This window comes from Asterias amurensis, chromosome 2 (genome assembly GCF_032118995.1).
Source record: "Asterias amurensis chromosome 2, ASM3211899v1".
Classification (NCBI taxonomy): Eukaryota; Metazoa; Echinodermata; class Asteroidea; order Forcipulatida; family Asteriidae; genus Asterias; species Asterias amurensis.
The window spans coordinates 8,132,378-8,252,584 of NC_092649.1; the positions used below are offsets into that span (position 1 = coordinate 8,132,378).

The 120,207-nt window shown below is 38.2% G+C and overlaps 5 protein-coding genes across 7 annotated transcripts; 2 read left to right on the forward strand and 3 right to left on the reverse strand.

Moving 5' to 3' along the window:
• Window positions 1–8,566: 8,566 nt before the first annotated feature.
• Window positions 8,567–27,265, reverse strand: LOC139933854 (coiled-coil domain-containing protein 146-like). Of its 2 annotated transcripts, none has more exons than XM_071928088.1 (16): window positions 27,225–27,265; window positions 26,459–26,598; window positions 25,389–25,471; window positions 23,248–23,457; window positions 22,353–22,661; window positions 21,616–21,843; window positions 21,101–21,260; window positions 19,371–19,493; window positions 17,972–18,231; window positions 16,838–17,002; window positions 15,875–16,099; window positions 15,046–15,274; window positions 14,110–14,238; window positions 13,032–13,169; window positions 11,733–11,981; window positions 8,567–10,767 (listed from the first exon to the last, which is right to left on the reverse strand). In XM_071928088.1, the coding sequence occupies exons 2-16, from the start codon at window positions 26,588–26,590 to the stop codon at window positions 10,564–10,566; spliced, it is 2,844 nt and encodes a 947-aa protein (XP_071784189.1). In that variant the 5' UTR covers window positions 26,591–26,598; window positions 27,225–27,265; the 3' UTR covers window positions 8,567–10,563. The 2 variants fall into 2 exon arrangements, with proteins under 2 accessions (XP_071784189.1, XP_071784190.1); XM_071928089.1 differs by having other exon boundaries at window positions 27,221–27,231.
• Window positions 27,266–27,675: 410 nt separating this feature from the next.
• Window positions 27,676–38,049, forward strand: LOC139954179 (ruvB-like 1). The gene is made up of 10 exons (XM_071953879.1): window positions 27,676–27,903; window positions 29,509–29,728; window positions 30,121–30,204; window positions 31,685–31,842; window positions 32,335–32,484; window positions 33,056–33,169; window positions 33,374–33,522; window positions 34,648–34,750; window positions 35,854–35,945; window positions 36,662–38,049. Exons 1-10 carry the CDS (start codon window positions 27,763–27,765, stop codon window positions 36,819–36,821), a joined length of 1,371 nt encoding a protein of 456 aa, XP_071809980.1. The 5' UTR covers window positions 27,676–27,762; the 3' UTR covers window positions 36,822–38,049.
• Window positions 38,050–43,155: 5,106 nt separating this feature from the next.
• LOC139933753 (helicase ARIP4-like) lies at window positions 43,156–71,713 on the reverse strand. Its single transcript, XM_071927943.1, has 21 exons — window positions 71,580–71,713; window positions 68,673–68,911; window positions 66,989–67,221; window positions 66,256–66,455; window positions 65,460–65,569; window positions 64,804–65,043; window positions 64,192–64,433; window positions 62,982–63,146; window positions 61,782–62,202; window positions 59,881–60,193; window positions 58,721–58,883; window positions 57,751–57,993; window positions 56,624–56,721; window positions 55,758–55,932; window positions 54,812–55,049; window positions 51,762–51,861; window positions 50,119–50,324; window positions 49,071–49,252; window positions 47,336–47,535; window positions 45,652–45,815; window positions 43,156–45,002 (listed from the first exon to the last, which is right to left on the reverse strand). Exons 2-21 carry the CDS (start codon window positions 68,827–68,829, stop codon window positions 43,897–43,899), a joined length of 4,956 nt encoding a protein of 1,651 aa, XP_071784044.1. The 5' UTR covers window positions 68,830–68,911; window positions 71,580–71,713; the 3' UTR covers window positions 43,156–43,896.
• A 981-nt stretch (window positions 71,714–72,694) lies between these two features.
• LOC139952430 (NCK-interacting protein with SH3 domain-like) lies at window positions 72,695–82,667 on the forward strand. 2 transcript variants are annotated; one of them, XM_071951560.1, is made up of 11 exons: window positions 72,695–72,790; window positions 73,686–73,900; window positions 74,154–74,257; window positions 74,698–75,289; window positions 75,605–75,781; window positions 76,520–76,606; window positions 78,348–78,567; window positions 79,407–79,535; window positions 80,245–80,337; window positions 81,824–81,996; window positions 82,466–82,667. In XM_071951560.1, exons 2-11 carry the CDS (start codon window positions 73,724–73,726, stop codon window positions 82,661–82,663), a joined length of 1,950 nt encoding a protein of 649 aa, XP_071807661.1. In that variant the 5' UTR covers window positions 72,695–72,790; window positions 73,686–73,723; the 3' UTR covers window positions 82,664–82,667. The 2 variants fall into 2 exon arrangements, with proteins under 2 accessions (XP_071807661.1, XP_071807670.1); XM_071951569.1 differs by lacking the exon at window positions 72,695–72,790 and adding an exon at window positions 72,880–72,999.
• Window positions 82,668–87,567: 4,900 nt separating this feature from the next.
• On the reverse strand, window positions 87,568–119,718 carry LOC139952422 (ATP-binding cassette sub-family C member 9-like). The gene is made up of 32 exons (XM_071951551.1): window positions 119,588–119,718; window positions 117,126–117,784; window positions 114,936–115,190; window positions 114,078–114,275; window positions 112,731–112,883; window positions 112,099–112,254; window positions 111,444–111,578; window positions 110,611–110,773; window positions 109,684–109,724; window positions 108,944–109,195; window positions 108,159–108,314; window positions 107,817–107,892; window positions 107,396–107,501; window positions 106,900–106,998; window positions 105,219–105,384; window positions 103,945–104,085; window positions 103,043–103,322; window positions 102,045–102,289; window positions 100,738–100,907; window positions 99,561–99,630; window positions 98,941–99,098; window positions 98,242–98,334; window positions 97,846–97,948; window positions 96,390–96,503; window positions 95,386–95,497; window positions 94,246–94,376; window positions 92,770–92,848; window positions 91,199–91,307; window positions 90,599–90,702; window positions 89,427–89,560; window positions 88,905–88,967; window positions 87,568–87,706 (listed from the first exon to the last, which is right to left on the reverse strand). Exons 2-32 carry the CDS (start codon window positions 117,747–117,749, stop codon window positions 87,575–87,577), a joined length of 4,818 nt encoding a protein of 1,605 aa, XP_071807652.1. The 5' UTR covers window positions 117,750–117,784; window positions 119,588–119,718; the 3' UTR covers window positions 87,568–87,574.
• Window positions 119,719–120,207: the final 489 nt, after the last annotated feature.

The window sequence follows — 120,207 nt, forward strand, 5'->3', positions numbered from 1 at the left end:
TCACTGCCCTGCTGATCACCCTGATGGTTCTCACCCTGGTTCTCCTCCTGGTTATCACCCTGATCACTACCCTGATCACCCTTGTTCTCACCCTGGTCACTCTGATCACTGCCCGAGCATATCACTGTTCGTTCTCACCCTGGTCACCCTCACTGCCCTGCTGATCACCCTGCTAGTTCTCACCCTGGTTCTCCCCCTGGTTATCACCCTGATCACTACCCTGATCACCCTTGTTCTCACCCTGGTCATTCTGATCACTGCCCGAGCATATCACTGTTCGTTCTCACCCTGGTCACCCTCACTGCCCTGATCACCCTGCTGGTATCACCCTCCCTTGTTCCCACCCTGGTCATTCTGATCACTGCCCGAGCATATCACTGTTCGTTCTCACCCTGGTCACCCTCACTGCCCTGATCACCCTGCTGGTTCTCACCCTGGTTATCACCCTGATCACTACCCTGATCACCCTTGTTCTCACCCTGGTCACTCTGATCACTGCCCGAGCATATCACTGTTCGTTCTCACCCTGGTCACCCTCACTGTCCTGATCACCCTGCTGGTTCTCACCCTGGTTATCACCCTGATCACTACCCTGATCACCCTTGTTCTCACCCTGGTCACTCTGATCACTGCCCTGGTCACCCTCACTGCCCTGATCACTCTGCTGGTTCTCCCCCTGGTTATCACCCTGATCACTACCCTGATCACCCTTGTTCTCACCCTGGTCACTCTGATCACTGCCCTGATTGCCCTGGCCATCACCACCCTGATCACCCTGATCATTCTGGTTCTCACCCTGATTAGTCTGATTTTCGTAGTCACCACCTTGCGTAACCAATTCACGTAAACCAGCCTTAACACCCTTTCGACTCATCTTCATTTCACTGCCTGTAATTTGCTCCTGACATTGCAAACCCGGCAGCAACGAACTTTCCATTCTAGCCTTGGTGATATACAAACCGTTTAGGTTACAATTAAACTCGTGACAATTGCCGTACCACCAACCTCCCTGGGAATTCTGATCATCAACGCAAGAACTCGGCTTCACATCAGCTGATCTATCTCTCGTAGAAAAGTCGCTCATGTTACTTGATGCAAAAACATTACCTTAAGACAGATGGGAAAGGGAACATTTTATTCTAAGGGAGGCGCGTAAATGAACGAACCCATAAAGGACGATGATTTTTTTTAGATGAGGGACTGAATTGCAATTTATTAAAGTCACCTGGCAATAGAATTGTTTTTCTTTCAAACATAAGAGTATATGCTTACGAACAATAAAACATTTTTTTTAGTAATTGTTTGTCACGATTTAAAAAATATATAAAGTTGTTTGGGGAGCTGACTCTGCCTACCCCTTTTGTGACGTAAATCGAGGCAGACTTTGCCTGCAATTCGTATAGAAAACACACGTGCAAAGTACATGTACGTCCAAGTCGTGAGTTGGTACGTTTCAAAAAGTGTTTTTCTGCATTCAGCATGCAATACACCTGGTCGGCATTGCCGGAAAAAAAACAAAAAAATATTTTTTTGAAACGTACAAACTCACGACTTGGTCCGTACATGTACTTTGCAATTGTGTTTACTCTACGCATTACAGGCAAAGTCTGCCTCGATTGACGTCACGAACAGCGTCGGGGTCTACTCTTAAATTTGTAAATGACATAAGAACTGATTTTTTAAAACCTTAGTTAACTGTTTATTCACATCCCACTCATCAAAACACATATATTAGTGACAAAAGCTTTATTTTGAAAAAATACCACTTCCAGGTGACTTTAAAGGCATATACTGTTTTGGTAATATTGTCAAAGACCAGTATTCTCATTTGGTCATCGAAGTTGCAAGAGAATTATGAAAGAAACTCGTTACTTCAGGGGGAGCCATTTCTTACAATGTTTTGTTCTATAATTAACAATTCTTCATTGCTCGTCGACAAGTAAGCTTTTCTGCTAATAACTATTTTGAGTATCTTTGGTTTTTTATACAAAGTAAACGGCAATGAAAGTCAGGAAGAGAAAGAATGAGAAAAAAAAACACTACATACTATGACTACCCATGGGTCTGCCAATATGAATGGCGTACATCGGACCAATGACTTTAAACTCTGCAAAGTGAACAGAGCTAATCCCCGCGGGTGTTTCCTGGTCCACAACCAACTCGCACCCTTCGCTAGCTGGTTCTGTGAACGATTGGAGCTTCTTATTCCCCCACCAGAACTCTCCGTGCAGGTCCCCAAAACCTGCCTCGTACTCCGACCAAGTTCTGTCGAAGTCCACGGAACCATTGATTCGTCTTTGAAAGACCTACGGTTATAAATAGGATTTGAAACTTTACATGGTGGGAAGTACGATATAGTAAAGTTGGTGGACCCCCCCCCCCCTTTCACCCTAAAAAGAAGATTAAAGAACAAATTTTTAACAATAATGGTTCGATAATTTGAAATAGCCTCCCATATAATAGTGCTGCCTGCCGGTTTAAAATTTCATACTAGATTGTTTTTCCTGTGAAATACGTCAAATTAAGTCAAATAAGAGAAGACTGTAGGCATATATCCAAGTTTTTCTTTTAAACAAACAGCTGATTTCGGTTGTTTTAATCTATAGGACAATGTGTTTACATGCGGGGCATTGTGAATTATTCACTATTTTCTCTTGACTCACATAAGCCTAAAATTGCACAGGTTTAAAGGCAGTGGACACCATTGGTTATTACTCAAAATAATTATTAGCATAAAACCTGAATTGGTATAACCAGTAATGGGGAGAGGTTGATCGTGTAAAACATTAGGACACCTTTGGAAATTGTCAAAGACCAGTATTCTCATTTGGTGTATCCCATAATGCATGAAATGACAAACCTGTGGAAATAAGGGCTCCTCAATTGGTCATCGAATTTGCAAGAAAATAATGGTAGAAAAAAACACCCTTGTCACACGAAGTTGTGTGCTTTCAGAAGCTTGATTTCGGGACCTCACAATTTACATTCTTGGAAAATTACTTCTTTCTCAAAAGTGACGTTACTTCAGAGTTTCTCATGATGTTTTATACTACCACAAGCTCTCCATTGCTTGTTACCAAGTACTTTTGTATGCTAACAGTTATTTTGAGTCATTACAATAATGTCCAGTGTCTTTACGGTGCAGCTCATACATATCGGCCCGTACTTCATTCTAAAACAACTTGTGCGAAATGTCATAATGAGCTACTTACCATATAACCGTGATCGGGAGTCTCCATGTCACAGTAGACCTCAATGGGTTCCTCTTTGAGTGTGATATTGTACACACCACTGATTGTAAAACCGGCATCCATGATTTGCTGACAATCCGAATGTTTGGCATTTGGCGGCCCTTTAATAAATCAATAAAGACGCAGAGATTAAATTCAACAGAAATCATTTCGACTCTTTTTATCTGATTGTAGTTTATCCCCCATAATTATAAGTAATTTAAACATTCCTGCTCTTATCCTGGCGTGTGTACGTACACGAAAACTCCGGACTTAATTATGTACGTTCAATAAGTCAGGGCTTTGCTTTGAAATGAATATGGTGGGGAAGCAGAATGCAATAATTCACACAAATAGCCCTCTTGAAAATGTGGGTTTTGGAGTAAGTTCATGACAGAAAGAAGTCCGTTATATGGAAGTCCGCTATTTAATCCACAATATATACCAGCCCATATGTTCCAATGGTTCAATTTCCAGAGGCATGTGTTGTTTTAAGCACTACTCACTAAGGTTACACAACACCTGAACAACACATTAAAATCCCAAGGAGCAATTAAAAACAGCAACATTTATAGAGAAACTTTAACGCAAAACTTTTCTCTGCTGTTTCTTGACCAAAACTTGGGTATCATCATGAACAAAACGATCGTTTTAAAAGACCATGGCTCAATGTTTGATAAAACGGATAAAGGGAAGGTACACGTTTGGTAATTACTCAAAACAAATATTAACTTAAAAACTGACAACATCATTGGGGAGCTGAAATAAATAAAATAGCTAAAATAATAAAAGACTTCTAGCTAGAAGTCTTTTATTCCTGTCTGAAAGCACACAAATTCGTCCAACAAGGGTGTTTTTTCTTTCATCATTTTCTCGCAACTCCCGATGACCAATTGAGCTCAAATTTTCACAGGCTTGTTATTTTATGCTTATGACGGGATACACCAAGTGAGGACACTGGTCTTTGACAATTATCAAACGTGTACCTTCCCTTTAAGCAAAATATTTTGCTTAGCAAATTTTTTGGCTAATCAAGAAATTACTCAGGCACCAGTCGCAGCAATGCTGTATGTTCAGGCTGGTAACCCAATGGCTAAGCAACAGTTTTTTGGTCCCTGGTCCTACAAAAAAAGTGTGCAGACGCTAAAAGCAATAACGTATAGGCCTACTGCATGTTGCATACCTTTGGAAATCGGTGTGCAACCTAGTTCTCTACGGAGTCCTTCAGCGTCCATCGGCAGTGTATCTATATAAACTGGTGGCTCATTTCTAGGCTGTGCGTAGGCGTTATGTCCGCCCAATATTAGCTCAGTACACGAACATGGATCCCCCGGCGGTAGAACAAACCGTACCCTCCCACCATCTGGCTCTGTGCCTATCACACACACCCTTGCTGATGATACCAATATATTATCTGCGTATATAAATGAAGTTGAAATATTGAGACTGACTTGCAGAATTCGGATGGAACATAAAGCCGTAGGTCCCGTGGGTTATGTAGTGAACGCAAAAGAACCAAGTTATACTTATCACGAAGAGAAGGGGTCGCACCGGTAGCAATTTTTTGTTTGCTTCACATTAGAAATTCCATCCTTTAATGTTCCTGTTTTTCCCCCCAAATTCCCAATTGAAAAACAAATTCAACAGTGCCAATTTCGTAGTGCAGAAACAAATTGCGCCGATAACTAAATGTTCTCTGGCAGCGCCTTGAAACCAATACGATTTCATATCTTAAAGGTAACCCCGCTGCAGCTGTAGAATAGATAACAAATTGTGTTTTCTCTTTGTTTGCTCAATGATCATCGTTATTTTTGTGTTCTCGTTGAAAACTATTGGGAATTAAGCTTAACCTTCAAAAACACAATGGTTGATCAAAGAGCCAGATAACAATGAAAGGGTTGTGAATTATTATTAATTTTTAGGGCTCGAACGCAAACAAGGTCATCTTTAATTGTTGCTTTTATTGCGACTATGGTAGTCGGTTTGTTGGTTCTGAATCTTTTATAATTAGACACTTTTGGTAATTGTCAAGGACCAGTATTTGACTTCACTTGGTGTATCCTTCAGTTTCATTTTTACGTGTACGCATTTTTATGATTTTTTTATATATTTAATTATTTATTTATTACTTTACTACCCCCCCCCCCCCCATTTCATCTCGTATTGGTGTTTCTTTTTTTTTTGTTTTTTTTTTTTTGTTTTTTTTTTGTTTGTTTGTTTGTTTGTTTTTTTTTTTGGGGGGGGTTACATTTAAGGGCCTTAGTTTAAATGTGGTATGTTTTATACGGTAGTTCTTGTGTATATCGTTTTGTGTTTTGCTTTTTACTTGCCATCTTTTGTTTCAATTTTTACTGCAATTTTAAAGTGTTTAATGTTCATGTTTACCTTTTTATGAGCTAGGTCTGGGAGGGGGGCACATCTTTTTTGATGACAGTTTTTTTTCCCCACTTTTGTCCTTCCCTGGACGGCCTGTGCTTGTTTTATTGTTTTGTCCGAAGAATTAATTAATAAATAAATAAAATGTGTTAAAATAACGAATCTGTGAAAGTTACAGGAGTATACAATAAAAGAAAAAACACCGTCGGTGACAAAGTGTGTGCTTTCAGCAGCGTAGAAAAGGGGCTCCATGCCTGAAGTTTATTGATCATTTTTAAGTGAGAATTTAACACGTTCTCAAACAATATTAATTTTGTTTTTTTACCCATACACCGATATGTGTTAGCACTGTATACTCAGTTATACTTTCCCGAGTCCTGTGGAAATATATCACAGGCATTACTCGGGTGGGATTCGAACCCACGACCCTTGCAATTCTAGAGCAGTGTCTTACCAACTAGACTACCGAGGTTGCCCGGTCGCTAGAGGCAGTTCCAATCCTATGGTTTGGCAGGGGGTACCGCAACGATATAAGAGATGTTAAATTTGCATCGGGGATAAAGAATTGGTTTTTACCCATACACCGATGTGTGTTAGCACTGTATACTCAGTAACTCAAACACTAGGTAACTTCAGAAGGAGCCGTTTCTCATAATCAGTGGGTATCCATTGCTCGTTACCAAGTAAGTTTTTATACTAACAATTATTTTGAGAAATTACCAATTCAAGGCCAAATAAAACCAGAGAAAACAAACACAATCCATGATCCGTATTTATAAGATTGAATACCAGCATGAAGATCAACACGGTTCAGATTCGGGAACAACAATCTGAATACAGTTGGTACACGGCTCTATAGGATTGCAAAGGTCGTTGGTTCGAATCCCACCCGAGTAATATGCCTGTGAATTTTTTCACAGAACTCGGGAAAGTACCGAGTATCAGAGCTACACACATCGGTGTATATGGGTAAAACTCAAATGAATACTCTATCCCCGATGCAAATTTAACACGGTACAAACAATAATGAACAGCAAACTAGCATAATTATACGTACCAAATACAAGTGTTAACGCCGCAAATATGAGTATATTCCACGTGATTCTCATTTTCACATCATTTGCTCTAAAAACGTCGATGTTGAATCCAAATTGTTTGAGGTTGTCTGCTCGAGATCTGACGATGGACACAATCGAGCAACGACTGGGTTTAAGGTGAATGGTAACCCTGTAGCGCGAATGAAATCTCGAACTGTGCAATTAAAGTTGTGATGACATTTTCCTTTTTTCCTGGTTTAAGATGAATGACAAACCTTTAGCGTGAAGGAATTTCAAAGTGCGCAAAAGTGATACAAATTGTGATGGCATCACTCCTTTTTGGATTGCCTTGAGCGTGGCATCCACCCATCAAACGGTTGGTATTTCAAAGGTTCACTTATTAAAGCGGTCCAATTGAGATGTTTAATGATTTTACAATAATTGCATTGAAATCGGTGTCCTTGCTCTCTTGTAAATTAAGTCTTCTTTTGTGTCAGAAAGGGCACTCTCCGGAAGATAATTAAAACCATCACAACCTGTGTAGTTACACAAACAACTTGTTTTTTCCGCACGTGAATAGCAAAATGAAAAAGCTTCTTATCGCGTTCGGATTTATACATCAAGGACAGTAATAGGGAGAAGCGGGGGTGGGGGGGGGTCCTTATTGTATAGTCCCTCGGCTTTTATCTTATAGTACGAAATGAAAATTAACTCCGATGACGCACAAAGGATGACATTTTGTTCTTTTTAAATTAAAATGTGTGCTATTTTGGGTGATAAAAAGCGTTTGTTATGAAAGATTGTGGAAGATTGCTAATTAATAAAATTAATTAATACCCCTCTCAATTAAGTGTTTTTGTTTGACTTCGTGATAGCATACAACTTCCACTAGAGAAATTTAAATTGATGTAATATTACTTTTTTTATTTTTATGTATTGTTTTTCTCGGATTTTACGTGTAGAGCTCCATGGTGTTACTCATTTCCTGATAATGATCTGGCATTTGAATGTTAATTTAAAGACACTGGATACTATTGGTAACTGTCAAAGACCAGTCTTCTCACTTGATGTATCTCAACGTACGCATAATAACAAACCTGGTAAATTTAAGCTCAATTGGTCGTCGAAGCTGCGAGATACATGTAGTAAATGAAAGCAAAAACCTCAAAATCTAAATCTGAGGTCTCGAAATCAAATTCGTGGAAAATTACTTCTTTCTCAAACTACTTAACTTCAGAGGGAGCCGTTTCACACAATGTTTTATACCATCAACAGCTTCCCATTACTCGTTACCAAGTAAGTTTTTATGCTGGTACATACAAAAACTAAATTATGGGCTTTCGAAGTAGGAAATCATCATAAAAATCACTTTTCGCGTCGACCGAATTTCAATGGGTCATATCACAAAAACGACATGGAGTATGATTTAGCTTTTTGTATGTGTTCATTTGAGCCACATCCAATTAGGGTGCGTTTCGTTTTAGCTTCCCTGAGTTGACCCGGTCTGCCCCGGTACGTTCGAATAGCTTTGACGGGGCTCACCCGGGTCAGCCCCCAGTGCCCTGCTTGTGGAGTGGGTCACTTGGGGGCTGTCCCCGGGTAAACGACGTCACTACGAGAGCGGTGAGTGGTCGTTCGATTAGCTCTTGTCAGGGGCTCACCCGAGTAAGCACTGCGGGGTAGACCCAGGGAAACTAAACGAACGCACCCAATAATCTATTGAAGTTTTATAAAAACCTGATAGGGTCACATGGGGACCACTGTTTGATTTGACATGGAATGATCCCTATATGGTTCTGTAGATTGGCAGTTAAATCTGACGTAGGTCTACACGTGTATTCACAAACCACCGGGATCAACAGATAAGGACTTCGGTTGTTTTTTTCTATTCGTTTTTTATTTTATTTTATTCATCAAGTTCTGAATTTATAAATGTACAGTTTTTTTAAATAAATATACAAGCGAATACATCGTTTGGAAAACGAATATCTAATCTTGGTTAACCAGAAATTTACAAGAAAATTTTGAAGATAAACCTATTTAATACAGTTTCTTACACCTCCGTATTGTAAAAATAAAAAATATTTTGGTCTTGTTATGAACCCCCATAGCTAACACCACTTAACAAATATTGGTTAGGATTTTAGGAAGTTACATTTAATTAGGTTTTTATTTATTTATACAGAAATGCTGACATTTTGATATCCTGGACGGTTTCGGAAGATTTTTTGTAATAGAATCGATTCTGCATTCTTTAAACAATATTGGTTAGGAACGTATAGTCTTTAATTTTAATAAAGAAATGCCAGCATTTAGACATTCTGGACGGTTTCAGAAGTTATTTGGTAAAAAAAATCGAATCTTCACTCTTTATATATTTGTACATCATTATGTGACTATACAGGTTTTCTCGGTCAAATTCAGCAAATCAGCAGTAAATTTCATTTTCGTGCGTTCAAATTAAAGCTGTTTTGCCTCTCCAGTTGTTACTGCGTTTCAAATTCAGAATTCGGCTATTCAATTTCGTTTTTGAGTTGAGTCAAATTCCTTTAGCACTCTGTTCAATTTAGCGTATCGACATTCTTTTTCGTGACACACACGCCTCAAGAAGCGTCTGCGAATTTGAATGCTGCTTTGATGAATTGTTAAATTGAATGACTATTTTGTTAAGTCGAATGACGCAACATTACATTTGACTAATCATAAAACGAAATCGAATGACCCTTTTCAGTTGCATTCGATTTCGCGTGAAATAGAATAGCTTTGAGGTTAAATTGGCGGCTCTTTTTCCGAAATTGACCGAGAAAACCTATATTAATTACAAATTGTGCTACCAACAGCAAACACCACTGCTGATCAAATAAAATTCTATCCCATTTCAAACTTCCTTATCTCATGCAGATTGTTATGGTTATACATGTATATACTAATTTATACAAAGCTTGTCTTTATTTACATAAAATATAGAAGTGTTTCCAACACGAATGTATTGTAAAAAGAAATCAGCTGTTGCCAACTGTTAATTGACTGACACTGCTCTAGCATTGCAACGGTCGCGAGTTCAAATCCCACCCGAGTAATTATTCACAGAGCTCGGGGGAGTACTGAGTATACAGTGCCAACATACATTGGTGTATATTGGTAAAACCAAAATTAATATTCTTTATCCCGATTCAAAAATTTCTGTCTAATAAATTGTTGCGGTACCGGCTGCTAAAACATAGGATTTGAAATGCCTCTAGCTATCAGGGAAAATTCGGTGGTCTAGTTGGTAAGAAACTCCTCTAGAATTGCAAAAGTCCGAGATTCTAATCCCAAAAGGGAACAGTATGGGGATCACCGAGGGAGTCGTAGTTTTAACCACAGCACAAGTTATAGCAGTCAATATTTGTTTTATAACACCCCAACAGACTATTTATCATCTTGGTACACGTAACGATCGTACGCGCGTTTCAGATACAGTGATGCACAACTGATTGTGTTCGAGGTGGGAAAAAAAAAAATATGGGTACTGCATGCCGTGTGATAGTCGTCGTACTATCACACAGCAAACGATGCACTTTCACACGGCAAACGAAGCACTATCACACGGCCGCCGTCTAGTATAACTAAGACATGTCATGTGACGCGCTTTAAACCAATGAAAAGGCAGACCATTTGTAAGAGGTGTTATAATTAGTAAGATTCTGCTCCAGAATTACACAGGTCATGGATTGAATCCTACCCGAGTAATAATATGCCTGTGATATTTGTTCACAGGACTTGGGAAAGTACTGAGTATACAGTACAGTGCTAACACATCGGTGTATGGGTAAAAACCAAAACTTATTAAAAAGAAAACTTATTTTAGGTCAGGATTGCCAAAACACGCACCCTTGGCTGGTATCGCTTCATGATCCAGCAAGCTGTGTTTACATGTCTCAGATCTCAATTGGTTTGATGATTGGCTTGCGGATGTGTCTCATATTGGCACCACCTTCCCGTGGTTTGAACGGAGCATGGACACCATAGGGTCTAGGTACCGGGAGGTCACTGTCATCATCTGGGATGTAGGCATTGGGGCGGGGCTCGGCCGTCGTCGTCGTTCCTCCTGCCGTCAGATACTGCTCCTCATCTTCCTCAACCTGAGTGCAGAGGACATTATTATTTTCATTAGGGAAGATCAATCAATCAATCATAATCAATTTATACAGCGCCTAAATCAAAGGTTTGCTGAAAGGCGCTGAAGCACTGGGCCCAATGTCATAGAGCTGCTAAGCACAAAAATTTGCTTAGCATGAAATTTCTTTCTTGATAAAAACAGGATTACCAACCAAATTTCCATTTGTTGCATATTGCTTGTTACTGGTATTCAGCTGTTGTTTGCTTATCCTGAAGATCATGTGGAAATTTTGGTTGGTAACCCTGTTTTCATCAAGGAAGAAATTTCATGCTTAGCAAATTTTTGTGCTTAGCAGCTCTATGAAATTGGGCCCAGATGAAATAAATAAGTCATTGTTGGTATGCCTCCTGAAACAAGTGAGCCTGATACAAGTGAGCTATTTTTTTGTGCATTATAAATGTCTTTATTACTACTTCAGAAGTGACATGCTGAAGGATGTTGCGTCCCTGATGTGATTTGGAAGTTTATTTCAGAGTTTTGATGTAATAATAAAGACTTGTAATGCGCCATATCCACCCTGCTGGGTGTTCAGGGACAGTAAAATCAACATAAAAACCAAAAGAAAACACCAGACACGACTAAAGCAGTCCATGAAAACCTGTGACATAAGATATGTTTTGAGAAGAAATTCCCTTTCACCTCTAGGTACATCTATTGTTATTTTATCCGTCTTTACTCTGGAGAGACCTCTCAGTGAAACACTGTTTTTTCGAGGTGCCCAGCAGCTTAAAACAAACGTCAAAATTTTAAACAAAATACTGAATGGTTAAGAGCATTACTAAACATAGAAAAATAGCCAAGTTTAAATAACAACACAGAATCATAACCACAAGCACATTGTACAATAAAATTTAGGTTACAATTCTGGGCCAGCCAGGAGAAGTACCACATGCTTCATCTTTTAAAATTCCACATCTTCAAACATACCATTTTTTTCATGGTTGTATCCTCTCTCCTTCTATTCTCATCCCGCACCATTCGCTCCCACGTCCGCGCAGCCTCCTGTGAGGGCGCTTCACCTTGCTCCATGCGCAGATACGCCTGGTCCAGCTCACCCTCCTTGGTGCGAACCTGTTGCTGAAGATTGACCGCTTCGGCTTGGGTCATGGAGAGCTCTGAGACCGATGCCATCATCTTACGGGTGATGTCTTTGATCTTAGCCTGGAGTTCATTCACCTACAGGAAACAAATGTATCCAGACATTTTCAATTCAAGTCAATTCAATTCAATCAACATTTATTTCCATATTGGTCAATGAAACCCCAAACAGCTTGTCATGTTGAAATCAACACTGACCATTTACTACTGTATTAGCCGATAGTGAAGACCCTGCTCTCCACGGGTCACAAGCCCCTAACAAATAAGTAAACAAAAATTTGAGTCAAAGACAGTCAGAGAACAGATCAAGAAAATAACGAGTGGAAATACAAAATAAATAAACAATGTCATGGAGCAAAACAATACGGGAGCATTTACCGAAGCCAAAAAGGCTTGTTTTGAATGTTTATTGTATTATTATTGTTATTATGGTTTATAAAAAAAAACCTGCTCATTGTAGCCCACTGGCTGAATTAAAAAACAGTGTCCATTAAAATTAAAATTAAAATACAACAGGTGTATTAAAAGTAAACTATATTTAAATGAAAACAGAGAGGTATTTAGGAAATCAAAAATGCAAAAATCACATACAAATATTGCACAGAAAAAAGCACACTGACCACGGAGACCATAACAAAATCACATCAGTATTCAAAAATATTCTAAAATGCACGCAACAACACACAAAGTTACAAGGATAGAGGGAGTGAACTAAGAGAGCTGTTGATGCCTGACAAATACAAAAAACAAAATCAACAAACATTAACAGTCTAACTCAAAGAGGAGTAAAATATCTATTTATATCAACAAATCAAAAGAGTCAAATCAATTTGGTGTGTTAGTGGAAAAAGCAAAATGGTTAGGTCTAAAGCCCAGTTCATACTTCATGCAAAGCGTTTTATGACATTACAGGGCTGTTTTCGCAGCGAATGTTTCACAGCAGTTGAGCACATTTCACATTTCAAGTAACATGCCTGTGATATTTTTTTCACAGGACTCGGGGACGTACTGAGTATACAGTGCTAACCCACATCAGTGTATGGGTAAAAACCAAAATGAATACACATTTCAACTGTTGTGAACTATTGATTACGAAGGTAGATCATTTGTACTTGACTGTTACTATACCTTCTTGGCTAGCTGTAGTGTATCTTGTTTGCCACTGTCTACTTTATTCCTGACATTCTCTGCCAGTCTCTGGACTTGCTCGTAGACAAGATCCTTCTCAAGTAGACCCTCTTCCTTCTCAGCTAGACGTACCTCAAGCTAGAAATACAAAAGTACACAATCTCATTCAGTAATATAGACGGGTTTCCATGTCTTTTTTTATTTTTATTGTGAACAAAAACTGAAATGCCAAGGATCTATGTTACATTAAAGGCAGTGGACACTATTGGTAGTTACTCAAAATAATTATTAGCATAAAACCTTACTTGGTAATGAGTAATGGGGAGAGGTTGGTAGTATAAAACATTGTGAGAAACGGCTCCCTCTAAAGTGGAGTAGTTTTCGAGAAAGAAGTAATTTTCCACGAATTTGATTTCGAGACCTCAAGTTTAGAATTTGAGATCTCGAAATCAAGCATCTAAACGCACACAACTTCGTCTGACAAGGGTGTTTTTGTCTTTCATAGTTATCTCGGAACTCCGACGAACAATCGAGCTCAAATTTTCACAGGTTTGTTATTTTATGCATATGTTGAGATACAGCAAGTGAGAAGACTGGTCTTCGACAATTACCAATAGTGTCCACTGGCTTTAAACAAATAGGCCTATCGAAGGAATTTCATTTGTACATTGTCTCAGAACATAATCACTTTGAGAAATTGTCTTTCCCATCGCCTCGTGAAACGGACTAGTCCAGATTTCACTTTTTGATTATATTAATAACAATAATAAAGAAATTATAAAGCACAGTATTGCCGCAAAGACAGCCTCAAAGCGATGTGTACAACACAAAGCAAGACAAATGTAAATAGTAGATAACATTACACATTACAAGAGAATATACAATGATTAGTAACGCACACTCAAAGGCATGTTAAAGGGTAAAATACTGGAGAACAGAAAAGGCAAAACACAATAATTTTTTTTTTTTTTTAAGACACAAATATTCAGCAACAATGCACTCAAATGCATCCATACACCTGGTACATGATGAAAAAATTACCTCTGAATGATTCCTTACCACAGACTTTCCTACTTACCTGTTCAATCTTCTTGTTGAGGTCGGCTGGGCTGAGGTCTTTACCTTCCAGGAAGCGAACTCTCTTCTCGTCGTACGGATTCTCCAGTTCTTTCTCTAGTTCCCCCATGCGATCCTGACACTGAGACAACTATAGCAGACAAACCAAAATATAAAATTTGTTTCTTTGATTGATTTGACCGTTCTTGATGGAAATTGTAATTTCTTTGTCTGATGAAAAATTTTATTCTTCATTGGACACTATTGGTCATTGCTCAAAATAATTGTTAGCATAAAAAAACGTACTCGGTAACGAGCAACAGAGAGCTGATGAGAGTATAAAACCTTGTGAAAAAATGGCTCATCTGAAGTAAAGTAGTTTCTGAGCATATTGGCAGCATATTGCAGCACAGCACCTTGTAAACCATTACCTGGTGCAATGTAAAAAAGGAGTAGGCCCCATAATTAAAACCTAGTCCCAAATGTACCAGGGAAGATACCGAATTGTTAAAGCATCTTTAGCGTCACTGAGTGACGGTGTCCCTGGGAATGGACCCTTCCCATGAAATATGCTAATTACATTCATGCATGCGTACAGACCCTGTTCGTTGGCAAACACCATAGAGTTGTGCACTAAGCAGACGCGCAATCGCGTCTGCGTCACGCACCCATTAGCCGTGTATAAAACAGCGCAATGTTCCCTCATTTTGCCAACCAAAACGTTAGTGCGCACGCGCTATGTGCAGTTTACATATTTCATGGGAAGGGTCTATTCTGTCCGCCGGTGATTCGGTCCCATGGACTGAGGAGAATGATTCAAAAATGGGCGCTATCAGAAGAAGTTTGTACACAGTTTGCCATAGTGGGGGAGGGACCAAATCTCCGGGGGGACAGAATCTCCTGCCACATCGGATATGAGTACTATCATAAGAAGCCACTATTACTATTCATTCATTACCTGTATCTGCAAAATGACCAACTCCTGCTCTAAGGCTCTCTTGTTAGGCAAGGCTCCCCTCCCCAGCATGATGGCTCTCTTCTCTTCAGTCACCTGCATCTTAAGAAAGCGAATCTCTTCTTCTCTCATCTGTAGCTCCACGTCTCCTTTACGGATCATGTCCTCCTGAATGTTCACCTTCTCATAGAAGATGCAGACCTCCTCATTCCTCTCAATCAGTTGAACACCCCTGAGGTCAAGAAAAACAATACATCTTATTGTTTACCACGCCCCTAAAAACATTACATCTTATTGTTTACATTGTCCCTAAAAACAATACATCTTAAAGGCATTGGACACGTTTGGTAATTGTCAAAGACATGTATTCTCACTTGGTGTATTCCAACATATTCATAAAATAAAAAATCTGTGAAAAGTTGGACTCAATTAGTGTCATTGTCACAAATATTGAATGCTTAGTCGTGTCAGACTACCGTTTTTCAACTACTCGGTTAATTGTGCCGACATGACTACGACAAAAAATACTCAAGACTACTACAAATATAGTCGCGACTACCTGTTTGGTGAACCAATTGTGTCGCTCACGACTACTCACGACAACACAACCTACTTATGAAACACAATTAGGCTTAAGTGACACAACCCTTCAATTCTTTCAGCGTGAACTTTACTATCGCGCCTACGGCAAACATATTGCAGCAATGCATCTTTGGAAATTTGTCAGGACTAGTGTCAAAATTGCGAATGATTTAGGCATGACTAGTCCAGTACAAAATTTCACTAGTCACCCCGGCCTTATGGGTTAAACAAAATAGCAATCTAAGCAAACCTGTCATTGCGGTGTTGAACGGCCGTCTCGTATCGTTTCCTGAGTCTGACCATCTGTTCCTCTGCCTGATTGATCATGAGGTTGAGTTTAGCGATATCCAGACGTTGCTGTTCCCTCTTCTCTCTCATCTCCTCCTCGATGCGTTGTTGCTTAGCCAATTCATTACGGAGCTGGTCACGCAAGACAACGGCATTCACATGCTTCAGACGGGCTTTCTGTAAGTGTCTAACGGGAATAAGTGCAAATATTAGGTCTCGACTCAATGTGTTCGGTGTACATTCGTTTTATTTCATTTCAAGACGTTTTAATTCTTATTCCGGGAGTAATAAAGAACAGTATTGAGGAGGTTTGGAAATTGGGGGATAACCAGAACAGCCAAAGCTGCATGCCCAGACAAACAAAAACATAAACACTAAAAAAGTATAGTGAGAGTAGGTACGATATTTAAAGGCGGTGGACACTATTGGTAATTGTCAAAGACTAGCCTTTATGGTTGGTGCATCTCAACATATGCATAAAATAACTAACCTGTGAAAATTTGAGCTCAATCGGTCATCGAACTTGCGAGATAATAATGAAGAAAAAAAACACCCTAGTCACACGAAGTTGTGTGCGTTTAGATGGTTGATTTTGAGACCTCAAGTTTTAAATCTGAGGTCTCGAAATCAAATTCGTGGAAAATTACTTCTTTCTCGAAAACTATGGCAATTCAGAGGGAGCCGTTTCTCACAATGTTTTATACCATCAACCTCTCCCCATTACTCGTCACCAAGAAAGGTTTTATGCAAAAAACTATTTTGAGTAATTACCAATAGTGTCCACTGCCTTTAACTAAGACAGGCCGGAAGGCTGGCTCATACTCGCTGCGTAACGCAGCGCTCGGAGCCCAAGGCAGGGTTTGAGAATAGCCCAGGGTTATTCTCAATTTTAACCTTTGACCTCTATTCCTAGTATCGGTCTTACCTCTCTTTGGTTTGACAGGATGTACGGAGGATCTCGATCTCGTTTTGAAGGATTTTAATCTTCTCTCGCATCTCAGCAGCCTTCTGGGTGCTGGCCTGGATCAAGTTAACACACTTGTTACGTTCATTCTTTATCACGTCATACATCTTCGCAAAATCACGCAACCTGAAAACAAATAAATAAATTGATAAGACACTGCTTTAGAATTGCAAAGTGTATCGAGTGCAAGGACTGGCCTACATGTACGTATGATGCAGACGGTAGTAGACTATTCGGGACATATATAAACACAATTTTTTCTGCTTTTCCTACGGGCAAAACAAATGGAAATGACCCTATAGTAGGAAGAATATCATACATGGATTTACTGGCTTGTCTGAGGGCAAAAAAAAAATTGAAAATAAGGAAGTGTCGTGGCCGAGCGGTTAAGAGCACCGAATTCAAACTCTGGTGTTTCTGATCAGCAGAGTGTGGGTTCGAATCCCCAGCTGTGACACTTGTGTCCTTAAGCAAGACACTTTACCATTGCTTGTCCTTCAGGTGGGATGTAAAGCCGTTGGTCCCATGTGTTGTGTAACGCATGTAAAAGAACCCAGTGCACTTATCGAAAACAGAAGGGGTTCGCCCCGGTGTTCCTGGTTGTGGCTGCTTCATGCGCCGTAGCACCTTGCAAACCCTTATAAGTGCTACATAATTGGGTCTCAGAATCCATCACTGCAATAACCTATCTTTCTGAAACTTTGTATATACTCAGCGCCTCGAGTACCTTGTTTGGTAGATATGTGTGCTATATAAGACTTCGATATTATTATTGAAGTAGGAAGAATACCATTCCTGAACTGGCCACATGAACACTGCCCTGGTACTCCTCCATAACACCTGTTTCAAACCAAACTCTGAATTAAGTGCATGAAAAGTTTGACGTCTGAAACAGTGACTGGATGTGCTAGACGTTGAAATATTGACTGTTGCAGTCGTTCAGAGTTACCCTGGAGCGCCTTGGTTTCAGATGTCAATTTTGCCATGAGCAAAGCCAATGTAAATGTAATGTTAAGTTTCCCTGTCAAAACTTGATTTTGGTCGACCTAGAGGTGCGCCTGTCTGAAACGGGTGATACCCACCACAATCTCCTACCTTATCATCATCTCCTGATATTTCTTCTTATTGTCGATAATGGACAGATCCTTGGCCTTGAGGTCATCCAAGGCGCGGTGATATCGCAGTTCGGCTCGCATGAAATCTCTCGCTTTCTGCTCCCTCTCATCTCCCTTGATGGCGGCCAGTCGAGTCAACTCAACGACCTCTATGCGTAGGTCGCTCTGTTCGTACAGCAGACGCTCTTCCTCGGCGATGCTCTGTTCAACTTTGACCTGCTCCACGGCTGTCAAGGAATTCTGCCGATGAGTACAAAAGGAACAATAATAACAACAATAAATAATTTGTATGTAGTGCTTTATCTACAGGGATCTCAAAGCATTCATTATTGTTTATTTACAGACAGGTTTTTGAATTTATGGAATTATAAGACCCGTTTATGTAAAACCTTATAAGGGTTTATAAGATGCAGCCACTGCCAAAAACACTGTGGAAACCCCTTTTCTTTAACAATAAGTGTCACATGGGTTCTTTTAACGGCTTATAAGCGAAAATAGGTAAATGGTTAGGACTAAGCTTGGGCGATATTGCTTTTATTATCCCACAATATATCGTCCAAAAAGTATCCGATATTCGATTAAATCGCGATGTGTATCTGAAGAATAATACTATGCTCATTTCCCATCGAAGTATGGATCTGTGAGGTGTACTGTCTACCCATGGTGTTGTAGCTCTATGAGTTACACACAAAGTGTCTTTTAAAGTGTCTACTGCGCATGGCTGTTCTTACATGTGTGTGTATAACCTGCTCATTTCAACCAATAAGCATCCATAATGCACATGGAGTGACCTCTCATTCATAAAATGGTTGTGGATGGGTTGTGGTTTCTGTAATATGATCCCATTGTGGTCTGCAGTTCGGCGGGCGAGGCGGCGCACAAGGCTCCCACACAGGGGAGGTAATTGATACATTGTGTTACTTCTAAAGTGTCTGTGGGAGACCGCCTGGGCGCTAAAGTGTTTGATGTTATTTTTTTTTTCAATTGGGGGATCTTGGGGTTGTTTCTGGGACTTGAATTTTTTTTTTAAACAACCAGTTGTGGTTGCAAGACGTCTCAATTAGGGAAGACATCGCGATACTTCATCAAAACCACGATATTCCGATAATTTGATTAACAAAAAATCAAGACGATATGGTAATCGTTAAAGAAATGGTATCGCGATTTTCGATTATATCGAGATATCGCCCAAGCTTAGTTAGGACACCAGTGTCAAGACCAGGGCTCAAAACCCTCATTCTACTGATCAGAAACACCAGAGTTAGAGTCTAAATGCGCTTGACGACTAGGCTGCAACATGCATACAAAATTTTCAGGTGTGATATTGGGCCCAGGTTGCAGGCAGCTTACTTATTATACTCGTGCTAAGTTCTATTTACCTGATTCCCAAGCATTCGTTTGGTCTGCTCAACCTCTCTCTGTAACTCCTTCCGCTTCTCCAGTAACGACCCGTCATCTTTTGGTCCACCATCGGCTTGTGATTTGACTTTGTCAAAGACGGACTGCAAGGACAAACCAAGATACTCAGATTAGTTTGTTGGTGAGTTATTTTTACTACTTGAAAAATTACAAACTTGTATAAGTACTTAAAGGAACATAACAGAATTGGTAGGACAAAAAATTGTAAAGATCACAGATTTACATAAAACATACACTGCCTAACATGCCTAATGATGATGATAGTAAAATAAATCCCATGAATTTTTTCTGTCTGAAGTTTCATATTTGACGAGAAATAAATAAAACTAATTTCCTGTTTGGAGTTTACCACTCAGTGAGCGTTTTATTCTTTTTTTTTTGGCATCAATGTCATGCAAAAATGTGTAATCAGTTTTTCACTATTTTCTGGTGACCCAGACGGCCGGTAGATCTCAAACTTTTATATGGTGGGTAACATTAAGTGCTTATACTGCCAGCAAATGTTTTGTTAGCAAAAACCAACTCTGTAATGTTCCTATAAAATAGGAAAATTCTGAAAAATCATATATCTAAAGTAAGGAAGGTTAGGATCATTAAAGGCAGTGGACGCTATGGTAATTACTCAAAATAATTATTACCATAAAACCTTACTTGGTAACGAGTAATGGGGAGAGGTTGATGGTAAAAAACATTGTGAGAAACAGCTCCCTCTGAAGTGGAGTAGTTTTCGAGCAAGAAGAAATTTTCCACGAATTTGATTTTGAGACCTCAAGTTTAGAATTTGAGGTCTCGAAATCAAGCATCTGAAAGCACACAACTCCGTGTGACAAGGGTGTTTTTTCTTTCATTATTTTCTCGCAACTTCGACGACCGATTGAGCTCAAATTTTCACAGGTTTATTATTTTATGCATATGATGAGATACACCAAGTGAGAAGACTGGTCTTTTACAATTACCAATAGTGTCCACTGTCTTTAAGGAGTCCCATCTATGATCTTATTGCACTTTATTGCTAAGCACATAAAAATCTTGCACAGCAGAAACAGTTTACCAGCTTAAATACCATGTAATGTACATTGTTCGACTCTGCATGGTTCCCATGCTCATTTTTGCTAAGCAGAAACATTTGCTAAGCACAACTTCCTGCTAAACAGCATTCTCCAGTTGTTCTCAAGAACGACCTCCACCGCAAGAAATACACACATAGCATTACCACAAACTGAATATACTTTGATACCTCTATATATAATTGGTTTACACTAAAACCATGTGTGCGTCTACTTGGCAGGTCGGGTTTGTTCTTTAGAGAACTGCTTGCTCTATATTCTACAACCACCTAGTAGATTTTGTCAGATATTTTGGGAGGCTTCTCAGTTCTGAAAAGAACTGTCTTTTTTTTTAACCACAAACTGTCCTGCTTATTAACTGCACTACCACCAAGTGAGTTCTTAATTGGTCTCAGTGTCTCGACTAGCTTGCTCTAGTCATCGTCAGGAGACTTCTTTTCAGAACTGAGAAGTCTCCCAATTTAATTTTAAAAACTTCTCTGTGGTATTAGAATATATAGCAAGCAGTTCTCTGAAGAACAAACTCTACCTCACCATACAATGCCTCAAACCCATGAAGATACATGATATAAAACAAAACATCACAAACTCTAACAAGCTTTGATCTCTGCCACCCTGCCTACCTGAGTGTGGGCCAAGCCTTCATTGGCCACTTTCAGCTGAAGCTCTGTCTTCTTCAAGTTGCGCAAATCACGCTCTTTCTCTCGCAACTTACGTGCGTAGATGTCATGTTGGTTCTTCTTCTCCATCTGAATGTGTCGCAATCCAAGGTCAAGGGTCGCTCTAAAGGTCAAGAAACCAGAAAATGAGACCTAGTTGTTAAGTTTTAAATTGGATGAAATACCTCAAACGGCTGGACATAAAAATGCCTTCAATACCAAATGTTATTATTGACATCGAGGTACCAAAACCCTTTCACAGTTTCATCCACGATATCAACCTCTACTTTCGCAGGTACCCATTTATACCCCTGAGCGAAGAGAAGCAATTATAGTCAAGCCCTGCTCAGGGACACAAGTGTCATGACCGGGATTCAAACCCACACTATAACCACCAGAACTTGAATTTGATGCTCTTAACCACTCTACCACGACACCCTACAGACATGACAGAAAGAGAATTCAAACAGTTCTCTCACCTGTCCCCAAGATAAACCGCCTCCTTCTCCTTCTCATACTCAAAGTCCTTCATCCTCTGATCAAACTTCATCTGCGTCTCCTCCAGGACTCCTTGGCTCTTCTGCTTCTCTCGCTCTAGCTGGAACTTGTCGTCTGTTAGCTGCTGCTGGCGTGTAAGTAGCTGCTGCAGCTCAGAGCCGTAGTTTGCGCAGGTCTCATCCACCTCGGAACGTTTCTTATCCACCTCACTGCATGGATTTAACAAGGGTTGTTTATAGGGTGGGATCCACTGGGTAAGCGTTTTACAGAAACAAAATTACCATTGAGAGCCTTGTTGCCTTAATGGTTTAAGGAAGCCGACAGTTAAAAAAAATTGACAAAAATTAAAAACATTTTCAAACAGGATTGTAATGAAGTGTTATTCTAAAAGATACAATGTTTTTTTGCACTGACTTGAAGATGTATAATTTTTGTTGCACCAAGTTCTATAAATCTAAGTCGGTTTCCTGACACAATTTCACCTCATTCCAATATCAAAAACCTCAACTATGACCGCAAAGCAGGAAAGCTTGTGAGTGTGAAAGCTTGCCAGTTCAAAGCCTGCGAACATACATGTACATTTGTATTTGGTTATGAAAGCCACACTCTGCAATCTAGGTTTTATCTTCATTTTCATATAATTATAAAATAACTTTAATAATATTTTTGGGGGTTATAACAGAGAATTCACATCCCTGATCACTCCTGTCAAACTCACTTTTTCTGCTTATTCATCTTGTCCATGTCCTTCAGCAGTTGCCCCGGCAGCGAGTGTACCTGGACGAGGTCCTCCTTCAGTTTCTCCTGGTGCTCAACTTCATGTTCCACCTCCTTCCTCTCAAGCTCAATCTGCCTCTGTCTCGTCGCCAGCTCCTCCCGTAGATTCTTGGCCTCTAGCTGCCTCTGGCCAATCTCAAGACGTAGGTCCTCGATGTGTTTATTCAGTTCTTTGGTCTGCTTGTCAATCTCTTCCTTCTTGGGGAGGCGGCTGTACTCTCGCTCGAGCATCCGCTTCTCCTCCTGTAGACTGCAATATGAAGAGTATATCCAAACTTGTTTAATTCATTTAACCTAAATAAGTATTTCAAGGCACTGGACATGGTATACAACATTACGAGAAACGACTCCCTCTGACCCGTCTGAAGTAGGATAATTTAAAAAATAAAACTAATTTCTTAAAGCCATTGGACACTTTCGGTAAACAGTGTTGTCCAAAGGCCCACACTTTGTGTATCAAAACTTATATATAAAATAACAAACCTGTGAAAATTTAGGCTTAATCGGTCATCGGAATCTGGAGAAAATAACGGAAAACCCACCCTTGTTTCTGCACGTTTCGCCGTGTTATGACATGTGTTTACAATAAATCCCCAATTCTCGACAAGCATTTCATGGAATAATATTTCAAGAGAAGTCTTTCACCATTACCTTCTGTAAACCCAGTAAGTTCTTTATAAATCTGGGAACTTTTTTTTTTCTGTTCCGAAAGTGTATAATGGCTTTAGTCAAGGGTGTTTTTTCTTTCATTATTCTTCAAACTTCACTCTTCACATTATTTGTTTAGTGAAACTGCAATTAAATAAAATTAATCGGGCATGACTCCTGGACCATACCTTTCAATGTTGAAATCATTTTGATAGGTTCTTTCCAATGACTGGTCAATCTCATTGGTGTGTTTGAGCCACTGAGTGCGCAGCTTAGTCACTTCTGTGTTGGAGCTCTCAGGAAAGTTGTCTGCCTTCTCCAGCTCAGATCTTTGCTTCTCAAGGACCGACGTACATTTCTTGGCTTCTTGTAGGTGGGATGTTTCTGAATCTCTTGTTCTAAGAAAATAGTTAACGGTAAGGCTACTTGTTTTTGGGGGAATTAATACCATTCAGTTTCCAACAGCTAATTCTATTTTATTGCATTTTTACAAATCCTGTGGAGCACTTATGTTTATGTCAGTTTTGAAATAGCGTAATTGTTCACAAACCTGCCAACCTCAAATAGACTTATACAAACTGGAAATACTCATTATTCACAAAATTGAAGCCACAATAGGCCAGCCTGCAATACCCTTTCATGTGGTGAATGTATACACAGAACAAGGTTGACCCTCCTACTATCTAACCGTTCAATATCAGCCACTGTTGTTTTGAATGGTAAACTTTAACAGCCTGCAGTGGTAAATGCAGCTACGATCAACCGTCTTACTGTGTGAACACTCAATATCATAAACTGTGGTTTTGATTAAAGGGTATATGTACTTTTTGTAGGACAAAAAAACAGTGTCCACAGATTTACACTAAACTTACACAGTTTGAAGATAATGATAGTAGAAAGCTTCCCTGAAAATATTACGTGCCGAGGTTCTGTAGTTTTTTTTTAAATGAGTAAAACAATGTCATGACAATTATTTTAAGCATATGTACAAACGTATTTTCATGACATTGTTTTACTCATTTCTCAAAAACTACAGCACCTCAATAAGTAATATTTGAAGGGAAGCTTTCCACTATAGTTTAATGTAAATCTATGGACATTTTAAAAAAGAACCCAAATCCTTTAATAGGTAAACTTTGCAGCCTAGGCCCAATTTCATAAAGCCTGTAAGCACAAAAGCTTGCTAAGCACAGAAAAGTATTGCTTAACAGAAACAGGTTAACACAATAACAGCCAAAATTACGTTAAGACTGGTGCCCCCACTCAACTTTAACTTAGCAAAATTATTTGTAATGCAGTATTTTCTGCTTATCAGCTTTATGAAATTGAGTCCTTAAGTATGATATTATATGGTAATAAATGCACACATTTAAATCTGTGCACAGTTGTGACACCATACAAAACATTACCAGTTGAATTGTTTTAAATGTGACCCGCTCTGTGAAAATGAGTCAGATGTTGACAATTTAAAAAAAATCAGTAATATGCATGGCTGGAAAGAATAATAACAATAACTTTCGATTTATATAGCGCCTAATAACTAACACTTAATTCTCTAAGCGCTTTACATTAGTGCCCTGGTCATAGGGCCAATAACATCCCTTTTTAATGTTTCTCAGCTCCCTTGGGAGTATACAACCTGGGCAACAGTTTATATCGCTCCAAAGGCTGTTTCATTCATAATATCAACCTCTACCCTCGCAGGTGCCCATTTATACCCCCTGGGTGAAGGGAAGCAATTATAGTAAAGTATCTTGCTCAAGGACACAAGTGTCACGACCGGGATTCGAACCCACACTCCGGTGAAAACGCACCAGAACTTGAATTCGATGCTCTTAACCACTCGGCCATGACACTCTAAGAACACACCAGCAGCAGTTATTTGGTATAAGCTTTGGGGTGTATCGCGTTGCTGAGTTGCTCCCATTTGAAATAATAGCGAGTATATAAATTTTGGTTAAAATTTAATTACAAGTAAAGTGATATTTTTAAACCACCATTTCGCGCGAAAGGATACAAATTAGACTAAAGTGTGATCACAAAATTGTGTATTAATAAGCTTTATTGCCTAAATAAAAGTGTTCTAAAGGTTTACCATGCAAATATAAATCTTAAAAAGTAAAAAAAGAAAAATAATTTTAAAAAATTATATTTTCCACATTAAACTGTCTATAACTCAATAATGCATTGGGCGACATCTGACTCATATTGACAGAGTGGAAATAGTTTGTCAACTCTGTGACAAATCTTACCAAAAGTAAGAGTAATCAAAGTGAGTACTTGGTTAAGCAAATAAGTCAACTTGTTTTAAAAGAAGACATCCGTTTACCTTGCAAGAGTTCTATGGAGTTCTGTATACTTTGCCTTGAGCTGTGCAACTTTAGTTCCAGTTAGTTTACCTTGTTGGAACAGCTAAAGATGTAAACAAATAAAATTAAAACATAAAAGATTTAAAAAAAAAAGACAACTAAACTCCATCTTCACTGAAGCAAAGGGAAAATGGTGACAAATTAATTATGTTAAATTTCTACAAACTTGTCATGATTAAATTTGATTATTATTACTATATATTTCTGGAACAAAACCAAGAATGCCGCATTTATGCGGCATAAGTGAACTAAATCACTGTAGCTCACAAGCCTAAGGAAACATGTAAACACAGGGTCTTGTATGTGAAGCAGTAACACTGAGGTTCCCTGCTCTTCCTTGATAAGCCGTCTTGGTTCCCAAAGGGCCTACAGCTAATCTCAAATCTGATGGATAGAGCAATTATGGTAGAAAACCTTTTCCGAGGACACAAATATCATGACCGGGACTCAAACCCACACTCTGCTGATCAGAAACACCAGGGCTCAATTTCATGGCTCCAGGGCCCAATTTCATAGAGCTGATAAGCACAAAAATTTGCTTAGCATGAAATTTCTTCATTGATAAAAACAGGATTACCAACTGAGTTGCCACGAGATTTTCAAGATAAGCAAACAACAGCTGAATACCTGTAGGTAATCCTGTTTTTACCATGGAAGAAATTTCATGCTTAGCAAATTTTTGTGCTTAACAGCTCTATGAAATTGGGCCCTGCTTACTACCGAATTCTGCGCTCACAATGACCATTCTCCGCTTGCACGGCACAAATATCTGCACTAGCAATGTAAGCGTAGAATACCTAGTAACATGGAGTACATGTATGCACGCGCACTTGCAAGCCAAAATTCCCTGCTAACCCATGGAATATGCTAGGCGTAAGCACAGATTTCCCTGCTTCTGCAAGTACTAATTCTTTGCTTATGGCAAGCAGAGCCATGAATGTGGGCCAAGAGCTCGAGTCCGGTGGCTCTTGACCAGTCTGCTATGACACGCCATTTTTTACTAAAGATGAAAATGTCACAGTGTCTTTACCTCATCCAGACATTGGAACGCAGGACTAGCCGAGACCTCAACCTGGCTTTCTTCTTGTAAGATGACTTTTGGAGCCAGTGGAGCGATTGCTGGCTCATAATTCTCATCGTCACTACTGCTCCCTTTACTCATTGTGGTAGCTGTCAATCAAAACGGACAACAAATTGTTACATGAATGTCTGAACAAAAGGTAAGCCTAAGGTTAGACTCCTTCGTTGCATACATTGCAACAGAGTTCAGGGTAAAAGATCCCATGCAATCGCAAAAATGTTAACAAATAAAAATATCTACAACTTATACAAGTACAAGTTTGACATTATAGTTATACCCAAGCAACCAATTAATAATATAATTCTAACTAATTTCTACTTCTAAGTTCTACTTCTACTTCTACTTGATACTCGGCAATGTCAGTAAAAAACTATTGATGCTTAATTCAAGAATACTAGTAATAATACTAATAATAGTGACCAAAATTCTCTCAAAAGTGAGTGATAAAGAAATATAGAGGGCGCTACAGATGGGTTCCTACACAGATTACCACTTTTTATTTAGAACTAGATTCTATCTAGAAATGTCACTGTCAAGGGTCATGTCAAACTTTTTAAACATCCTAAAAATAAGCTTACAAAGCATAAATTACAAGGCTAAACAGGTTTTCTTTACATCCACAATCACACAAGAATTTTAGACGGACAAATTACAAACATTTCAATTTCGAACACAGAAAAAATAGAAGAAGAAAAAATAAAAACACAAGACTTACTACTTGCCCGTCGTCCTGTACCAACTTTGCTTATTCAGTTTCCAAGGAGTCTCAGTAAACCTTTCTGTTAACTGAACGCCTATTGGATCAATGTTGAACCCTTTTCACATAACAGCCAATCAAAATTGCTGTACTACAAGTCTCTTATTGAGTGTAAAATAATTAAAGTATACACATTTTATAAGTCAAATATATTATATATTACTACAAATTTAAAGCGACCAAATTTAATGTTTAGGTAATGAAGTATAATTTGAGTCTTCATTGTTGATTATCATGATATAAATAATGTTTTTATCTTTTTATTTTAACAATATTTTATAATAGTCTGGTAGTTATCTTTTTCTAGTACACACATAGCAAGAAACAAGATACCAGACAAAGAGCATAATTTTCATTGGTGTCCATAAATTATTGTGTTCAAAGAAATGGACTCAAGGAATACAAACTACCAGTGCAAATTGTCCACACGCGGGTTACACTGACGACAAACACGGTGTAAACATTCATGATTTCGGGTTATTAAACGTCAGGCAAAATGAAGATAGAAGAAGTTAAAAGCACAACCAAGACCCAGAGGATAGCAAGTCACAGTCATGTTAAAGGACTGGGACTAGATGATACTGGAAATGCTATCCAAGCAGCTGCCGGACTTGTCGGCCAAGAAAATGCTCGAGAGGTATTCATTTTCACTGTGACCATTCATTTCAAATTCGATTGCAGCAGACTACAGGATGTATGATGATGTATGCAACATTTGCGTTGCACTTTCAATGTTCTGTTGCATTGCAATGCAGTTTTAATTTCAATTTCACCTTCAGCTTCGACTCGAGTCTAAATCTTCCTTCCTTCCTGTGATGTGAGGATAAATGCACTGCGTGTTTGCGCAGAACTCAATCCAATTTTAATTTTGTTTGGTAAAATTTAAGGATAACTTTCCGTATGGCGCCACCACTTTTTCACTCATTTTTACAAAAAGGGATATCTCATTGAGGTAAATTAGATACTATATTAATTCATATCGAATGAAAAAGTGGTGGCGCCATACGGAAACTTTTCCAAATTTAAAGACAGAAATCTTTCCCAAGTAATTAAATTATATATAAAAATAATGAATGAAGAAATGTAGGAAAAGTTTCTGTATAATGCCACCACTTTTTCATTTCATACCTCAACGAGATATCCCTTTTATTTTTTTTAAGTAAAAATTTGTGGAAAAAAAAGTGGTGGCGTGATTCGGAAGGTTATCCGTTTACTGCTGCACGCCTGCAGGTTCAGGAAGTCCATCTGTATTAGTGGATGTCGGACACTTCGTACCTTTGCCACTTCGTACCCTGGACACTTCGTACCTTCGGGACACTTCGTACCGTACCCAAATTGGTCACTTCGTACCGTGGGCGGGGTACGAAGTGACCATCAGATAAGTCACTTCGTACCGTTAGCCGAGTCACTTCGTACCTTCAGTAAAATTCCGCTCTCGTGAGAAGGTACGAAGTGTCTCGTGAGAAGGTACGAAGTGTCTCACGGGAAGGTACGAAGTGTCTCGAGGGAAGGTACGAAGTGTCTCGAGGGAAGGTACGAAGTGTCCAAGGTACGAAGTGTCCAAAGACACTTCGTACCTTCAAAAGGTACGAAGTGTCCAGGGTACGAAGTGGCAAAGGTACGAAGTGTCCTGACACCGTATTAGTTAGAAACAAGTTTAACATTACAATATTAATATTATTTCACTTGGTTGGTGTTATTGTTAAAGGAACACGTTGCCTCGCATCGGTCGAGTTGGTCTTTGAAAAGGGTTTGTAACCGTTTTTTATAAAATGCATATGGGTAGAAAGATGTTGTAAAAGTAGAATACAATGATCCACACAAACATGCCTCGAAATTGCGTGGTTTTCCTTTTACCTCGTCGACTAACACGTCGGCCATTAATGGGGGTCAAAATTTTGACTCCCATAAATGGCCGACCATGTTAGTTCGCACAGTAGAAGGAAAATCACGCAATTTTGAGGCAAACTTGTGTGGATCATTGTATTCTACTTTTAAAACATCTTTTCAACCATATGCATTTTATAAAAAACGGTTACAAACGCTTTTGTTTTGACCAACTCGTCCGATCCAAGGCAACGTGTTCCTTTAAGACAATTTCACTAGGCCTATACGATTTATAACATCGATATTTATATTGGACGGTTCTGGAATTTAATCTTTTTTGAGAGAGCAAGGCAATTTTTTAGTTTTTTATAAATTGTAATATTTTTGTTAACAATTGTTTTTCTTTTCAAAATAGGCGGCTGGTATAGTTGTAGAGCTGATCAAGAGTAAAAAGATGGCTGGTCGTGCCATTCTACTGGCCGGTCCCCCTGGAACAGGAAAGACTGCCCTAGCGTTGGCAGTTGCTCAGGAGCTCGGCAGTAAGGTTCCCTTTTGTCCCATGGTGGGCAGTGAAGTCTTCTCAACAGAGATAAAGAAGACGGAGGTGCTGATGGAAAACTTCAGGAGGGCCATTGGTAAGTGGGAGTCGGGCGTTGGTGATATTTGGTTCAAGTATTAACTTAACCATGCTTTGGAGTATTGTCAAAAGGTTTTTAGAAATGTTAAAAAAGAAATAAGTCTTGATGATTCATTGTTAAATTTCATCAAATGAAGAGACCCCCCCCCCTTCAAAACAAAAAAACAAAAAGTAAAATGTGTCTATCCTTGACAATAAATTAGAGGTAGTTGTCATGGTTGTGTTGTAATTATCCGAGTACCAAGGGAATGACTTCCAGTTGTTTTGGAAATGAAAAGGGAGTGAATCTTTTTATAATCTTTGTGGGCATCAATATTTGTTACTTTTAATGTAAGAGTTACCAAGTTTTTTATTTACCCTTTTGTTGCTTCTTAACTTTCTACCCTTTAGGGCTTCGAATTAAAGAAGTAAAAGAAGTATATGAAGGCGAGGTTACAGAGCTGACCCCATGTGAGACCGAAAACCCTATGGGAGGTAAATAAACTAACCTGTTACCTTTGAAGAGTGCTTTTTATTAGATAAAGTGTAATGTCATGCAATGTCATGCATTATAAAGTGCTAACCTACAAATTGTTTAAGCATTTAGTGCAATTAAAGCAACCACTGGGGTGACTTGGCCGAGTAGTCCAGGGTGTCGGCCTGAAGTTCTGCAATGTACAGAATGGATGACAGATTACAACACTTGTACTGAATCCTTGAGCGAGGCACTTTATCATAATTGTTCTCTCCACCCAGGAGTACAAATGTGACCCGCTACGTGAAAATGAGTCAGATGTTGACTATTTCAAGAATTGAGTTATATGCATGGCTGGAAAGAACACACCAGCAGCAGTAAATTAGTATTTGTTTAAGCTTTGGGGTGTATCGCGTTGCTGAGTTACTCCCGTTTGAAATTAGCCAATACACTATTTTTGTGAAAAATGAATTACAAGTAAAGTGATGTTTTCAACTAACATTTCGCGCAAAAGGATACAAATTAGACATAAGTATGGTCACAAAATTGTTGTATTCATAGCTTTATTGCCTAAAGTAAGTGTTCTAAAGGTTTACCATACAAATAAACATGTAAATGTTGATCTTTTTTTTCATTTTATATTTTCCACATTAAACTGTTCATAGCTTAAAGGCAGTGGACACTATTGGTAATTACTCAAAATAGTTATTGGCATAAAACCTTTCTTGGTGACAAGTAATGGGGAGAGGTTGATGGTATAAAATATTGTGAGAAACGGCTCCCTCTGAAGTGCCATAGTTTTCGAGAAAGAAGTAATTTTCCACGAATTCGATTTCGAGACCTCAAGTTTTAAAATTGAGGTCTCGAAATCAACCATCTAAACGCACACAACTTCGTGTGACAAGGGTTATTGTTCTTTCATTATTATCTCGCAACTTCGATGACCGATTGAGCTCAAATTTTCACATGTTTGTTATTTTATGCATATGTTGAGATACACCAACTGTGAAGGTTAGTCTTTGACAATTACCAATAGTGTCCACTGCCTTTAATGATGCATTGGGCGACATCTGACTCATTTTCACAGAGTGGGTACCAGCGAGAGCTGTACCTGCTGTACCTGCTATGATTGACATCCTACTGGAAAATAGCAATAGAATTTCAATGTACACATGTAGTCATAGTCTAATGGTGTGGTTATTGAGTTGCAAAAATGCTTTGAGGTTCAGGTCTGGAATTACACATCGACCATGGGGGCAATGGCCTCCGTTGCTCCTCGCCTCCGTTGCCCCTAGTCTTGGCCTTGGTGCCCCTTCAAAAGTTTCCCATAGACTGTGAGATTTTCCAATATAAGTGCCTTTTGCAAAAATGGTAATGACCTTGCCCTTTCAAAGATGGAATTCCAGGTCTGGGTTTATGAAAGAAGATTCGATGGTTAAACTGCTCCAGGATGGCGAGTCAAGGGGGGAAAATTGTCTTACAATTCGCTTTTCTGTGTAGGTTATGGTAAGACTGTGAGCCACGTCATCATTGGCCTGAAGACGGCAAAGGGAACCAAACAGTTGAAACTTGATCCATCCATCTATGAGAGCCTTCAGAAAGAGAAAGCAGAAGTTGGTGATGTGATCTACATCGAAGCAAACAGTGGAGCCGTGAAGGTGAGAACAATTGCCTCAGTCAAGTTCTTTCTTTAATACCATGATAGACTTTGAGCAGCAGGTCACTACCCTGGCTGGCCACTAGTTATACAAATTTTAATAGTAGTAAAACACATTTATATAGCGCCGAACCCATTGCAAAAAGCTCCCAGGAGCTTTACAATAAAAATAAGAAAATATTTGACACGAAAAGTAAAATTATGAGAGAGTCAAAAATAAGATCCACAAATGTGATCAATATAAAGCAATAGAGTATAAAGTATACAGATGTATCACAATCAGAGCTGTAAGAAACACAAAAATATAAAAATCCTGTAAAAATTCACTGAAGATGAAGCAGCTAACAAATTAATTTTCTGGGAATCAAAACATGTTAGTACTGGACCACAGTGTTATATGAGTCAGTGAGTCCTACTTGAAGATATAATAGGAGAAAGCGTCTCTTGAGTTAAAGCCCTCACAAATCAACCTTATAATATTGGTATCCTACAGAGGCAAGGAAGGTCGGATACCTACGCGACAGAGTTTGATCTTGAAGCCGAGGAGTACGTCCCGTTACCCAAGGGAGATGTCCATAAGAAGAAAGAGATTATCCAAGATGTAACGTTACATGACCTGGATGTTGCCAATGCAAGACCTCAGGTAAGTGTGTTTTAAAGTAAATTTCTGAAAATTATTTTAGCATGTACTTGATGTATTGCGCGACTCTCCTGAAAACATTGGGCTGTGATTTTCACCTTTTTTTTTTAAACACTTGAGGACTAATATAGCTGAAACTTTGACAGGCAAATTATATTACATACATCTTCATTCACTTTGAGAATGGATTCATGTGATGGCCAAAAACTTGTTCTACAAAAGGAATCAAAAACCCTTTAAAGATCAGTAGGATTTGAAACTTTGCATGGTGGAAATACAATATAGAAAGGTTTGCGGTAACACCGCAACATCTCTAATGAGTTGGGGTGGTTGTGAAAAGAACCGTTGGTTTCAACTCGACCTTTCTAACAGTATGTACTTATTGAAACGTCAAGTTGAAACCAACGGTTCTTTTCAGATCCACCCCAACTCATTAGAGATAGTCATGGTGTTACCGCAAACCTTTCTATACCTTTAAAGATTATTTTAACTCTTTCTGGTTGCGTCCCCCCGATGCATTCCAACATTTCTTCTCCTCCAAACTGAATGTCTTGAATTGTGTCTTTGGTTGCAGGGAGGGCAAGACATCATGTCGATGATGGGTCAGTTAATGAAACCTAAGAAAACTGAGATTACAGACAAGCTGAGGAAGGAGATTAACAAGGTGGTCAACAAGTACATCGATCAGGTACGTGGGTTTGTCTCAATTTTAAAATTTTGGTCAGAATGATCTTTTTTAATCTACTTAATTGGTCTGTTTGTTTTGGCTGTTGTTTTGGTGGGGGTGTTAGGGTGTATTTTTTTGTTTTTTTTGTTGCTTGTTTGCTTGTTTTTCTTTTCAATACAAATATTTAATTGAATAATTTACACATTGTATTTGTTTTCTCACCAGGGTGTTGCTGAGCTTGTTCCTGGAGTCTTATTTATTGATGAGGTTCATATGTTAGACATTGAGACCTTCACGTACCTCCACAGAGCTCTGGAGTCGGCGTTGTCTCCTATTGTCATATTTGCAACAAACAGAGGCAAATGCACCATCAGGTAGGAAGAATTAGAGTAAGATTTTTCTCCTGAAGACGAGCAGAATATACTGTTCGGAACGTTAAGACCAAACCGGCTCTTTTCAGAGCCAACACCCCCTCAAAAGAGATTTATTGCATGCTTGTACCAGCAAGTTGACTATTAAGGGAATCAATGTGATTCCCATTCATAAATACCTTTTTCGGTAAAAAAACATCAACACTTTTTGGTCAAAAAGTAAAATAAATGCGTAAATTACAATTGTTCAATGATTTCTTTCAACACAACACCCCTCCAGCTATGAAATGGTAAGACCCTAGGGTAAACAACTCCATACAAGGGAATGCTGTGCGCGTCGCGCGTATTGCGTGATGTGGCACAACTGTCCCGGCCGTTGCTCTTGATCAATAGGAATGCAGAAACTGTCTTATAAGCCCACGCGCAAGCTCGCGTGTCACGCCCATGTTTTTAACACTTTTTACTGGTCATAAACAAAGGTTTATACACACCCACGTGACGCACTCTCCACCAATAGGAATAGCGAAACTGTCTGAGGTATTTATGAATTAAAGTTTATTCTTATCCTTCACACCATGCAAAGCTTCAAACATCACCTAGAAAGAGTTGTTCATGTTCATTTCAACTGATGCAAAATTCCACGTTCCTTCAGCATACTGAAACATCAATGCTACTTGGCAGGGGGGTCTTGATACTACTTGGTAGTAGCGAGACTCCGTTCCCACACTGTTATTATGAGATCTCAACTCCATTTAGTAGGGCGTCGTGGCAGAGTGGTTAAGAGTATCGAATTCAAGTTCTGGTGGCTAAGTCATCAGAGTTACTGTTCGAACGTTAAGGTTTTTACTAAATTGCTACTTTTTTAACTGCTGTGTATTTTTTAAAAAGCCATATTGCTATTTTTGCTCATGTTTTTTAATCCTGCATTTTAATGTTTTTCTTGACTGTATAGCGCTTTGAAACAGTGTTAAAGCGCTTTATAAATGCATTTAAGTTAAGTTAAGTTAAGTTAAGTTAAGTTTGGGTTGAATCTTGATCAAATCCTAAAATATTTCATTCAACATCTATTATAAGCCTGTATCTTGACCATTACAAACTGTGTGATATATTCCTTTTCAATTCTTTCAGAGGTACCGAGGATGTGATTGCACCTCATGGCATACCCCTGGACTTGCTGGATAGAGTCATGATTATCAAAACATTACCGTACACACAAGAAGAAGTCAAGCAGGTTTGTACTCGAGAAAATACCATGTTCTTAAAGTTAGTGGACACTTGGTAATTACTCAAAATAATTATTAGCGTAAAATATTACTTGGTAACGAGTAATGGGGAGCTGTTGATAGTATAAAACATTATGAGAAACGGCTCCCTCTGAAATATTGTAGTTTCCGAGAAAGAAGTAATTTTCCACGAGTTTGGTTTTGAGACCTCAGAATTAGATTTTGAGATTTTGATGTACATGTACATAACTTCGTGTGACAAGGGTGTCCACTGTCTTAAAAGGGTTTCAGCATTGCATCAGGGATAAAGAATGTTTTTAAATTTTTTATTTTGTTTTCTTACCACCGATGCTTTCCCAGTTTAACAGGCATACTACTCAGGTGGATTTATACTCACGACCTCTAGATTTTTAGAGCAGGTGTATTAACCTCTAGACCACAGTGTGTGGTGGTGTAAGGCCACATCATAATTGTTATAACTCTGCTTCCAGATGAGCTTGGAACAACAAAAAGTATTTTTTGTATCCCTAAATTCGTTGTCTCTCATCTGGTTGTAATAACAGATCAATTAAAATGGAAAGGTTTGCAGTAACACCTTGTACTGACTATCTCTAAATGAACCCAGAACCACCCCCAACTCATTGAGAGATGGTCATTACATCATGTTACCGCAAACCTTTCTTGAAACCAACGGTTCTTTTTAGAACCACCCCAACTCATTGAGAGATGGTCATTACATGGTGTTACCGCAAACCTTTCTTGAAACCAACGGTTCTTTTTAGAACCACCCCAACTCATTGAGAGATGGTCATTACATGGTGTTACCGCAAACCTTTCTTGAAACCAACGGTTCTTTTTAGAAACACCCCATCTCATTTAGAGATAATCATTAATGGTATTACCGCAAACCTTTCCATATCGTATTTCCACCATGCAAAGTTTCAAATTCTACAGATCGATTGATGTTTATTGATTGATTGATTGATTGATTGATTGTTTGACTAATTAATAACAAAATGCTGTAGCAACTCTTTCTAGTTATCTAACTGTATATTTATCAACATGATTCAAAGTTGTCATTTTTATTTTTGAATATATTTTTTGTCTTCAGATTCTTAAGATCAGGGCAACTACAGAAAGCATTCTGATAGAGGACGGGTCTCTTGAGAAACTGGCGGAAATCGGAACAAAGACAACACTGAGGTAGCGTTGATATTTAACCCTGCCCTGACTTAATTTAGTCTGTTACCTTAATAAGAAATAATAGTAATAATAATATTAGCGGCTTCTTATATAACATGCATAGCCGTCACTCAGTGCCGCTCAAGGCGCTTTAACATACATTCATAAATACCTGGGACAGTTTATCCATTCTGATTGGTCGAGAGGGCATCACGTGGGGGGTGTTTAAACGGATGATATAACCACAGTAAAAAGTGTTTAAGCATAGGCGTGACGCGGAAGCTTTTCGCAAGGTGTTATTTTACACGTAACGCATTTAATACGCCGGGATGGCCGGTACTCAATGTAAAACTATTAGCATGCGCGCGAACGCACAACTGTTGAGCGTCAATGCAATAATGCCCATAGTTAAATGGTTAATTTAATGTTTTAAGTTTTTAGAGAGAAAAGGTCATTGCACCATCTAAGCCCAGACTCTTCAATGTGGGATTAAGTCCCAACAACCAATATGACCGGAAGCGTCTGAAACATTTGTATACAGTGAACAAGACTCAGCATCAGGAAACTCGGCATCCATTTTGTTTTAATTGTGAAAGTGAAAGTTTTACTACTCCGTTTCCAAACCTATCTGAATGGTGGACACCCTATTTTTGAATTCTATAATTTTTATCTTGAAAACCCCCTCCCCCCCCTTTATTAAAAGTGTCTTATTCCTAACTTTGTTGCCCCATGTCCAGATTTGCTGCCCAGCTCCTGACCCCATCCAGCATCCTCTCTCACATCAATGGCAAGGACACCATCACCACGGATGAGATTGATGAGATCAGTGGTCTCTTCTATGATGCCAAGTCATCCGCTAAGATACTGGCCGAAGGAGGTGACAAATACATGAAGTGATTCCAGTTGAGATTTCGACATCATTTTGTATTTAAAGATTCATTTTGTAACACTGCGATGTTTGTCATTCTTGTGTAAACCAGGGGCCGATTTCATAAAGACCTAAAATTGATCTTAACTGCAAACCAATCGTAGTTGCTAAGTAAAGTGTGATGTCACTAAACAAATCACTATGGTGATACTGACAATTTGCCTTGCGATAAATTTTATTGCTTTGTGAAATCGGCCTCAGGATATTTTGCCTTTAAATGCCTCTGTCAGAAACGGGAGTAAGACATTTTGAGGTTATTTTCTCTTAACATCTTGTAGGCTTAAAGGCACTGGACACTGTTGATAATTTCTCAAAACAAATTAGCATACAAACTTTCTTGGTTACCAGCAATGGAGAGCTGTTGAAAGTATACAATATTGTTGGACACTGCTCCCTCAGAAGTAACAGTATTTTAGAAAGGTAATTTCTCACTCAATTAATAAAAGACTTTAGGCCTAAAACCTTTTTTGAGGCATCTGAATATGTGCACCCTTTGTGCAACAAGGGTGTTTTTTCTCTTATTATTCTTGTGTTATTTTATGCATATTTTGGGATGAACTGTACACCAATTGAGAATACTGGTCTTTGACAGTTACAAGAGGTTGTCCATTGCCTTTAAAGAGGGCAAGGCCATTCTCATTTTTGTAAAGGGCACTTCTGTTGGGAAAATCTTTTGGGAGAAACTTTTCAAGGAGCACCAAAGCCATTGGCAACAGGCTATGGTGGCCATGGAAAATTACACGTGTCCATTTATTACAGGATTTAAGGAATTTCGAGGCTTCTTTATCTCAAGTTCCTTATCTCGTAAGAATGGTTCTACTTGTGAGTTTTGGGGGCCAAACAAGCTTGAACGTTCACAATGTTTATCAATAGACTGCATTGAACCCCGTTGAAATATTTCTAAGCAACATAAATTGTGTTTTGATAGTGTGTTTAAAATTGAAATATACTATAAATTTCTTGAAACCTAGAATTTAGGGGAATTGGGGATGAAACAAAGGTAAGCAGCGTGTAGTAATTACAACATTTCCAGTCTTTTGGATTATGATGATTGCCCTGTATGTCGCCCTCTTGTGGTTTACTTTGTGGCTAAGCTACTTTAAAAATAATGCCACTTCCCATAACAAGTATTTGTGTGACTTTGGTCAAGTTTGTTTTGAATTATGTTTTGTTTCTTTTCATTAAAAAAAGAATTTTAAGTAATTGAAGTTGAGAGTGTGTCATTTATAAATACTGTCTTTGTTTTTTTTATAATACGTTTTAATGCGACTGTGGGTTACACGTTGCCGAATTCCTAGGGCTAATGATACAAGTTACAACTTCGAATGTAGTACGATCGACAGATGACTCATCATACCTGCACTCTTTTGGCGGTTTTGACTACTACTACTGCCGGGTTATCTTAAGTTGCGTTATACAGTAATAGGTCGTGACTTCTTGGACCAAGACTAACGACTACCTCCCTTATTTGGAGGCATGGGTTCGGGGAGGGTGCTGGAAACTGCAGCGCTGGCTCAGAGTTCTGGCCGTACATGAAATGCAAAGCCTTATTCAATGGACAGGTGGCTGGAATGGTTCCGCTTTATCAGAGGACCAGTAAGCTTGTCATTTTTACTTGCCGCCAGCTGTTTCTCTCGTCCATATCTTAAGGTTTTTGTTGAACTTTGTCATTTACATGCGACTTGTATATTGAACTAGTAAGAAGTGGTTTACATGTAGCAATGGAGAAGCACTAAATTAGCCAGCTTGACTAGTTGGACAGAATTCTGACTGGTCTTTGGGTGTCTTGCATTTGGCCAGCAGACCAATGTTAAAGGGAAGGTACACTATTGGTAATTGTCAAAGACCAGTGTTCTCACTTGGTGTATCTCAACATCAATGCATAAAATAACAAACCTGTAAAATTTTTAGCTCAATTGGTCATCGGAGTTGGGAGAAAATGCTGAAAGAAAAAACACCCTTGTTTGACGAATTTGTGTGCTTTCAGATAGGAATAAAAGACTTCTAGCTAGAAGTCTTTTATTATTTTAGTGAGAAATTGCCTCTTTTTCAAAAACTACATTACTTTAGGGGTAGCCGTTTCCCACAATGTTTTATACTACCAACATGACCAACAGCCCTCCAATGCTCATTACAAAGTCAGTTCTAAGCTAATATTTGTTTTGAGTAATTACCAAACATGTACCTTCCCTTTAAAGCCATTGGACCCTTTCGGTAAACAGTGTTGTCCAAGGCCCACACTTCGTGTATCACAACCTCTATATCAAATAACAAACCTGTGAAAATTTGGGCTTAATAGGTCATCGGAGTCGGGAGAAAATAATGGGAAAACCCACCCTTGTATCCGCGCGTTTCGCCGTGTCATGACATGTGTTTAAAATAAATCCGTAATTCTCGTTAACGAGAATTGATCATGTTTTACTGTTTTCTCAAAAAATAAAGCATTTCATGGACTAATACTTCAAGTGAAGTCTTTCACCATTACCTTCTGTAAACCCTGTAAATTATTTGTAAATCTGTGAATTTTTACAATGGCTTTAAAGGATGTTTAACTCCCTCTGTGCATTGCAATTTTGAAAAAAACAATAAGAAACATTACTTTGGGCCATCACCGAAAGGAAAAATATCACACTTCAAGGTTTTAAGAGAAAATTTATTTGAGAAGTTGAAATTCAGTTCAAAATTCTAGTGATATAAACTACTCTTCAAAACGTTACAATGCTTTAGCCAAGGATAAGTCACAAAATACGAAAATGATTACACGTGAAGTCCAAGACACCAATGCACCACTGTACTTAATCTTTAGTACTTATCTTGTACCTATTTTTACCCTCCTTGTGTAAAGGTTTCACCATGGCTCCTTTTCACAAAGAGCTTTAAAGACACAGGGCCCAATTTCATAGAGCTGCTTAAGCACAAAATTTTGCTTAAGCGAAAAAATCCTTGCGTAGTAAAATCAAATTACCGGCCAAGACTCCACTCAATTTGTATGCTTAGTAAACAACAGCTAAATACCAGTCACAAGTAATGTATATGGCATGAAATTTTGGCCAGTAACGTGTGTAAAATAAGCGAGCAATTTTCGTGCTTAAGCAAATGTTTTACTTAAGCAGCTCTATGAAATTGGCCCCTGGACACTATTGGTAATTGTCAAAGACCAGTATTCTCTCTTGGTGTATCCCAACATATGCATAATGTAACAAACTTGTGAAAATTTGGAATCAATTGGTCATCGGAGGTGCAAGAGAAAAATGTAAGACAAAACACCATTGTTGCACAAATTTGTGTGCATTCAAACATTTGTCAGATGCCTAACTAAAGGCTTAAGGGGCCGATTTCACGTAACATTAAGCATCTGGCGTAAGTTGCGCCATAAACGTTGCGCAAGTGGACTTACGCAGTTGCGTTAAGTTTCGTGAAATCGGCTGCAGCCCTGCAGCCTTACTATTTGAGTGAGAAGTTGTTATGCTAACAACTGTTTTAAGTAGTTTATACCAATAGTGTCCAGTGCCTTTAAGACTTATCTTTACTGCAAATAAATTCAATTAGTATAGCAAAGTGTTGTCTCAATAGCAATCACAATGGTAATACTGACAACTCGTCTTCACGATTAATCTTGGCGCTTCGATAAATCTGCCCCAGAATTGTTCACTTCTCAATTTCATTTTTTACATAGCCATCATTATTGAGGCATTTTCGGTACCACTTTGATACGAACAAGCTAGAAATTACAAATCTATGAATGACTTAAAAGATGAGACCTCGTTAAAGTACACATTAAATGTCACTGAAACTTTACTTATAAGAAAAAAAAAAACACTGACACACTATCTATAAATTTTGACAACTAAAACGAATAACTTAAAAAAAGTAAACCTGAATAAATATATTAATATTTCAATTATACCTATTCACCGAGGTGAAATCATTCGTATGGATAAAAATGATAGGCACACAAGATCATTTTATCAGTTAACTGAGATTCTCAGGAAAGCTACATAAGTATGTAAGGCATTACCCTTACCAAAAAACCCTATAAGAATCTTATAAGAATCTTATAGGAATCTCAGAAGTGACAATTAATCTATAAGAATCTGTATAGGAACCCTATTTAAATCATAGGATTCTACAGGCATTTTGCCTATAGATAGGACTTTTTTGAATTCACATGTGAACCTCCTTTGAGCTGGATACTCCAATTCTATATAGACATTGGGAGATAAAGGAGAGGGCCAACTCTTTCTTTGCTTGGCTATGATTTTACAAGTTGGAGGTACATGTAGGGAACAGTGTTGGTCATTAAGTAATCCGCAGGACCTCAACACCGTTGTTGTATAAGTACTAGGTACCTGTATTCCGTAGGCTCAAGGCCCTCGTGTTCCAAAAATCGTCCTACATGTAGGCTCCAGGGCCACTTCAAAGCACCTTTAAGCGCTTATTTTATGAAAAATGTATAACAGGCCTGATACTTCACGGAGGCAACGGAGGCGATTGCCTCCGTTGCCCCCCTGGTCACTGCCTTGGTGCCCGTGAAAAGTTCAAGTAGAAATTTACAAATTCCTCATAGGGTGCCCTTTACCAAAGCTCAACAGTTTGAGCATTGCTTTTGTGGACAAAACCAATGGGATACTTTGGGACGCTAGGTGGCAGCAGACTTACCAGGAAAATTTCCATTGTTTACGTAGTTCTGAGCGTGCGCACATGACCGACAACAATGGGTTTTACCTGGTAAGTCTGCTACCACTAAGCGTTCCAAAAGTCTCCCATTGAGAAATCGCAAAAAAAAAAGAAAAAAATGGAGATAGAGATATCAGGTTTAGTACAAACGTGTGCGCGAGTACTTCCTTTATTGTATTAGCAGACTTCCATTTTCTTTTAGTCCCCAATTTTGTTTGATTTGTTTTACTAGGTCCTAAATACACAGTGCCTACTGCGCCTATGGGATGATCCAGCCCCAGGTATGGATAAAACCACAAAAAAAGTTTGTATATACTCAGCACCTTGAGTACCTTGTTTGGTAGATACGTGCGCTATATAAGACTTTGATACTATTATTTTTGTGTGCTGCACCATAACATGGAGCCACCATAGGATTCATAGAAGTTATTAAAATTTCACTTGTGCCATATTCGTTTTCAGAAGATCTTATACGGACGAAATAATTAATTAGAAGATGAGGACATAAATCTCATCTTAAATAATTCCTGACGTATTCCTCAAAAAAACCCAACATTATTGCATGTTGGCCATTTCTTAAAATCTCTGCAGTAGTATTGACAATTTTAAACTGCATTTTTATATTTGTTTGATATAATATAATGAGGAAAAAAAGAGAGCAAGTATTCCTGTTGAGAAATATTGCCATCAACAAATGCTGTTCTTTCTTCGTCGTAAATTTACAAAGGGAAAACACATCAATACAACATTCTGTCATTCCAAAGAATTTTGGAGTTTAAGATTTGAGTGAAATAACTTAAATATCAACCAGTAGTATCAATCTACCTAGTAGGTAGTACCATGGAGGAAGGAATAGAAGGAGCTCGATTGAAGGGACATCAAAAGTCGAACCTGCGGTACCGCGGTCGTTTAACAACACCTCGTAATCACCGACATACCTTATACAGACAATGGGCGAACTGGCGTATGTGAGTTTGCGCACTTGGTTCTTCACTCAACCATGGTGTCGTATGTGTCTCCTATCTTTTTCCACTGGTTAGACGGGGGCATTGTCAGGGTATTCTTTTGTTACTCTGCGGTTTTGCGGGTCGTTCGAGCTCCTTCTATTCCTTCCTCCATGGTAGGACATGACATTTTGGAAGACAGAAGTGAACACAGATACAAAGTGCTGCTTAAAGGCACTGGACACCTTTAGTAATGAGTAAAGACTAGTCTTCTAACTTGGTGTGTCCCAACATTATGCATAAAGTAACAAATCTGTGAAAATTTAAAGGAACACGTTGCCTTGGATCGGACGAGTTGGTCTATAAAAAGCGTTTGTAACCGTTTGTTATGAAATGCATGGTTGGAAAGATGTTTTAAAAGTAGAATACAATGATCTACACAAATATGCCTCGAAACTGCATGGTTTTCCTTTGCGAACTAACACGGTCGGCCATTTATGGGAGTCAAAAATTTGACTCCCATAAATGGCCGACCGTGTTAGTCGACTAGGTAAAAGGAAAACCGTGCTATTTCGAGGCATGTTTGTCTGGATCATTGTATTCTACTTTTACAACATCTTTCTAACCATATGCATTTTATAACAAACGGTTAATAACGCTTTTCAAAGACCAACTCGACCGATCCAAGGCAATGTGTTCCTTTAAGCTCAATTGGTCATCGAAGTTGCAAGAAAATAACGAAGGAAATCAACACCCTTGTTGCACAATGTGTGTGGTTTCAGAAAGATGCTCCAGGCCTGCTCATTACCAAGTAAGTTGTTATGGTAATTTGCATATTTTGAGTCATTACCAAACAAGTCCAGTGCCTTTAACTGAGTGCCTTGAAACTGACACCGCCTCTGAGGCCTCAGGTCTTAGCCGCCTTGGTGCCCACTTCAAAGTTACCCATAGACTTTGAAGATTTTCCGGTGGAAGTGCAAAATGAAAATGGCCTTTCGGTGCCCTCTCGAAGATGACATTCCGTGTTTGTGAACATATCCCAGTGTTCAAACACCTGCGAGACTTACAGTCTATTGTTGTACAAGAATTATCAAGCAGGTTTCTAAAGATGATTAGTTGCCATGAGGTTACTTACTCCATGCAAGAACCATGGAGTTTTGCCCTTCTAAAAACAACCGGGACTAGTCCCGAAGTGATCATCAGTGAAGAAACATCACTGGACATGGTTCCAAACAAAGGCTGGGGGGGCTACAGTTACATCACTGTATCTGATTGAGGTCAACGGTACCAGTTGAAACCAAGTGCCTCATTGAGGACTTAGCTAAGTTGCCTTTAGTAAATGGTGCCACAAACTGCCTGAATTTAGACGGAAAGGCAAATGTCTTCGACGTTAATAAAGTAGACTCCACTATTAGCCGATCGCTTAAAAAATCTGATCATATGACCCAAGGTTTCCAATTGCACTTTGTTCAGCAGCAGCTCCATTGTCATTCCCAGCTTGACTCTTACTGGCTGCATTGATAGGATTGCCATCTAACAAATTATTCAGAGTCAATGGAATGTGAGATTCGGTGTGGAAAGAAGATTTGGGTTGCAAGACAGCGCTCGAAGCTGTGACGGAGGTGGCGCTGGACGGTGGTGCTGCACAAAGATTGCCGGAGGGTGGGCCGCCGAGCATACCAATCGCGGCTAGTGGTACTGTGCCTCCGGACATACTCAAGGAGGAGTTAGGAAATGCTGATTGCTGTGAAAGTAGTCTGTGATTTGAGGGCGTAACTGAATTAAGTCGACCTGAGGAGGAGATAATGGAAGCTGTGGTGGGTATATGGTGAGCACCCACTGAGCTCTGCAGGGGTGTGGAACTGCCGAAAAGGGGTAAGTTTCTTGGTGGTAGGGCAGAGACCATCGGTGACATAGTTTGCATACCTGCCGTGTCCTGGGTGTTTTCCCCTAACGCTAAGCTGTTTAGTGACTGTAGACTCTGTGGATAGCCTGAATGATGAGTTGGGTTCATGGAATTTCCGGACGAGGAGGAGGTGAAGTTCAGCTTCGGCAGAAAGTTTTCACTACTAATACTGCTCGCCAACGAAGCAGTGATGTCGTTCTTGTCTAACAGCTCTTGCATGTTCATTTGATTGGTATCTACAATGTCAAGTTTTGCCGATGAGGGGTTGCTGCTTCCACAAACTGACCCTGTAGAGGCAGACGGCAGATTGCATGCATCCATACTACTAATCCCACTTTGATTCCCACCCGGGGCACCGGTCGTAGCATTGGCCCATGGCTTTCCCAGTGTGTTAGCACCGCCACCGTCTCCTCCTGATGTACCTAATGAAGTGAACTGGCCAAACGGAGCCAGCCCCTGCAGCCCCTTGCCCTGAGATCCTCCACCCGGGCCTCTCACAGCCAAAATTCTACCATCTGTTGTCCGTAGATACAAGCCTTTCTGTGTCTTGATAAAAGTGACTGTCTGACCGGCTTTGATGACTGGACCCGATGATTGAGTGTTGACACCAGGGAGAACAATGTCTGCAATTCAATTAAGAAAACAAGAAAACTTCAAATGAAAGGTTTAAAAGCTTTGTATGATGGTTGCTGAATAAACCATTCTATCACTACATTGTACACTTGTGATAGACAGCGAGTTAAAGATAAATAAAATGGTGTATTAAAAAACTTTCCTGACAGCACAAAGGCTGAATTACAATTTTAATTTTACATTTAACAACATAGCAAATTGAAATAAAATAAGGGGTGGAATAAGCCAACTAATCATTGAACAAGAAAAAAAGTTGCAATCAACAAAACTAACAAAATGTCAATAAAATCCTGGCAACAATTTGATAAGCAGACCATTGTGTGTACTTGTTTTAAAAACATTTATGTGACTACAATGAAATTTAATGGAGCTGTTCTGGGGTTGATTTCACAAAGAGTTAGGACTTGTCCTAAGAGATATCATAAACGTAGAGCTAGCTAGTCCTAAGTTAGGACGAGTAACTCGTCCTAACTCGAGATAAGACTAGTCCTAACTCTTTGTGAAATCCACCCCTGGTCACCTAAATACTTTGCTCCATCGAGAAAAATCGAAGAAAGCAAATTGTCAGCTTCAATAAAATACTAGCCCCTATTTGTGATAACACTAACGAGACATCCAGGTGGCCTGGAACAAGCTTACCAGTAGTTGCTACAATTCTCTGCATTGTGACGCCAGCTTGCTGTAGATCTGCTAGACGTTGATTGGTTCCTGAATTAAAGCCCGGATGAAATCTAGGCACCGGAGTGGACTGGACTGGTGGTATAGTGACAGTCGGCCGAGGGTTGTAGAATTGACCGGGCATCCTGAGGAAAGATTGACAACCCAACAAAACTTTGCAATTAAAATGGTGTGTATGGATTTTCCTTTTCAAGGTATGAATTTAAAGGTGTTCTTAAAGGTTAAAATATTCCTTGTAGATTAATAATAGTAATAAAAGTAATACTCAATCAAGCATAAAACAATATATGAAACAAATATATACAAACTTAATTAGTATAATAAAATTTAAAAAGTACAAGTACTGCCTATATTATAAAGCATCAATTGTAAATTATAAAACTCAACATAAAAAGCTAACAAGGCAAAGAGAAAAACAAGGCCTAATAAAATACTGAGCAAAACACAATGGAAATGGAAATTTAACTCGGTAGCAACAGAACAAAAGATTGGCTGCCTAGGAAAAAGACAAAAGTGAAATAAAACACTATCCTCAAAGAGGTTTGTCTGATGACAAGCAAGGAAGCAAAACAAACATATTTTGCATTGAGGAATTAATCTCTAAACATGTTGGTTCAATCATTAGTTTGTTGTATACTGGGTTTCAGGCTGGGTACCTTGTTTATTAGGACATAAAAAGTTTGCCTTAAGTTAGGTTTTCTCGGTCAAATTCGGCAAAGTAGCAGTCAATTTCATTTTCATGCTATCAAATTCAGAATTCGGCCATTCAATTTCGTTTTGAGTCGAGACAAATTCCTTTAGCACTCTGTTCAATTTAGCGTATCGTCATTCTTTTTCATGACACACATGCCTCAAGAAGCATCTGCAAATTTGACTGCTGCTTTGATGAATTGCTAGAGCAACATTACATTTGACTAGTCATAAAACGAAACTGAATGAACCTTTTCCGTAGCATTCGATTTAACATGATATAGAATAGCTTGATGGTTAAATTGGCTGCTCATTTTTCGAAATTGACCGAGACCTATAGTAAAGGGCACCTCTGCGATGAAAACTTTAAGGGGCATGGAGGCAATCACAAAGGGGCATGGAGAGCATTAGCTTTGTTGCGTTGCCCCAATGAGGTACCAGGGCCCAATTTCATAGCGCTGCTTAAAGGTAAGCACATTTTCGTGCTTACTGTAGCAGAATAATTTGCTAAGGTGCAAGCCTACTTCACAGGTAAGCAGAAAAAATTGGGCGGCGTGTTTACCGTGAGTTTGCATTGTGACGTCGTTTATTTTCGTGCAGTAAGCACCTGAAGCTTAGTATGCCTTTTTGTGTGCTTACATGTATGGTTAGCAGCGCTATGAAATAGCAAATTGCACAGTAAGCACAAAACCGGCCGCTAAGCAGCGCTATGAAATTGGGGCCAGACCTTGGGTGTTGATGTCTCCACGTACTGCTTGAATCATTACTTTTTTGTTTTAAATTTAATCAAAATTTGCTGGCCTTTAATTAGCAAACAAAACACAACAAAGCAAGTAGTTACTATTTGCAGGTTTTACTGATAAATTTAAAAGTATCTAAGACGATTCCCAACGTGACAGAATTAGCGTTACATGATCACCCTTATTAAATTGCACCCCTTTGATAATGAACTCACCCAAATGGTGGCTTCATGTAATTGCCTGTTTGGACTGGTGGATTGCCATTCTTAGGGTAGAAAGCTGTGTATGAGGGTCGAGAGTAAGACACCCTGAGCCTTTTCTCTTCCTCATAGCCTCTCTTAGCTTGGCGTTTCTCAGCTCTGGTGAGCCTCCTATCCTTGCGGTCCCACAGCAGAGATTCAGTGACGAACGGAGCCTGAGAAAAGATACACGGTTTTTTTATTTTATTATTATTTATTTTTTGTTTATTCGATATCCAACAGTGGATAACCGCCATTTACAGTAATGTAAAAAATAACAGATGTACAAATTTATATATAAGTTGAAAATTACAATTACAAAATAATTGGTAAAATCATTATTAATATATAAAAATAAATAAACCAAAACCCACCCATTTGTTTAATATTACTGCTTTTTATACATAAAGACAATTGTTCATGGCGTTTCGTTTCAAGAGTCTTGCTGCAGGCATGAAAAAAGCAGGACAATTTAATTGAGAGATTCAAAGCAGGACAATTTAATTGAAAAAAAACCTGAGAAAAAGAACACACTTGTTTGATGTTATTGCTTTTAAACATGAAAAACAATAGTTTGTGGCTTCTCATTTGAAGTCCAGCAGAGTCGTTCCACAGGCATGCTATTTGGTTCATGAAAAAAAGTAGGACAATTTTGTTGAGTACAAGGTCTACCCTACATACTTATGGTGCAAGGTTTAAAAGAGTTTTGGGGTCACAATTTAAATTACAATTTCACACAGAAAAGGCAAGGGATGTATGAAGGGGAAGGAGACAGGGGAAGGGGTAAGGGGAAGGGACTGGTTTGATCACAAGAGGTTGGTAACATAAAATGGAGACAAATGAATATATTGCAAAGTATTTCATCAAAAGCCAATAGTTTTGATCCGAGCAGAGTGTGGATCAAAACTATTTGCTTTTGATGAAATACTTTGCAATATATTTATTTGTCTCCATTTTATGTTACCAACCTCTGTCACGCAATTAACCATTTTTCACATTTATAGGTCCTTTTGGCAAGTAAGCAGTTTGCAAAAGCTAATTCTATTTTCTAAAAGTAATTAGTTACTGAATAAGACAAATTAATAGAAGGGGATCCTGTGGGGAAAAGGAGAAAACAAAGACAAAAAATTATTAGTCATTTCCTTCTTCGGTGTTCAGACCATGAGGCGGGGTTGAATGGTGATGCGGCACATTTATCCAAAGTTTCTCCCTACTGGGTAGATTTACAAGATAACCTATTGAAACTTAAAAACGTGTGGGAAAAGGAGAAAGCAAAGACAAAAACTTTTTTTGTCATTTCCTTCTTCGATGTTCAGACGATGAGGCGGGGTTGAATGGTGTTGTGGCACCAAATCCAAAGTTTCTCCCTACTGGGTAAACTTACATAATAACCTGTTTAAACTTAAAAATGTGTGGAGAAAAGGAGAATACAAAGACAAAAAGTTATTAGTCATTTCCTTCATCGGTGTTCAGACCATGAGGCAGGGTTGAATGGTGTTTTTTTTTTGTTTTTTTGTTTTTTTTTACACAAGGAGAAAATGTGTTCAACAGCCCAACAGACATTGGCATGCTCAATGAACAGAATGAAATTTGAATCAGACTAAAGAATCTTAAAAGAACTCTGATGGGCTAATCAAATGGTGTTGTGGCACCTTATCCAAAATTTACTGGGTAGATTTACAAAACAACCTGCTGAAACTTAGAAACGTACCTTGCTGAGAAAATTACTGAAGTTGTTGCAAATATTGGACAGCATGGGGTCAGTGAACTTTTCTGATAGATTACTGAAGTCCTCGTAGGGCATGTCATCTGCGTCTGCATCAAACTCAAGGAGCGTCTCTACCTCTTTCTTGGTGAGATTCATTTGTGGATTGAGCTCATCAACGACGCGGTCTGCAAAATTATAAGGGTTAAAATTTCAGTGTTTTTTTTCCCCTTGTTTTTCAGAACAATGGTTTAACCTCAGAAAAATCTTCACTGATAAGTCATATCACAATTTAATTGCGTCCTTAAAAGGTCTGCATTTTTGTATGACACAAAACACAAACATCCACAGATTGACAATAAACTTACACGGCTTACAGTTAACGATAGTAGAAAGCTTCCCTTAAAATATTAATTACTAAGGTGCTGTAGTTTTTGAGAAATGAGTAAAATAATATCACACAAAAAAAGTTGTTTTTGTCTCAGGAGACAATTTTTTTTAAGCACGTACAATGCAACATGACTCTCCTGAAAACGTTGCTCTGTGTTTTGCCACTTTTTTTGTCAAAAACTTTACAACTAATGAAGTCGAGATAAATACATCTTTATTTGCATTGAGTAGAGATTCATGTCATGTTTATTAAAGGCAGTGTACACTATTGGTAATTACTCAAAATATTTATCAGCATAAAACCTCTCTTAAGATTAGTAATGTGGAGAGGTTGAAAGTATAAAACATTGTGAGAAAAGGCTCCCTCTGAATTGACGTAGATTTCGAGAAAAAGGTAATTTTCCATGAATTTGATTTCAATACCTCATGTTTACAATTTGTGGTCTCCAAATCAAGCATCTGAAAGCACACAACTTCTTGTAACAAGGGTGTTTTTTCTTTCATTATTATCTTGCAACTTCGACGACCAATTGAGCTCAAATTGTCACAGGTTTGTTATTTTATGCATATGTTGAGATACACCGAGTAAGAAGACTGGTTACAGACAACTACTATTAGTGTCCATTGTCTTAAAATCTTTAGTAAGACCTCCCTCACAACTCACCAGACATTCCCTTCTTTGAGATCTGTCGATCATAAATCTTCTTCTCTAGTGTGTTATCAGTCACCATCCGATACACGTGGCATTTCTTCTTCTGACCGTAACGGTAGACGCGACACACAGCCTGAGCATCGTGGCATGGATTCCATGAAGCATCCATAACGATCACTCGGTTAGCACCAATCAGGTTTATTCCCAGACACCCAGCCCTTTAAATAAACAACAGGAAAAGAGAAAGAATGTACATCGTGTATGTTTAATGTACAACTCATAAATCGACAGTTGCACCATAAACTGACGTACATATCAGAAACACTTTTTTGGCAAAGCGGTTTTTGTACAAATTATTTATAATCTCATAACTGTTTTTATTAAATTTGTTTTCCTCTTATTAGTATTATTATTATTTATTCAGCCATTTCAACAATACATGACAAAACAAAAATACTTCCAGATGGGCTAGGAGAGACAAAAGCAAAATAATTACTGTGGACCATAGACCTGCCTCCCCACATCTGGTTGTAATACAAGTAATAAAATGAGTAGTAAAATATGTATAAAACAATTTATGTACAAAAAGGTATGAAAGTTAAGTATAAAAAAAACATGTCTATAGATGTACATCAAAAGTTGGCAACTAAGACAAAAAATAATATAAAGCATGGACTATGTGGGAGTAAAACCAGTTTTAGGAGTGTAAAATTTGAGAAAGTTTGCACAGTGTAAAAAACAAAATAACAACAAACAAAAGCAGAAAAAATTCTAAACACTTAAATGATATAGAAGATAATCCAAGTAGAATGCAAATTAAATTGAAGTGACCAAATCTATAATGAAAAAAAAAAAAAAAAATGAAAAAAATTATAATAATGAAAACTCATAAAGCGCATAAACTCATAAAGCGCATAAATCCACAAAAGTACTCATTGCACCATCACAAAGAGTAACATGTATACGTGTAATCATTAAAATGGAAATTAAGGTCTAAGCTTACAAAATCAGGAGTGAAACACATGAAGGAAATCAGTAGGTCAGTATCCCAACTAAGGACAATATTCCAATTTAGGTCAGTAACCCAACTAGGGTCACTAGCCCAACTTACGACAATATTCCAATTTAGGTCAGTAACCCAACTAGGGTCACTAGCCCAACTTAGGACAATATTCCAATTGAGGTCAGTAACCCAACTAGGGTCACTAGCCCAACTTAGGACAATATTCCAATTGAGGTCAGTAACCCAATTAAAGGAACCATTGCCTTGGATCGGTCGAGTTGGTCTTTGAAAAGCGTTTGTAACCGTTTTTTATAAAATGCAGTTGGGTAGAAAGATGTTGTAAAAGTAGAATACAATGATCCACACAAACATACCTCGAAATTGCATGGTTTTCCTTTTACCTCATCGACTAACGCGGTCGGTCATTTTTTACTCCCATAAATGGCCGACCGTGTTAGTTCGCACAGTAAAAGGAAAACCACGCAATTTCGAGGCAAACTTGTGTGGATCATTGTATTCTACTTTTACAACATCTTTCCAACCATATGCATTTTATAAAAAAGGGTTGCAAACGCTTTTTATAGACCAACTCGTCCGATCCAAGGCAACGTGTTCCTTTAAGGTCACTAGCCCAACTAAGAATGATGTTTACCTTGTAGAGAGTAGGAAGAGCCAGACAGCCTTGTTATCTTTAGCATTGAATTGATTAATCATGCGTTCTCTGTCAGCGGCTGGTGTACTGCCATCAAGACCTGTATCGAATCCAACAAAGTCAACACCAAAATCAACTACTGCAACCAAGATAACAGCTGTGATAACAATAATAATTGTATCTAATTTTTCTTTTCTTTTTTTAACGGAACAAACCCCATATCCTGGGGAAGGAATACAACAATAACAAAATTAAAACTTATAGTACAACAAAGAAGGAGAGGTAAGGAAGAACAAATAATAAGTTATGTTTTGGTTTCCTTTAACCTAAAAGCAGAGAATATGTACTTCGCAACACAACTCATAATGGTTTTTATCCTGAGCAGTCTTTAGGAAAATAAATTTATCATTCTCAGATAAGATACTAAAACTGTGTATGGTATCATACAATTTCTTTCTTAAAACAGTAAACATTGGGGGGGGGGGGAACAAATGAAATGAAATGAATTTGCATTTCAACATCCTCCAAGCAGTGAATACATAATACACGATCCTTAAAGAAACGTTACAAAATTGGTCAGAAACAAAAATCGTGAAGATCACAGATTCACATAAAACTTACACGGTCTAATGATGATGATAGCTGAAAACATCCCTTGAAATATTTGTCTGGAATGTCATATTTGATGAAAAATAAATAATCTAACTTCACGTTTGGAGTTTATCGCTCAGTGAGCGTTTTATTATTTGTTATTTTGACATCGATGCAATGCAAAATCTGTAATCGGTTTTTCACTATTCTCTTGTGACCCAGATGGCCGATCTATCTCAAACTTAAACAGGTTTGTCAGTTTATGTATATCATTTCATTTCAATACATTTATTTCAATGTTGCCATAAAGTTACATTTGTGTACATCATTAAAGTTAATATACATGGTAATGAATAAATAATGGCAAACCACAGATGAAGTAAAGACAATAACAATTTACACCGAAGTTGAGTAGATAATGACAAACAGGACAACATCTAGGCATAGGGTGAAGCAAAGCTTTTGTTCCCGTACCTACGGACAGACAAAAGACGAACAAAACAAACAAATACACCAACAGACTACCACAACACTGACTTACATACAAAACATGTACATGTATGGGTACAAAGACAAACATCATCCGGAAAATATATCATAACTTTAACTAAGAATTAAGGACTGCTTTTAATTTTTTTGCAAATTTTGACAAAGTAAGTGCAGATTTAAGTGAATCACTGAGACTATTCCAATATGTAGTACCACGTTGGACAAGACTATTTCTAAATAAAGATGTTCTGTTGAAATGGACATAAAGATTTTTCTTACGAGTACTTCGAGTATCATACGAATGAATATTTGAAGTTAAGGTAAAGAAAGAGTTAAAACAAGAAGGTAATGCATTATGGTTGTATTTATACATAAACTTACCTAAGTTAAGGCGATAAAGATCATTTAATTTTAGAAGTTTAAATTGTTCAAAAAGTGGAGCTGAATGATCACGATAACCAGCATTAGAAATGATTCGAACAGCCCGCTTTTGTAAAGTAAATAGTTTGTTACACTGAGTTGAAGAACACCCCCAAATGAGAATGCAATAGTTTAAATACGGCAGAACAAAAGAATTATAGATGGTCAATAAGATATTACTAGGTAGGAAAAACTTTAAGCGATTCATTATACCTATATGTTTAGATATTTTAATTGATACATCTTCATGATATGATTTTTCCAAGTTAAATGTTCATCAATATATATACACCTAAGAATTTCGTGACTTTCAGTTGATTCAAGTTGATACCATTTAGAACTAAGGGAATAGATTGAGTGTATTTATATTGATTTGCACAAAATATAACATAGTTAGATTTTAGTACATTAATACATAACTTATTTGCTAAAAGCCAAGTACTTATTTTATAAAGTTCCAAGTTAAGGTTCTGAATTGCGGCATCTACATTATTATGACTGTACAATAAACTTGTGTCATCTGCAAATAAGCAAAATGAAATAATATCAGAGGAGTTACAGATGTCATTGATGTAAATAATAAAAAGCAAGGGACCTAACACGGAACCTTGTGGAACACCACAAAAAATAGGTTGATCAATAGAATTGACGGCATTATATGAAACATATTGTTTTCTATTTGATAAGTAACTCTTGAACAGGTCCAAGGCTATTCCACGGATACCGTAATAATGATGGATTACATAAAGTGCTTACACTGCCAGCAACCGTTTTGTTAGCAAAAACCAACTCTGTAACGTTCCTTTAACTTCTACACCAGTATATCTCCCAACCTCAACTTGTAATTACAATGTCAATGTGCTGAGCAGTGACGATATTGAGGATTGTACAAGATAATAATAACAAAAACAAAGACTTGTAATATGCACATATCTACCCTGCTACATGTAGGTGTTTAAGATGCAGTAAAACCAACGACAGAACAAGAAAGAAAAAAACAGACACAACCACATTTGTCCTTAAAAACCTGTGACTATAAAGATAAAATTTGGGAAGAGATTTTAATTTTGTGGTACAAAGACAAGATTCCAGACGCGTAGCACAGCTGAAGAAAAAGACCCATCACCCCAGGAGTGATGTACATGTATGTGTTTCTACTGAAATGTTTTTAATTTATGAGACTAGTATATGAAATTAAATCAGGATATCATGTTGGTGAGCTGATTCCTCACATGGTTTCCACCCGCATCTTAAAACTTAAAATTTCTTCTTATTTTCTATATGCATCCTGTTGTTGGCGTTAATTGTGATTCTGGGCGTGTATTCAATAAATAAATGAGACTAACACTTTGCAACAGGCATGCAACTGTAACTTCACCAAAATGGTTTTATACAGTGTTTTTTAAGTTTGAATGGCACAAAATGAGAACATAAAAAGAGGAATTCAGCAGACCCAAGGAAAAGTTGCATACATGTTACAATGAACAAAATATAAAAACATGGACAAATAAAACATGTAAAATGAGAAAAAGCTACGGTTTTCTACTCACGGAAGTATGTTTTATTCCGAGCCCACTTGCCATCAAAGTCTGCTGGAGGATCAGCGAGTGGAGGCATGGGTCTATCCGCAAGGAACTTCTCGATCAAGGACAAGGTACTAAGGCTTTGGCTGAAGACTAGGAGTCTATCTCCAATATTGATTGAGGCTTCTAAGATCTCGAAGAGAAGGACCATCTTGCCTCCGTTGTGTAACTTACTGGGCTGGTAATTCTTCATAATGTCTCTCGCCTGAAGAGAACAAGAATTTGAGAAAATCTTAACGAAGATTAACCTTTTGTTCATGACACGTTGGAAAATGTCAAATTTAATTTTGTGATGTACTTATTTTCCATCCAATAGATAGAGTCCTCATGTGTGTGGGGAAGCAGTTACAAAACTCTAACCTCACATTAAAGGCACCAGACACTATTGGTAATTGTCAAAGACCAGTCTTCTCACTTGGTGTATATCAACATATGCATTAAATAACAAACCTGTGAAAACTTGAGCTAGATTGGTCGTCGGAGTTGCGAGATAACAATGAAAGAAAAAAACACCTGTCAGCTTATAATTACTTACAACTATCCTGACGATGACTAGAGCAAGCTAGTTGAAACATTGAGACCAATTAAGAACTCACTCCGCGGTAGTGAAGTTTATAACGAGAAGTTCCCTCGATCCACTAAAAGCTTTAGTAAAAGTCAAGGGCGATGTTCTACACTCCGCCCAGTTAGTAAATAAAAAGCAGGACAGTTCTTTTCAGAACTGAGAAGTCACCCGAGTTCCGAAAATCTACTCCGCAGTAGTAGAATATAAATCAAGTCAAGTTCTCAAAAGAACAAAATCTAACTTGCAAGTAGACATGGTAGATACACACATGGTGTTACCGCAAACCAATTATGTATCGATACCTTACCATGCAATGCCCCAAATCTCATAAACTCCTCAAACACTCACCCATTCAAATGAGATGATTTGATTGACTTTCTCTTGGTATGACTGCTCCATGTTGGGGCCGATTGTTGCTTCAGGCTCCTCCTTCTTGGCTTCCGTTGAAGCTTTATCCATTGAAGCTTTCTCTGCGACCTTCTTCCCTGCTTTAGAGCCGTCTTTTTTGCCCTTCTTGGAACATCTAGAGAAAGGAAAACCACTCACAGACTTACTTTAGGAAGTATCTGTTATGTTGATATTACATTGAATTATAATAGCCCTCTCTCTTTGCACAGATGAGCAATGTTAAAAGCAGTGGACAGTATTGGTAATTACTCAAAATAACTATCATCATAAAACCTTTCTTGATTACGAGTAATAGGGAGAGGTTGAGAGTATAAAACATTGTGAGAAACAGCTCCCTCTGCAGTGACATAGTTTTTGAGAAAGAAGTAATTTTCCACGAATTTGATTTCGAGACCTCAAGTTTAGAATTTTAGGTCTCGAAATCAAGCATCAGAAAGCACACAACTTTGTGTGACAAGGGTGTTTTTTACTTTCATTATTATCTCGCAACTTCGGCGACAGATTGAGCTCAAATTTTCACAGGTTTGTTATTTTGTGCTTATGTTGAGATACACCAAATGTGAACACTAGTCTTTGACAATTTCCAATAGTGTCCAGTGTCTTTAAAGATGGCTACCTAGCAACCACACATACAGACAAGTAGCAGTTCATGGTTCACAATTAAGTCTAAAGTAATCCTGGCCATCCATGTCTTGTAAGATCACAACTTCTGTGGCAAAGAAATGTGCAGTTAACTGCAAACTGCACATATACTTAGTTCTTAGATGCAGACAATAATTTTTGTTTAGTCATGACTTCCTTAGTACCTTGAAGACGGCTCTGGAAGATCTAGATCTGTGTCAAGATCAGCCATTGCATCTCTCTTATGCAGCACATCACAAAGGATGTCAGGATGATTCCATATCTATACAATCAAGGGGGGAAAAAACAAAAAGGTAAAATGTTATTTGACAAAAGAGGAAATTGTCAAGCACACAAATCTTTGTGGAGTGTTTTTCCAGTCTACTGTTGGAACGAGGTGACTGTTGAGACAAGATTGACCGGTTACACCGAAACAGAACATTTAAAAAATTGGCTATCTGAATTGAACTTATGTGGCTTATAAATACAAATGAAATCGCAACTTAAGGACAAATTAAGACATTTATTTTTTTATTTTAAGAAATAAAAGATTTACAAACGCATATATAGTATATTAAATATCAACATTAACATTTCAAGGTAAAGATTTTTGTGTGCATATTATACAGTTATAACAAACAAATAGAAATGTTTATTGACTACATTCCAAAATATCTTCTGATATCAAATGCTGTACACGTAAGAATCAAGACATAATATTCATTTTCTACTTCAGAAAAATCTTTTGGATGGTGTATCCATGAAGTAAAGAAATAAGTGAAAAAAGAAGGGACGAAACCACAAACTAAACCCCGCACCAATTTCACAAAGAGTTAGGACTTGTCTTATCTTAAGGTCTGCATGCTACAGTGCAGGGTTGGGACTCTTCCTAAGTCCTAAGATTAGTCTTAAAGGCAGTGGACACTATTGGTAATTACTCAAAATAATTATTAGCATAAAACCTTTCTCGGTGAAAAGAAATGGGGAGAGGTTGGTGGTATAAATCATTGTGAGTAATTTTCTACGAATTTGATTTCGAGACCTCAAGTTTAGAACTTGAGGTCTCGAAATCAACCATCTAATCGCACACAACTTCGTGTGACAAGGGTGTTTTCTTCTTTCATGATTATCTCGCAACTTTGATGACCGATTGAGCTCAAATTTTCACAGGTTTGTTATTTTATGCATATGTGAGATACACCAACTGTGAAGGCTAGTCTTTGACAATTACCAATAGTGTCCACAGCCTTTAAGTTAGGAAGAGTTTTGTGAAATCGCATGCAGCAAAAACACATTCCACTTTTTAACCTACCTTGCAGCCAACAGAGAATGCTTTGAGAGGGTTAGCAGAACACCAGCCCCCCGCCCCCATCTCAGTGAAGCAATGCATGAATTTCACGTACAGACCCCGCTGGAATGGCGTCAGCCGTACCATCAACACTGTCTCCTCTTTAGGGGGTAGAGTGTCATGCAGGACGGAGAAGCCACGACGCTGGACAAAACCCTCCAAGAGGCTATATAAGACGTGAGCTCGAAATCTCATCAGTTGGCCATCCTTTGGATGGGAAATAAAGACAACGTTATCAGCAATTAACTCTGTTATTCTCAAAACTGCACAAAACCGCACTTTCTGTTAATCATTATATTTCCTAATTACAGTGACATGGCCATTATAATTATTGTAAAATGTGAAAACTTTGGCCGGTAGTTTTTTTTTTTTTTTCTTCCTTCGTTTATTCAATTGTGCAAATTTGAAATTCCTATCAAATATATAACCAAAAATCACACACCCAAGTTTTCTTAGCTTTTGAAAATTCTGACAGAACTTTCTTCAATGTGAAGGGCATCAACATGAAAAATGGACTCTGTTGTGTTATTTATTGATTTTATCTCTATTTGAGTTTTTGGGACAATGCAAAAATGTTAACAAGCAGAGACTGTCCAGGGAAAAACAAAAGTACAAATTTGACATCAAAAAAGATGTGCCCTCCGAGACGTTGCTCAAAATAGAGTAAAAGTTCATATACATGTACTTTACTATACACAACACAGAAATCTAAAATTGTAGTGAAAATTTAAACAAAAGATGGGACGTAAAAGCAATACACAAAGGATATAACAAGAACCTCCGTATTAAAATAAAGGCCCCTAATTGTCAAATGTAAGCCGAAACACAAACCAGACGAGATGAAATGGGGAAAAAAATAGCAAAATAATAAATACAATTAATAGATTAAATACAAATTTGTACAAATGAAAGAGACACTTTGAGACCCCCCTACCTTGTAGGTGCTGTCAACACACTGTCCATTCTGAATCGGTCGCTCAAACAGGTTAGCAAACTCATGCCTAGTACCGAGGAAGTTGGGTCGGACAAAATCCACCATACACCAGTATTCCTGAAGGTTGTTCTGCAGAGGGTAACCGGTTAAGACTACTCTTCGTCTACAGGGTAAAAGACAAAATATGAGATTCATTTATTTATTTACACATGAATAGGATGAAAGGATGGTTAACAGAAAAACAAAAACAAGAAGAAATGTTCAATTTTTCATCTGGGAGAAAAACCCTCAAAAGTGAAAACCAATTCAATCAGAAGGGACTGAAACCCAATCCACTCAAGGCTCCGAGATGTTAACTCTGGTCCATGGAGGTAAAAGGCAGGGAAAGAATCCACTAAACAAACTTGATTATCTTTGTGGAATGGCTCCACGAGAATCTCGTTTGAGAAGCTATTACTGGAGTGTCTCAGAACCTTTTTCTTAGACTCTTACATCCAATGAATGTTGCTAAACAAGAACCAGGTGGTCTCTCGTGGAATGTCAGCAACAGAATACTGGAGGTGTTGAGTTAGATGTTGACCAGAGCCACTCGTGGCTGACGCAGGCAGCCAAGGCAGCCCAAGTTAGCGAAATGAAAATTGTGTAAACATTACTGCAATATTCCCCTAACAACAATCGCATCAATAAAAGACAATGTATTCGGTTCTTCAAAAAAGCACAATCTATCACCTATCACCTACAGTCTATTACTGTTTAAAGGCAGTGGACACTATTGGTAATTACTCAAAATAATTATTAGCATAAAACCTTACTTGGTAACGAGTAATGGGGACAGATTGGTAGTATAAAACATTGTGAGAAACGGCTCCCTCTGAAGTGGAGTAGTTTTCGAGAAAGAAGTAATTTTCCACGAATTTGATTTTGAGACCTCAGGTTTAGAACTTGAGGTCTCAAAAGCAACCATCTAAATCCACACAACTTCGTGTGACAAGGGTGTTTTTCGTTCATTATTATCTCTCAACTTCGACGACCAATTGAGCTCAAATTTTCACAGGTTGGTTATTTTATGCATATGTTGAGATACACAAAGTGAGAAGACTTGTCTTTGACAATTACCAATAGTGTCCACTGTCTTTAAGGAGATGAAAGATTTGACAAACCTTGTTCGGATATTCTTAAGCGCCTGAGAGATCCCCGCGTGGATATTCTTAATCCGATGTCCCTCATCACAGACTACCAGGTCTGGTCCCGGTACACACAATGCCTTGTGGAAACCGATTCCCATCTGATGATTCTTATCCTCTTCCTCGACGTCGATGATCTCCGGCTTGTTACTGGCCGTCTGCTTCTTTTTCTTCTTCTTGTTGGCCATGTGTCTTGTGGTGGAGGAGGTGGCCATTGCTCCCCTACTGCTAAGGAGGCGGTACATCTCGTACCCCATTAGGAGAACGCCGCCAGTCTTGTACCACTTAGCTGCAGATCACGATAATAAATAAACAAGGGATTCAGTGCCAAATTCTGTATTGTGATGCACTCGTTTGTCCATAGATAAAAAAAAATTCAAGTCTCTAACCTCACATCCAAACAATGTGAAATGTCATTTTATCTGATACTCATTCAGAGCCAATTATTTTGTCTCCTGAAGACGAGCAGAGTATACTATTCAAAACGTTAATACCAATCCCACTCTTTTCAGAGCCAACACTCCGTCAAAAAAGAAATATTACATAATTTATTCTAATAATAACAAAAATGAACATTTCATGAGCACAGGTATCTGCCGCAAGCAGCAATCTCTGGGCTGTTCTGCAAAAAAATACAAAAAAATTATGAATGAATGTAGCCTCACAAATAGAATAAGTCAAACGAATGGTTCGTTTTGCAAGTACATGTAGGATCCTTAACTGTTCTTGAATATGTCAAGTGAATTTGAAAGTTCCTCAGTTTAAGGCAGGGAATTCCAGAGCCATGATGCTGCGATCGAAAAGGCACATCAATTTTTTACCAAACATACCCCGACGTTTTCCCCTTATGCTAGCCCATGCTCATCAAATTTAATCACAGGAAAAACAATATCTTGATTGGAAATCGGTCAGCCACAACTTACTTTAATAGATGATGAATTTGCATCAGGGATAAAGAATACTAATTTGGTTTTACCCACATATACCGAAGTGTGTACTTTACTGAGTTCTGTGAAAAAAACTTGGTAATATACTGTGGGGTGGGTTTCGGGGGACATTCTTTGTGGCAGGACGGCTTTGTAGAGGTGCTGGTCACCTGTTCCTCCTCGACACTCACTGGCTTGGTATTTTAAAGCTATTTTGATCCATTGTTTCTTTATGTATCGTCCTGTATATTTATATTTTTATGCCAGTGGAAAGTCTAATAAAATAAAATAAAATAAACACTAGTGCTGGGCGAATAGTGAAATTTTGTTATTCGAATACCGCTGGCCAACTATCCAAAATTAACCGGATATTCGAATAGTTTTTTCGCCGCTAGAGGGCGCTGTTCGTTTGCGAATGAGATCTTATGGGCGGATTGATATTAGTTTTAGACAGTGTCACTCGGTTCATTCATAAAAATGACCGGATCTAATTTAAAGATGGCGATTTACTTTTTCTTTTGATCGTGATTGACTCTACGTGACGGAAAACTTTTGTAATCTTTGAACAAATTACGTCAGAAATGTCATTGTTTTAACTCTTCACGGAGGTGAGCATAGTTAAATACTTAATTTATGCTGTTTTATGCTGTCTTAATAGAAGTTTCATAAGTATTCAGACAAAACATTCATATCAGTTGTCGCCCGACGTCCGCGGATATTCGGATATTAAAGAATATCCGGTTACTCGGTTGTAATTACAGAATTATCCGGTTTGTAAATAGGTATTCGCGCCCTATGCGGATATCCGGTTAAGAAAAAAAAGGCATTCGCGGTTACGGATAGGAAAACCTATTCGCCAATAACCGGATTTTCGAATAATTCGCCCAGACCTAATAAACACCCAAGTTATATGCCTGTGTTTTTTTTAAAACCCAAATAAACACAACTCACTTATTATTTTATGCCTCGCCGCCGTGGTGCGATAAAAATCGTTCATAACAAAGATTGGAAACTGTCGGTACGTCACATCCCCGCTTGACTCTTCTCCGTTGCTCTCCTTGGGTGACGTAGTGCTTGAGGGCGCTCCATCACATGACAAATCCTCACTTGTTCTCAATCCTTCGAAAGGACTATCCATCCCTAAACGACTGTCCCCGTCTCCAAATAAAGAGTTACTCTCCTCAGTTCCTACACTGTCTGGCATCTGTTGATCCTCGGTATAATGGGCGTTCTTTGATTTCCGACCTGAGTTTTTCTTTTTGGTTGGCCTCTCCGTTGTTGCCGGCACACCGTTGGATTTACGTTCTGGTAACCACATGTCAAACTCGGCTACCCAGTTGAGGATAGTGTTGATGGGAACAATGCATAACACCTGAACAAAGGAGAAGAACTAAATCAGTTTGGATATAAACTTAACTTGTGAAAAATTAAACAGACCTGTGGTTTATAAGAATTAAGTTTTTCTAAACTTCTTCTTGCAGGAAAATACTGTATTGTGCCTTGAGCATCACTAAGTGACGGGTATGCGCTATAAAAAAAAATCATTTATTTTATCGAAAATCAAACAGGTCGATAATTAAGGGAATCAATGTGTGGTGAAGAGGTTTTCAACTAGTGGTTTAATCCCAACGAGGCCTGGTTCTTGATAATTTTACCGAGACACGGTCGAGGTAAATTATCAAGAACCAGGCCTGGGTTTAAACCACTAATTGAAAACAGATTCAACACACTTTGATTCCCATTCATAAATACCTTTTCGGTCAAAAAACATCAACACTTATGGTCAAAAAGTAAATAAATGCAAAAATTATAATTGTTCAATGATTTCTTTCAACACAACACCCCTCCAGCTATGAAATGGTAAGGCCCAGTCAAGGCCCTAGGGTAAACAATTCCTTATAAGGGAATGCAGTGCGCGTCGCGTATCGCGTGATGTGGCACAACTGTCTCGGCCGTTGCTCTCGACCAATAGGAATGAAGAAACTGTCTTATAAGCACAGGCGCAAACTCGCGTGTCACGCCCATGTTTCAACACTTTTTACTGGTCATAAACAAAGGTTTATGCACACCCACGTGACGCGCTCTCCACCAATAGGAATAGCGAAACTGTCTGAGGTGTTTATGAATGTCTGTTAAAAGCGTTCCACTCACCGTCTTAGCCTCGGTGTGTCTCAGGAACACATTAATGAAAGAGATCATCTGTAATGTTTTACCAAGCCCCATGCTGTGTGCCAGGATACATCCAAAGCCACTGGTTACCCTGAATCGCTTGAGTGTCTCTACAAGGTTGTCATATAAGAAGCGAATACCTCCAATCTACACAGAGATCAAAAACAAAAAGGTACTTAAAGACACTGGACCCTCTTGGTATTTGTCAAAGACTAGTCGTCACAGTTGGTGTATCTCAACATATGCATAAAATAACAAACCTGTGAAAATATGAGCTCAATCGGTCTTGAAAGTTGCGAGATGTTATAAGTTGCTTTCAGATGCTTGTTTTTCGAGACCTCAAATTCTAAATCTGAGGTCTCGAAATCAAGATGGTGGAAAATTACTGATTTCTCTAAAACTACATTACTTCTGAGGGAGCCGTTTCTCACAATGTTTTATACTATCGACCTCTCCCCAATACTCGTAATCAAGAAAGGTTTTACGATAATAATTATTTTGAGAAATTACCAATAGTGTTCACTGCCTTTAACGGATGACTATTAATTAACTCAGTGCCCAAAACCATTAGTACACGGGACCGAAATCCTGAGGACAGTGATTTTAGCATTGGGCAGTTGACTTTCAGTCATATAGTTATCTGTCAATTCTGCTGTTGAATTTTGAATAATACTTCATACCCCAGTACAAACAGTTCAATTTGTTCTTAGGCCGGATCCGAATTGGCGGCTACGGCCGGATCGCCGCGTCATCATGCATTGAAGTATAGGACGCCCTTAGCAACACCCCTGGCAACGGTCGTAGCCGCAGCCGTAGCCACCAATTCGGACACGGCCCGAGTGCTTATCCATGTTCAAAGGCACTGGAAAAAGTTTGACAGTTACTCAAAATATGTATTAGCATAAAACTTTTTGGGTAACAAACAACAGACATGACAGAGAGCTGTTAATAGCAGCACATTTATCTTTGGTTTAAAAACCCTGCTCTGCAATCTGGGGCATTCTATATGGTTTTATCTTCATCTTTTGTAAATTTGGGGGGGGGGGTGTACAAAAATAAGATTCCAGGTTAAAAATTGATAAATCACATCCCTGTAATGTTATACAACATTGTGGGAAAAGGACTTTGAAGTTGTCTTTTATATTCATGAAAATGTTTACTGACAGTTATCATTTATATTTTCCATACGTACCTGGTGAGGTTTGACAGCTCTGACAATCTGCGGTGGTAAGAATATCTCTTCTTCATCCTGCGGTCTGTTGACATTGACCAAAACCCGACCAAAGATGTCCGGCTGGTTCAATGCATCATTAGTGTGCATTCCACTCGCCTCCTCCACACCAGACCTTGACTCCGCCCCGGCCCTCTCATCATCATCATCATCATCACTCAAGATGGTCACCGCATCCTCATCACTGGAGATCTCAATCACATCTGAGAAAGTCAAATAATACAAACGCCCATCAGTCTCCTGATGATGACTAGAGCAAGCGAGTCGAAACGGTGAGACCAATTAAGAACTCACTGCGCAGTTGTGAAGTTAATTAGCTAGAGTAGTAGCCCCGACCAATTTTCTACCTTCCGCCCGGGTAGTAGTTAAAAAGCAGGACAATTCTTTTCAGAGCTGAGAAGTCTCCCTAATTCCGAAAATTCTGCGATCGTAAAATATATAGCAAGACAGTTCTCTAAAGAACAAAATCTACCTGGCAAGTACATGTAGATACACACATGGTGTTACCGCAAACCAAATATTTATTGATTCCTCACGATGCAATGCCTCAAATCCCATAAACTAGACACTCACCTTTTTTCTGAGGGTGTACGTGAGTTCCGCTCTGCCCAGATTGCTTCCTTTCGTCCTCTCCTTCGCTGCTGCTTCCCAGCACAATACAATCCTCATCATTCCCACCGGGTACCGGTGATGGTTTGGTTGCTGTAGAGGCACTGGAAACATCAACGGTTACCGTGGAGATTGGTGTTTGGGAATCGTCGAGCGATGGTTGTTGATCGAACATCTCCATCAGCTCAGGGGGTATGGCAAATGCTGAAATGAAACGAGGGAAGGACAGAGGGTTGGACTTCTTAATCCAAGGAGCTGTTGATAGTATAAAACATAGTGAGAAACGGCTCTCTCGGAAGTAACGCAGTTTTGGAGAAAAGAGGTAATTTCTCACTCAAATTTTTAAAGACTTTGAAGCCTTTTATTAAGCATCGGAAAGCACACATATTCGTGCAACAAGGTTGTTTTTCCTTTCTTTATTCTCTTGCAACTTCGGTGACCAATTGAGACAAAATTTTGAACCCCACTAGAGTATTAATATGCCTGTGAATTTTTTCACGGAGCTCAGGAAAGTACAGAGTATACAGTGCTTACACACATCGATGTATATGGGGTAAAACCCCAATTAATATTCATTTTATTCCGATGCAATTTTCAATCTATTAATATTGCAGTCTTACCATTTAAACTGGCTGCGTTCTTTTGTTCCTCTAATCGTTTGCGTCTCTGCTCTTCTTCCTGCTGTGCAGTTAAGGTATCTGCTGTCAGCTCGCCATGGGTCAAGAACTTCCTGTAAAAGACAGACAGAGAAAGAAAGAACCAGAAATTTGAATTGGCAGGGCGTGTCTGTGTTTTATTCTATAAGAAATAAATCAATTTTGTTTTGGCACAAGCGACATCAACCATAATCATTTTGTAAATTAAATAAATAACATATTGTATGACATGAACAAACGTTGTTTTTTTGACTGTGTGTCTGAAACTAACCACCCCATCCCATCAAAATTCGATGTTCTGTTTAGCAACATCTTGAACAAAGGCATTTCTCTACAAGACCAGCAGCAAATTTCACGGGTTCATCGGTCATAATGTCCATAGGTTACGGTAATTAACTCGTCCCAAGTCCTAAGATTAATCCTAACTTAGGAAGAGTTTGGTGAAATCAACGGCTGGCCTGTTGGCTATGCCTCCATATCTGCCTCTGCTTCATTGCGTTTATATAATTATTATTATAATAGTTCTTTATAAATCTCTGTTCAATTAAACTTGTCTGTCATTAAACTTGTCTGTACACTTCAAAAGGTGGGTACAAGTTATGTTATGTGGGTACAGGTTATGTTAATACCTTTGCAGTATAATCAAAGGCAGAAGCATGAAGATGAAACAAACTAAAACTATGCATTATGGAAATGAAATGTATGTCGAGTTGAATTGATCAAAAATAAAATTGAATAGTTTGGACCTCATTTCACTTACTTGATGTTTCTCCTCCGATGTTGGGGCTTATTCTTCTTCTTTTTCTTTCCTTCTCCTGCCTCCTCCCTCTCATCTCCTCCATTGCTTCCCTCTTCCCCGTTCCCTTTATCCTTCTTCCTTCTCTTCTTGGAGACAGTGGGCGACTTCCCTTTCTCTCTCGGGGTATACTTCCTTTTGACTTTCGGTTTGGACGTAGTGGGCTGGTGATGAGAGAAAAATTCAGAGTATGAAGCTGGTCACAATGAGACACATATTGAATCTTGTAAAAACACCCCCACAACTTTAAAAGGTGGGTACAAGTTATGTTACTATGAATATGATGAAGATGAAACAAACTAAAAAAAAAATTTTAGGAATGGGAGGGGGCTTACTATGGCTTTTACATAATTTTATTGACAGTGCCACGCACAAACAAAATGTTGGCAAAAACTTGAGGGTGGGGGGGGGGGGTGTCTTAATAATTAATGATCCAGGCCTAATGCTTCACAGAGGCCCCTAGCCATTGCTTTGGTGTCCCATGTTCGCGTTCCAACAAGAGAAAGTGAACATTTTCTCACAGGGGCACACTTGGCAAAATAAAACAACGACCTTGCCCTTTCAAGGTTGCAGCATGAAGCCCAATGGTCTCTGCCTGATATTTAAGATTCCCTCATTAACCTTATAAAGATGAACACAAGTAACTATGCCCAACATGATGACAGTTTTTTGGTAAATCGAAGATGATTTTTAATACCTGCATTTCTTCTGGGACGCTGAGGAACGACATTGTCATATTCGCATCACTTTCAGCACTCTCCTCCAACAGAGCTGCAGACGTTGAAGCAGTGACAGGGTCTTTGTCACTATCGTCATTGTCATTATCGTCATTGTCATTATCGTCATTGTCATTATCATCATCGTCGTTACCGTCGTCATCGGAATCACTGTCAGATGACATGTTGTACTCGTCATTCTCATCTTGTTCATCTGTTAATAAAAAATATATAATTTTTGACAATCGTTTTTTTTTACCAAATAAATTGGAGTTGAATAACAAAAAAAATTATTGTTCAACCCATTATAAAAATTGTATTTACCCAGTCAGTTTCACTTGTGGTTTTTACCTCGTACTTTATTTTTATTATGCCTGAACAGAGAGATGATCAGGAACTTAACAAAAGAAATCCTCAGTTTCAGACGCAGGGGGAAAACCCCAATGAAAACCCAATCCACACATGCAAGTCTCTGGTCTGAGGTGGGATGTGAACCGAGGTCCATAAAGGTGAATGGCAGGGAAAGCAACCTCTGAGGCCAGCCTGATCTCAAGAGTTAGATCCCCACACACTTCATCCTAATGGTGAAGTATTACCCAATACATGGTGAACATTTAGTTAAAGCCATTGGACACTTTTGGTAAACAGCATTGTCCAAAGGCCCACACTTCGTGTATCACAACATATATATACAATAACAAACCTGTGAAAATTTAGGCTCAATCGGTCATCGGAGTCGGGAAAAAATAACGGGAAAACCTATACCTTGTTTCTGCACGTTTCGCCGTGTCATGACATGTGTTTAAAATAAATCCGTTATTCTCGTTAGCGAGGACTGATAATTGTTTTAATGTTTTCTAAAAAAGTAAAGCATTTCATGGAATAATATTTCAAGAGAAGTCTTTCATCATTACCTTCTGTAAACCCTGTAAGTTATTTGTAAATCTGTGAACTTCATTTTTTTTTCTGACATGGTGTATAATGGCTTTAATAGTAATAATAATAATAACACTAACAGGTATTTAGAAACGCTCCCCATAGAAAACTATATCACAGCGCTTACAAAAACTGAAAATGCACAATATACAACAGTTAGTTATATCAAACATAATTAACACTCCCATACATGTAGGTGCACACTACGGATGCTTCAAAATCTCCCATGCTAGTCATTAAAAACCTTCAAATCCTGTCTTAAAAAGTGTCTCTCTTTGTTTTAACACTTTGAGACCCTTCTTGGTGGATAAGTGCACCGCATATAACTCCAGTAATACTATTTTTAAAGAAATGAAAGAGTGGCACAAGGTCCCATCAATAAACGCCTCAGCTAAAAAGCGTTCAAATGCTGGAAAAGCTTTAAAAAGAACGGTTGTATATTCAGTTCTTGTCATGTTCTCCGTTTTGCGTATCTCCAAAATGAACGCAACACTCAACCGCTGTGCACAATACATGTATGAATGAGCACTAATAGTTGATTACCGGTGTATTTATTGCATTGCGGGTAAATTACCACCAAGTGTATAGCTGGCGCGTCACATAGATGTTTAAACACTTCCAGCCATGTATACATCTAACATTTAACGGACATGACGTGCTCTCAACCAACAGGAAACGCGAAACTGTCTGGGGTATTTGTGAATAACTATTATTATTGTTCTATCTTACCTTCAGCTGTTGAATTGCTGTCATCAGGGGTGAGGGAAAGGTCAGGCGTGAGAGAAAGATCAGGCGTGAGAGAAACAGAAGACGGTGAGGAAATATCACTGCCAAGACCTTCTGGAAGAAAGTCATCGACACCTTCACGGATGACTCTTGCTTCCATCTTGCTGGTGGCTTCTTTAGGCCTTCACTCTCAGACCAGCGTCTCCTTTCTTTTAGTTCGGGTTCTGTGGGTTCTGTTTGCTCTGTGAAGAAATAATGATGGAATTTAGCAGAGGCTGGCTTAATTTTGGGTTGAACAAAAACCAAATTAACTAGTTGTAGATTGGGAATTGAACCTGCAACCTCAAAATTAACGTGTAGGCACCCTGCGGCTAGACTTGTGGACTTCTTGTGGACAAGTTGTTAAAGGTCTGTTGCGGTGAGACTGCTGGCCCCGCGAGATTACTGCTCTCACGACTGGTCAGCATTGGTCAGCAACCATCAGGTCGGGTGAAAGCAGTGATCTGGCGAGAGCAGCGCTACAACTATCTCACCGCGGCAGAACCACCAACGACTCAAGTCCACAAGTATACCCTGAGGTCAAGCGAGGTATGGTGTTCTCCCTATTTTGTCAATAGCTTTTGGCAAAGTATTGGAAGAGTAGCTGGGTTTACCCTATTTCTGGTTGACTTGGCACGCACCCTTGTTTACAAGTTTCCTCAGGCTTGAGAGCTATCAGAAGTATAGTTTACTTTCTCTCTGCAAACTTTAAAGGCAGTGGACACTATTTTTAAATTTACTTCCGTGCGTTAATACTTTGAGACCACTGGCTCTTTTAAATAATGGTCTGTTCAGTGCCCTCACTGGGGTCAAAGGAGGCAAATGATTGGACGATAGCTGTTCTTTGTGCGTTAAAACGCACGCATGAGCTCAGCGTCCATGTAGCATGTCGCTGAAAATAAGACCGTATATATGGACAATTGAGTTTATACGCACGCACCTGTTTTCTCAAAATTGATACATTTGCAGTGCAAAGTTGCAATATATGGGGCCACTTAATCACTATTTTCCAAAGCCGGTCTTTATACCGCCCTTTAATACACCCCCACGTGACCGGGTTTTGACCAATCGGAGACTTGAAACCGTCCAAGGTATTTATTAATGTAAATTGCAACATCATTCATTATTTTTATTGAGATGGGAACCACCAAAAGCTCAAATATGGCCCCTGAACATGTCTGGAAGTATCGAGAGAAAAGTCACAATTTTAGCCGTTTATTTTGTTAAAAAGGTATATATTAATGGGAATAACAGTGTTTGGACCCGGTCTTCACTGCGTAGTAATGACCTTGGTTGGTGGCTTGCGCTGTACCGCATACTGCCCGGAGGCACCCTGCTTATTACCACGCTTACCACCTACACGCGCCTGCGCAGTTTGACATGGTGTAATTTGAGTTATAAACATGCTATTATACGCAGCAAACAGCCGTAGATAGAGCGCGATCTCAAGATTACAACAGTCTAAAAATAGCACATAGTCCATATAAGAAAAAGTGACGTACATGTAAGTTTCAAAGGGCAAAAGTCATTTCACAATCAAACAATGCATATGGAGTGAGTGCTTTTTCTCTGTGTGGAGCCGTACGTTTTCTCTGTGTAGCCGGACCGTGTAGGGGATGTACCACGTACCATCCTGTACACAGTAATGGCAGTTTTCACGTTAAATTTTCTGGTGTTTTTACACACGGAATACCACGATTTGAAAGGATTTTACAAAAGATTTTAGGTACAGAAGGTATCTGTTGATAATAGAGCCATTCATTTTCATTTCTAAAGGTATGTTGTGATTATTTTCAACCAATTTTCGTAGCTTTGTTTTCCTGTCGGACGACAGTTAAGTTGAGAAAACTTGTGTGCTCAACTTTCCACGTAAACAAACCTTCACTTGATACGCAAACAATATTTTCAAATTTTGTTTTATCTCTCTTTTGTTTCCAACCTGAAAGCTTGAATTTGGTGAGCCAAACAAAGCAACTGTGAATCATTCAAAAGATAATTTCATCCTCTACAAAATAAAATCAACTTGTAACACAAGAAAATAATCACACTGACAGTTATCCGACGATTTCTGGATACGGCCGGAAATTGATTGAATTTTCATGGCGCACTGGGAGCATGCAATGTTATGTTTAAAGTTGCGTGCGTGCTTAAGTAACAGCGCCAGCCAGCGTCAGCCACCAACCCGGTTATTACCACGCAGTTAAGATCGGGTCCTCGCACTGTTATTCCCTAAGTAATACACTGTAATTAATAATTTTGTTCAGAACTAATTATTATAGTCCTACAATAACATATTCAGGCAGGATACAAAAAGTTTTACATTTCAATCGACAAGCAAGCATGGCAAGTTGACCCAGTAACTGGGGCGCTGTACTCCTTTTTTCGAAATTTTGACATTCTCGATCGAACTAGCTAGTACGACAGAGAATGTCAAAATTTCGAAAAAAGGAGTAGATCACCCCAGTTACTGGGTCTACATGGCAAGGGGGATCGAATTCTAAAAAAGGCAAATTTTGATGGACTCTAGTCTATTGTTCTAGTTTTTTTCTACTTCCAAAAATATTTCTTCTTAAAGTTCTTATCGTATCATGATTCAGTGTACCGACTTACGACAATTTGAATCATAACATTAGAAAGTATATTTCTATGGACTTATCAGTTATACCCTCATTGATTTACCCTCAGCATGCTCAGTCACTACAGCAGTACAGCAGTGTCATGAATGTAGGTCATCACATCCACACACACACCACAACCGCACACAGTCAATGATGCGCGCTTCAAAATGCATGATATTTTTTAATTCGTTTTTTTATTTTTATTAATAAAAACATTAAAATTTATACTTCACCACAAAACATTGACACTCACCGGAATAGATACTTCACGTAGATCAGAAAGATATCATGACTTCATGTATGGTTTCTTACATTATGCAAACAATTTATTAATTCACTTCTCTCGCCACAAAATCACACGACGAAATAGCAACCTTCCCTCTCTCCTACCCTTTGTGTTTCTTGTTATGCAAGCGGAACACCCAATTACGAATTTGATCGGTTTAGGAATTAAACTTGTGCAAGTCCAGTGTACATAATCTTTGTCCATTTGCCCAAACTTGTGTAAGAAATTGCCTTTTTATATAACAAGTTAGGGGTCGTTAATTCTTGCATAAATCAAAAGTATGGGCTTAATAGTTCTATTTATAAGCAGTGGCATAAGATTGCCAGGGGCCACACTTTTAGAACCATAAAAAAAAAGTTGAGGCAACCAATGGAGGCAATTCTATACATCGCAAAATCATCGCAACCTTGTGCTCAGCAGGGGTGCTTTATTTACATTCTTTACAAAGTGGCATCAAATTACTATAATTTACAGCACAAGCTCTTTCAAGTCCAATATTTATCAAGCATATATTTGCAATTTTCCCGAATTTTGAAAAGGAATATTAAATGATAATGTCATATTATATCATATTTTTGTTTCACTAGTGGAGCTTATCGGTTTATTGATGATGGATGATTTGATTTCAAGATTTTTTTTTTAACCAGAGCCTTGGCTTTAATTTGTCTTAAACCGAAGGAAGGGCTTTATTATTTTGAAAGTAACTGACATTTGTATCATTATTCTTCCACAGTGACGGTTATATTGTGAAACAACCCCTGTGTGATGTAACACTCAGCGGCTCATTTGCAAGTTTAATTCAATAAAGGCGGTGTAAATCAAAATTGCAAATTATACCCAAACGCGAAGGTGCCATTCATGTTCTACGGTGTCCGAAAGAGGACACCAGTCGTCGTTGTTTTAAGAATATTTATCAATACCCGGCCCAGCCACAAATGTAGCAAATTACAACTACAATAATTATAATACTTTAACTTTTTGGATGTTGAGGACAATAAAAAATGAGTTTCTACACCGAACTGATTTTATTTCTTCTACTTTAACTTAAACATTTTGTGGCCACGAGAGGGCTCACTATCAAACTTTACACCAGTAACTCATCATCACCCCGTCACCGACCGAGAGGATGTGTGAGAGTTGAAAGAGGCAGAATCCGCAGGGGAGGCAGCAGGCAGGGGGTAAATAACTCATAAAATAAATACTCTTACTTAGGTCTTTTAAGAGAGTAGGAGAACTGCCGGACTCATTTATTTAACAAGCAGGTGGACGGCAAGAGGACGACGATCCTTTGGTGCTCACCCACGATCCCCATTTGCAATAAATGGACAATTAAATTTTATTTTTTATTTAATATAAAAAGTTGAATTATCTGCTCTTAAGTTTTTGGGTGAGTATTGGGAAAACATTTTGTATCCTGTCACCACTTGTTCAGTTATTATTTTTACAGAATATCTCATTTGAGTTGAGTAAATTTAATGAACTATGTATGTTATTGTTGTTTCATTATAAACATGGATGGAGGATTATAATAAATGAAAACTGGTGGCACAGGCAGAAGTAGAAATATAATAGATTACAGAAACTTTTCTGGGTATTGATTGGTATTGATCGATTGGCGGTGGTAGGTAGGTTAATTCTGTCCCCCTGGAAATAACGCCGGTACGCCCCCCTGGAACTGTAAACAATTACAAACTTCTTCTGCAGAAAGCAGCGCCCTCTTTTGAAACATCCTCCTTCAGCCTTGTTAATTTCTGGGACAGAATCTCCCGCAGGCTGATTTCCCTGGGACATCGTCTTCGGCTAAATTTTACTAAAACTCTATAATTTAAGCCAGCAAAATTTGTATGGACAGTATGGTGCCCTCTTTATACGAAATAGCCATCATTATCACTGTCCCACTTATCAACCGACACATCGGATCCAATCTACCTCCAACTTGTTTTCCCTTATTTTTTTCATCACAGAGAATAAATTGTCCAAGTCCTATCCGGTGTGCCAGTGGCACAATAGGTATATCGTTCACTTTCTCATTTTTATTAATTCTTTTCCCAATTATTTCATTCCAATGTGTAGCATTTTTGTCTTGATCGTAAATCATGAAGTAAGCCACCATGAGCTACCAGGCATTATATACATACCGTTCTAGTGAGAAAGGCACTCTATGTTTTGAGGAGGGCGATAAGTTTACACTTCTTGACAGCGTTGATCCGTACTGGTGGCAAGTAACAGACGCAAGGGGCCAAGTCGGCTTTGTACCTGCTAATTATATCGAACAGCTCAGAGACAATGTGAGTACAAGTAAACACCAAATTTCCTGCCCCTAACCCCTATCTTTACTCCTGAATGACGTAAAAGTATAACTGTATGTTTAGTTTTATGCTGCCTTAGTGGAGATGTAGGCTTTACAACCTCATAACAATACTGCCTCATACTCTCAGACATATTTCTAGGAGAACCCCCCAGCCCTCCTGAGCTCCCCAGTATTTATGGGTATAGTATAAATAACCAAGTTATTTTTCCATTTTGCTTTCAATCATTCAGAAACAAGATGTGCTGGTTTCAATCGACAGAGCCATTGAATTCATCCACCTGTCGGCAACGCAGAAAGGAGGATCTCTCACTCATGAACAGCGGAACACATTACAGTATGTTATAATAGCTACATATAAAAGCTTGAAAAACTCTTTACCTGAAGTCGTTGTGCCAGTTTAAAAACAATGTATCTCCTAAAACAGCATGTGCGAGTTTGAAATTTCATGTGGATTTGACATTCATGTGAAAATAATCTTACATTTTTGTTGCTGTTTTCTCAGCAAGTAGACATTATTTGGCTGTAATCTTTGACCCAACCCTACCTTTAATGAGCTTTTAGTCAATACACTGATGTACGCACTGACCCCTTCTATGCTCAGTCTGTCAGCCTCTTATCTTTCATAATCATTCGATATCAATACCTTTTTATCCTGTTGGATTGAAAGCTATTGAAAATCCCTATCAGAATAAAGTGTCATACTTGTTGTACCATCACTCATCTGCTTATAATTTTGATATTTCTTTTCTTCCATCCTTGATTCGTGAAAATCAGAAAGTTAGTTGAGCACCGAGAGACAGTGTTTAAACAGCAACAAAACTCTTCCTCCGATAGTTCCACATCCAGCAAAAAGATCACACGCTCATCCTCCCGATCATCAGGAAAGCACAGAGCCGCCCCTCCCCCACCTATTCGTGCAGAAGACACGCCCAAATCACCAAACACTGTCGCTGCTGCTCGTTCACCAGTCACCCGAACGAATTCGCAAATCGCAGAAACTATTTCATCACCAGCGAAAGATGGAAATCCTGAACCCCAATCACCAAACACTGTCAGTGTCGCACGCTCACCAATCACAAAAACAAACTCGCAAGCTGCAAAAAATGTGTCGTCGCCAGCGAAGGATAGAAGTTCGATGAGTTTGGAGGAGAGATTGTCATCACCAGCCAAGGTTCAGTCACTGAGCACTGAGTCTGTGCCGAGCAAGCTTGGTGAAGAGCTGGTCGAGCTTGTACGAGTCCGCACAGGGCTGAGTTATGCCAAATCAATGAACGCTTTGAGTGCTGTGTTTTCTCACATCGTGGATTCAGTTCCTGCAGTCGGAGATACTATGGAGCAGATTATGCAGTCATTACAGGGGATGTCTGTAAGTTTGATGAGCTGTTTGTTTCTTTGTTGAAGTGTTTCTCTAATGGTTTGTTTTTATTTATTTAGGAGACTTACGCCTTTTGGCGACAGTTATTTTTTAAACTTTTATTCTCTCCTGGGTACCCCACTAATGTTTTACTTTGTTTTCTTAAATATCTTTAATTTGTGTACATGTGCTTGTAAATGTGTTTGCCCAAATAAATCGTATTATTATTATTATTATTATTACTATTTACTTTATGATTGCAAAAAAAAACGTTTTGAAAAGTTACTAAGTTTTATCTTTTTGGTCAATCATTTACTTTGAATGTAGAATTCCTCAGTCTCTAATGGCAGTCTATCTATAGAGGGCAGCAAAGATATGGAGCGGTTAATGGTGATCTTCTCTGAGCTTACAGACTGTAAGAATGACTCCCAGCAGAGAAGCTGGGCTCTTCACGAAGATGAAGCTGTCATCAGCGAATACCTGGAGGAGTTGTCTTCAATCCTGGTACTTTCTTAAAGACCTTATTTCTATTGCAGCGTCACTGCCCAAGTTTTTGCCAACCGATTGATTTGCAGTTAAAATCAATCTTAACTCTTGTGAAATCAGGTCCAGAGCAGTTAGATAGGGTCCATATCTGGGTTTTTGTTTGGGTTTGTTTTCCATTAAACACAAAAGAAACAATTTAAAGCCATTATACACTTTCGGAACAGAACAAAAAGTAAAAGATTTACAAATAACTTACAGTGTTTACAGAAGGTAATGGTAAAAGACTTCTCTTGAAATATTATTCCATGAAATGCTTTACTTTTTGAGAAAACATTAAAACAATTATCAATTCTCGACAATGGGAATTACGGATTTATAGTAAACACATGTCATGACACGACGAAACAAGGGTGGGTTTTTTTTCTCTGACTCCGATGACCGATTGAACCTAAATTTTCACAGGTTTGTTATTTTATATATAAGTTATGATACCCGAAGTGTGGGCCTTGGACAGTACTGTTAACCAAAAGTGTCCAACGGCTTTAAATGGGTTACAAATAAAACAGCCAGACAAAGTTTTAACTGAAACTGAGGATAAAAATGAAACCATCACAGAATCTCATTTCACCCTTCTGAGACTTTAGAGCATGCCCTCTTCATTTGAGGCTGTGTTAACAAAGAAGGCAAAGGACAGCTACAAGCACATCATAACGTATCCTTAAAGTGTATTGTTTTGATTCTGTATTTTATTTGTAGAGTGATGCAAACCCGGATGTCTGTAAGGCTGTTATCCAGAGAGACAACTATGAAGTTATTAACTCACTAATCTTGTACTATCAAATGGTAAGCACAGACTGATAGTAGTAGGATCAGCTAACATTAAAGGAACACGTTGCCTTGGATCGGTCGAGTTGGTCTTTGAAAAGCGTTTGTAACCGTTTTTTATAAAATGCATATGGGTAGAAAGATGTTGTAAAAGTAGAATACAATGATCCACACAAACATGCCTCGAAATTGCGTGGTTTTCCTTTTACCTCGTCGACTAACACGTCGGCCATTTATGGGGGTCAAATTTTTGACTCCCATAAATGGCCGACCGTGTTAGTTCTCACAGTAGAAGGAAAACCACGCAATTTCGAGGCAAACTTGTGTGGATCATTGTATTCTACTTTTAAAACATCTTTCCAACCATATGCATTATATACAAAACGGTTACAAACGCTTTTGTTTTGACCAACTCGTCCGATCCAAGGCAACGTGTTCCTTTAAGCTTGGGCGATATCACGATATTATCGAATATCGCGATATTAATTTGGAAACGATTTCGATATCGGATGGATTTGGTTTTAATCGGAATATTGATATATCGCGATAATCGCAATATATCGCAATATCGATTAAATATTGCGATGTATTTGCTAGCCGAGACATCTTGCACCCCATAGGTTTGGAGTATAACCAGAAGAATAGGTCATTAGAACACCTCTCTTATGCTATGACTGTCTCTTCTACAACTTTCACTTGGAGTTTGAAGACTGATGATGTCAAATTTCATTAATCGCGATTATATCGAATATCGCGATATATTGTCGGCGATATATCGTGAATAAAATCAATATCGCCCAAGCTTAGCTAACATTATACAAATAATGACTGCTTCGAGTGCTATGGTTATGACTCCCAAGGTGATCCCCGGAGCGTTCTATTTTACTGAGGCGAAGGCCGGGGGAAAAAGGAACGCTCCGGGGATCACAGATGGAGTCATAGTTTTAACCATTGCACGAGTAAAAGCAGTCAATGTTTGTTTTATAATACCCCAAACATTTCTAAATACTGCACTACTAAGTTACAAACCTGAATGCTACAATCCACGGACGACACGAATACAGATTGCGAAAAATTTTACTGTGCTGCATCTAGTGTCATGTAATCTGAAATGGTTACAGACTATTAATTTATCATCCTCGTACACGCAATGAACGTCTGGGTACTGCACGCCGTGTGATAGTCTTCGGACTAGTGCTCGGCAAACCGATGCACTATCACATGGCCGTCGTCTAGCAAAACTAAGAGATATCATGTGACGCGCTCTAAACCAACGAAAAGGCATAATATTGGTGAGGGGGGTTGTAATAAAGGATATACATACCAATATCACCTTAGAAAGGTTTAAAGGCATTGTACACTATTTGTAGTTACTCAGAACAATTGTTAGCATAACAACTTTCTTGGTAATGAGCAATGGACAGCTGTTGATAGTATAGAACATTGTGAGAAACAGCTCCCTTTGAAGTATACATCGTTTTTGAGAAAGAAGTAATTTCTCACTCAATACTAAAAGACTTCACGCCTAAAGCCTTCTTTAGGCATCTGAAAGGCATCTGAAAGACGGGTGTTTTTCTTTCTATTATTTTCTTACAACTGTGATTACCAATTAAGTCAAAATTTTCACAGATTTGTTATTTTGTGCATATGTTGGGGTACATCAAATGAGAATACTGGCCTTTGACAATTACCAATAGTGTCCAGTGCCTTGAAGGTTGTCTTGTGACATGTTATTTACAGCCATGCCTCTTTCTTACAGGAGATGCGTACCTCACTCCGTCTCCTCCTACTCAAGGTCTTTGGAGTACTCTGCGGTCTTGAGGCTGTGATTGCGTCTCAGCTTCTCTATTCAGTGCTCCTGGTGGAGATTGCTAGAGATATGCAGACTGATGCACAGTGTATACAGAAAGTTTGCTTCTCTGCGCTTGTCGCAACCATGTTACTGTCCAGCGGCCAGCCTCTAATGTACACACACTATGGTGAGTACAATGCTTTTCCATTTGTTCTCATGAGATTGAATAGTCCAAATTTCGCCTACTGAGTCTATATTTGTATATTGGTGTCCCCCAAAAAGGAGTAATGGGTTTTTTTGTAAAGAGGCTAAGGCTGCCGGTGTCTAAAGCTACAGCTTTGGCTTGATTTCTGCGTCATCACCCGTTGGAGTACAAAGACATAGGAACATCCACAGTGTCCCTATACAACAACGTATCAAATTCAGAGAAGCTCACTACACAGTTGCCATCCTACATTTATCTGGCCTACTACAGCTGCAACCACCACGCAGACAGCCTAGATCATATACATCTTCTCTCCTCAGTTTATTGTGCCCAGAACCCATGCTGTGTCATTTGCAGATCGCTTATTCCTCTGCTATAGATAAAAAGAACACTCTAGACTTCTATATCACATCATGGATGCTAACACTATTCAAATTTTTAAGAAACTGCTCGAATGTTTTTTTTCAACAAGTGTACTTTATGTATTTGTCTTAAATGCCTTTGAACAATTTTTTTGTTGGCGCTATATAAATGTTTTCTGATTGATTGATTGATCGATCGCTCGATCGAATGATCGATCGATTGATCGATTGATTGATTATTGATTGATTGATCTATTGATCGATCAATGGATCGTAGCAACAGTCGTACCCAAAGGTGTTTACATGTATGATTGATTGATTAAATGGAAATAAAGTATTGATTGATTAATTGATTGATTAGACAAAGCAAATGTATTTGTCAATCACTATTATCTGTTTAACAGCTTCTGTCAAATTAAGCCCAGTTCACATTTTCGTCTGTGTTTGTAACAATTACAGATCAGTTGAATGAAGACTTTGTCCGTTTCTTGTTGAATAACATTGAGGATCCACCCCCTGAGGACGAGTCTGAGCAGCTACCAGATCTATTTGTCAACCTTGTTCTCGCTTTTAATCTTCATTTTACAGGTAATTGTTCAATCTTCTAAATCTGTCTAAATGAATTTAACACATTTTCTCCCTCCCAAGTTCTCTTGAAAAAAAACAAAAAAGTAAAGCTAAGATAGAATGGCTAGATAGCTCAGTTGGTAGAGCACTGGCACAAATTTTCAGAGATCACAGGTTCAAATGCACTTGAGTACATGTTTGGCTCGATAGAAATGAAGCAATCACCAAAGGGAAAAATAAACAGTCTAAACTGTGTTCAAATGTTTAGCTTTGTATACATGTATGTGGTGATGTACAGCGTCTGTAAACCTCCTGTCGTCGATTTTACAAAGAGTTAGGACTCGTCTTATCTCGAGTTAGGCGAGTAACTCTTCCTAACTTAGGATTAATCTTAAGGTCTGCATGCTACAGTGCAGGGTTGGGACTCATCCTAAGTCCTAAGATTAGTCTTAAGTCAGGAAGAGTTTTGTGAAATCGACGGCTGGATTGCAACCCATTTGGGAGTTTCCTGGTCTAGAGTAAGGGAGGACCCAGACCAGCATGTTACTTTTCAGGAATGTTCACATTTCTCAACTCTTATCACTGTACAAGTTCATTGTCAGTTTACAAATCTGAAAGTACACCCGATTTTCATCTGCCATCTTTAAAAGTTAATGAACTTTTTTTTGCTTCAGTGTTCATTGATTCCTTTTCTATTTTACTTATTAGTTATAATCTTTTTTTGTCGCAGAGCCCTCAGAAAATCTGGTAATGCGAGTCTTGGGCAAAAGGAAAACATCCAAAACATTCAGCGAGAAAATAATGGTCCTGTTTAACAGAGAAGGTAATAATGAAGTCTGCATTTTCACAAGTGCTTTAAGATTCTGTGTTTGATAATACATGTAAGTCTTACCGCAATGGGAGACTTTCGGGACACTTGGTGGCAGCAGACTTACCTGGTAAATCCGTTGTACTAGGAAGTGCGCACATGCTCAGAACTACAGAGAACAATGGTATCTATTTCAGCCATAGAATTATATATAAGAACTAGAGGGCGCACTGGCCTATATACGCGCCCCGGCATGCGCGCAGGCGGCCATTTTCTAAGTTGACAAAACAGCCATCTCACAGCGTGTGTTTGTGCGGCCATTTTGTAAGTTGAACAAACGGCATCGCGTGAGCGTTCAATAAAAAAACCTCAAATGTATATTTCATATCCAACGCGCGTACAGAATGGCGCGCTTGTCATCATGCGGTCCCGTCGCGTTTGTGCAAGCAGCATCACCAGTGCGCCCTCTAGTTCTTATATATAACTCTGGCCTTTTCGTAGCAATGTTGAAACAAGCTGGCCCCTTTTCATGGACCTGGGGCCAATTTCTTAGAGCTGCTTAAGCACAAAATTTGCTTGAGCACCAAATGAGCTCGCTTATTTTTCACATGTTACTGGCAAAAATATCATGCCATATACATTGCTTGTGACTGGTATTTAGCTGTTGTTTACTTAATTAGCATAACAATTGAGTGGAGTCTTGGCTGGTAATCTGATTTTACTAAGCAACTATGAAATTGGGCCCTGCTTCTAAAGGATTTGATACCTTTTGTTGGGGCCAAGTTTTTGGCCATGACATGAATCTATATCCACTGTGAATTAACTTACTGTGAATAAAGATGTATGTAATATCATTAACCTGAAGTTTCAGCTTCAGAGCAAGTTTCAGAGAAAAAAAAAAAAATTACAGAGCAATTTTTTCGGGAGAGTGGCGTAAATCCGTTGAATCATTTCTCAAAAACCATACCTAAACCGTGTAAGCTTAATGTAAATCTGTGTACATTGTGTTTTTTTGTCAAACAAAAAGTACCCAAACCCTTTAAGACACTGTTCACTATTGGTAACTGTCAAAGACCAGTCTTCTCACTTGGTGTATCTCAACATTTGCATAAAATAACAAACCTGTGAAATTTGAGATCAATCGGCCGTTGAAGTTGCGTGATAGGATAATGAAAGGAAAAACACCCTTGTCACACAAAGTTGTGTGCTTTTTCAAATGCTTGATTTCGATACCTCAATTCTAAATCGGAGGTTTTGAAATCAAATTTGTGGAAAATTACTTCTTTCTCAAAAACTATGTTACTTCAGAAGGAGCCGTTTCTCACAATGTTTTATACTATCAACAGCTCCCCATTAAAACAAGTAAGGTTTTATGCTAATAATTATTTTGAGTAATTACCAATAGTGTCCACTGCCTTTAAGCAACTTTGGCCATGGTTAGAAGCACCAACAAGATGCCTGAAATTGTTGATACATTTTTTTTTTTAAATTCTTTCCCCAGTTGATCCAGTGAGAATGTTTGAGCACGAACCCAAACCTCCCAACTCGTTACTCAAGTTCCTGTGTGATATCTTCGCCAATGCGGACACATCTTCGCTATTTTACACCAACGATATGAATGTTCTAATTGATATCATAATCAGACAGCTGACGGATCGTTGTCCTGGTGATAAGGTAATGAGCGAGTTGGACAAAAAGAAATTGTCAAAATTCTGACATTTTGTATCATTTTGTTATCAGGCAGGATGTTCTTCCTTCTGAAGTTTGATTCCTGGTTTGTTTTGCCCTTTGGACAAATCTGACAAATTGTGATTAAATAGCCTCCAAACTATATTAGAGACTGCACCATATGAACATGTTGGAACGCTACTACCGGTATTATTTTCAAAAACCAAGTACCATATTGTGTATTTTTAACTTAAGTTTTTCGTACATTTATATATGTTTTCTTAAGTATTACTGATTTCTTCAAACAGGGTATGTTTTGGGTCTAAACATTTTGTCATGAGTACTTCTTTCAGGTCTTAAATTTACCATGAACATAATTTTCTGTGAACATTACTTTGAAAATTGAAACTGTGGGAGATAGTTGAAATACTACAAATGTTCTTCACTATATTGTTATTTTGTTAACTCTTTTTAGCAAAGGACGGAGTATCTAGGTGTGATTCACAGCATTCTTAGAATGCCAGTCTACTGGGAGCAAAAACATCGGCTAGCCGACCTTCGCCGTGTCATCGAGAAGATTGCCAAGGAGGAAGAACCAGAGAGTAAGCCAGATAAAGAAGTACTCATGCAGATCCGTAAAGAGTGTCAACTCAACTTCACTATCACATTCTGAGAACATATTTGATCAATAGTTGTGTCTGCTTATCATCATATTAAATTATTTTGGGGTTGAGCAAAGAGAGTAAAGGCCCGGTTACAAAGGCCCCGATAACGAGAATAAAAACAAGAACGTTAAAAATGCACGCCCTCGATGGGTTATTCAACCAATAGAATGCGTTCTTTTTGCGTTGTTATCGTTATCATTTTCGTTATCGCTCATGTGAGACTGGGCCTTAAGCCAGATAAAGATATACTCATGCAGATCCGTAGAGTGTCAACTCAACTTCACCATAACATTCTGAAAACATGACTGGTTTGTGTGAACTATTATGTCTGCTTGTCGTCATATTAAATTATTTAAGGGGTTGACTAGACAGGATTTGAACCTGCGACCTCCGGATTAATTGCCGGCGCTCTACCAACTCAGATATGTGTATCTAGCCATAATGTTGGTGGTCTCCCTATTTTGTCAATATCTTTGTTCAGGGGTGTCACTCAAAATGTTGATATAAAAAATATCATGTCAAACAAAATTACAGGAAGGAAGGCACAAGGGTGATTCCAAAAGGGTAGTCCAAACTACTGTATAAAACCATAACAGGTGTAAAATAAAAACATAAATATTCAGTAGTTCACCAATATTTTAACATGAATTACAGCATTTGATAGTATTTAGCAACATTTTTGCTGTTATTTATTAATATTGGTTTTTGAAAACTTATTTGACTAGTATTATAGGGTGCTGTTTGAAACTCGGCGAATAATGTGCAGTGAGTTTGCAAATATGCAAGACTAAAGATGCATGTAAGTTTTGAATTGACTGTATTTTGTTAGATAGTTTAATTATTACAAACCATGCAATAGTGCAGAAGGGAGCCCCCCCCCCCCCCCCCTCCTCGCATCCAAGTGTAAAATGGTTGCCAATCAAACTCCTGTGTGCAAACAGAGGAGTACTTCCATTGATGCTCCTATGTTCCAAATTTGTCAAAGAACTCCGCTGGCTAAAAAATTAAACAGACAATCTTGTGTGGTAGCATTTGTTTGTGTGGGTTACACCATTTGGGAGTCAATGTCCCCATATGTTATACAGTAAAGTGCATTTACCTGCTTACTATTGCGTTTATGTGGAATTTGACTCTTGAAATGGGCAGCGTGATTAACAGTAGCCAGGTGTGATAACAGTGAACAGGGGCAGTACAGTTTGACTTCTTAAAATGTAGGTGCCCTTTTCTAAGTTAAAAAAACCTGTTAATTATCCCAATACAAAGATTCTGGATAAACTTCATTAGAATGCCCTTTTTGCCGTGGGTTATTTCACCAAACTATATTTGGAAGAATTTTATGAACAACAGCTTCAATATCTTATGTTTATTTCATTGTTGCTTTATTTATTCTTATACCATTGCATCTAACCGATAAAATATAGTATATATACTTAGAAACTTATTATGACAATGTTGCTAGTTTATGTAATTACTTAATTAATCGCAAAACCATAGTTAATGGCCTGACGTTTCGACCCTAGCAGAGTCTTTCTCGAAGGCTAAATTACTTAATTAATCACTCAAATTGTGTACAATACTGACTCAAAAGAAGCCCAGCGAAGTCTCTATCTTTGTTTAAACTAAAAACCTCTATACTAATTCAATTCCCCATGTTTCGATCAAGATTTTTTTTAAAGTAAAAACACCATTACCAAAACAGTACACCGACAAATTAGAAACAAATTTTAAGATACAAGAAACTTTAAAGAGAAAAAATGTAAAACAACATTAGTGTTGTTAATGTTGTAACTTGTGTTCTCTTGTTGTCCAGTTTCACTCTAAAAACTTCTTGGCCAGACTTGACCTGGATCTGTGTCCAATGGAGCCTCGGCCATATATGGGTTAAACTGACCCAGAAATGGGACAAACTGGCCCAGAATCTACAGTTAAAATCCCATTTATTCCCATGTGACCCATAATCCTGTTCAAATCTGACCCAGAAGTTATTAGAGTGTATCGACAACGCTTAGAACATTATTTTTTGTTTTACCCACAAACACCGATGTGTTAGCACTGTATACTCGGTACTTTCCCCAGGCATTTTACCCGTGTGGGAGCAAAACTCCCAACCTTTGCCATTCTAGAGCAGTGTCTTCCTAAAAATTAGTATTCTGTATCCCCAATGCTAACTTCTATCTATTAAAAATGCTTAGATTGTGCCGTCTGTCTGAGAATGATGACGTATTAACACACCAGAGGAAATCAAAGGCAACTTATTGAAATTCATGTCTATAAGACAAAATACTTACACAGTTAATTTTTTATACAAGTCCTAGTCTACAGTTAGACAATGTTAGCATTAGTGCTATCAAAGTGTTCCTTTTGCTTGTAATTGAATAAGTTGTCTGAAAGGTAGGGTCCGGTAGGGTCATAGATTTGTTTGTTACTGAATGTTGACTTATTGTGGCAAACCTCTTAAGAAAGATACAAAAAAAGTCATATGTGAAAGTTTCATCTGAATGAAAATCTACTCTGCGGTAGTAGACTATAGAAAGACAGTTCTCTGAAGAACAAAATCTACCTGGCAAAGTAACACACACATGGTGTTACCCGCAAACCAAACATGTAGACCTTTCTCTGTAAAACACTCAATCGTATTAAAGCCATTGGACCCTTTCGGTACAGAAAAATAAATAAAAGTTCACAGATTTACAAATAACTTACAGGGTTTACAGAAGGTAGTGGTGAAAGACTTTTCTTGAAATATTATTCCATGAAATGCTTTACTTTTTGAGAAAACAGTAAAACAATATCAATTCTCGATAGCGAGAATTACGGATTTATTTTAAACACATGTCATGACATGGCGAAACGCGGATACAAGGATGGGTTTTTCCGTTATTTTCTCCCGACTCCGATGACCGATTGAGCCTAGATTTTCACAGGTTTGTTGTTTGATATAGAAGTTGTGATACACGAAGTGTGGGCCTTGGACAATACTGAATACCGAAAGGGTCCAATGGCTTTAACAGATGTTTTAACCAAATTCACGATTTCTGCAAACTTTCAATTAAATAAAATACCCCCCATAACTTTGTTTTGTTTTCAATAAAATCAACACAATAGTTGAATATTTTTGGAACAAAGTTACAAACAGTAGTGATCTGTTTTTGATTTGCATTTCTGGCTTTCCATAATTTTCCAACCTGGGTTGTCAAGAACTCGGGCTGTGATGTGGTAAAAGACTAAGGTCTATACCAAAAGGCCTGTTTTGATATTTTCACAAACTAGGCGATAGCCTCGGGAACTAACCGCATCTCTGGCCGCACATACGCGCACAGATACTAAACTCGTTGAAATCTGAGAATGAATCGTTTCTCAGATTAAAATGTTTTGAGGTGAAAAATTGTCCAACCGTGTTACTTTCGCAGGGGAATCGTTTTTTCAAACTAGTTCATACTATCAATAGCTGCAGTGCATCTCACCAAATAAGTTTTTATGGTCGCTAATTTTTGGAATCTAATACCAATCTCTGACCCTACCTTTAATTACCATTATATTAACTGTATATTAACTTTAATGATGTACACAAATGTAACTTTATGGCAACATTGAAATAAATGTGTTGAAATGAATGAAAAAAATGCCTTGAGCCGTGTTCCAATTGGAATTTTTATTTGTTCACGGTGACTTTTCTGTCGAATGACAATTCCAATGGGGACGCATGGTAAACTGACCTCGACCATAATGTAAAACTAACGGGCCAAAAGAGGTCGCAGAAGACCTCCACGCAGCCCTGATAACTTAACAGGGCCGCTAAAAAGTCCAATAGGAACAGTTCCGCTGTAAACCTACCGCGACCATGCTGTAAAATGCTATGCCAATGTCGCAGAATTTAAGTCCAGGTGGAAATACATGGTAGAATTATACCAAAGCCAGTCAACTTTTCGCGTGGCAGCGGAAGCAAAAAGGGATGGCCACACGGCTTTAGGCACTGAACACATCTCTTCATACTGAAGATATAGCTAGACAATCTGTCATTATATTTACGATTTTAACAGTATTATTTTCAAACTAATTGTCATAAACTAGACGATTGAAATAAATGTGCTATTGCCCCCAGCTAATCTTATATAAACCTACCCTCTTTTAAAATACGTCAAATATCTTTTTTTCATAAACATAAAACAGTCTGCTGTTTTTCTTCTAAGTTAAGTAATTCTTTGTATCTACAATAAAATTTGTAAGAAATCTGCATTATTTATCAGAAAATAATTAAACTTTGTAACTATTAACGATACTTTCAGGACTCATGGTAGTTTGATTGAAGTGTACAAGAAGTTTTAAGGTACTTGACACCTTTAATTGTATTGCTGTTTTTTAATTTCTTAGGTTTGTTAATGATTAATTACTTAGATTAGTTCTTTTTAGCCTTTGTTTTTTTTTTCTTAAATTGTATCTATGTGAAGCGCCTTGAGCATCTTTTAAGCAGACTTTGGCGCTATATAAGTTTTCGTTATTATTAAGTAATCGTCAAAGACCAGTATTCTCACTTGGTGTATCCCAATATTTTTATGCATAAAATAAAAAATCTGTGAACATTTGGACTGAATTGGTCATCGAAGTTGCAAGAGAATAATGAAAGAAAAACACTTTCGTTGAACAAGATTAAGTGTGCTCTCAGATGCCTAATAAAAGGCTTCAGGCCTGAAGTCTTGTAATATTGGAGTGAGAAATTACCTCTCTCTCTAAAACTACGTTACTTTAGAGGTAGCTGTTTCTCACCATCTTTTATACTATCACCAGCTCTCCATCGCTCATTACCAAGTAACATTTTCTGGTAACAATTATTTTGAGTATTAACCAATAGTGCCTTTAGATGTGGTTTTGGTGGGAACGATTTCCTCCTCAAGGTCATACTGAAGGTCTGTTCTTTTTTTCTATCCGTTGACGAGAGACGAGAACATGGAATTTGGGTTGCTAAGAAGTGCCTTAGGACTGTCCCACTCCTCAAGCTTACCTGCACTCAAAACTACGATGGTATCGTAATTAAGAATGGTAGACACACGGTGCTGTGAAGTAAAACAACATAAAGAAATGAATACATAAATAAATAAGAAAATGAAAATTAGAATTAGCTGTTGCAAAATGCTAACCAACCAAAAGGACCTACGGTAAAAATAACAAAATAGTTCATGGCCTGACGTTTCGACCCTAGAAGAGTCTTTCTAGAAGGTTAAAATAAATAAAAACATTAAAAAAATATAAAAAATAAAAAGTTAACTTAGCAGTTTAGAATTAAAAACACAAATCAATCAAGCCTAATCTTGACTTTTGTTTTTTCTTGCGCTATTTTAAAAAATAGTTTTATTTTTCATGTTTATATGTGTACAAATATACACATATTGACTGGCAACGAGGTAACTAGTATACGTCTATTCCCACGAGGGACTTTGAGTGACCAGGGAAATAGGCCCCTCTTCTGGTCACTCACAGGCCCGAGGGGTAATAGACGTACACTAGTTACCAAATTATGCCAGTCAATATGTGTTTTATAACACAGCTCGGTCTTAGTCAAATAAGAACAGACTGTTGCCCGCTCTGGTACTATTCCTGCAAAACACTCACGCGCGATCACTAGCCTATATTAGTTCATCCCACGTGACCGTGTTTCAGCCAACCAGAATACAGAACAAGCAAGAGGTGTGTTATAATGTTACTTAGTGCCTTTCGAATAAAATAATTCCCATGTTGAATTCCCGCCATTTTCATGCAATGATAACTCAATGGTGTCAGAAGTTATAAGATGTGTAAATTTGGTTATTTATTTATTTATTTATTTAATTTCTCGCGTAGATAAAAAGTACAAAAAGGCAAACAGTAAACACATTTTAGATACTGCACCGAGCAATAAAAAATACGGGAAGGAAAAAGAAACAGCCGGAGCCCGGAGGATTGCCTAAAAGAAACAAAGTTCCTGTCTAGAGGCTCTCCTCTCTAGCTGGTCCTAAAGAGAACAACTAGATATTGAAATTTAAAAATATATAAATATATAAATATACAAACAGCAATGCAAAAGACTTCAAATGAGCAAAATAAATGTTTGAATTTTTGCAGTTAACCTAGCCTTCCATAAGTATTGGTATTTGTTATTTTAATGGAACAAAGACAGCACAGATGCCAATATCTCAAATATTTCTCAGGGATTCCATTTTTGATTAAAACTTTTAAGATCTTGCCAGCATTCATATGTAGATAAGTATAACTTACAGCAATGGTGAGAACCGTTTTGTTGGCAAAAGCAGTGAAAAGCACGTCCTGAAGAATGGCGTCCTACAAAGAACGATAGATAGATTATAAGATAGTTAGATAAAATGATTATTCACAATAGTCATGACAGCATAAAAACTGAATTGCAACTATGATTAAAAGTTATAAGTACATCATTAAAAGGACATCACGATAAAGAAAACGCTAGTGAAAAGGGGCGAAAAAAGCAAATACACACTTTCCAAGGAAAATACACAAACCAGCACACTCACAATCTCACATAATCAGACAACATGCTAGCTCTCTGCAACACTCACAAAACCAATACATCCAAACCCAATAGGGCCTTTAAAAAAGTAAATAATTAATGAACAAAATTAATACTGGCTACATAAAAGCATCAAGGCAAGTGTCATATAATGAAACCGCATGTGGCCAAAGAAAATTTATAACCTAAGTCAATGTGACTGATGTAAATCTAATGGTTTCCCTATAAGTTCAACCGGGGAGTTGTTTTCTCACCATATCCTTGTCAATGGAGGCAGTTGCTTCATCCAAGATGAGAATCCGAGATTTCCTGAGGAATGCACGAGCTACGCAGAATAACTGCCGCTGCCCAACGCTGAAGTTCTCACCTCCCTCTGTCACGATAGACTCTGAATAGAATTTAAAAAACATTAATAATAATATAAATAGTTAGATTTATCGACAGCCTCATGCTGTAAACTAAAACTTTGCAACTTTAACAAAAAAAATAAAAAGTAAATAAGACTAATTTTTTTAAAATGACATATACAGCCTAAGCCTATATAAATAGAACATAATTGCCATATGTTACAATGTACATACCGGTACATGTTTTAAGTTCTGCTTGTGACACTCCACAAATACCAATCCAACAGTTTTAAAACATGACAACAGTTCAAATAATTGTTAAACTGGATTACAGTTTGAACTTCAAGGTCGTATTCTACTGCTAGTACTTGGTCTAACTTAGCCCCTAGTATTACCTTATATTAACATTGGGTCATCGGGTGATATGGACGATGACAAATACATTTTAAGAAATAAGAAAAGACAATGAAGAAAGAAAAGACAATGAAGAAAGAAAAAAAATCAAAAAACAGTGGACATCCGAGTTTTACTCATTTCTCAAAAAATAATAATATTATATTACTTCAAGCAAATGTTTCAAGCCATTGGACACTTTTGTAACAGAAAAAAAAAGTTCACAGATTTACAAACAACTTACAGGGTTTACAGAAGGTAATTGTGAAAGACTTCTCTTGAAATATTATTCCATGAAATGCTTTCCTTTTTGAGAAAACATTAAAACTATCAATTCTCGATATCGAAAATTACGGATCTATGTTAAACACATATCATGACACTGCGAAACGTGCGGAAACAAGGGTGGGTTTTCCCGTTATTTTCTCCCGACTCCGATGACCGATTGAGCCAAAATTTTCACAGGTTTGTTATTTCGTATATAAGTTGTGATACACGAAGTGTGGGCCTTTGGACAACACTATTTACCGAAAGTGTCCAATGGCTTTAAAGGAAAGTTTTCCACAATGACCTTTAGCAATGTGCGCACTCTCTCCCCTGATGCAATAATAGCATCAAGGCCTAAGTACACTATTTTGTGAAAAGCAAAAAGCAGAATCAAAACATTGAAACATTATCTGTTTTACCTAATCCATTAGGTAGGTTGGAAAGTGTGTTCTTAAGTTGAGCAATGCCAATCGCCTCCCATATGTCCTCATCGCTGCATTTATCAAATGGATCTAAATTGAAGCTAAAAATATAGACGGAGAGAGTACAAACATGGTTTTAGAACAAAGGTGTTTTTTTACACAAAGCCAGTAAATGGCCTGAAGCTATTGACATACTATTTTTTAAAGCCTGTCCAATCACTGTATCAAAATAAATCAGTGCAAAATATTGTTAAAGTTTGGACGTTTCGGACCTAGCAGAGAGTCTTTCACTCTTTTATTTTTGTATAGCCTTGAAAAGTCAGGCCATGAACTATTACACCACAGGTCATTTTAGTTGATAATCAGTTTGCAACAATCAATTCTATCAGATTTTTGTCCACATATATTTTTATATGGAGCTGGTCTGCTATTGTAATTGCCTGCAAAGGATGATTAAAGTTTTTTGAATTGAATTGAATTGAATTGGAATAATCTTGCATAAAGCAAAAATGCAAAAAGAAACTACAGCGGTGGGGGAGTACCCTCATGACCCATTAATCAATCGGGTGCCAATGTACATTATTATCGCCATGTTACCGTATGGTTCCCGTGAAGAGAGTTGGATCCTGAGGGACAATGGAGATCCTTTGTCTCAATACAGCAAGAGGCACGTGATCAATATTCACTCCATCAATGTATAAAGCCCCTGAAACAAAAGAAACAATGGCACTGTTTAGGAAACAAAACAGAAACAGTAAGCCTACATGATTAGAATCACAAAAAAATAAAACACTTTGAAAGCCACAAGACACAAGTTACGCCCGGTTCATCCTTCGAAAACAGGGCCGGCTGTGACGTCAAGAAATCGCAGGAAGTATGAACCCCGCTTTAGCGCCATTAACCAATTGTACAATGATTTGCTCAGGCACAACTTAAAACATAAAAACTAGAATTACTTAGACTGTAGAGAAAATGCTATGTAAATGGTTTTGGGCAAACTTTTGCATAGTTATCATATAAGAGTAGTGAACAACCACACACAATTCTGAATGAAAGTGTATGGCACAATTGGTACCAGGGTTTGCTCATCTGGAGATTGCTATACAAAAGCTTGCCCCGAACCATTTGACATAGCAACTGTCACTATAATCTAAGGAATTCAAAGTTAAGAGGTACCTGGTACCTGGCAAGTCATTGTACCAGAAAGTATACAAATACTAACTTATTGGGCCTTCGTAAAGTTTTCAAATAATTGTACACTTTTCTACATGTAAGTTCGCGTCCAATCTAAAAAAATATATATATAAATACTTACAATAAATTCAGAACAAGAGCTGATCAAACTTTGTATTATTTAATTGTCTTTTGATAAACTGACAGTACAGTTTATTACAGTTTCGGCTAGTCTCTGTGGGTCAAACTAATTGTTCATATTATCAAACGGCAATAGGAAGACCCTCAAATCAGGGCCAGATATAACTCTAGCACGTTAATGAATGTTTTTGGCACAATGGTACCAGGGTTTACTCTTCTGGAGGTGACTACACAAAAGCTTGCTCCTAACCACAATAATCCGGAGGTTGCAGGTTTGAATCCCGCTCTATAGTCATAATAATAATATGAACACCTCTAATGCGCCGGTATCCACCACAAGTGATGCTCATGGCGCAAGGAAGAAACACAAAATTAATGAAAAGCAGCTGTGAAAAAGTGGGTTTTGAGGGCCTCTTTGAACTTATGAATAGAGGACTTGTTACGGATATTAAGAGGCAGATTATTCCAAAGTAAAGGACCAGCATGAGAAAAGGCCCTGTCACCCCAATTGTTGTGGGTTTGGGGAACAACCAGTAATGACGAAGTTGATGATCTAAGACATCTGGAAGGATTGTAACGAGTAATTAATTGACAATTATACTGAGGAGCAGAACCATGTAAAGAATGAAAAACAAGCAGAAGTAATTTGTATTGAATGCGATATTGAACAGGGAGCCAGTAAAGAGCATTCAAAACCGGAGTGATATGGGTTCTCCTGGAGGACAAAGTGACCAGCCGAGCTGCAGTGTTTTGCAGTCGTTGCAAATGAGAGATTTGATTCTGTTGTAGAAGATGTTTGCTTTGTTCAACCCACAAAGAATTGACGACATTGTTTACAGTGACTCTATTCTTACCATCAGTTCTGTCAATCAGTCTGAAGAATGCCAGCATTAGGGAGGATTTACCGCTACCGGTTCGCCCACAGATACCAACCTAAAGAGAAGATGACAATAACAAGGCAATTGCAATTTCATTCAATTTAATATAAACACCATGTTAAAAGACATGCAAATCGTTTTCCAGTGCACACCTTACAATAAAAAAAACAAGATAAATATGTTAAATAGAATAGAAGAACTATAAAAAGATAAACGGGACAAATACACAGTGACATACATAATTACAACCATCTTATAAAATACCAACAAATTAAAAACCACCGAAGAAAAGGACCACCGAAGTACGAAGGAGGCCTACACAAATTGTCGGGGATGCCAGCAAACCAGGAAAAACAGAAAAAGAACAAAAAGCATGGGATTATCTCTTTAATTTAGAGGTAAATAGGTGGCAAGCAGTAAGCAAATAGTTGGGAAATATTGTTTCCAATCTTCTATTTGGTGTTGAATCGATTGAATCATTTTTAAAAAGCTTTTATTTCAATGTGCACATTTTTTTTTAAAGCGATAGGGTCGACTGACTATTAAAACAATTGTGATGAATAAACTCAATTCAGACACACATTTAAAAACTTGCAGATATTAGGAGTCAACAAAACACAAGTAAGTAACAACAAGCAGTATAACAATTAAACCACCCAGGAGCTGGTGGAAAGCCAAACAAAGTAGTCTTAAAGGCAGTGGACACTATTGGTAATTACCCAAACTAATTATAAGCATAAAACCTTACTTGGTAATGAGTAATGGGGAGAGGTTGATAGTATTAAACATTGTGAGAAACAGCTCCCTCTGAAGTATGGTAGTTTTCGAGAAAGAACTTATTTTCCATGAATTTGATTTCGAGACCTCAGATTTAGAATTTTGAGGTCTCGAAATCAAGCATCTGAAAGCACACAACTTCTTGTGATAAGGGTGTTTTCTCTTTCATTATTATCTCGCAACTTCGAGGACCAACTGAACTCAAATTTTCACAGGTTTGTCGTTTTTATGTATATGTTGAGATACACCAAGTGAGAAGACTAGTCTTTGACAACTACCAATAGTGTCCAGTGTCTTTAAACTAAGAAACACATCAAAGGACAAACAAACATGGGAAATGATCAATACAATTAACACATAGCATTTGTAACAGAAAAATGTATATTCTTCTTTCCTCAAAACATTTATAGTACTTTACTCAATTTCCTAAATATTTTGTTTTTATAACTTAACATAATTGCCAGGAAATCCAATGATAAGCTTTTTAAAACTGGTTTTCTGGATTTCTTGACTGTTAGGTTTTTTACGCAAATATTCAATGTTTTCTTCACTTATTTCACGTGAATAAAAGTTTTTCCACAAAAATTAGTTCGTCATAATACATGTCAGCCCATTTTTTTATTAAATATTCTATATTATTATTATTATTATTATTAAGACGTTCTTAGCTCCTACCTTCTCTCCTCCCTTGATGCGAATATTTATATTCTGGAGAACCGGTTCCAGTTCCTTGGAATAACGCATCTCCAGATTATTGACGGTGATGTCACCCATAAATGGCCAATCATCAGGTGGTTGGAACACACCTATTCAAATTGTCACCAATAACAAACTGTTTAAAGGGACTAGACACTATTAGATTACTCAAAATAATTATTAGCATAAAACTTAAGGAGCAATGGAGAGCCGTTGAAAGTATAAAACATTGATAGAAATGGCTCCCTCTGAAGTAATGAGTTTTTGAGAAAACAGTTTGCTCCTCAGAAAAAGGACCCTGGTTTAGTCCACAAAGTGAAACTGAATTTACCTGCAGGCATGATTTTCGGTCCTTGGGGAAAAAAAATACGGAATATTTTATCAAGTTCAAGGGCTGACCTAAATGTACACATGCTGATGCCTCTGATGACTTTTCAGACTAATTAAATCACAACTTGTCTAATTTTCCCCAAGAGCTAAAAAGAAAAAAAAACAGGAAAAATCTAAAGTTGGAGGAATATCATGTCTGTTTCCCTGCTTTTGTACCCCGCTATTCAATTAAATTAAATTAAGTTCAATTCAATTGGATTCAATTCAATTCAATTTTATTTATTTTTTCATTACAATTAAGAAAGGTTTTGCGGTAGCACCATGTAATGATAATCTGAGAAAAGCTTTTTCTCCAGAAGACAATCCAGAGCATACTGATCAAAACGGTGAGTTGTAACCGATGGTTCTTTTCAGAACCACACCAACTCATTTTAGAGATGTTCATTACATAGTGTTACCCAAACCTCCTTAAATTTCGTATTTCCACCATGCAAAGTTTCAAATCCTACTTATTTCATTACAGTTTACAAGTAAAAAGTAAAATTTGTTTTCCCCTGTGTGCATTAAGCCCGGTTCATACTTCTTGCGAATGCGAAACGAATGTTGACGTCACAAATTCGCAAAGAAATTCGCACTGAGTTGAACCGTGTTCAACTCACTTGCGAATATCGCTGCGAAAGGAGGGTTGTGACGCAAAATTCACGTCAAATTCGCTTCGCATTCACATGAAGTATGAACCGGGCTTTAGAAGAAAAAAAAAGGGAAAAAAAGAAGAAAAAAAGGGGATACCTTCTTGTTTCTCTATTTCCAGATTGGCAAAATATTTGAGTCTCTCTATAGCATTCATCTGCATCTCAAGCTCAGCTGACTGGCTGACCGTCTGCATCAACAGCTGGGAGGACTGGGGAGAGAAAACAAGAAATGGTGTTTATATGTTTTTTTTCTCCAGAAGACGATCAGAGCATACTGATCGAAACGTCTAGTTAAAACCAACGGTTCTTTTCAGAACCACCCCAACTCATTAGAGATAGTCATTACATGGTGTTACCGCAAACCTTTCTATATATTTTTTTCCACCTTCAAAGTTTCAAATCCTACTTATATGTTTTATGTAGAGGATTTATATTTATGCAACTTTAAAAGTTTCTATGGGATTTGAGGCATTGTATGGTAAGGTATCAATTTATATTTGGTTTGCGGTCACACCATAATATGTCTCTACTTGCATGGTAGATTATGTTATTTGGAGAACTTGTCTTGCTATATATTCTATAATCTTCAAGTAGGCGCTAATCCTTCAATCAGATTTGCAGAATGGAGTGGTGGTAAAAACCTACATTGCACGGCTAATACCACTACGGCTTGTGTGTTCTATGGTCACGCGCCAAGTGTGCTTGAAGATAAATACGTTATCACACGCGCGCTCGTGGAAATACGGATAATATAGCGCATCTGCGTCCCATATCCATCTTGGCCTACGGCCTCGTTGGATATGGGACACAGAACACTACATTTTTCCGTATTCCACTCGCGCTTGTGTGATAACTTATATTATCACGAAGTAGGTTTTCGGACCTAAGGAGACCTCTCAATTCAAAAAAGAACCGTCCTGCTTATTAACTACTTACTGGGTGGAGGGTAGAAAATTGGCCAGGACTACTACTTTAGCTTTAGTGGATCGAGGGTATCATAGTGTGGAGTGAGTTCTTAATTGGTCTCAGTGTTTTGACTAGCTTGTTCTAGCCATCATCAGGAGACCGTCTAGAGTTTGTCCTCCTAAATCATATACTCACATAAAGAGACAAGGAGATGGACAGTCCAACCAAACTAATGTCGATACCACCAGAGAAGAATGTCGTTATGGCTGCAGTACCAGCCATTCCAACAATACCCGCTCCAATCACACCCTGTAAACAGTCATAAGAAAATAGAATGAACGGATTACAAACTGCTTATTACCAACCAAAAGGCCCTATGGTTATTGGTTATTGGTCTGACGTTTCGACTCAAGCGTTTCGACCCTTTGAGTAAAACCTCAAATTAAGGTGGGCTTGATTTTCATCAAGCTGTCAAGCATAATACTTGACTTTATTACTTGGCTAAGCGTGGACAAATGTTGCCTTAAGAATTTGGGTACGTTTTACGTTACACAAAACACAATGTCCACAGATTTACATTAAACTTATACGGTTTGAAGATGATGATGGTATAAAAAGCTTCCCTTAAAATATGACTTGCTGAGGTGCTGTAGTTTTTGAGAAATTAGTATTAATTTCTTGACTTGTTTTACTCGTTTCTCAAAAACTACAGCACCTCAGCACATAATATTTTAAGGGAAGATTTCTACCATAATTATCTTCAAATTTATTGTGCGAGTTTGAAATAAGTCTGTGGACATTGTGATTTGTTTCTTACAACAAAAAGTATCCAGACCCTTTTATAGCAGAAATTGGTTTGATCAAGTGAAGTTTCCTGGAGATGAACTAGTGGAAGAACCAGACCAGTTCTTAAATGCACTGGACACCATTGGTAATTGGCCATGTCATGGCCGAGCGGTTAAGAGCACCGGATTCAAGCTCTTGTATTTGATCAGCAGAGTGTAGGTTCGAATCCCGATCGTGACACTTGCTACATAAAATTGGGGAGGTAGTGCTTTCTGCTCTACTGGCCAGGCTTCGGACTGATGATACCCAAGCCTACATCCGTATGGACTGTTAAAGGGGTAACCCTGTTTCAGCCCTAGGAAAAATAATTGTAGCCCACACCTTGAAGTGGCCTTCAGGCCTTGTGTGTCTGGCGACTTGCATAAAAATAAATTTAAAAAAAATATTTTAAATGATTACTCAAAGTAATTGTTAGCATAAAAACTTACTTGGTAAAGAGCAATGGTCATAAAACTCCTTTTCTCTTACTTTCATATTGTTTGAGTAAGTTTTGTCAATTCAATTCACACTTGTTTCCATTCTGTCAAAACTTAACACATCATTACAGAATGCATAGTGTAATGGCGGACAGAGTAGTTAAAGGTTTTTACAATCAAAGAAAACGAAAAGTATGGAGGCCGATTTGATAAGCCGAAGCTTGTAGTAAATAGCCTGTGGTCAGACAGAGACAACAAGCAAACAGTGGATGTACGAATAGGAACAAAACAACTTACAAGCAACAAAGCACTGACTTAAGTAAAATGAAAATATGATGTATATAAATAAGTCATGATTTTGACCTAGCTATGTTATTTTAAATACGAACCAGTCTAAATTGAAGCCAGAAGTTAGACCCTTGTCTGAATAGACACGTCAGGGCACTGGTGTTGATTTTATCCATGGCGGCACCAGCAAAGCAAGCTTGCTTACTGGAGGAAATAAAACAGGGAGAAAACAAAACAAAAACAATCAGAAAAATATATCGTTAAAATGCAGGGAACAGATTGCAGTGGCAAACAAGTACAAAGCTTTACACAAAACAAACAGCTTATGTAAGAAGTTAATGTAAATTCAAAAGTGGCGCATTGCATCAAATGCTGATTGTCACATGCATTGCTTAAAAGTTTTTTTCAAGATGAATTCATTATTACACGCGCACTCAAATACGGACAAATATAGCAAGTCTGCATCCCATATCCAACTCAAAATAGATTCTACGTACTTGTAAGCTCGTATGGTGGACAGTCCAGAAAGTGTCTCCGAGAAGTGCGAGTACACGGGTGACATATTGATGCTCTCCAGACGTTTCAACTCACTGTGAATTGTGGAGAAAGAGTCAAACATGATATGAATCAGGGGACGTGACTTAAAATCCATTTGATCACATAATTATAATAATAATATCTATTATGGAAAAACGCTTCTAATGTAATAGACATCACAAAGCGCTTTACAATTAAACCAATAAAAATACAGCAAAATTTTGTGGAAACGGAAGAAACAATTGTTAATCAACAAGGGGTTGTATGTACAGATTGATGGGTCTATACCAAAAATAAAATAAAAAACGGAACATATAAGGACGGACTACTTACCAGCGATGTGATATGCTGTTAAAAAAAAATTCTGAACTATGAGAGCAAAGCAAGAAAGCTTGCGAGCGCAAAGCGTGAAAGCTTGCAAGCGTGAAAACTTGCGGGTGTGAAGCCTGCTTACATGCATTTGTCTTTGGTTTGGAAAGCCCCGCTCTGCAAACTTGGGTTTTCTATGCGGTATTATCTTAATTTTCTTATGAACTTGATCAACTAAGTTATACAAAAATGCAAACAAACAAATATATTACAACAATTTTTTAGGGGTGGTGGTTTAAAAAAAAAAAGGTTTTCTGCTTAAAAATGGTGAAATCACATCTCTGACTTACCGTGTTGTGGAAATGTAGTATACAGTGACAAACAGATAGAGTATCGTTATTGGTATGATGCCAATGATGAAGATCGGTGCATTAATTGCATTAATGAGCAGACCTATAACAGTGATCGATGCAAACTGTAACGTCTGTGCCAATGTGTAGCCGATAGTCTAAAAGAAAAATTGAATATAAAGTATATATTTAAAGTAAGATGGAACAAGAGAGAGATCTCAAATTAAAGGGAAAGCAAGTGTGAACAGACGTGTCTTCAGTTGCTGCTGAAAATAAAAAGGTTGTGTATTCAGGGTGCTTTGCTGTGAAAAACCCACTGTTCCCATAGCTGGCTATTCAAAACCAGGGATCAAGGAAATACTGACGGCCTTATTTTAATGTCTTACACCTGTTTTTAATGTCTGTCTATCTTTTTTGTTTGTCTGTTCATAAGCTGGGGAACACAAGCTGTGCTTCTCCCCAGACCTAGATGTTGCATTTTGCAAAAATGATAGGCAACAGGGTCTTAAAGGTATAAGCCTTTTTTTAACAATATTTGTTTGAACATTTTTATTTGAGTTTAGATTATTTCAAACAAGTCATGTTTCTGGACAGATGGGGTTCGTAGTATAAGGGTTTACCTGATCAACCATTTTTGTATCAGTTGAGAATCGATTCAGGATCCTACCGATGGGTGTTGTGTCAAAGAATCTACAAAGGATAAATCACAGAGTATTTTTTTAATTCTGTCCCATACCTTTCATAGACCAGGATTACATGCTTCAAATATAGAAACATGCCTTAGGTCAATTTATTGAGATTTCATCACCGTCTTACAAAGAGGCAATTCTTTAAAAATATCATGCATTATTTAAATCTGTGTTTTTACATCATTTTCTCACACTTTAAAGGAACACGTTGCCTTGGATCGGTCGAGTTGGTCTTTGAAAAGCGTTTGTAACCGTTTTTTATAAAATGCATATGGGTAGAAAGATGTTGTAAAAGTAGAATACAATGATCCACACAAACATGCCTCGAAATTGCGTGGTTTTACTTTTACCTCGTCGACTAACACGTCGGCCATTTACGGGGGTCAAAATTTTGACTCCCATAAATGGCCGACCATGTTAGTTCGCACAGTAGAAGGAAAACCACGCAATTTCGAGGCAAACTTGTGTGGATCATTGTATTCTACTTTTAAAACATCTTTCCAACCATATGCATTTTATAAAAAACGGTTACAAACGCTTTTGTTTTGACCAACTCGTCCGATCCAAGGCAACGTGTTCCTTTAAAGTGACAAAACGTTATAGTTTCCTAGTTACATTAATGAGCACAAGAACCATTGCACCAAAACTACAGTTTTGTATTTTCACAAATGGCCTTTTTTGGTTTATGAAACAAAATGTAAACATTTCCCCATGTGACCAGTATAGTACATTGCCTGTAAGAAAGACCCTTCAATGTGTAAGGGTCACTCTTTTCATTCACAAAAATAAATGGAAATCATTTCATTTCATTTCAGAAACATTTATTTCCACATAAATCACGTAGTTTAGAAGAAGAAAAAACAATTTTTACAATAAAATCTTAGTGGAGGCATTACACAGAAAGCCGAAGCTTAAACGGAATTCCCTAAACACAACACAAAATTAATTCATATAAACAAAAAGGAAGACAACATTAAAATGACAAAACACAACAAAACAAAGAAAACAGAAACAGACAAACAAACGGAGTGGACATAAAATTAATAGACATCAGACGGACATACGAAACATACTAGAGCAAATGAAAGCACAAATTAAGTGAACTAACCTCATGGGGGACTGGGTGACATTCTTTAGGACTCTCTCATGGATGTTTTGCCCCGCTATGAGTGAGGACAGGAATGTTGTCGCACTGAAGAGATAGACAACTACAGCAGATGTTACCGAGATGATGGCGTACCCAGTCAAGTAGTATTCACTGAGGGTCTCAACTTCCTCCTAAGAATTAGAAATGGAAAATTGTTGTTTGTTTCGGGAGAGTTTAAAAACACAAAGACCATAAATGGGAACAGTCAAAACCTTTGTTCAACCCCAAATTATTTATATTAAATCGCAGTACACTTTGGATGGAACTCAACTTCAGCTAAAAAGCAAGACATTCTTTGCTGATGAGCAGAGCTTATGTACTTACCAGCCAGAAATCAGGTCAGCTGTTACTATTAAACTATTGGAACCTGTGTCACGGCCTAGCCGTTAAGAGCACATTTCGAACTCTAGTGTTTTTGATCAGCAGAGTGTGGGTTCCAGCTGTGACACCTGGGGTGGATTTCACAAAGAGTTAGGACTTTATCTCGAGTTAGGACCAGTTACTCGTCCTAACTTAGGACTATCCATGCAACTTGTATATCTCCTAGGACTAGTCCTAACTCTTTGTGAAATCTACCCCTGTGTCCTTAAGCAAGACACTTAGCCATGATGCTTTGTCCTTCAGATGGTAAGTAAGTCGTTACTTGTTATGTGTGTTGTGTGAAGCACGTAATAGAACCCAGTGTGCTTACCGAAAAGAGAATGGGTTCACCTCGGTGTTCTTGGTTTGATTGGCGGCATATTGCGCCACAGTACCTTACAAACCATTACATGGTGCTATGTAAAAGAAGTAGGTCTTGTAACTCAAAAGTAGTCCCACATACCTTGCAGGAAAATGCTGTAAGCTAAAGCACTGTGAGCGTCACTGAGTGACGGATAAAGAAGCCACTATCTTAAAGATGCTATCTCAGATTTTTGGCCCCAAACATTAAAAAATAGATTTTTTTGAGTGAATGGTATTTCAAAGAGTATCACCCGCTCTAACGAAAAAAAATTTAACTTTTACTTTAAATGGTCAGGAACCATGACAAAAATTTAAAACGTTTCTTATAAAACACATAAGCACGTGATATATTGTCGGGATCCCGACAAAAACTAATTTTGAGCACTTTATTTCACTGCTACTAATAATTGGCGGACTTTTTCGAGCAATGGCTCAATTGAAAGCTTGTAACTTTCTCAACCCCCATCAAAATACCTGTTGAATTTTAAATCAACATTTTTGGGTCAAATCAGCCAAAAATCTGACATAGCATCTTTAATAATTACCTGTGTGATATTTGGCTCAAGTCCAGCCTCTGACCAATTTGATATCCAGTAGTTGCTGTACGTGGACAACAAGAAGTTGATCAGAAATACAACGAAACCGAGAATGACCACCTTGGGCCCAATGGCTTGAAGATAATACAGATAGACCCGCCATGATATTGAGCCTTTGTTACGCTCCTCTGCATGGATTAATTTACTGCCATCGCCCTCTTCTTCGTCAACACACTCCTCAGCAGGAAATAAATCTGTGGTAAGAAGCAAGACAAAAAAGGTCTGTGGTTCTCGAGGATGTCTTATAGTAAAGGTTTGCAGTAACACCGTGTCACGAAGTCATTGATTTATTTTGCATAATTGGGTTTTTTGTTGCCTTGTTCTTCTCTGATTTTGTTCCTGGTGGTATAGAGTGCTGTTGTTGCTTTTGTGGGGATTGTTCTTTATAAGTGTGTATTTGTTTATTTCTTGTTCTGTGTTTTTGCTTTTTCTACAGGGCCCCCAGGGAGAACAGTGTTTTTACACTGATGGGGCTACCCTGCATAAATAATACTTAATAATAAATAATAATAATAATGTATTGATAATTTAACTAAATGAGTTGGGGTGGTTCTGAAATGGACATGTTGGTTTCAACTCTGATTGTCAACCATGCAATGTGTCAAATCCTACTGTCTTACTCATTAAAGGCACCGCAGCTGATTTCATGAAACCCTCTCGAATTAGAACGAGTAACTTGTCTAACTTAGGATGGGTTCAATGTGTCATAACATCTTCTGAAACGCATCCTAATGATGTGAACCAGAAGCATTAGGGTTTACCTCTGACCTTGAGTACATTTTGTTCAACTCAAAACACAAAAGTCCACAGATTTACATTAAACTTTAACACGGTTTAAAGATAATGATGATAAAAAGCTTCCCTGAAAATATTCCCTTCAACAGTGCTGTAGTTTCTTTTTAGAAAAGAGTAAAAACAATTTCCAGACTGCGCCTTATTTAACGTACCATCCAAGTCCTCGTCATCTTCAAAGATACTGCTGGCTCTCGACATCCTGGAAGCTTTCCTGAACCTGATCTCTTTTTCTCTCTCCGAGATCTGTTTCCTGAGTGCCTGGATATCTTTATCAATACCCTGGTCCTCTCCAGCTGCATCAGACATATCAGGAGCCTCTGCCTTAGCTGCTACCCCGGCATCCACCCAGCCCTTGTAGAGTTGCGGACTGTCCCGCTGGATTTCGGCCGGTGTGCCTTGTTGCATAATGCTGCCATTCTTCAAAACAACGACCTGAGGAACCAATATATGAAAGCCTTAAAGAGGGCGCCAAATTCAGTAATAATATTATGTTTTGGTTGCCTGCTTGTTTCTGAACAAGACTTATCTGTGATTTATAACCATAGGCTCCATGAACAAATTCAGTTTTGTGATGCGCTCATTTTCTAATAGATACAGTCCTTGTGGGGGAACATACAAGTATCTAACTTCAACTTAAAACGGTGTAAATTTTAATTTTATTTTATACTCTTTTGAGAGTAAAATTTGAAACATGACGTCACAGGACACCAAAAAACAAATAAGTCTGTTTTTTTTGCTATTTGCATATATGAGTTTTACAGCTCAATATATAAACATTTGCAGTAAGATTATATTAATTTAAACTTGAGTTGTTAAATCTAGGAAGAAAATAAAATATAGGAAATTTTATTTTTAAGTTAATGATACTCAGTTCTTGATAAGAAAAAATGTTTTTGCAATTTTCTCTTTTTCTATTTAAGCACTGTCAGTTAGGCCATTTTGAGGAACCAAAAGGCCCGCTGCATATTAACTACATAACCTTGCTCTGGATGAGAAATATTTTAAGAATTAATTAATTTCATTTAAATATACAAATAAACTTTTAATGACTTACATAGTCTACTTCTGGAAGAAAATGTGTCTGATGAGTCACCAAGACAACAGATCTGCCCTGCTCTACAATCAGGTAGTTCTTGATCGCTTCGTGGAATACTTGGGTCCCGACGTGGACATCAAGAGCAGACATTGGATCATCCTAAGAAGGCAAGATGTAAACAACAGTTATTTCACCTTGGAAAGATTATGAACAGCCAGGCGGTCTATTTTCGTCGTCCACGCTCGTTGCATGCCTGAAACGAACCCGGTCCTAGACAGACGACGCCACCTCAGAGTCTAAATACGTTGACAATTTTTCACTAATTTCTCAAAAACTACAACACCACAGCAAGTAATATTTTAGGGGAAGCTTTCAACTGTCATTATAAAAAAAAAAATAAAAAAAATAAAAAAATGTGAAAGTCAAGTAGCCTTTCGTTCCATCCCTAAAATTTGAACAGCCACCACTACCTTAACCCCCCCCCCCATGTTTCAATACTAAAAATCACACTTTCTATTTATCACATCCCTGTGGAGACATCTTTACAGGCCGAATCACACTGCAGCGATAACGAAAACAATAACGATCACAGCGCAAAGAAAACACATTCTATGGGTTGAATTGCTCCCCGCAGAATATGCACACGCTCATTCAACCAATGGAATGCGTTATCTTAGCGTCGTTATCGTTATCGTTCTCGTTATCGCTGCAGTGGGACCGGGCCTTTAGTTCTTTCCTTTGTCCCTGTAGTGAGAACCTCCCTAGACTTTGTACAGATAAATTATTTGAGCGAACCCCCAGTCTTTAGAATTCCCCTATGGAGACCTTTTTATTAGCCTCTTTTCTGTTTTTTTGTTCACCCCGATCAGAATTGACCTGGATTCTGAGTACAGTGGGGTCCGACACATTTCTGGGTCAGTATGATCCGGAATCTGTGTCCAAATGACTAGGAAAAGGGTCAAACAAGAGGTCTATAGTTGCCATTTTGTAGTCAATGATTGTAGAACACTAATTGTTCTGCCCATGCTCATACAATAGACCGATCCATTAAGCTCCGCCCCATTGCATATTGACCAATCACAACGCAACGAAGGTCCGACAAATAAGGTCCAACATGCTTGAGCGTTTCTTGGCGCGTGCGGCAGAGTTGTGCAGAAAGGCATTGGAGAGGTGCATGTGTTCTTGCTCACATGTGCGTCGTGGATGGAGCCTACTGGATCGGTCTATTGGTCTACACTTTAAAAACTCCCTGACCAAACAAAGTGTAGAGAGTAATAATTATTGATGTTTACCAAGATGACAACTTGTGTATCACTGTATACAGCCCTCGCCACGCTGACACGCTGTTTCTGTCCTCCACTAAGATTGATTCCCTTCTCTCCAATCTCAGTCTTATCGCCTGATGGTAACATGTCGATGTCCTGACGGAGACCACATGCTGCGATAGTCATCTGGTACCTGAACACCATAACCAAAACAACACTTGGTTTTTGTATGTGGATATAAATCATTGTATCTCAGAGACCAAAACTTGCTCTTTTCAGAGCCAACACTCCTTCAAAAGAGAATTATTATTGCGGCTGTACCCACAAGTATACTATCATTTAGAGTTTATTCAAATACATCATTGTTGACTAAGGGAATCAATGTGTGGTGAAGAAGTTTTCAACTAGTGGTTTAAACCAGCCGAGGCCTGGTTCTTTATAATTTTACCGAGACAATTTAGTGGTTTAAACCCGCCAAGGCCTGGTTCTTGATAATTTTATCGAGCATAGTTGAGGTAAATTATCAAGAACCAGGCCTCGGCGGGTTTAAACCACTAGTTGAAAACAGATTCAACGAACTTTGATTCCAACTCATAAATACCTTTTCGGTCAAAAAACATCAACACTTTTTGGTCAAAAAGTAAAATAAATGCAAACATTATAATAATTTCTTTCAACACAACACCCCTCCAGCGATGAATGCTAAGGCCCTCGGGTAAACAACTCCTTATAAGGAGATTGCTGTGCACGTCGCGTATATCGCGTGATGTGGCACAACTGTTCCAGTTGTTGCTCTCGACCAATAGGAATGAAGAAACTGTCTTATAAGCACAGGGGCAAGCTAGCATGTCACGCCCATGTTTCAACACTTTTTACTAGTGTTATATCATCCGTTAAAACACCCCCGACGTGATGCCCTCTCGACCAATCAGAATGGATAAACTGTCTTAGGTATTTATGAATTTAGGATAATATTTGCATTTGACAGGATTGAGATGAATTGAGCTGTTTTTTTTGTACCGAGCTCATTTAATAATATCAAGCAGTACTAAAAAAATGCAATGTGGTTGGGATCCTAAGCCTGATACTTCACGAAGGCAGCGAAGAAGATTGCCTCCATGCCCCCTGGTTAGTACCTTGGTGACCTTGAAATGCTCCAGTAGAAATTTACAATTTCCTCATAGGGTGTCCTTTACCAAGGAGAAAATGCCCTGGTGCCCTTGCCCTTTCAAAAAACGAAGCATACATGCCAGGGACCCACTTGAACCCAGAAGTTTGAATCACGCAAGTCCCAACCATATTGAGAGACGCGCCAACCTCTAGGATCTCAAAACTGTATTCTGAAACCTGTAGTTTGCATAAAAAACCTGTACTTTTTATCAAACATGCGTAAACGTAGTTTTAAGCCCAGAGACAGACAAAATAGAAAGGTGTGAAGGCCATTATTAGTTTTGGAACATCCTTATTAAACCAGTAAATTCTAAATAAAAAAAATAAAAAATAAAACATTGAAAAATTTTTTAAAATGGGCAGAAGTTTTCCCCGATGGGTGGTTAACCCAAAGAAACGGGTAACTACATGTCTGTATTGATGCTTTAGTTCCTTTGAAAGAAACTTGCACTACGTCCCGTTTTAAATCCAGAACATTAGGTGAAGCTTCTGGGTTTAGTATCGATGCAATCTGAACCGATAAAACCTTCTCACATACCTTTGTTCGTTGTATTTTGAGCCGAATACAATATTTTCCTTCAGCGATGCGTTGATCAGCCAGGCTTTCTGATTGGCGTAGGCGACTTTGTTTTTATCACTACACAAAAATACAATTCAAAATAAAATGTGTCAATCAAGCTATATAATACCCGTTCAACTACAGATAGATGTATAAAGGCACAATCATTTAAACAATATAATCCTTCCATGATCAGTAACATATACTGTTAACATTATGCTTCAAAATCACTGTAAGTAATATATTAGATTATTGTTTTAGCTAAAGCCTTTTCAAAATGAAGGCAAGAATTTGTGATATTTTGATGATTTTGTCCACAACCATCCTAACAAATTTCATCTATGACTACACATCACCAAATTACCAAACTGGTAGGCCAGTGTTCTCTTTAAATCCTGGTCATAAGTTTGACATGTGTGAAGCATACATCTTACTTTATAGTTTCCATAATTGTTTTTACTTCTAATTCTTGTACCTTCTCCATGTAATGTCGCCAGACACCAGTTTTATTTCGCCAAGCATGGACGACACAATGGACGATTTCCCGCTACCAATTTCTCCAACAATAGCTGTCAACTTGCCTGGTACACAAACGTAGAGAATTATTAAAAATAATGTTTTAACCAAAGAAAAAATTACTAAAGCGGGATTTGAACCATAGACCTCCAGATTAACTGATTAACGTAACATTCAAGATGCATCCAATCATTGATTAGCACCAAACACCTGGTTTTTTTTTCAAAATGGCTGGCCGACACCTTTTTTAAGACAATCGACACGGCTATTTGCTGATTTTTTCACCAAAAAAAAGGACGTAAAATGTCTTTAAAAAGAAAATAAAGGAGGCGACCTCTTAAAAGAAGTGGGAGAGGACGCTAAACATTATTTGGCCTTACCTGTCTCAATCTCCAAGTTGATATTCTTAAGCACTGGTGTGGACGGATCCTCCCATGTTAGGGTTGCATCGGTAATCTGAAAGCAAACATCATTATATATTTATGCTTTTTACTTTCATGGTTGCAGGGCGAGAAAAGGTGCTGAGCCGGTGAAAAAGGGAAAGGTAAAGAAGAAAATAAATACCTATTTCATTCCGTGGACAAAATCATTTCGAGGGAATGACATATTATTTTGAGGCAGCGGCGTAGCCATGAGGGACCTGGAGGCAAGTGCCTCCCACAATTTTCCAGTGCCCCCCTTGTCTTGAGTAACGGTGAGTATTTTTTTCTGAAGCAATTTACCTTGATAACCAAGTTGTCTGGAAGTGTAGGTGTTGGAGTTGGTGGTGGCAGCGGCTTGGCTGGTTTTAGTTCCGTTTCTTCGTTAAAGGTCCCATACTTTCCATCTCCTTCTTGTTGGGCAGCTTTTTGAAGTCTCATAGTAGTGTCATGTCGATGCTGTAAAAGTGATTGGTTTCATTGATAGATTTTATATTTCATACCATTAGTAAACGGCTGGTTTAAAGGCTATAGTTGAAAGTCTTCTTGTCTCTGCTCATCTTGCGTCTTCTCCTTAAGACAAGCAAATAAACCGTTAGAAACATCAAAACCAAACCGGCTCTTTTCAGACCCAACTCTCTCTAAAAGAGAACTTTAAAGGGAAGGTACACATTTGGTAATTACTCAAAACGAATATTAACTTAAAAACTGACTTGGTAACGAGCATTGGAGAGCTGTTGATAGTATAAAATCATTTTCTTGCAACTTCGATGACCAATTGTGAGCCCAAATTTTCACAGGCTTGTTATTTTATGCTTAGTATGGGATACACCAAGTGAGAACACTGGTCTTTGACAATTACCAAACGTGAACAGTGCTTTAACATGTTTGTACCAGCAGGTTTACTTCACACCACACAAAGCTTCACTTATCACATATTTGGTTTTCAACCACTTCAAAGGTCAAAATCTAGTACCACAACATTACAACTGTGTAAATCAAAAAGAGGGTCCAACGACATTTCTCCGTTTTGGACTTGAGGGGAAACCTTCTTTCTTTATTGAACCTCAAATTTAAAATGACAATACCTCGCCATCGTGACAAGTATCCCTCGCCGCTAAAGTCACCATTTTCTGGCGGCCTTTGACCTTGTCCTCCACTTCGGGTGCACCAAGAAACTTCTTGATCCTCCCGTGACTGATGATGGCGTTGATGGCAAACATGATGGCGCTCGGGAGCAGCATCAAGGAACCCGACATTCCTTGAAAGAGTGAGATCGACGGGAACATGATGTCCGGGGTCAGAGGTTCACCTTCCAGTGTATAATAGAGTCCAAAGGACTGCATAGATTCAAGAAAACAAACATGATAAATATCGGGAAAATGCCAAAACATTATTATTAACAACAATTTAACTTTATCACACCCCAAAAGGGCCTATCAAAGCGCTCAGTTGTATTTCCTGCAAGGTATGTGGAGCTGCGTATTGAAGTATGAGACCTATTCATTTTATAGCACAATGTAGGTTTAAACTGTTTCTAGCCACTAGGCAATCTCAGTGGTCTAGTTGACAAGACACTGCTCTAAAACTGCAAAGGTCGTGGGTAATATGCCTTTAATTTTTTCACAGAGCTCAGTAAGGTACAGTGCTTACACGCATCGGTGTATGGGTAAAACCAAAATTAATAAAACATAATTCGTTGTTTCTAAAACAAGACCACTGAAACTAGATCAGGAGAATGGCTGTACACTTTAAAACTCCCGAGACAACGAGCAAAACCAACTAAATACAAAAATTCTAGACATAGAGAATAGCTTTGTTTACTTACAACAACCATCGCAAACGAAGTAGCCGAAATAGCAAGTGGAGCTGTAAGCAAGGGAATAAAAAAACAAAATTAAACATCATTAATGAAAGTATTTATCCCATCACGGTGATAATTGCCTCTGTTACACAATTAAACAGTTTGATTTTAGTCTAGTCTTACATTGTTTGAATTGTTTGAATATTGTGTATAAAGACAAGCAAGCAGTAGTCAACAAGCAGGTCAGTTCTTTTCGGAACTGAGAAGTCTCCCGAATTCCTGAAAATCTACTAGTAAAATATAAAGCAAGTCTCAGAAGAACATAATCTACCTGACAAGTAGATACACACATGGTGTTACCCCAAACCAAATATATATTGATACCTCACAATATAATGCCTTAAATCCAATAAGCAAAGCTTCCTTGATGTGATTTCTGTTGTGTTTATCCATAGAGCAATAAACTATCTTTGCTCCATGGTTAAACTCAAGTATCAACATCCACTGGAGGTCGTTCAGACACAGTACTAAAGTTGGTTTAACCATGGAGGTAGAAATAGACTCATGGTTCAACCCGATCGAGTTCAACTCTGTGTGTCTGAACGGTTCTTTTATGGAAGCCATTTACTACACCACTGACTCGGCTTTTGCTTCGGCTCTGGTTTTGCTCCATCTGTCTGCCTGAAACCCTTACCGAAAAAAACTCACACATTTTCAAAATTACTGATGGACCGCATATCAAACTTTAAGTCCAAGCCATGGTTTCAAAAAGGGCTTCTTTAAAGCTCGACCTTTCTCGGTGGTCATACTATATAATGAGTCTCCACAAAAAGGTTGATGAAACGCCCGTGATTGTTTCAAAGAGCTAGGGAAAGTACTGAGAATACAGTGCTAACACACATCGGTGTACATGCTGGGTAAAAATAAAAAATAAAACTCTTAAAACATTACACATTGAGCTGGTGAGTGCAGCCACTTTGTACAGCGCTTTGATTTCACTATCTCTGGATGTCTTGATTCGGCTTCTGAAACGCTCCTCCCAGCCATTCAGTTTGATGAGCTTAATCCCCTGAAGAAGTTCATTGGTTCCCTTCAGGCGATCGTCTGAATAACCCTACCATCCACCGGAAAACGAAAAATACTGCAAGTCAACTTTCATCATAAAGATCACTCCTATGTTTTTACAAAATTGCTTTTTCTTACGTTGAGCTTTTATGTTTTATCGACTATGTTACTTTTAGTATTGTGGTTAGGCACTTTTTGCCAATGCAACTTAGAGCAAACACTGTATGCACAAGAAACATTTTGAAAAAGAGACCATCTTCTAACTTTAACTCACTTTCATCAAAGAAAATAATGAACAATAGAGGAATTTGCCTGCAAATTGTCCAGTGTGACTTGGACTTAACAATTAATCTGGCCGTAGGAATGTACATGTAGGAACAATATAATGATATGTGTGGACAAAGAATTTACAAATGCGCCAGAGACCATGTAGGTGGCAGTGATAATAATAAGTAGAACAACATTTGTCGTTATTGTCAATCCTAGCTATTGTAAATCCTCTATACATTCACAAATCATTTCACTCTTGGAACTCCCAGGTCATAATTCGACAGTCAAGATCACCCAGAAACTGGTAAAAAAAAGGGATTATACATCGTTGTGACTAATTTCTGGGTGACTTTTGACATATATTCCCGGTCATCCTGACCGACAAATGGGTCAAGCCACCACGGGGCCTGGGTCTAGGTAAATTTTGACCAGGAAGTTTGTCTTCTTACCATGACTCTTTGTTGAAACTTTCGGATTCCCTTGGCGATGAATCCTTGTAGCAACATGGTAATGACAAACATAGACGCGCCAACCAAAGCTGAGAAGCCCAAAATGTTGTACAAGAAGTACAGTGTAACGGCAATCTAGTTTTTTAGAAAAGAAAAGAGACAATTAAAGAACGAATTCAACCATGAAGTAATTCAGTGCGAGAGGGCATCCATGGTCCTTGAATCGCTCTCACATACTGGGGGCACATATACAAGTGGGGGAGGGGCACTGTGGCAAGCACTTGCCTCAAGGCCCATCTGAACCATATACTGAAAATATTATGTAACCTTTGATACAACAACAATTTTTTAAACAGTAAAATTATTCCCTTAACTAAGTCATCATCACCCATGATGCAGATAACAGTTGTTTTGTAGTGAATTATTTTGATTGTTTGATTGATTGATTAATTGATTGATTGATTGGTTGGTTTGTTGATTGATTGATCGATTGACTTATTGGTTGACTTTTCACTTCTCAAACTGTTTTTTTTTTCAATTCAATCACAAAGTATTACACAGAATTTACACAACAAATATTTACAAAAACATTTAACTAATGTGTATAAAAATCACTCTCCCTGCCTTCTTCTCGCATTCTACAAAACAAGCGAACCTGGATGGGTGCTGTCCACAGCAGATGAAAGAACATGGCGAACATCTGGATATTTGCAGGGTCCGTACTGATGTTGTTTGTCAGTTGTCCAGCATTCATGTCACTACCTTGGAGCTCAACTGGAGATAGATACTGTGCCTTAAGATACACAGAGCCCTGACAAAAAAGTAATATAGCAAGTTACAAAACATTCACTTTAGCTTTTTACAAAAAACTCTGCTAGGCTAAAAAAGTCAGGCCCTTGAAAATATTTTGCAAAACATTCATTGATATTGGTATGGTATATTCATTTGAATCATAAAAACAGCCACAACTCTGACACTCAAAACAAAATATTAAAACAAGATTTGTCAAACCTTTGGTATGTTTTAATCTTCTGTAAATATAGATATCAATAAAACCAAACCTGGGAAACCGGTCAGAATTGACCCGAAGTCTGGATCCCAGGGGATCCCAGGAGATGTGCTAGTTTTCAGCTGTCCCGGAAAATGGTATTATAACTTAGATTTGGCATCAGTTTGACCAGTTTTGGGGTCATTTTAACATAGATTCTGGTTCATACTGACTCTGAAATGGGTCAGGCCCCATCTGAGCTGACCCAGAAATTTTAAGAGTGTAGTGACCTAACGAACCTGCAGAGCTGATCTTATTTTTAGGCTGACGTGAAACATCGTCTGAAAGTGCCGCTGTTGAAGCACGGTGGGAACGATGTTGCAGACACACAGCAAGAACACAAGAAAATACACATTCTCCGCTGTGTCTGCTACTGTGATATAACCGACATCCTGAGGGTAAGCGAAATAAATGGAAAGGAATATTTGAAAAGCCACAACAAAATGTCCAGTGAAAGCCGTTGGAATAACTGAATAATGGTTACTAATCTTGGATAATTTTGTTTTTTGTATAGCTCAAGTGTTGGTAATTCAAAATTAATTAAAATTTACCCGGTCAGTTCCCGCTTTGGTTTATTACTTGGTATTTAACAAAAAAAAAGTCGCATCCCTATCCTGCTGAACGTCTTACGATTTTCAAGATCTACATTTAATTCCTTTTAACTTTCATGGTATTTAAAAGCAAGTCAATTCTGAAACGCCTTCATTAAAAACCTTTCAATAATAACCCGTTCTTATATAGCGCTTTTCACACCCGGAGGGCGTACCAAAGCGCTTCACATTATTACCCCTGGTCACTGGGCCTTAATTCACTCCTTAAACCATCTCAGCTCCCTGGTGTGGAGTAGGCCCTATAAATCATTACTCAGATGATTATCTGGCTTTGTAACAATGCTGGTGGTGCATACCATTGCAATACAACTATGCATTTAGTGTAGCATTTCTGTGCTGTATTCCAATATGTCAGGTGTTCAATAGATGGATTGCACTGAGAGCTATATTTGATAATAATAAATAATAATAACGAAAACTTATCTATAGCGTTGATGAAATGTGCACGCGAGCAAGGCTATCATTGGCTGAGAGTTGTGCGCAGTGTGTACACTTGTCTACTGTTTATCATCAAATATGGTGGTCGATGACGCTATGTGCAATCAGTCTATAGACAAGCAAAGTCTTGCAACTATCGAACACAGGGACGCGTTAAAGAGTGCGGGTTTGTTTCCTTCACATTCACACAATCTAGCGATGCATGTAGGACCAAAATAGTCGAGTACACTCAATACTTGCATGGTGTGTTGTGTCTGTCCAAAAAAAATTGTCAGCCCTAGGAGTAACAAACGGATCTGGTGATGTTTGAACTAACTCTCTGGAACTAGTCATAACATAGACAATAAGATACTCATGTTGATGCCTTGAAGTGTTATCTCAAAATGTTCACTTTGCTGATGTTCTTGAATAATGACCCTTGTTGAAACCATAGCTTCGGCTTTAGTGTCTTAAGCTCCGCCAAGTTATTCTAAAAACTTGCAATTTCACACAGGCATCAAACATAGCCCTATGAGTAACAAATAAGATTGAACTCACCTTATCTACAGGGATTTCACCGTTAATGGAGATCAAGGTCATCTGATCGATGATCTTCTGGAGTATAATTGGGCCACTAAGTCTGATCATATCTGCAGATACCTTCTGAAGCCCTGCCACAGCTACGTCACCACCGTGGAGTTTCCAATATATCTTGAGAAAATTTGCATCCTTGATATCCACGGAGTTCTTCTTCATCTAATAATAATAATAATTATAATATGGATTTACTTCTCCAGAAAACCACAAAATTAAAACATTATACAAATTGAAAATGAAGGATATGAAATACTTGAATTAAACCTGATGCATGTCTATGTGAACAAGTGTGACTTTAGTTCCCACCTGAAGTCGTCGAGTGAGGGTATTTTTACAAAGTGTGATGGGGACCTTATTTCCCAGGGCAGGAGCAGGTTTTGCAAAGTGCATACCACATTATTGCATGTGCGTGTCTTTGACAATGCAGCAGTACATTTTCTGCAAAGTATAAAATACTAAATGCCGGCACCCACATGTTACATAAAAGCAGTACAGAACGCACTTAGTCACTGTTGAATCCAAGCTAAACCAAAAGAAATGGGTGTAATGTCACAAATAAATATTGTACGCTTTTTTGTTTTGAAAGATTCCTGCAACCAAAATGACAAAGATCTATGTATAGAAAAGTAATGAATAGTTTTCTCTCATTCGTTGAAAGATGGAATAATCCATTCAACTCGGCTTCGCCTCATTAAAAAGAATATTCCATATTTCAATTCATGAAAATTCTCTCACCAGTGCACTCATAAACATTCATTGTCTGTATACTTGACTCTGGGTTTCTGAAAAAGATAAATTATGCACAGAAGATTCACCTACCAGATCATTACTAAGGGCATCCTGCAATTGATCGACAACTACATGAGATTTGTAGTCTGTGGGCAGTTCTCCCAAGTCACTGAGTTCAAGTGGTCTCTGGTAACCCAAACTGAAGAGACCATTGAGCCACCACACCGAGAGCGAAGAGAAGTAGTTCGAGAATTTGTGCCTGTATTTGATGTTTGAATTCTTGGAGTCTTGTGAGAAATTTGCATCTCCGTAAAGGACACGGCGAACTTTATTCCGCAGTAGAACCTGTAAAGCAAGAAAATGTAACATTACAACGCTGAGCTATACCTGAACTGTTTTGAATATGTTGTCCTTTTTCAGTTAAAGGCACATAGACACCTTGACAAATTGTCAAAGACCAGTATTCTTACTTGGTGTATCCCAACTCATTTAAGTAGTATTTTAACAAATCTGTGAAAATTTTGACTCAATTTGAACTAAGCTGCAAGAGAATGTTGAAAGAGAAAAGAGAGAACATTTAGTATTTTTTTTTGTCACTGTATGCCACAGGAAAATTTATTTGGTGGGGGTGCACAACTCCACAAACCATCGCAAAAATGCACATACCACCAGCAAACAGGGAATCAGAAGTGTGGATAACTTTCCGTATGGCGCCACCACCTTTTCACTCATTTTTACAAAAAGGGATATATCAATCAGGTAAATTAGATACTATATTATTTTATTTCGAATGAAAAAGTGGTGGCGCCATACGGAAACTTTTCCAGAAGTGTTTTTGCATCCAACAAATAGTACAATACTATTACAACCACTTTTTCATTTGTTAACTTTTGGATTTAGAAATATAATTTAATTTGGCAACTTTTTATAAGGTATTTTTTTTTTGTAAAAAGGTGGTGGCAGGGTCAGCAAAATAGAAGTCATGGAAAATATATGATATGATCTTATCTTTTTTAATAACTTGTTTTGAGCTATTCAGGTAAATTATCTTTATTAATATTTTAAAATAGTTAGTTCACGATATGAAGATTTACAGTTGAACGACAAACGCGCGGTGTTCAAAGTTTGCGCCCGAGCTACCCTGCGCAAATTAAAAAATCATGCAAGGAATCAAATGGCAGCTTGCGTGAATTATCAAACAACTCCATTTTCAAAGATTGCGCCCAACAGCGGCGTTGTGAGTAGTACACACAATCCCATGTGACATACCGTCGTCTGCTGAATTGCATTTTTGTACGACTGTTTTCTTTTGTAGTGTACGCGTTGTTGACGGCATTGACAACACAATTTAATTATTTTGCAAAGAGTCAGCAACTGTTTCTTATTCAGTATTTTATTTCCATTCGCCATAATAACTTCTCAGACGAAATCTGTGTACTAAATTGTAATTTTTGTACTCACGTCGAACTCAACTTGACCCCCGCCATCTTGTTTTATGCGTCTGCTGCGCAGGAAACTACGTCATACGCTGCCCGCCCACTCCCGCGAGAGGGCTTGCAAGGTATGGGGGGAGGGTGTTTTTTTACTGCACTTTAGACGCTCCATCATTCCCCCCCCCCCCCCCCCCGAAAAAAAAAAACAAAAAAAAAATCCTTATTTAATGATTCCTTTTTTTGGAATCGATACGACCAAAATTCCCTGATATGCAGAAGAAACAAATTCCACGAGGGGAGGGGGGGGGGGCGGGGCTCATCGAACGTTCTACATGTAGGTCTATCGTGTATCGAAATCACCAGGCCCTTGTCAAGGGCAAGGGAGTCAACATAGTCTCGCTATGTCCCATCACATTGATGGACACACAACCAAACAGGCGCCGACATGCGATGCCCAGAGTTATGGTCTGTAAAAATGATGGACAAATCTCAGTTCTGTAGTTGCCAGCTCCTAAATGTTTCATAGCCATACACCATCCCAAAGTACAAGCGCACACACTTTCAAAAATGTGCTCCTCAATGACAACTTTAATTGCCTTAAAAGAAAACTCGGTATAAAACGTGGGTTTCTAATATTCTAGAACATTTGTTTCAAAAGGTAAGCATATTTGGGGATTGGGCGTTACTCCTACTCCTAGAACTATGGCAAGGTGTGTTCCCGCTATCCTCACTCACGAAACTTATTAGGTCATCATGTACACAAATCGATTCGAAACTTTTCCCCCTTCACATGTTTGGCCCGCGGTTTTAGTTCAGAAAAAAATAGCTCAAAGCTAATTCAACTTACCCTGTTAAATATTAAAAACACGTCAACCATAAGCAGCAAGATGTACGCTATCAGCATCGACAAAGTTAAGTCAAACTTGAGAATTGTGATGTTCATCCCTGGTGCTCTCCTAAGGTCTCGAAACCTGAGCTTCTCCGAGACAATGGCTGCTAGCATGTAAACCACCTGCAAGCACAGCATCTTAGGTTGGTCCCACAGCTCGGCCTGATCGGAGTAATAAACCAAGACCACGGTGCCCAAGACAGAAAGGATAGCTGGAACGAAGAGCTGTGGTCGTGAGCTCCCTCCGATGACTAGGGTGTCTGTTAGAACCCCCTCAAAGACCTGGATGGTGGTCAGGAGGAAGAGGAGAAGCAGGACGATCATTCGGAAGTCATGGAACGGGTATCGTATACGGAGCAGCTTCTCCGGTGTCTTGTAGAGGGTTTCTATGTCTGCATTGAAGAACCTCTTGTAGATGAGGATGATGACGGCTAAGGCTATGAACACTGCGTGTGGGATGCAGTATATTCCATTCATCAGGCAGGTTAGTTGGAGATTGCCGACTGCTTGGCTGCCTACTTCAGCGGGGTCGCTGCCGCAGAACCACGACGGGTCGTAAGTTTGGTTGTCAACATCCCCCATGGCTGCCTAATGTTGTTTTGCTATGTAGTAACAAACTGCAAAATAAATTTAAAAAAATAAAAAAAATAAAAAAAGGGAACAAAACAGGACAAAGGTGTAACTGATAGTAAAACAATATAATTAAAAATAAATTAATTACTGACTATTAAATAATAGTCTGTATAATTTGTTTTAAGTTTATCTATTCAATTTCTAGTAATCATTTTTTAACCTTCTATATTCGGCAAATTTTGCTGGTCTATAGCTTGGAAGACATTGCTCTAGAACTGCAAAGGTCGTGCAGTTGAATCTCACCCGATTAATTTTGCCTGGGGTGTTGTGTTTTCTCACAGAACTCGAGAAAGATAGACCTAACACACTTCGATGATGGGTAAAACAATTATTGGTTTTTTTTAAGACAGTGGACACTATTGGTAATTGTCAAAGACCAGTCTTCCCACTTGATGTGTCTCAACATAAACACAAAATAACCAACCTGTGAAAATTTGAGCTCTATCAGTCGTCAGAGTTGCAAAATAGAAATGAAAGAAAAAACACCCTTGTCACACGAAGTTGTGTGCTTTCATATGCTTGATTTCGAGACCTCAAATTCTAAACTTGAGGTCTCGAAATCAAATTCGTGGAAAATTACTTCTTTCTCGAAAACTACGTCACTTCAGAGGGAGCCGTTTATCACAATGTTTTATACCATCAACCTCTCCCCATTACTCGTTACCAAGTAAGGTTTCATGCTAATAATTATTTCGAGTAATTACCAGTAATGTCCTCTACCTTTAACTTGTTCGTTTTTACTCTTGGCTAGTTCAGACATGATTGTTGCTAGTAGACCTAATTTGTTTTCTCCAGAAGACGATCAGAGCATACTGATCGAAACGTCGAGTTAACCCAACGGTTCTTTTCAGAACCACCCCAACTCACTTAGAGATTGTTATTACATGGTGTTACCACAAACTCTTCTATATCTTATCCCACTATGCAAAGTTTCAAATCCTACTAATTTGTTTTATTTAAGCCAACGTAAGGCGAAACCGATCTGTAAATATTTGAGCAGCTTTATGCACTTTTTTAATTATTGAAAGGGGTGATAGTAATAATTACACAAATCGATTAAGATTTGTATTGATCATTACCTTTCTGCTCTCTTCATTGCAATGGGGAATACGCATGTTCAAAATGGCACACCATTGAAATGAAAATTCAATTATATAAATTCAATTTACTTATTAATTTCTATCTATTGTGCAGTACACACAATTTACATGAAAACCTCTCTAATTCTAAAAATATGTAAGCATACCCAGCCTATGAAGGCACTATTTTGGGCGTAAATAATTATGGTCACCGTAAAAATCTCAATGATTTTTGTTCAAAGTTTAAACTAATGTATAGAAGTGATGACATGCCATTAGAAATCTGGGATTCTATGGAACACATCGTAAAGCAGAGTTCTAATTGTCATAGTTCAGTTCAATTCCCTTTACATCAAAAAAATAAGTAAAATAAAATGGCTACTATTTCAACCCTGAATTATTTTTTCACATTTTCTGGTCTTCGAGAAACTCTACCGTAGGGTCAAAACTTCAGGCCATTAACATGTTATTGTAAAATATCATTGTTGGTTAAACAGTTTGCAACCGTTAATTTTACTTTCTTAAAACTGTCCAGTTGGATTTTCAAAAATATTTTAAAACGGCAGCCATATTTTTGTTAGTAACTGTTTTATGTGAAGCTTGATTACGTGTAATACGAGTCATCATAAATGTTCAAGTATTTCGCTGTTATAAAGTGAACATTACCAACAATAAATTAACAAATTAAAACGAGTAAAGAAACCTTACCGGCATGCAGCAAATCACTCTTACTCGAAGAAATTAAGTGAACATAAGAATATTCTTCTCTTTCAGAGCGAAGACATCTTGTGGTCTTCGGCTTGCATCAGCAACACTTCACTGTAATAAATGAATCTCAGCAGCACGGGCAATCAGTGTTCATCGGAATAGACCAGCAACTTTATTTTAAAAATCACTGAATCGAAACCGCTTCAGAGGGCTGAGGTGTTTTAGCAACGTAGGCCTTCATTGTGCTGCGTGTTTATACCAGCATTTTTCCTTGATCCGTCTTTCTCTGTTTAGTTCATGGTCTGTATAAATATTTAACCTGGTTGGAATTGATCGCTGAGTTGTAGTCTTTTTATAAGCTTCGGTCATGTAAATAATTGATTTGATTTGCATAGTTATACAAATCTGGGAAGACGGCAATTTTTGGTTTTGTTTTTCTTTCTTTTCTTTTTTTTTGAGAAATAATAAATACATGACAATCATTAACTCCTTGGGTAGTCAGCACACTTTGAATTTATACTTGTTAAACACCCAATAGTCGCCCACGTTTTTGACAAACATACAAAATCGCATCATGAATTCACGCATGACATTTTGCTGTTTATAAGACCAGCTAGCTT

Coding starts and splice junctions, on each gene's coding strand:
- LOC139933854 (XM_071928088.1), bottom strand. CDS start 26,590: ATGAGTAAAGGGAGCAGTAGTGACGATGAGAATTATGAGCCAGCAATC. Junction 22,662..23,247: donor AATGATTTCAACATTGAAAG/GTATGGTCCAGG, acceptor TTCATATTGCAG/TCTACAGGAGGAGAAGCGGA. Junction 18,232..19,370: donor AACGAATGCTTGGGAATCAG/GTAAATAGAACT, acceptor ACTCATCGGCAG/AATTCCTTGACAGCCGTGGA.
- LOC139954179 (XM_071953879.1), top strand. CDS start 27,763: ATGAAGATAGAAGAAGTTAAAAGCACAACCAAGACCCAGAGGATAGCA. Junction 30,205..31,684: donor GACCGAAAACCCTATGGGAG/GTAAATAAACTA, acceptor TTTTCTGTGTAG/GTTATGGTAAGACTGTGAGC. Junction 32,485..33,055: donor TTGCCAATGCAAGACCTCAG/GTAAGTGTGTTT, acceptor CTTTGGTTGCAG/GGAGGGCAAGACATCATGTC.
- LOC139933753 (XM_071927943.1), bottom strand. CDS start 68,829: ATGGAAGCAAGAGTCATCCGTGAAGGTGTCGATGACTTTCTTCCAGAA. Junction 67,222..68,672: donor CAGCAATTCAACAGCTGAAG/GTAAGATAGAAC, acceptor TTTTATTAACAG/ATGAACAAGATGAGAATGAC. Junction 55,050..55,757: donor AAATCATCTCATTTGAATGG/GTGAGTGTTTGA, acceptor TGTTCTCTTCAG/GCGAGAGACATTATGAAGAA.
- LOC139952430 (XM_071951560.1), top strand. CDS start 73,724: ATGAGCTACCAGGCATTATATACATACCGTTCTAGTGAGAAAGGCACT. Junction 75,782..76,519: donor AGGAGTTGTCTTCAATCCTG/GTACTTTCTTAA, acceptor TTTTATTTGTAG/AGTGATGCAAACCCGGATGT. Junction 80,338..81,823: donor GGTCCTGTTTAACAGAGAAG/GTAATAATGAAG, acceptor TTCTTTCCCCAG/TTGATCCAGTGAGAATGTTT.
- LOC139952422 (XM_071951551.1), bottom strand. CDS start 117,749: ATGGGGGATGTTGACAACCAAACTTACGACCCGTCGTGGTTCTGCGGC. Junction 114,276..114,935: donor ATGCCCTTAGTAATGATCTG/GTAGGTGAATCT, acceptor TATTATTATTAG/ATGAAGAAGAACTCCGTGGA. Junction 90,703..91,198: donor CTCTTCACGGGAACCATACG/GTAACATGGCGA, acceptor CTATATTTTTAG/CTTCAATTTAGATCCATTTG.